The 144,179-nt window shown below is 46.6% G+C and overlaps 2 protein-coding genes and 1 long non-coding RNA gene across 6 annotated transcripts; 1 reads left to right on the top strand and 2 right to left on the bottom strand.

Annotated features, from left to right (window-relative positions):
• The first annotated feature begins 43,652 nt into the window (after window positions 1–43,652).
• LOC149333843 (uncharacterized) lies at window positions 43,653–91,761 on the top strand. Its single transcript, XR_016285328.1, has 2 exons — window positions 43,653–44,043; window positions 90,701–91,761. It is a non-coding gene; the product is annotated as an uncharacterized LOC149333843 (long non-coding RNA).
• LOC149333844 (sulfotransferase ssu-1-like) lies at window positions 49,107–77,371 on the bottom strand. 2 transcript variants are annotated; one of them, XM_089556128.1, is made up of 5 exons: window positions 77,186–77,371; window positions 54,217–54,401; window positions 53,947–54,099; window positions 51,554–51,926; window positions 49,107–49,383 (listed from the first exon to the last, which is right to left on the bottom strand). In XM_089556128.1, exons 2-5 carry the CDS (start codon window positions 54,387–54,389, stop codon window positions 49,153–49,155), a joined length of 930 nt encoding a protein of 309 aa, XP_089412254.1. In that variant the 5' UTR covers window positions 54,390–54,401; window positions 77,186–77,371; the 3' UTR covers window positions 49,107–49,152. The 2 variants fall into 2 exon arrangements, with proteins under 2 accessions (XP_089412254.1, XP_089412252.1); XM_089556126.1 differs by lacking the exon at window positions 77,186–77,371 and adding an exon at window positions 60,454–60,542.
• On the bottom strand, window positions 90,609–116,088 carry LOC149333842 (sulfotransferase ssu-1-like). Of its 3 annotated transcripts, XM_089558813.1 has the most exons (6): window positions 115,816–116,088; window positions 98,224–98,371; window positions 97,882–98,066; window positions 96,698–96,850; window positions 93,612–93,999; window positions 90,609–90,946 (listed from the first exon to the last, which is right to left on the bottom strand). In XM_089558813.1, the coding sequence occupies exons 2-6, from the start codon at window positions 98,341–98,343 to the stop codon at window positions 90,716–90,718; spliced, it is 1,077 nt and encodes a 358-aa protein (XP_089414939.1). In that variant the 5' UTR covers window positions 98,344–98,371; window positions 115,816–116,088; the 3' UTR covers window positions 90,609–90,715. The 3 variants fall into 3 exon arrangements, with proteins under 3 accessions (XP_089414939.1, XP_089414941.1, XP_089414940.1); XM_089558815.1 differs by lacking the exon at window positions 98,224–98,371; XM_089558814.1 differs by lacking the exon at window positions 115,816–116,088 and having other exon boundaries at window positions 98,151–98,345.
• Window positions 116,089–144,179: the final 28,091 nt, after the last annotated feature.

Below are 144,179 nucleotides of genomic sequence, written 5' to 3'. Positions count from 1 at the left end.
AGACCCAACTCTTTCGCAAGCTCCAGTAACTTTGGTTTGCGCAGCGTCTTCAAATCCATGGCTGCTCCGAGTGCTGCTTCTCTACTGCCCGCTATTGTCTTGCTGCAACTAACCCAGCAGCAACGACAACCCAATCACCAGCTCTGTTCCCGACACTAACAAAAGCCTGGCAAAACTCAGCAGAAGAAAGTCCCGCACTCACCAAACCTCGCAGCCAAGAATCCAGCGCAGTCGGTCCGCTGCAGGCAACCAGTCAACACACAGGGCTCGTTGCACTGCCCCCGACTCGCCGTTCTGCTGCTCAGCGTCCCGTTGTCCGCAACTCTCCGCCGGCGTCCGACGATTCGCGTCCCACCGCTGCCAACCAGTTTGTTAGGGACGAGGTAGCAGCATCCCACCGCTGCCACCAGTTTGTTAGGGACGAGGTAGCAGCATCCCACCGCTGCCACCAGTTTGTTACGGACGAGGTAGCATGGACGTGCCCCGGAGAGGAAAATGAGGGACGCCTGAGACGAGGCTGCTGGGAAAAGACAAAGAAGAGGAATTTATACAATATTTACAAGTGAGCTGCAGGAACGCTGCATCGTGACAGCTCAACACAAGACCATCATGACAAAAAGCTCTTCGGCCGTGCCGCTGCCGGCTTTTTAAGAGTTCTCTTCCCTAGGGTCCCTAGATGGGGGCCGGGTTTCACTGGCACCAATCACCGACACGCACGCACTCACTCACTCCCGAGAGATCACGCCGTCGTCACGCGCTGGGAGAGGGGAACGATGCCAACCACGTAGCGCAGACGCCGAAATGTCCATGAGCGGCGTTCGCGCGCATTTCGAACGCGCGTTCCCACTCGGTGTACGGGAAACGCTCGCTCAACCGGGCAGACGGACGCGGCTTCCGTGGCCATCCAGGCGTTCACCCAACGCGCGTCTCGGGGTTTGTCGGCGTTTCGCTGCTGCCATGTCGTCGTCTTCCCCAGGACGAAGGCGAGTCGTAACAGACTGCCCCGCCGGGGGAAGGAGATCCCGATGGACAGGGGACAGCATCCGCTGTCCGGAGGGATGTCGCTTGAGGCTGGTCTCAACTGCAGTCGGTTCTCTCTCGGCGGTTCTGGAGCTCAGCGCACCCCGAAGTCTGCCTTCGCATGTGCAGGTTCCCAAAGGGCACTGCAAAGTGACTCGTGCTCCGCTAGCGTTAGAACCACGCCGAAAACCCAACCGCTCAGTCCGCAAGCACGACACAATCCCCACTAAGCGATGCCAGGCTCTTTCCCTCTTACCAACCCAATCAATCCCTGGGAGTAGTTCCGCAGCACTGAGAAAATTCCCACAGATCGGCACATTACACCACAAAGCGCATCTCAAATTTAAAACAATAAACACAATCAATTGGTTCAAAATCCTACATCAGGAAGAAAAAGACCATTAAACCGCAACTATGATGCTGATTCTTGCGCTAGGGACCTCAATTTAAGCTATCGGCATTACCTTTGAGACTCCCCTTTTTGTGATGTATTCCGATTAGTAATGACTACGGCAATTACGAACGCACTTGTTTCCTCACAAAGATTCGCTCAACAACGAAGCCGAGCGATCTGCTTCGTTAGTGAGCACAGACAACGCTAATAAGGGAGAAGCGACCGTCTCTAGCCCTGAGGCAAAACCTGCTTTGACAAGCGAGATTGATGCTTCTGCTCAGGAAGAGACTAGTGAGCTTGCGGGCCAGAGCAGTCAAGGAATCAAGGGAGACCCTCCTTCGATGCGGCTGGCGAACCTTAGTAGCCAAGTTTTGGACACAGCGCTTTGCTGTAAGGAGAGCGGCTGCGAGTCACCCGAGTGCACCGCTGAAACCCAAGGGCAGATCGCAAAGTTAGCCATCGAGTGTGGTTTAGATCAAGTTGCAGGCCAGGGAGTTAGGGTCGCAGGGTCGATTAGCAAGCCTCAGGAGAGCAAGTTATGCTCAGCAGGAGATAAAGTGCTGTCGGAACAGCTGGCTACTGCGACCTGCGGTGACTCACCGAAAGCACGAGCCGATAATTCGAACTTAAGGGTGAAATACGGCTCGGTGCTGCGTCAGAGAAAAGATGCGGAGGGTGAGGACACCGCGAGCAAGGGAGGCGCGCAGGGCCGTTCTGCGAAGGCAGTTTTAGGAAAGCGGCCGCGCTCAGAGAGAGCCAAGCCAAGGGGTAGACCGCGGAAAAAGGACGAAGGTCGGGCCCAAAACATTGTAGGGGTTAAGGCCGGTCAACAACGTAATCGTCGGATACTGCCACCGCGGTACTCCAGACGCGACAGGCGCCGAAAAAGGGCCAAGCTGACTAGGCGTTTACAGACAAAACGAAAGCCACCTGACCCATCGCGGCGACCCCGCGGTAGTTCTTGCAGGACGGGGGAACCTCACAGCGGTTCGCAGAGAAGCACGCCCAGCTACCGCATGAAAGAAAGCCGCAATACGGGCTCCAGTCGAAGAACATTGCTGAATCGAGAAAGGAGTCCTCGTAGGCGTTTCTTTCATACGCGTCCGTCAACCCCTCGCATTCAAATGTTCAGACGCTACTTGAGTGTTGGAGACACGCGGCCGGTGTGCGAAACAAATCAATGTCGCGTGGCGTCTGAGGCTCGCAGGTGTCGAAGCGCAGTTAAGCCCTTCGAATTTTGTGAATTGTCGGCTGCTAAAGCCACTGTTGGTGTGCGTCCGCGCAGGGCGCGGTTGAAGAATAGGCGACCCCTTTGAGCCGCGGCGCGGCTCGCTAGCAGCGGATTCCGAGGATGTCTCTGCTGTTTGCTTTTTCTTTTTTTAAACCATTCCTGCAGACAAAAAGTTTTGTAGAGAAAAAAAAAGTTTGAGCAGGAATAGGTTCTCGACGCGTTGTTTACATTGAAAGCGTTTCTTTTGAAATTGTTTTGAAACATGCACTAGTGGTGCCCATGTGTAGCAGCGTCCGCTAAAACGCGAAGTGCAAGCCAGACGGGCCATTTAGGCAACTAGCATAAGCGCCTGGAGTCGCTTGATTTTATGGCATTAGGAAAATTACTGTGACTTTGGCTTGGATGTTGAGCTAAGCTTTGCATGGTTATGCAACGTCACAGGCGTCCCTCATTTTGCTCTCCGGGGCACGTCCATGCTACACTTGTAAATATTCATGTATAAATTCCTCTTCTTTGTCTTTTCCCAGCAGCCTCGTCACAGGCGTCCCTCATTTTGCTCTCCGGGGCACGTCCATGCTACCTCGTCCGTAACAAACTGGTGGCAGCGGTGGGATGCTGCTACCTCGTATCTAACAAACTGGTGGCAGCGGTGGGGAGAAGTTGTAGGCAGTCTTTAGGTCATGTGGTAGATTATTCCAAATTTTTACGCCCTTAAACTCTAGGAGGCGCTCTCCATATACATTTCTTTTCACTGGCAAGTTAAAATTGCCGTACGTGCGGCTCCGTGTTGGAAGTGGCGGGACCCATAATAGTTGAACCCATAATAGGAATAATATTACATAATGTGATAAAAGCTGGTACACATGGGCATACAATAATTCTGCTGGTTACCTAGTCACGTGGGAAGCAGCGGGAATGAGAGAGCTGACGTATGTGCCGGACTTGCCCGTAATGGTAAACAAGTGAACATACCACATAGAGACTGCACGAAGTTTGTCCAAAATAAATTGAGAGCAAAATGGCTGGCTTCATGGGACAACGATGTTAACAATAAGCTGCACTTTGTAATGCTTGTACAGGGTGAGTGTAAAGTTTGTAGGCGCCAGGAACGATTTATAGAAGTAATTATATGTCGTCTCCTATTGGACATACACACATTACGCATAAATTCTTAATGTGAAGCAAGACAATCCTCTTTGTGAAAGATGTAGAGACGAGCTCACAATAAAATATATTTTATTCTCTTGTTCAGAACTCGGAAAAATAAGAGAGAAACACTTGAGTAAGTTTTTTAATGCATGCATTCCTTTACACCCAGTCCTTCTCCTAAGTGAAAATGCTATTGTTAGCACGTTTTGTCTCTTAAGCTTTTCAAAATAAGGAGGTGTTCTTGAGGAATTGTATATTTTGATCCACTGCTCCCCTTTAGTGCGTGATACATTTCAGCCATTTTCTCTTTCTGAGAAGAAGCCTGAGGGCTTTGTTTGATTGGCTAGGAACCTCAGGATACTTGGATTATAAAAGACGGTCGCTGAGATTGGCGAGAAGCGGCAGTGAAGCCAGTTACGCTCAAAAGTCTGTTTTGGTGTCGGTGGTTAGTCTTGTATTGTCGAACACTGTTTTAGTATTCCTCTATCGCTGCATTCCTACCCTACTTACTTTGTGTTTGTTGTTCTTGTATTGCTAAGGGTTCAGATATATCAGAGGTTAGGAAGGCTTTGCAGGAATTTAAACGCCAAATACGGGCCGAATTGCGAACAGTATATTAACGCGTCAAGGACTGTTCAGATACGGCAGACGACCTCAAGCAAGCCTTTACTGAGCTACATGATATCACCTCTGAATTAAGGAAAGTGAAGGAAGATTCTATTGCACTAAAGCTCGAAAATAAGAATCTTAGCGCTCAACTGAGCAGTGCAGAGGACCGGATCTCAGATCTGGAACGGTACAGCCGTTTAAACAATGTCGAAATCAAGGGACTGCCAGCCACGGTCAAGGACAAAGCAGTTGAGATGGCTATGAAGGTTGCGCAGGTAACTAACGTCGCAGTAAATGAATATGACATCGACAGTGCTCACAGTGTAGCGACAAGGAAGAGAAATTAAGCCAGCATGATCATCCGATTCTGCTCTCGAGCCGTGCGTGACGCGTATCTGGGTGCTGCAAAAAAAAGGCAATCACTACTACAGATCTTGGATTCACAGGACCTAAACAAAATATTTACGTGAACGAGCATCTCACACGAGAAACGAAATGCTTGCTTGGGGGTGCAGTTGAGAAAAAGAAATTGAGTGGAAATATGTGTGTGTAAAAAATGGCAACATCCTTGCCCGTAAGACAGATGTCTCCACTGTTCTTCGAATTCGTTCTCGAGATGACATATGAAAAATGACATGAGGTCTCCCATGATCTCGACATACATTCACTTTTTTGTCTTACTAAAATGGATGAGTGCCCTCTTTTTGCTTTCGTTCAGTTGAACTGTTTTCTAAGCCTTGATGAAACGAAGTTCATTAAAATAATACACCCCAACATGCAATCAGAAGTGAAGAAGGCGGGCCAACTTATCTGCTTTATGCAAAGTATGTCACCTGCTTTTGATGCTGTTTTCCCATCGGAAACATGGTATCAGTCGGGCATTGACGGCATAAATGTACCTGTGTATAGTTCATATTTTCTAAATCCCACTGAAACACATGGCGGTGGTGTCGCTATTTTGATAAGGACCAGCTACATGTGCGAAGAGCTATCGAGCCGTAGCATTTCAAGCAGTGATATAGCAATGCTTACTCTGCGGTCAGGTCGCCTGACGTCGTCTGTCGTGTATCGCCCGCCGCAGGGAAACGCAGTCAATATCTTTCATAGTTTAGAGCGCGAGCTTTCTTTTTTATCATGTGAAATCTACTAGTCCTACAATGCAGGTAATTTCAATATCGATATGGGTAGCACTGAAACTGCACAGCTGCAAATGAGAACTTAGGAAGCCACAGCTTTCGACGCCTAATTAACCAGGTGACCCGTATCACAGTCCCTGCTCTTCTGTACTAAATGTGATCATTAAAAATGATCTGAACAGTGCTTGCATGGCTGTATTGCGGCTGACATTAGTGATCATCGGCCTGTCTATTCATGCATCGCAAACGTTTCTTGCCCGCAGCCTACCTGCGCCATTCGACGGCAGATTCTCACTCAGAGGCGGCTTGAAGAATTGAAAGACCGAATTTCTCACGCAGATTCTCCCGTGTACAGTGAGGCTTCCCCCGACATTGCCTACTCAAGATTTTTCGGCCTTCTTACTCCGATATATAATGACTGTTTCCCTATAACTGCGGTCACACCGGGTTCGAAGGCACGTAAACCATGGATGACGCATCGACTTATTTGCCTTGTTATCAAGAAACACAAACTATACGCGGATTTTATGAGAGCCAAAACTACTGGACTGCTTGCACGACACAAGTCTTTCCATAATAAAGTAAATAAAGAAATCAAGACTGCGAGAAATGGTTGGTTTGGTTTATTGGGGTTTAACGTCCCGAAGCAACTCAGGCTATGAGGGACGCCGTAGTGAAGGGCTCCGGAAATTTCGACCACCTGGGGATCTTTAACGTGCACTGACATCGCACAGTACACGGGCCTCTAGAATTTCACCTTCATCGAAATTCAGCCGCCGCGACCGGGATCGAACCCGCGTCTTCCGGGTCAGCAGCCGAGCGCCGTAACCACTGAGCCACCGCGGCGGGCTGCGAGAAATGAATACTATGCAGATCTGTTTGCATATCGCCTTCCTAGAAATCACAGAGTAAGATGGAGGGAACTGAATACACTCTTCAACAAAGAATTATGTAGACAGTCCCCAACAAGTCTCGAAATCGACGGTTGTGCCATCTCAGGAATAGATCTCGCTAATGTCTTCAGTCGATACTTCACTGAACCAGATGTTAGTCACAGTTCCAGTGTTCCCGCAGGTATATATCGTTTTTTGGCTGCAAAAACCCCAGAATCTATGTTTTTGAGCCAACTGTCAAACCAGCGGTATACTCCGTCTATAATAACATAAAGAACACACATGGCCTCGACGCTGATAACATTAAGAGCAGGCCTGTTAAATACATCCTTCCCGAAATAGTTTAGTGTTTGACGCACATTTATAACTTAGCACTTCAGACAGGCGTCTTTCCTGCCGATATGCAACTGGCAAAAGTGATAGTTATTCATAAAAAAGGCGATAAAAATTCCCTTGGCAACTACAGGCCTATATCGGTCCTCCCGTGCTTTTCAAAAGGTTTGGAAAAAATAATTCTACTAAGGCTGGGAAAATTTATTAACAAGTATTCATTAATAACCGATTATCGATGCTAATTCACACCATACATATGGACAGAACACGCCCTACTTTCACAGAAGGAATACGTGCCTTGTTGTTTTGTAAAAAAAGTTACTGGCTCTTGGTATTTTTGTAGACTTCACCAAAGCTTACATCATCATTAACCGTCGTATCATTTTCGCAAAACTGGAACATTATGGCATTCGCGGTCCACTGCTGAACCTTATGATATCATATCTAGGCTTGAGATCTCAGTCCTTACAAACTGACTGCGACCGCTCGGACATAGTAACTAACAAAAGGCGTACCTCAGGGTAGTATTCTGGGTACGTTGCTCTTTAACATATATGCAAACGATATTCCTAACCTGTACGACAAAGCGACTTACATCATATACGCGGACGACACAAGCCTTTAGCTCCGATAATATCCAATCACTTGCGGACACTGCAAACCATTCGCCTTAGAAACACAGTCACTCAACAATGCTCTTAAAATAAATAAGAAAAAAAGTGCTGCGTTACTTTTCTACCCCAAGGAAAAGCACGTGCTAAATCCGCGCCCGATTTATTTAGGTCATGATACTATCAGATACGTAGATAGATTCAAATCTCTTGGCATTCTGGTTTGGTTTGGTTTATGGGGTTTAACGTCCCAAAGCGACTAAGGCTATGTGAGACGCCGTAGTGGAGGGCTCTGGAAATTTCGACCACCTGGGGTTCTTTAACGTGCACTGACATCGCACAGTACACGGGCCTCCAGAATTTCTCCGCCAAAGAAATTCAGCCGCCGCGGCCGGGATCGAACCCGCGTCTTTCGGACCAGCAGCCGGACACCATAACCACTCAGCCACCGCGGCGGGGTTCTTGGCATTCTGTTTACATCGACAATGTCATGGGATGCCCATGTAGAAGCAACCTGTCTTACCCTTTGTCGATCTATTGGAATTGTCTATTGCCTCAAAAATGTTTTACCCTTGCAGGTCAGGATGAATCTGTATTACGCGTTTTTTATTCGTCTTTAAGTTACTGTTTTCTTCTGTGGAGAAATACGACTGTGGCGAATGATAACAAATTTCGATTCTCCAAAAAAGAATGCTGCGTGCTGTTGCCAATTTACCTTATGATTCACCGATCACGCCAATTTTCCGCGAGAACAGGATTGTGTCTGCCGCCGGCGCGGTGGCTCAGTGGCTATGGTGCTCGGCTGCTGGCCCGAAAGACGCGTTTTCGATCCCGGTCGCGGCGGCTGAATTTCTTTGGAGGAGAAATTCGAGGCCCGTGTACTGTGTACTGTGCGATGTCAGTGCACGTTAAAGAACCCCAGGTGGTCGAAATTTCCGGAGCCCTCCACTACGGCGTCTCTCATAGCCTTAGTCGCTTTGGGACGTTAAACCCCATAAACCAAACCGAACCAAACCAAATCAGGATTGTGTCTGTGAGACACTTGTTTGTTTAGAGGTTTGCATGCTTTTATAAGCGAACAATATCCAAAGATGACACCAACTTTTCTAATCTTGTTACACTTACACCTCGACACTCTTATCACATTAGAGCTGTGGCCTCACAAATCAGAACCAACTATGGTTTCATGATGATCGAGTCTATCTTGCCTCGGTTTCTATACACATCTTTCTCTAATGAACTTAGTACCATGTCACTGTCTTCAATTCGCAACCTGTATATCTAACTGCACTGTTTACTAAAGCGTTATTTTTTTTTCTGGAAAGCACCATGCTCGAAATGCTGTTTGTGATAGTATAAGAATGTACTGTCTAATTTTTCTATTTCTACAGTAGCAGCTGTTATTATCAATATATGAAGTGTTCTTCTAAATGTTGCTGTCATGCTGAGTTATTTTATACCGAGTGTTGTTGCAATTTTCTACCCATGAATGCTCATACGTCAGTCAATGCCTATGTATTTCTTTTTTCGTGCATCATGTGCTGCTGCCAACATTCAGGGGCGGCGAGGATTGTCAAGCAGTGGTGGAACACTGCTTCTTTTCTCGCCGTCCTCAGTTTTTTCTATTGCGTGACAAACTGGAATAAAGAAATGAAATGAGATTTCCCGGCCTTCTTTAAAACTTTTTACTAGTAGCCATTCACAAAATTTCCTTCCTCTCACTTTACCAGGTAGAACGAACTATCTTTTTACCCCCCCCCCCCCCCCCCCTACATTACTGGTTTTTCACATATTCGCAAAGAGCTTGGTGCTTGATAGCCTTAGAAGGCTGTGTGCCATTAAACACAAGACATTTATGAAAGTCACGTTGGTAATCGGCGTAGCAAGCTAGAGATGTGTAGTTGCGCGGGACGGGTATGTGTTGGTAGAGGAGGGCCTTTGCGATTTTGATGGGTGAAGCCGAGGGTGGCCAACTGTAATGCCGAAAGAGGCCTTCTTTTGTCAAAGCATCAGATTTAGAAAGGTCGCAAATGTCGTCTGTCATCGAGTGGGTCGCTTGGAATACAATGAACTTCACTTTACTACCTCAGAAATAACGAACCTCTGTTATACCACAGGTGGAATACTAACTTCTTTCTGCTTACCTGAGAAGTAGCGAACCAAAGTTTATCACCTCGGATGCAACGACGATTAGCGCATACACCTCGCAGATAACGGACCTAACTATACCACTTGCAAAAGAAGGACAATAAGTGTGTATGTGATCGAATGAAGTGATACACTGTTGTAAAAAATAAAAATAAAGACAAGAAACAAAAGTTAGCAAATGTATACGCAAATTTTATTCATAAGCAACAGAATCAACAGCGACGTGAAATACTAACGCATTCAAACTTTACACCCAAGATAGCCTAGCAGTTTCTTTTTTTTCATTCCGTCCCAAGTTTTGAAGCACGTTGGAGATGTCATGGTTTGGAGGGGAGAGCCTTTTGCTTGACATCGCGGCGTTGACGAAAACAGTCGGATTCGTTTACCGCGTCAGTCAAAGGAACACAGGCGGCACGGGCTTCCTTGACCAGAAAGTCTGCTTCTTCGTTTCCCGTAATTCCTACGTGGGACGGAATCCAATGGATGGAGATCCGGTAGCCCATGACTCTGATCTCCCCTTGGCAAGGCTGATCTCTCCTTGGGTAGGCATGTTTAAATTTTGGAGCCTGCGAAGTGCCGGCTGGCAGTCACAGAGAATTGCGATGGGCTTCTCTGTGCTTACGTAATCTAGTATAACATCAGCGGCAAGATGAAGCCCAGCAATCTCGGCCACCGTAGAGTTGGCGGGGAAACGTAGAGGGCGCTGTCCGGATCTTGCTGTTTGTATAGTATTAAAGAAGCCAAAAGCCACAGGAACCAAGGGGCACAGGGGATTTTTTTTAATTTATTTATTCTGTGGTGCTGATCAATTTAGAATATTACTGAATGTGTTATGGCTTAAAGCTAATTGGTTTTAAAAGCAGAAGAAAAAACAACCACATGCCGCCGGTGGGATCCGAACCCACGACCTCCGAATTACGCGTCCGGTGCTCTACCTCGTAGCTACGGCGACGGCTGTCAAATCTTCTGTTTTTGGGGGTATTTATGTTTACAAGTAACCTAACCTTGAGAGTGTTCATCAGCGCCACCCACGTTCATGGGCGGCGGACGTAGAACGTCCTGAGTTACCGCAGGTGTGACGTAGAACGTCATCGAACGGAGAGGGTGGAAGCTTCGTGAGAACCCTCTTATGCTTCCTATGGCGTCAAGGCTGCCAGAACCGAGGCCCTCGCTAAGCAATTAAGCAAACAAGGGAACGGGAATGAGGGGCTCGTTATAAATATTAAAGAAGGCAACAGCCGTCTAGCAAGCTGAAGCAACAGCTCTGTCACGTGAAAGACCGTCTGGAGCGCCCACGTTTCCCCGGAGTGGTTTACAAAATCCCCTGCAAAAACTGCGATGCATCTTACATTGGCGAATCAGGCGATTTCAGAAGAAGATTAAGAGAACACAAGAACGACGTCAACAAATGTCGCACCTCATCGAACCCGCTGGCAGAGCATGCTCAAGAAAAGAATCACACCATTGACTGGGAGAACGCCACAAACCATGAAACCCACATCGTCACGACTGCTTTTAGAATCTTTTTATATACAGACCACGGATCATGTCATTAACAGGACGAAGGGTAATCTCCCGGATAACTACGCCCACTCACTGCGTTGTCAATTGCGGATATAAGAAGCGGCCCATTCCGTCCATCATTCATTGTGAACAAGGGACCCGTACGGGTCCCGAAACGTCAAGTTTTTTATAAACCATCTTTTGGCGAGTGTATGTTTTATTTTACCACTAATACTGGGTGCGTCGGCTGCAGAGCTCGTCTTGTTCCTTGCTTGTCACCCGCTGTCTGTGCCCACGGATCAAGATACTGAGCCGTCCCTCATCACGGTATGCTTGCAACTTCTGTTAATTGCCGACGGTCGTCGACCCATTTCCTTTGCAATGGAACGTTGTTTTACACCGTGGAGGTAAAGGGAAACGATTCGCCGTCTATCATCCGCCCAGACGCTTGGCATTGTCGCTTTCACATGACGCGTTGAAGAGCGCTTCCCATTTTAGTACGGTGTTCCCGGCGGCAACAAAGCTGTGCTCACTAACAGAACAGGGCTGGTTGCTGGCAGGGTGAGCTGGTTGCCTTCAGGCATCATAGGATTCACAGCGCTTGCAGACGAAACTAAGAAATCGAGAACGGCGCACACAGCATAATGTATGTCGCTGCCGGCTTCATTCACACGTCTGCAAGCATTGCGGATTTCATAATCACTCGCTTCCAGAGAGAAGGGATTAGGAACCCCGACCATGACCCGATCAGTTTTTTATTGTTCTTTTGCAGCCTGACGCTGATAATACGGCGATGACAGAAGCGAAATTGTAGCGTTCCAGGCAAGTGATCAAAGAACGCCCGCTTTACTGAACCACGCGGGCCTGAGCCGCTGCCGCCAACGTAGAAAGAATGGATGTGGAGCTCCAGTGGGAAAAGGCGATAACGAAAGTCCAAGGAAAGAAGCAAAAGTATCGGAAACCGCATAGGCGCGCCTGCGCTTCCTGTCGACAGGCTGAGGCACAAGCTGTGCCAGTGGCCGCGCTTTCTGTGGTTCGCATTCCATTAGACGCAGATAATACGTAAAGAATTTGTGGAATAAAGAAGTTGAAGGTACTAGAGACGGGGGAAAACAATCGGGTAGAGAGCATTGTGATTTAGAATGAGTGGCTTTAGCCGGAGAAGGAAACGCAAACGAAACAGCTCGTTAAAGACGTTCATTCAGTTGCAATGACGGGGCAAAGGGGGGAAGTGTTGAGTTGAGAATCCCAGCAGGGGTAGCCAGCAGTGAACTAAGTGTTGTGGCACCGTCAAGCCACACGAAGGTGCAGAACACAGCTTTCTTAGGCCCGAGGACAGCGATAGATGCTCCCGCCCCCAACTAGGCGGTGTTCTCGCTCGGAGCTCCGGCTTTGAACCGGTCTCGCGCCCTTCTTTGCCATATTCCGTACAAAGCGCAGGCCATGGAAGCGGCAGGGACCATTACCGGGGCAGATGTTTCCTCTCGATCGGTTCGCTGACGAATTCTGCTCCTGCATCGCACATCGAGTGTTCTACAATCCACGCCATCAGCTGACCAGGCCCACCATGCGCCGTGAGCGAAGTGGCATCCGCAATAACTGTGTTTGCACTGACATGGAGGTGCGATAACAGGTATTTGTTATTGCGTGTTTAAATAGAAATTTGAACGATTAATTAGCTTGTTATACTTTCTCAATGCACAGAGGATATTGTTTTTCTTACGAGCTCTTTGTAACTTTAGAACTTGCCTTTGTGGCCTGCCGCGGACGGACTATAGTCCCCGGTCGATCGGGTGTCTTGTGCCCGCCTTTATGCGCTGCTTGAATGGTAAGTTGCTTGCTGTTTGAATGTCTCCTCACGTGCAATAAATGTGTACATCCGTTTGCGGTCGCTGCTGTTTTCGTTCATTAGACGCACCTCAGCGTCCTGACCAGGAAAGGTGGTTTTGTGTACAGAGACGACTAAATAAAGCAGGCTTTCGCAGCCGTGGTACCGGTAGCGCCATCTCGCGTTCTTTGGGAAAACGAGCGCATTATCACCGCAGCCTCCACGGTACAACGCTTGTTTGTTGAGCTGGCGCCAGATAACGTTATCGGTAGCTGCAGCGAAATCGCATCATTACGTTTCGCCGTCGCGGCAGACGATGGGCATTTCCTATAAATTCTGACCGAAACAGGCTAGCACCCCACCCAAATCTGATCCAAAAAAAGAAATTACCGCCAAATGCCAGCGCTGTGCGAAATTTAATTACTAATAAGCTAGCGGGTTGTCCTAGAGAACGTTTTTTTTTTCGGTTTTGTTAACGGTATGAAAACAAAACCTAAATGCTGGCGACGAGACTCCGAGAATAGGCGCGAAAATAGACATGTCGAATACCCTGCTTCTCCAATGCTCCAGAGTAAGTGCTACAAATCACGTATTTCAACCAGTGCGTTTTTTTTTTAAATTGCAACCACGTGTCACAACGCTTACTCTATATGAGAGTGCAGAAGACAGCCCCGCATGAATGCATTCCTGCTGTGCAGGACATACGGGATCAGCTGTACTCCGAATTAGGTAACCAATATTGCTTTTTTCTTTTGAGTCGCCCGGCCAGGCTCCCGTTGTACTTGGTGTGCGCAGCTCTGCCGCGTGTGACTTTCTTTATCGCACCTCGTCGCTCCCTCATTTTTATTTTTCTGCTTTTCTGCTGGCGTAAAGGCAGAGGAATCTGCAGTAACTGAATACAGTTAGGCCAAGTGCGAATTAGTCGCGCTAGCACTTAGGCTTTCTCTTCGGTTCCGGTGTTCACGGATGGCATTTGTTCGGATAGCGATATTTGGCTAATGTCCATATATGCGGAATAGGTCATTCTCGATATTCATATATCCTTAGGTGTCTCCCTACCTGGTGAACTGGTGCAGCCTTCATTGGCAGGTGCTGCTATCGGTGGGACTTCTTTTTTTCTTGTTTTTTTTTTGGTTGGGGTGGACGGGTTCTTCGGTTGCAATCCAGTTTGCTCTTCGCGAGCAATACACAGGATAGATTCAGCTGCCGCGTCACATGGTGGGCTTGCTGCCCACATGCACACCGATTGGTGGGCACGCACGCACACATGCACACACACACACACACCAAGTGTTTAAGCTGACTTTTATACAATTTTTAAAAACTGGCTTTTTAAGGCGGCTTTTTAAGTAACAGACTGCTTAACTTTTGAGTAGCTTACTTTTTAACTTGTACTTTTAGACTACTTAAGTATTGAGAAGCGTGCTGTATACCACTGTAAGTATTATCCATATCGGTTTTTAGAATTTCGAAAACGCGGCTGCGGTCGGCGCTGCGACCCCAGAAATTTTGCTTAAATCGCGCCAAAATACATGCGCTTTCAAAAAGCCTGCAGGCAAAGCAGCCTCTCCAATGTACAGCCATTGTCAGAAGTTTAGGGCCCAGGGGGTTCGCTTCTGAGCCTCATCGTGTGGCTTGTAATGCATCCTTAGTGATAAAAATCCCTTGAAGGGCAGAAGATATTTGGTCCTGTCCCCTCCAGTGGGTTGGACTTCCATGAATGCTAAAAAGCCCCACTACACGGCTTAGAAGAAAACACCCTGGGCTCTGAACTTCTGAGAAAGACAGTACCTAACTAGTAGAAATAGTCAAAATTTTTTGGGGCACTACGCCGAGGGTAACGGTGCTTTAGTAATTCTGAAAACTTATATGGATATTAATTACGGTGGCCTGCTCGCCTCTTAGTAATTTAGAAGCGTAACAGTAATAGCTAAATGTTTACTATTCAGTATTTGTTAACGAGTTTGCTAGTTAGCGCGTCGTTGCTGTATTCTTATGAACTACACCGCTGACAGTGCTACGCTGAAAATATCGCTCTTCTAACTAAAACAGCTTATTTAAAAAAATATCTGTAACGCCTTACACGAAACACCCTTTGTTAATAAAAGCGACAAAGGCTATGAGAGAGGCCGTAGTTGAGGACTTCGGAAAGTTCGACATCCTGCGGTTCTTTGGCCTGCGCTTCAATCGAACAGTACACGGGACTCTAGAATTTCGACCGCCGCGGTCGAGATCGAGTCCGTGTATTCCGGGTCAGCAGCCGACCTCCATAACCACTCAGCCACCGAGGTGGTTATACTGGAGGTTGCCCGCTCGATGGCCAGGTAAGCTTCCGGCCACAGCACAGGCTTCAGACAGAGACACACACAGACAAGAACACAACGGCTAATTGCTTGGAAAGGCTCAAGTGCTAGCGCGCTAAAAGCTTTATTGATTCTTTGTTATCATCGCCGCTTGAGGTACTGCTTGAGTCCTTCTAGTTGTAATACAGTTGTCGTGCCCTCAGTCCAAGACACCACTTGCTTCAACTGTCTTGTTGGCACGCTGTAACAGGCTTTGGTGATCCTTTGTGTCCTTGCTCGCTGGGAGAACCCACAGCGAAGACGCTGTTGTCTCTGCTCGCGTGGGCAGTTGGCGTGAGGTCAGCGCCCGGCAGTAGCCGGGATACTTGCGATAGACTGCTGTTGGGCGGCTCCTCATAGGAGAGGACCGCACCATCCTCTCAAAAGGAAAGCGCCATCAGTGAAGGGTCCGGGTCGTCGCTGAGAGCAATGCCACTTGGTTGTGACGTCTGAACGACGTTAGGCTCTGCACATTGCTGGAGCTTACAGTGCCTCAGAGAGCGAGAGGCAGTGTAGATGCAGGGCTCATCTGAGGAAAACAGCGCAATAAGCGACGAGGTTGCACGCGCCGCCGATGAGCAAATGCATGGCTGCTCGCCAAGAGGGCGCCAGTGCCGGTCCGAAGTCCCGGTTGGGAAGAGCTGCCGACCGCGGCCGGGGTGCGCAGGGTCGTGAGCGGAAGAAATGGCCATAGTGGGCTTGGCTCGAACTGGAATGCCCTGGCTGGAGACGCTGTGCATGAGTGGCGTGGAAGCGGCCAGGGGCTGATGGGACAGGCTGTGGTCCGACTGAGGCCTTGTCGACGAAAGCGGGGCAGGTGCGGGGGGGGGGGGGGGGGGGCGCGACGAAAGTGGTTGTCTGCTACGGCGTAGATCATTGCGGGCAGCAGGAGGCGCCGAAGAGCGCCAGAGCAGCCGGGCGCAGCTCGTCGTACGGCCTGCAACCCAAGGCAGGCCAGGCGAATCGGCGCAGGAGGTCGGGAAGCAGGATGTCGTAGAGGACTGCTTGTTGGAACAGCTGGATGGTGATGCCGCTCAGGTACAGCGCAGCCCGCTGCTGAGCTCCTTCTGCTAGGCAGCGCGGCGTTGACGAGTACAGTCGGATTCGCTTACCGCGTCCGTGAAAGGAACATTGGCGGTACGGGCCTTTCTGGCAAGAAAGTCTGCTTCTTCGTTGCCACTAATTCCTATGTGGGCCGGAATCCAGTGGATCGAGATGCGGTAGCCCATGACTCTTAACTTGTGTAGTTTACGGGCAAGGCTGCGCACTCCTTGGCTAGCGTTCTCGTGATTTTGAAGCTGATCAAGTGCTGGCTGGGAGTCACAGAAAATTGTGATGGGCTCCTCTGTGCTAACGTGATCTAGTATAACATCAACGGCAAGATGAAGCCCAGCTATTTCTGCCACTGTGGAGTTGGCGGGGAAGCGCAGACGGCACTGCCTACTTAGTCTGCGGGAAGGTATAGTGCACGCCGCACCGCCTAATCCCGATTTAACGGAGGCATCGGTATATACGTGGAGCGAATCCCGTAGCTCGTTCTCTAGCAAATAATTAACCATTTCCCTCTGTTCATCATTTGGAGTGTGACGCTTCGAGAGCCCTTCTATTCTGCCATAAATTATTGGAGGCGGTATGCGAGTCCACGCAAGAGGGGTAAATGCGAGCGGAGGAGGGCCTGTGAGGATGTCGCAGACATTTTCATTGCTTCCTATGTTTCGAGGCATGTCCTGCGCTAAGGTTTGCCGCCAGAGGCTGCTACAAACGGCCAACACTTTTTTATAGTAGTCGAAATTGGCGGTGGATATACAGCGCGAGGAGTCTTGGACGTAGAGATCGTGATGCGCCCTATTCCGTAGCCTGCACCTATTCGGTATTCCTCCATCGCACACTCGGGTTTTTTTTTTACTGTCTAGTTTCGGAAAGAGAGAGGGACCCGCAACAACCGGGAGCATCGCGCAGGTATGAATTTAGTAACATTTATAGCTGAATAAAAAAAGCCGGAAAAACCAAGGTGGGTTTCGAACCCGAGTCTTCTGAGTTGTAGGCAACGTCACTAACCACTCAGCCATCGCCACCATGTAGCTGAACCATTTTCTACTAATTATTTATATCTACGTAAAAAGTTTTTGCAAAATAAGAGAAACTTGAAAATATGAGAGAAAGGGCAAAAAAAGTAAGGTACAGAACATTTCGATGTAAAATAAGTGATTTCCGCCAGACAAGAAAACGCAGACGAAGCAGCGGGTTGAAAACATCTCGGCTGTTGCGCATGCACTGACGTGACGGAGGGCGGAAGGGCGGGAGTGGCACGAGACTGAGTCTCCACAGCCTGCAGTTAACTAGATGTTGCGCCAACGTCAAGCCAGACGACGGTGCGACACATAGTTTCTTAGGCATGGGGACAGCGATCGGCGCTCCTGCTGCCGCTCTCGGTGGTTTTCCGACTCGGTGCTGCGGCAACGCTAGCTGCCGAGAAGTTCTGCGGCTTTGAATTGGTCTTTCGGCTTTCTTTCCCATCTGATTCAGTAAGCCTAAGGCCCTGGAAGCGACGTCGACATTCACCGGTGCAGATGTTTCCTCCACAGTTATTGCACCGACGAATTCTGCTCCTGCATCGCACATCAAGGGTACGACAATCGACTGCATGAGCCGACCAGGTCCACCATGCGCAGTGAGCAGAGTGACATCCGCCATCATTTTGTTTGCACTGACAGGAAGGTTCGATGACAGGTGTTTTTACTACTCTGTGTTTAGACTGATATTTGTATGAAGAATTGGCTAGTTGTACTTTTGCAATGCGCAGAGTGATTTTTTTTTCTCTTAAGAGCTCCTTGTAACGTTGCAGGTCGCGTTTGTGGCCTTCTGTGCTCGGGTCGCCGCTCGTTAGTGTTTCCTGTGTCCGCGTTTGGTCTTAAGATTCTTTGTCTTTGATTGCCTCCTCACGTGCATTAAAGGTAGGTCCGCGTGCCATCGCTTGTGCCTTTGTTCTTTGAGTGCGCCTGACCGGTTTCACCGGGCAAGAGTCTGTCGTCTTCGGCCACGACGAACCAAAATGACAAGCTTTCGCAGCAGTGGTACCCGTAGCGCCATCGCACGTTCTTTGGAGCAACGAGCACACTATCGCTGCAGCCTCCATTGTTTCGTCAGCCGCCGCGAGATGACGTTATCGGTCCCAATGCTGCCAGAGGATGTTATTAGATTTCGCCGTCGCTGCATACGATAGGCATTTTCGGTTCATTGTGACAGAATCAACAAGAAACGCACACAAATATAATGTAGAACACCACTTACCGTGAAATGCCATCGCTGAACAAATTTTAATTGCTAACAAACCAGCGGAGTGTCTGAGAGAATATTTTATTGGATTACTCTCAACAGGGACAGGCAGTATGAAAATAAAACCCGACTGTTCTCGACGAGCCGGCGAGAACAGCCAAGTAAAGAGACAGGACGAATACCGTTGGTCGCCATTGTTCTCATGTGAGCGCTTATACTCACATAATTAAACATGTCCGTAAAGGTTTATTTAGTTAACACCGCGTGTCACAAAACTCACTGTGTATACCCGAGAAGAAGACGGCCACTATGCACTCATTCTTGCAGTGTAAGACATAGGTAATACAACGTACCGCGGATCAGAGAGCTAAATGTTAGTATTTTTTTTTCTCAGAGTCTGATCCGGACACGCTCGCTTCTGCATGCTGCGCACAGCTCTGCCGCGTTTGACTGTTCGTCCCTTTATCGCATCTCGGCGGCCGGCGTAGGACTCCGTTTATACGTCTCTGACACTCTTGAAACTTCTGATAATTCATTTGACGGATGGCCGCAACGAGCGCCTGAAAGCAATTTCGACGCCTCTGTGGCGTAGTGGTCCATTCTGTGGGAAATAGGACCACTGCTTATCTTGTTCGCCGAGGCAGAGCGTGTATCTGCCATAGTTACAAAATGCCTGGGTAGCAACATGGTTCCTTATCTTGATCACCGAGCAGCCCATCGCCTTTGCTACAGCTGCTTCGTGGTTCGTTCGCCTTCTCTTCAGTTGGCGGACTACAAGCATGGATGACTGGTGGGAGGGCATTAGTGTCAAGAATTTTACCAGCAACTGGAGCGTAAAGGAGGGGGGGAGGGCGTTTTGCATGAGGTAAGTGGGAAGAAAGCCCCCGACGCGAGAGGGAGCGGATACCCCTAGCGGAGAGAGAGTGATTTCGTGTTTGTTTTTGATTTAGTTTGTGGTGTTAATGGGAGCCTGACTTCGAGGCTGAACACAACTCGCGGGTTGTTACCACCTCGCTTGATATTTCTGATTGGAGAATTGATGCTTGGGGTGGGCTACTGAAAATGACCGTCCCTATTTCTTGGTCAATCAAAGGTTGAAAAACGCAACTGAATGAATGAGAGAGAGTCCATTAGTAGATGGGGCCCCGCGCGTAGCACGTATCGCTGTTCTAATTAGGCTCTAACCAGTTAGATCTGTGAGTAAAGCGCGATGTTTGTTCTTGTTGTGAATTCATTTCTGCTTCTTCCAGTTTATTTCTCTGTAAATGTGCTGTAAATATAGGCTCTGCTGTCATGTTCCAGATGGAGGCCTCCTGGTCTCCTTTCGAGCCGAACTACATGATTGGAAAGGTTTCGAAACCTTCCTCAGAGAATCGAACATCGAGATTCTATTCCATCCATGCTGCACTTTCACCGCACCGCCGGAACTTCCAATGAGCTGACTGCTATTGAGGCTAATAACAGGCTCGTTAAATAGTAGTGATTAATACATGACTTTACTATCTGCAATCCACGGTTCAAGAACCAAATAAAAGTATCGTTGAGTGAGCTCTAAGTATGAGGTTCCGAAGAGTATACATATCAGTACTTGAACACAAATGACTGGCAGTTTCATTGCTTAGTTTTGCTAATGCAGACGGAATTCCACTATAACTCATCTCCATGCAGTCACTGTTTGCGTTTGTGAAAATAAATGTACCTCTCAAGCACAAGAGTTTCAGCTATGCACCCCACAGAGGAAGCGCTTTCTTGCCGCAGCCCATGCTTGTAGCCAGACTCCGATGGGGGCACTTTTGATAAAAGCGCGCATTTATACGGTGCATGACTAAACCTCTTGAAAGCTCAGAACCAAAGAATAGACGTACGCCTAGCCAAACACAACGACTGAGGTCGCCACGTGATTCTCACCTATGCTGAGGATGCATGATCAGTAGAAAAACGGCGTAGGGAAACGTGCTGCAATGAAATGTAAAGTACTTTCTATTTCTTTTAAGAGAGTAAATTACACTACCTACACGTCGGAGCGCTCGCTGATATTGTTAATTTGGGCAGCGTTGAGTGGTAAAGTAAGGCTAAGGGGGGTAATTTTCGCGACCTCATCATAGGCCCCATCCTATAATATAATATCTCATTTACCGTGACAAACCCAATATTTCAGCCACAGTAATAAGACTTTAAGAAAGGAGCTTAAATGAGCATTGAATACATAAGCGAGGAAACTGACCTGTATAAAGGTGTTGATTTTTATTCCATGTTCCACACTCTTCCATGTTTCGCACTCTTCATGGCGTGTTTCTGTGAAAACATGTCTGTGATAAGATACAAAAGCTAATAGACCCTTTTCGTTGCAGGAATTCTCCATCAGATTTCAGAGCTTCAAGTGTAACTTTTTTTCTACTTTCCAGCACTTGGGCTACACTCAGCAGACTCGTGCAGGATGCAGCATTGCAGAGTACAGGCTAGAAATATCTCCATTTATTCTGGGGTCAAAGTTCGAAGGGCATTAAAAAATTTTAATACACACTCTGCAGATTTGTTTGTCTGTTTAAGAACTGCCGTTCTTGCAAGCTGCTGGCTGGTCAAGCTATGAAAGGCAGCAGCCCAATCTTCAAGGTTTGCATGCAGCATGTGTGGATGCATCGTATGTTACTGGAATGTTGTTTTATGTTTCCTAAAACGTTTTATAACATTTCCGAGAGATTTAGACAACGATGCAGCAACATTGCTGAAATATGGCAGTAACTTTGTTGTCTTGTCGCATGCTACCGTTAGCTGAATGTGATTTCAAGAAGACATTATCCACGTTGTAGGAACACTGCACTTAAACACTGCTGCAACATTTTGTAACACCAAGGGTGTGTCCCGTGTTGCCTGTACGAACGGCTCTCCCTTTTTGTATAGGAAAAATTTTTGTATAGAAATATAGAAGGTTAAACTTCAGCGCAACAATCTCTGGGCGCTCGATTTGTAATGCGCACTGCTCTACGATGATGTTCTTTCTGCCTCCGTCGCACCTTGTCGCATGCTCTCTTTTTGTTTATTGTTATGGTCCAAACAGATCCGTACCAAATGCGCGTATCGTGGCGTTCACAATGAGAGACGGACAAGACCACTGTGTTCCGAGATAAAGTGTGTCCCGTGTGGCTCGTATGAACGGCTTTCCTTTTTTCTGTAGAACAATTTTGGGTTAATTTTTAGCGCAAGAATCTCTGGGCGCTCAGTATTCAGAGTTTCACATATTCACGTATTAGCGAAAATTTCTACAAAGAAAATTCACGTTTATCTTGAGCTTGGCGCTTGATAGCCTTAGCAGCTCATGTGCCATTAAACACAACACATTTGTGAATGTCACGTTGGTAATGGGCCTAGAAGCTAGAGATGTGTGGTTGCACGGGAGGGACGTGCGTTGGGAGAGGAGGATGTTTGTGACTGATAGGTGTAGCAGAGGTTGGCCAATTGTAATGCCGAAAAGGGCTTTTTTTTCAAAACAGCAGAATTACAAGGGCAGGAAATATCGTCCGCCATCACGCGGGGCCACCTGGAATATAACCAGCTTCAGTTTACTGCCAGGGCATACCGAAACTCAGTATGCCACCTGTGGTATAACGAACTTCTGTCTGCTGGCTCGAGATATAACGAACCTAAGTTTATCAACTCGGATGTAGCAAACATTAGCGTGTAAACCTCGCTAATAACGGAGCTAGCTATACCACATCAAAAAAAGGACAATCACTGTGTATGCGATAGAAAGAAGCGATACGCTGTGTTGTAAAAAAATGAAAATTGAGACAAGAAACGAATGTTAATAAATGTATACGCGAACTTTATTCATAAACAACAGAATCAACAGCGACGTAAAGGACTAGCGCAATCAAACTTTCCACCGACGATCGCTTTACAATTTTTCTTCACTGCTTCCCACGTTTCGAAGCAAGCTGGAGGTGTCATGGTTTGGAGTGGAGATGCTTTTGCTTGCCATCTCGGCGTTGACGAGAACAGTCAGATTCGTTTACCGCGTCCGTGAAAGGAACACTGGCGACACGGGCCCCTTTGGCCAGAAAGTCTGCGTCTTCGTTTCCCCTAATCCCTACGTGGGACGGAATCCAATGGATGGAGATCCGGTAGCCCTTGACTCTTAACGCGTATAGTTTATGAGCAAGGCTGATCTCTCCTTGGGTAGCCACCACTAAATTTTGGAGCCTGCGAAGTGCCGGCTGGCAGTCACAGAGAATTGCGATGGGCTTCTCATTGTTTACATCATCTAGTATAGCATCAGCGGCAAGATGAAGCCCAGCAATCTCGGCCACTGTAGAGTTGGCGGGGAAACCTAGACGGCACTGTCTGGCGCATCGTAGCGAGGGGATAATACATGCTGCCGCGCCTGATCCCGATTTAACAGAGCCATCGGTAAACACGTGTACGTGATCCCGAAGCTCGTTTTTAAGGAGAGAATCAACAATTTTCTTCTGGACAGGTAGCGGTGTCTGGTTCTTCGAGACCCCTTTCAATTTGGCATAAATACATAAAGGAGGGCCGGTGACGTTTTCCTGGCCCTTTTCATTGCTTCCCGTGTTTACAACCATTTTCCGCGCTGATGTTTGTCGTGATTATCAACTACGAACGGCTCTCCCTTTTTGTGTAGTAAAAAAAAATTTTCGGCCTAACTTTCCTGACAAAAATCTTTTGCTATATGGTACAGTTTTTTGTGCGTTCTTCACAAGTGGTCACGCGCTCCGGTTTTGTTTATTGTTTTATGGTTCAAATAGACGTATCCGCACCAAACGCGAATATCGTAACGTTCACAATGAGAGACTGACAAGACTAGTGTGTTCCGATATACGGCGTGTCGCGTGTGGCTCGTAGGAACTGCTCACCCTTTTTGTATAGTAATATATTCGGTGAAACTTCAGCGGAAGAATCTCTGGGACTCAGTTTGTATTGCGCACTCCTCTGCGACGATGTTCTTTCTGCCTCCGTCGCACCTTCTCGCACGCTTCCTTTTTGTTTATTGTTTGATGGTCCAAACAGATTCGCACCAAACGCGAATATCGTACGTTCACAGTGAGAGAACGACAAGACGACTGTATTGCGGGATGAGTTACGTGTGAAGCGTGTGGCTCGTACGAACGGCTCGCCCTTTTTGTATATTAAAATTTCCGGTTAAACTTCAGGGCAAGGATCTCTGGGCGCTCAATTTATATTGAGCACTCATTTACGAGGATGTTTTTTCTACCTCGGTCGCACCTTGTCGCACGTTCAATTTTTGTTTATTGTTTTAGGGTGAATATAGATGTACGCGAAAAAGACGCGAATATCGTAACGTTCACAATGAGAGACTGACAAGACCACTGTTTTCGGAGATACGGCGTGTGGCGTGTGGCTCGTACAAACGGCTCAACCTTTTTGTATAATAAAATTTTCGGTGAAACTTCAGGGCAAGGGTCTCTGGGCGCTCTATTACGATGACGTTCTTTCTACCTCATTCGCACCTTCTCGGACGTTCCCCTTTTGTTTATTTTTTTAGCTTGCAAACGTTTATCCGCAACAAATGTGAATATCGTAACGTTCAAAATGTGGCGCACAGAGGCAATTGCTTCTCTCCGAGATCGTTTGTACGTAGCGCCTATGAACGTCTGTGACATTTTGTATGGGAAATTGGCAGCTCAGCTTCAGCGCAAGGAGCGCTGGATGTTCAGTTTGTGGGGCACAATTTTCCGTGGCGTGTACCTATTGGTCCTTCCTCCATCGCACCCTCAGGCTGCAGGTATTGTTGTGTGCGTTCCGTAAAATTGAGGGACCGCCTGGAACCGGGAACATGGCGCCGAAGTGGAGTTGTATATGAAAAAGTGCAGAATGCAGGAATTTCTAACCGTGCCTCATGGGTGCTGCCCGACACTCTCCTGGTAATACATGCAAGGAGCATCGTCCGATAGCCAGGCCCCATCGCAGAAGCGGCTGCCGACGAAATCCCTCGGCTTTTGGGAACGACGACACGCTTGGCACGATTACGCTTATCAGGACCCGAACGGCGTGCGACACGAGTGCGCTGCGCCGAATGCTCCACCAGGACTCCTATATAATAGCAGTGATAAGTAGCCACACCTCCGTGGGTCCGGAAATCGCTGCTAGCGCCATCTCGTGTGGTTCGCAAAAACGAGCACACTACCGCTGCTATCACCGGAGCCACCGGAGTCTCCACGGCGGAACGGCGCAACCCGGAGTGCCTTTCTGGCTTCTGACGCGAGCGGATGGCAGTACTGCGCCCTCACGGAATAACCAGTTTCCTTTCGAGTTTTCAGTTTCAGTGGATCGCTAATGTCCTTGGAGGGTGGTCGCGTCCGCCCGTCACTTCTACGGCCGCAGGGCGCACGCGCCCGCCCCTGTGTTTTTCGTGCCCGCGCACGCCTTCGTGCCTGCCTTGGATTACCTCTGAGGAATGCGGACCTTCGCCGCTGCCTATCCTGTGGACATGCTGCACCTGCCGACACCTTCTTATCCTTCGGCCGTTCCGACGTAGTGCTCCTCGCTCCTAGCAGTACTTGTAAGCATGCCCTCGCGGCGCGCGGCTTCCTCGCACCTCTCGAAATAGGAAGTCTCTTCGCACATCGGTCGCTTCGGAGGTCTCGTCCTCAACCTCAATTCAACTTCCCCAGCCACTGGCCTCTTTCTATATGCCCTGCTCGGGTAGCCCGCTGGCTGCCAGAAAATTCACCCCTGACAGGAAAGGGCACCATGATTACGTGGGCTGGTGGCCACCGCCAACTGCGCCGGCAATCACGGCGGCATGCGGCCACGGAGAACGGAAGACGGATGCTCGCCGTAGCTTCGCGTTCTGCTTCGTCACGTTGCTACGAACGCGTTCTGGAGAAATAGGCTCCTTGGGATCGAGAAGAACGTATTGAAATAATTGAGTCCTGTCGTAGACCGCAGATCGTAGAGCTCATCGATCTTGTGTCCGTATGCATCGGCCACGACAACTGAAGCGTGTGCATTCAGTGTGGTGTGTGCTGTGTAAGCTTGAAGACATTCTGAAAAGCATGCGATGAGCAATCGCAGTCGAACGGCTTTCAGTCGACACGGCTTCTTAAGGAAAAATTGCGAGTGCGCTGCTCATTAAACGTTACAAAGCACTCTCGGATTAATGCGTGCTTGTTTGCTACGCAGTTATGTATGGCTGGTATGAACGAAGACGATCTACCTTCCATGGTGATTTACTCTGCCGTGGTGGCTGGAATTTATACGTTCGTGAACTGGGCGGACACCTGGGCATATATCAATGATATCAGTAATGCTATATTAATGCAGGGCCACATAACAGGCACATAGAAGGATAAAATTGGCGCCTCATGAATGCGAAGTCACTTCTTCGTTCGGCTTCTGGCCGCGACAGAACTCAATGAAAATATGAATCAAGGAAAACTTCCACAGCACCAAAGGAGAGGAGCATACCGAAGAGAAGGACAGGACTGGCGCCCTTGTCTTCTGTGTGCTTGTCCTTTTTAGCGCTGTAGAACTTTTGCTTTGTTCAGTATGTACCATCTGGCATGGCAATTGGTTTTACTTGACAAAAATACGATGATCCGAAGAATGAAATAAAAAAAAAATTTGTGGCAGAGCAAAACATGAATAGAAGATTTGGCATTTAAATTTTGAATACGTATAAATTATGTAGCTTCGTACCATCGAAGCTACTGAGACAGCATAGCTGATCAGTGCGTCGCGCTTTTGCGAGCTTTTCTTACTGAACTACAGCAGCGGTCGGGTCGAGGCGTTACCGTGCTTTTGCCAGCAGGCTGGCGCGCCAGCACTTGGCCAGTCAGCCGGGTCATGCCGCCGGCTGCAAACTTCTTTGCATACATTGTTGGTAGCCAACGCAGGCCCGACCATTCTGCTTTAATAACTCACCGACTGGACCGGCTCCCAAACATTTGCGAATGCTGTCCTGCCAAATGTTTTGAAAGCGTTCTCAATATTAGGGTAATGTTCATTCTAGACACCCTACCTGTTCTTGATATAAACCAATGTGGCCTAAAAAAGCATTCTCCACAGTACAGTTGACCATCTCGTCCGCCTATAAAACACATTCTGAGAGCAGTTTATACACCGGCAACACTTCCTTAATCTGTTTCTCGATATGGAGAAGGCATATGACACAGCACGGACGTTCGGTATTCTTCGTGACCTTGCACAACGTGGCATCTGCGGGAGGATGACAGAATGTTTGAGCGAATTTTTGTCCAACCATTAATTCCATGCTCGTCTCGGTGCTACCCCCACGAAGAATTTCACTTAGGAGAGTGGTGTGCCTCAAGGATTCATTTTAAACACTACATTTTTCACAGTAAAAATGAATTCCTTTGAAAACATAATCCACAGTCCAATATGTACTCTGTGTACGTCGATGATCTTCAAATGGCGTGCACATACTCTAGCTTATTAACATGTGAAAGACAAACACAACTCACAATAAACAGTTAACGATTTGGGCAGGCTTAAAGGTCTTTAGTTTTTCCCCGCAAGAAACAGTTCCTGTTGTTATCTCACTCCAAAGAGGGTTGTAGATTGCTCCCTCCCTCCTCTTGAATGAAACCGTGCTTCCAGTAAGGCAAGAACGCAAGTTTTTAGGCCTAACTTTTGACAATAAGCTCACGTTCCTACTCCACATAAACACCCTAAAAAAACGAGAATTCCTGAATAAACTCAAAATACTGTCACGAAAAGTCTGGCGGTCCGATAGGATGTGCCTATTGTGTCGCTCCGCAGTGCGCTCTTCCTTAGATTATGGATGAATATCATATGGGTCTGTGAGGCCACCGTATTTCAAAGCGCTGGATCCAGTACGAAACCTTGATTTGCGTCTCTCAACTAGAGCATACAGTACATCCCCCTTAAATATGCTTACCTGTGCATCTGTACTGTAAATAAGGTCGCTACCAAAACATCTGTGTTACCCCATAGTTTATAGATGCCCATCCAGAACACTATTTACCAACAAATGTCAAATTGTAGAAGATTGCCAAGAAATGAACATTCGAGATGCACTTCCCGATGTTGCCTGGAGATCCAATCCGTTGCCACCTCGGTGCACGTTTCCTGATGTGTGCGATTTCGCACTGACACACATTGCCAAAACGCAAACCCCACAGGAATATATATATACAGCAAGAGTTTTTTGCAGTAAGTGAAAGTGCGATAATTACACCAATTTCTACAGGTACTGTTCTAAAACAGAACTTTTCTTTGGAGTGCGATATTGACACATATTAACCAAACGCAAACCCGACCTGAATATATACAGCAGGACTTTTTGTAGTAAGTGCAAAATACAATAATTACTCCGATTTCTACATTTACGGATCTAGAAGAGCACTCTTTTTAGGAAGAGCGATAATACAAGGGAAGTGACAGAAAGTAGTCAGGCTGCCGCAGTGCGCTTTAATTTTCACAGCAGGATGCTTCGCCATTGTTGCAACGATGGAGCAAATATTGGAGAAAAACATACAGAACAGTATTATCCAGATTGATCCCTCAGCATAATTACAGGAATAAACCTTGAAACGCAGTTCATTCATTTATTTATTGGTCTTTGTTGCTTTACAAATGTACGCAAACACTGTCCGGACCCATAGCCAACGGCTAGTAACGGGTCCAATAGAAAAAAAGTATACAAGCATGCAGGCAACAATATACTAAAAATAAAGACAGTTAGTTAGTATAAAGAAGGCTATAGATCACTCTCAACACTTGTAAGAGCATCAACAAAAGAAACACATATTACAGATTATATAAACTAAAACACAGATGAAACAAAACGCGTAGAACTTACCCAAAAATTAAGGCATCACAAAAAGCTAGGGGAAAATACCTGTTAAGTATTTACAAAGCATCACAAGGGTACAACACACGAGAAGAGGATAAAATGATTTCAGTGCACACTTTTTAATCCCAAAACATTTTTAGAGTAGACGCAAATGTATAAATATATAAATAAATAAAGGTATCAGGATTCGGCTACATGCAAATAATATCACGCTAATATCTAAGACGACTAGTAAAAAATGAAAATACAAACTCAAAGTGTGTCAATCTTTTTAAGGTAATATATTTTTATTCCAATGGAGAAGTTGTAGGCAGTCTTTAGGTCATGTGGTAGATTATTCCAAATTTTTACGCCCGTAAACTCTAGGAGACGCTCTCCATATACATTTCTTTTCACTGGCAATTTAAAATTGCCGTACGTGCGGCTCCGTGTTGGAAGTGGCGGGACCCATAATAGTTGAACCCATAATAGGAATAATATTACATAATGTGATAAAAGCTGGTACACATGGACATACAATAATTCTGCTGGTTACCTAGTCACGTGGGAAGCAGCGGGAATGAGAGAGCTCACGTATGTGCCGGACTTGCCCGTAATGATAAACAAGTGAACATACCACATAGAGACTGCACGAAGTTTGTCCAAAATAAATTGAGAGCAAAATGGCTGGCTTCATGGGACAACGAAGTTAACAATAAGCTGCAATTTGTAATGCTTGTAATGGGTGAGTGGACAATTTGTAGGCGCCAGGAACGATTTATAGAAGTAATTATATCTCGTCTCCTATTGGACATACACACATTACGCATAAATTCTTATTTTGAAGCAAGACAATCCTCTTTGTGAAAGATGTAGAGACGAGCTCACAATAAAATATATTTTATTCTCTTGTTCAGAACTCGGAAAAATAAGAGAGAAACACTTGAGTAAGTTTTTTAATGCATGCATTCCTTTACACCCAGTCCTTCTCCTAAGTGAAAATGCTATTGTTAGCACGTTTTGTCTTTTAAGCTTTTCAAAATAAGGAGGTGTTCTTGAGGAATTGTATATTTTGATCCACTGCTCCACTTTGGTGCGTGATACATTTCAGCCATTTTCTCTTTCTGAGAAGAAGCCTGAGGCCTTTGTTTGATTGGCTAGGAACCTCAGGATACTTGCATTATCAAAGACGGTCGCTGAGATTGGCGAGAAGCGGCAGTGAAGCCAGTTACGCTCAAAAGTCTGTTGTGGTGTCGGTGGTTAGTCTTGTATTGTCGAACACTGTTTTAGTATTCCTCTATCGCTGCATTCCTACCCTACTTACTTTGTGTTTGTTGTTCTTGTATTGCTAAGGGTTCAGATATATCAGAGGTTAGGAAGGCTTTGCAGGACTTTAAACGCCAAATGCGGGCCGAATTGCGAACAGTATATTAACGCGTCAAGGACTGTTCAGATACTGCAGACGACCTCAAGCAAGCCTTTACTGAGCTACATGATATCACCTCTGAATGAAGGAAAGTGAAGGAAGATTCTATTGCACTAAAGCTCGAAAATAAGAATCTAAGCGCTCAACTGAGCAGTGCAGAGGACCGGATCTCAGATCTGGAACGGTACAGCCGTTTAAACAATGTCGAAATCAAGGGACTGCCAGCCACGGTCAAGGACAAAGCAGTTGAGATGGCTATGAAGGTTGCGCAGGTAACTAACGTCGCAGTAAATGAGTATGACATCGACAGTGCTCACAGTGTAGCGACAAGGAAGAGAAATTAAGCCAGCATGATCATCCGATTCTGCTCTCGAGCCGTGCGTGACGCGTATCTGGGTGCTGCAAAAAAAAGGCAATCACTACTACAGATCTTGGATTCACAGGACCTAAACAAAATATTAACGTGAACGAGCATCTCACACCAGAAACGAAACGCTTGCTTGGGGGTGCAGTTGAGAAAAAGAAATTGAGTGGAAATATGTGCGTGTAAAAAATGGCAACATCCTTGCCCGTAAGACAGATGTCTCCACTGTTCTTCGAATTCGTTCTCGAGATGACATATGAAAAATGACATGAGGTCTCCCATGATCTCGACATACATTCACTTTTTTGTCTTACTAAAATGGATGAGTGCCCTCTTTTTGCTTTCGTTCAGTTGAACTGTTTTCTAAGCCTTGATGAAACGAAGTTCATTAAAATAATACACCCCAACATGCAATCAGAAGTGAAGAAGGCGGGCCAACTTATCTGCTTTATGAAAAGTCTGTCACCTACTTTTGATGCTGTTTTCCCATCGGAAACATGGTATCAGTCGGGCATTGACGGCATAAATATACCTGTGTATAGTTCATATTTTCTAAATCCCAGTGAAACACATGGCGGTGGTATCGCTATTTTGATAAGGACCAGCTACATGTGCGAAGAGCTATCGAGCCGTAGCATTTCAAGCAGTGATATAGCAATGCTTACTCTGCGGTCAGGTCGCCTGACGTCGTCTGTCGTGTATCGCCCGCCGCAGGGAAACGCAGTCAATATCTTTCATAGTTGCGAGCGCGAGCTTTCTTTTTTCTCATGTGAAATCTACTGGTCGTACAATGCAGGTAATTTCAATATCGATATGGGTAGCACTGAAACTGCACAGCTGCAAATGAGAACTTAGGAAGCCACAGCTTTCGACGCCTAATTAACCAGGTGACCCGTATCACAATCCCTGCTCTTCTGTACTAAATGTGATCATTACAAATGATCTGAACAGTGCTTGCATGGGTGTATTGCGGCTGACATTAGTGATCATCGGCCTGTCTATTCATGCATCGCAAACGTTTCTTGCCCGCAGCCTACCTGCGCCATTCGACGGCAGATTCTCACTCAGAGGCGGCTTGAAGAATTGAAAGACCGAATTTCTCACGCAGATTCCCCCGTGTACAGTGAGGCTTCCCCAGACATTGCCTACTCAAGATTTTTTCGGCCTTCTTACTCCGATATATAATGACTGTTTCCCTATAACTGCGGTCACACCGGGTTCGAAGGCACGTAAACCATGGATGACGCATCGACTTATTTGCCTTGTTATCAAGAAACACAAACTATACGCGGATTTTATGAGAGCCAAAACTACTGGACTGCTTGCACGACACAAGTCTTTCCATAATAAAGTAAATAAAGAAATCAAGACTGCGAGAAATGAATACTATGCAGATCTGTTTGCATATCGCCTTCCTAGAAATCACAGAGTAAGATGGAGGGAACTGAATACACTCTTCAACAAAGAATTATGTAGACAGTCCCCAACAAGTCTCGAAATCGACGGTTGTGCTATCTCAGGAATAGATCTCGCTAATGTCTTCAGTCGATACTTCACTGAACCAGATGTTAGTCACAGTTCCAGTGTTCCCGCAGGTATATATCGTTTTTTGGCTGCAAAAACCCCAGAATCTATGTTTTTGAGCCAACTGTCAAACCAGCGGTATACTCCGTCTATAATAACATAAAGAACACACATGGCCTCGACGCTGATAACATTAAGAGCAGGCCTGTTAAATACATCCTTCCCGAAATAGTTAAGTGTTTGACGCACATTTATAACTTAGCACTTCAGACAGGCGTCTTTCCTGCCGATATGCAACTGGCAAAAGTGGTAGTAATTTATAAAAAAGGCGATAAAAATGCCCTTGGCAACTACAGGCCTATATCGTTCCTCCCTTGCTTTTCAAAAGGTTTGGAAAAAATAATTCTACTACGGCTGGGAAAATTTATTAACAAGTATTCATTAATAACCGATTATCGATGCTAATTCACACCATACATATGGACAGAACACGCCCTACTTTCACAGAAGGAATACGTGCCTTGTTGTTTTGTAAAAAAGTTACTGGCTCTTGGTATTTTTGTAGACTTCACCAAAGCTTACATCAACATTAACCGTCGTATCATTTTCGCAAAACTGGAACATTATGGCATTCGCGGTCCACTGCTGAACCTTATGATATCATATCTAGGCTTGAGATCTCAGTCCTTACAAACTGACTGCGACCGCTCGGACATACTAACTAACAAAAGGCGTACCTCAGGGTAGTATTCTGGGTACGTTGCTCTTTAACATATATGCAATAACCTGTACGACAAAGCGACTTACATCATATACGCGGACGACACAAGGCTTTAGCTCCGATAATATCCAATCACTTGCGGTCACTGCAAACCATTCGCCTTAGAAACATAGTCACTCAACAATGCTCTTAAAATAAATAAGAAAAAAAGTGCTGCGTTACTTTTCTACCCCAAGGAAAAGCACGTGCTAAATCCGCGCCCGATTTATTTAGGTCATGATACTATCAGATACGTAGATAGATTCAAATCTCTTGGCATTCTGGTTTGGTTTGGTTTATGGGGTTTAACGTCCCAAAGCGACTAAGGCTATGAGAGACGCCGTAGTGGAGGGCTCTGGAAATTTCGACCACCTGGGGTTCTTTAAGGTGCACTGACATCGCACAGTACACGGGCCTCCAGAATTTCTCCGCCAAAGAAATTCAGCCGCCGCGGCCGGGATCGAACCCCCGTCTTTCTGACCAGCAGCCGAGCACCATAACCACTCAGCCACCGCGGCGGGTTTCTTGGCATTCTGTTTACATCGACAATGTCATGGGATGCCCATGTAGAAGCAACCTGTCTTGCCCTTTGTCGATCTATTGGAATTGTCTATTGCCTCAAAAATGTTTTACCCTTGCAGGTCAGGATGAATCTGTATTACGCGTTTTTTATTCGTCTTTAAGTTACTGTTTTCTTCTGTGGAGAAATACGACTGTGGCGAATGATAACAAACTTTCGATTCTCCAAAAAAGAATGCTGCGTGCTGTTGCCAATTTACCTTATGATTCACCGATCACGCCAATTTTCCGCGAGAACAGGATTGTGTCTGCCGCCGCCGCGGTGGCTCAGTGGCTATGGTGCTCGGCTGCTGGCCCGAAAGACGCGGGTTCGATCCCGGTCGCGGCGGCTGAATTTCTTTGGAGGAGAAATTCGAGGCCCGTGTACTGTGTACTGTGCGATGTCAGTGCACGTTAAAGAACCCCAGGTGGTCGAAATTTCCGGAGCCCTCCACTACGGCGTCTCTCATAGCCTTAGTCGCTTTGGGACGTTAAACCCCATAAACCAAACCGAACCAAACCAAATCAGGATTGTGTCTGTGAGACACTTGTTTGTTTAGAGGTTTGCATGCTTTTATAAGCGAACAATATCCAAAGATGACACCAACTTTTCTAATCTTGTTACACTTACACCTCGACACTCTTATCACATTAGAGCTGTGGCCTCACAAATCAGAACCAACTATGGTTTCATGATGATCGAGTCTATCTTGCCTCGGTTTCTATACACATGTTTCTCTAATGAACTTAGTACCATGTCACTGTCTTCAATTCGCAACCTGTATATCTAACTGCACTGTTTACTAAAGCGTTATTTTTTTTCTGGAAAGCACCATGCTCGAAATGCTGTTTGTGATAGTATAAGAATGTACTGTCTAATTTTTCTATTTCTACAGTAGCAGCTGTTATTATCAATATATGAAGTGTTCTTCTAAATGTTGCTGTCATGCTGAGTTATTTTATACCGAGTGTTGTTGCAATTTTCTACCCATGAATGCTCATACGTCAGTCAATGCCTACGTATTTCTTTTTTCGTGCATCATGTGCTGCTGCCAACATTCAGGGGCGGCGAGGATTGTCAAGCAGTGGTGGAACACTGCTTCTTTTCTCGCCGTCCTCAGTTTTTTGTATTGCGTGACAAACTGGAATAAAGAAATGAAATGAGATTGCCCGGCCTTCTTTAAAACTTTTTACTAGTAGCCATTCACAAAATTTCCTTCCTCTCACTTTACCAGGTAGAACGAACTATCTTTTTACCCCCCCCCCCCCCCTACATTACTGGTTTTTCACATATTCGCAAAGAGCTTGGTGCTTGATAGCCTTAGAAGGCTGTGTGCCATTAAACACAAGACATTTATGAAAGTCACGTTGGTAATCGGCGTAGCAAGCTAGAGATGTGTAGTTGCGCGGGACGGGTATGTGTTGGTAGAGGAGGGCCTTTGCGATTTTGATGGGTGAAGCCGAGGGTGGCCAACTGTAATGCCGAAAGAGGCCTTCTTTTGTCAAAGCATCAGATTTAGAAAGGTCGCAAATGTCGTCTGTCATCGAGTGGGTCGCTTGGAATACAATGAACTTCACTTTACTACCTCAGAAATAACGAACCTCTGTTATACCACAGGTGGAATACTAACTTCTTTCTGCTTACCTGAGAAGTAGCGAACCAAAGTTTATCACCTCGGATGCAACGACGATTAGCGCATACACCTCGCAGATAACGGACCTAACTATACCACTTGCAAAAGAAGGACAATAAGTGTGTATGTGATCGAATGAAGTGATACACTGTGTTGTAAAAAATAAAAATAAAGACAAGAAACAAAAGTTAGCAAATGTATATGCAAATTTTATTCATAAGCAACAGAATCAACAGCGACGTGAAATACTAACGCATTCAAACTTTACACCCAAGATAGCCTAGCAGTTTCTTTTTTTTCATTCCGTCCCAAGTTTTGAAGCACGTTGGAGATGTCATGGTTTGGATGGGAGAGCCTTTTGCTTGACATCGCGGCGTTGACGAAAACAGTCGGATTCGTTTACCGCGTCAGTCAAAGGAACACAGGCGGCACGGGCTTCCTTGACCAGAAAGTCTGCTTCTTCGTTTCCCGTAATTCCTACGTGGGACGGAATCCAATGGATGGAGATCCGGTAGCCCATGACTCTGATCTCCCCTTGGCAAGGCTGATCTCTCCTTGGGTAGGCATGTTTAAATTTTGTAGCCTGCGAAGTGCCGGCTGGCAGTCACAGAGAATTGCGGTGGGCTTCTCTGTGCTTACGTAATGAAGCCCAGCAATCTCGGCAAGATGAAGCCCAGCAATCTCGGCCACCGTAGAGTTGGCGGGGAAACGTAGAGGGCGCTGTCCGGATCTTGCTGTCTGTATAGTATTAAAGAAGCCAAAAGCCACAGAAACCAAGGGGCGCAGGGGATTTTTTTTAATTTATTTATTTTGTGGTGCTGATCAATTTAGAATATTACTGAATGTGTTATGGCTTAAAGCTAATTGGTTTTAAAAGCAGAAGAAAAAACAACCACATGCCGCCGGTGGGATCCGAACCCACGACCTCCGAATTACGCGTCCGGTGCTCTACCTCGTAGCTACGGCGACGGCTGTCAAATCTTCTGTTTTTGGGGGTATTTATGTTTACAAGTAACCTAACCTTGAGAGTGTTCATCAGCGCCACCCACGTTCATGAGCGGCGGACGTAGAACGTCCTGAGTTACCGCAGGTGTGACGTAGAACGTCATCGAACGGAGAGGGTGGAAGCTGCGTGAGAACCCTCTTATGCTTCCTATGGCGTCAAGGCTGCCAGAACCGAGGCCCTCGCTAAGCAATTAAGCAAAGAAGGGAAGCGGAATGAGGGGCTCGTTATAAATATTAAAGAAGCCAACAGCCACAGAAACCAAGGGGCACAGAGGATTTTTTTAAATTTATTTATTTTGTGGTGTTGATCAATTTAGAATATTACTGAATATGTTATGGCTTAAAGCTAATTGATTTTAAAAGCAGAAGAAAAAACAACCACATGCCGCCGGTGGGATCCGAACCCACGACCTCCGAATTACGCGTCCGGTGCTCTACCTCTGAGCTACAGCGACGGCTGTCAAATCTTCTGTTTTGGGGGTATTTATGTTTACAAGTAACCTAACCTTGAGAGTGTTCATCAGCGCCACCCACGTTCATGGGCGGCGGACGTAGAACGTCCTGAGTTACCGCAGGTGTGACGTAGAACGTCATCGAACGGAGAGGGTGGAAGCTTCGTGAGAACCCTCTTATGCTTCCTATGGCGTGAAGACTGCCAGAACCGAGGCCCTCGCTAAGCAATTAAGCAAACAAGGGAAGGGGAATGAGGGGCTCGTTATAAATATTAAAGAAGCCAACAGCCGTCCAGCAAGCTGAAACAACAGCTCTGTCACGTGAAAGACCGTCTGGAGCACCCACGTTTCCCCGGAGTGGTTTACAAAATCCCCTGCAAAAACTGCGATGCATCTTACATTGGCGAATCAGGCGATTTCAGAAGAAGATTAAGGGAACACAAGAACGACGTCAACAAATGTCGCACCTCATCGAACCCGCTGGCAGAGCATGCTCAAGAAAAGAATCACACCATTGACTGGGAGAACGCCACAATATTAGATACCATGAAACCCACATCGTCACGACTGCTTTTAGAATCTTTTTATATACAGACCACGGATCATGTCATTAACAGGACGAAGGGTAATCTCCCGGATAACTACGCCCACTCACTGCGTTGTCAATTGCGCATATAAGAAGCGGCCCATTCCGTCCATCATTCACTGTGAACAAGGGACCCGTACGGGTCCCGAAACGTCAAGTTTTTTATAAACCATCTTTTGGCGAGTGTATGTTTAATTTTACCACTAATACTGGGTGCGTCGGCTGCAGAGCTCGTCTTGTTCCTTGCTTATCACCCGCTGTCTGTGCCTACGGATCAAGATACTGAGCCGTCCCTCATCACGGTATGCTTGCAACTTCTGTTAATTGTCGACGGTCGTCGACCCATTTCCTTTGCAATGGAACGTTGTTTTACACCGTGGAGGTAAAGGGAAACGATACGCCGTCTATCTTCCGCCCAGACGCTTGGCATTGTCGCTTTCACATGACGCGTTGAAGAGCGCTTCCCATTTTAGTACGGTGTTCCCGGCGGCAACAAAGCTGTGCTCACTAACAGAACAGGGCTGGTTGCTGGCAGGGTGAGCTGGTTGCCTTCAGGCATCATAGGATTCACAGCGCTTGCAGACGAAACTAAGAAATCGATTTCGGCGAACACAGCATAATGTATGTCGCTGCCGGCTTCATTCACACGTCTGCAAGCATTGCGGATTTCATAATCACTCGCTTCCAGAAAGAAGGGATTAGGAACCCCGACCATGACCCGATCAGTTTTTTATTGTTCTTTTGCAACCTGACGCTGATAATACGGCGAGGAAAGAAGCAAAATTGTAGCGTTGCAGGCAAGTGATCAAAGAACGCCCGCTTTACTGAACCACGCGGGCCTGAGCCGCTGCCGCCAACGTAGAAAGAATGGATGTGGAGCTCCAGTGGCAAAAGGCGATAACGAAAGTAAAAGAAAAGAAGCAAAAGTATCGGAAACCGGATAGGCGCGCCTGTGCTTCCTGTCGACAGGCTGAGGCACAAGCTGTGCCAGTGGCCGCGCTTTATGTGGTTCGCATTCCATTAGACGCTGATAATACGTAAAGAATTTGTGGAATAAAGAAGTTGAAGATACTAGAGACGGGGGAAAACAATCGGGTAGAGAGCATTGTGATTTAGAATGAGTGGCTTTAGCCGGAGAAAGAAACGTAAACGAAACAGCTCGTTAAAAACGTTCATTCACTTGCAATGACGTGGCACAGGGGGGAAGTGTTGAGTTGAGAATCCCAGCAGGGGTAGCCATCAGTGAACTAAGTGTTGTGGCACCGCCAAGCCAGACGAAGGTGCAGAACATAGCTTTCTTAGGCCCGAGAACAGCGATAGATGCTCCCGCCCTCAATTTAGGTGGTGTTCTCGCTCGGAGCTCCGGCTTTGAATTGGTCTCGCGCACGTCTTTGCCATATTGCGTACAAAGCGCAGGCCATGGAAGCGGCAGCGATATTTACCGGGGCAGATGTTTCCTCTCGATCGGTCGCGCTGACGAACTCTGCTCCTGCATCGCACATCGAGCGTTCTACAATCCACGCCATCAGCTGACCAGGCCCACCATGCGCCGTCAGCGAAGTGGCATTCGCAATATTTTGTTTGCACTGACGTGAATGTGTGATAAGAGGTGTTTAAGATTGCGTGTTTAAATCGAAATTTGAACGAATAATTGGCTTGCTACACTTTTGAAATGCACAGAGCATTTTCTTCTGATGAGCTCTTTGTAACGTTAGAACATGCCTTTGTGGCCTGCCGCGCACAGGCTTTAGTCCCCGCTCGATCGTGTTTCTTGTGCCCGCGTTTGTGCGCTTCCTGCGTGGTGAGATACTTTCTGCTTGAATGTCTCCTCACGTGCATTAAATCTGTTTACCCGCGTGTGATCGCCGCTGTTTCCGTTCCTTAGACGCACCTGAGTGGCCTGACCAGGAAAGGTGGTTTAGTCTTCAGCGACGACGGAACAAAACAACAGGCTTTCGCAGCAGTGGTACCGGTAGCGCCATCTCGCGTTCTTTGAGAAAACGAGCTCGTTATCACCGCAGCCTCCAGGGTACAACGCTTGTTTGTTCAGCTGGCGCGAGATAACGTTATCGGTAGCTGAAGCGAAAACGCGTTATTACGTTTTGCCGTCGCGGCAGACGGTGGACATTTACGATTAATTCTGACCGAAACTGGCTAGCACTCCACCCAAATCTGATGTAAAAAAAAATTACCGCCAAATGCCAGCGCTGTGTCAAGTTTAATTGCTAACAAGCTAGCGGATTGTCCGAAATAATGTTTTTTTTAGGTTCTATTTGATAACGAAAGGCAGTATGAAAATAAAACCTAAATTCTGGCTACGAGACGCCCAGAACAGGTTTATGGTTCATTGGGGTTTAAGGTCCCGAAGCGGTTCAGGCTATGAGGGACGCCGTAGCGAAGGGCTCCGGAAATTTCGACCTCCTGCGGTTCTTAATCGTGCACTTACATCGCACAGTACACGGGCCTCTAGAATTTCGCCTCCATCGAAATTCAGCCTCCGCGGCCGGGATCGCACCCGCGTCTTTCGGATCAGCAGCCGAGTGCCGTAACCACTGAGCCACCGCGGCGGGTGGGACGCCGAGAACAGGCGAGAAACTAGACATGTCGAGTACCCTGCTTCACCATTGCTCCAGTGTGAGTGGTACAACTCACGTACTTGAACCAGTGCGTTTTTTTTTTAAAATTTGCAACCACATGTCACAACACTCACTCCGTATGCGAGGGTAGAAGACAGCGCAGTATGAATGCATTCCTGCTCTATAGGACATATGGAATCCAGCTGTACTCCGAATTAGATAGAAAATATTGCTTTTTATGCGAAGCATATTACTAGAGCTACACTACAGCCCGTCGAGCGCGGCGGTGGAGCTACCACCACGTGACAACATGACGTCACAGCAGAGGAGAGATGGGCTGCCGGCTCGCGCGGTCGGCCGCGGCGGTGGAGGCTCCACGTCAGAGGCGCGGCGGCTGACCACGTAACAACATGACGTCACAGCAGAGGAGAGATGGGCTGCCGGCTCGCGCGGTCGGCCGCGGCGGTGGAGGCTCCACATCAGAGGCGCTGCCTGCTGCTGCTGGGGGTACATCAATACAGTCTATAGGGAATGATGGCGGTGGTGGAATAACTAAGGGTGTTTCCAATGTACTTTCCATGGGTGCCAAGAATGCTGTTGTAGCCGGTGCTGGGGCAGCGGTTGTACACTCTGCATTGAATTCACCGATGATCCCGTATATAGCTGCCACGGCAATCCTTGCTACACTTCTAGTGGTTGTATTAAAATGACCAAGTATTCAACCAAGGAAAGCCATGTATTACCAAGCCTAGCCATCAATATGCTTCGCATCTGACTAGGCTTAACCATAGCTAAGCCTCAGCCATTTTTCTTTTGAGCCACTCCGCCAGGCTGCCTGTGTGCTTCCTGTGCGCAGCTCTGCCGCGTGTGACTTCCTTCATCGCGCCTCGTCGCTCCCTCATTTTTTCCTTTCTGCTGGCGATAAAGGCAGAGGAATCTTTGGTAACTGAATACCTTTAGGCCAAGTGCGAATTATGAGCGCTAGCAGTTAGGTTTTCTCTTGGGTTGCGGTGTTCACGGATGGCATTTGTTCGGATAGTGATATTGGGCTAATGTACCTACATATATGCGGAATAAGTAATTCTTCATATTCATATATCCTGACGTGTCTCCCTGCCTGGTGGACTGGTGCAGCCTTCATTTGCAGTTGCTGCTATCGGTGGGACTTGTTTTCTTGTTTTTTTCTTTTTTTGGGGGGAGGGGGGCTTCGGTTACAATCCAGTTTCCTCTTCGCGAGCAATACACAAGATTGATTCAGCTGCCGCCTCACATGGTGGGCTGGCTGCCCACCTGGACACCGACTGGTGGGCGGGCACGCACGCACGCACACACGCACGCACACACACACACACCAGGTCTTTCAGCTGATTTTACACAATTATAAGAACTCGCTTTTTAAGAGCGCTTTTTTTCCGTATAGCATTGTCAGTGGTGTAGTACATTAGAATGCAGCAAACTCGTGCTAACTAGCAGGCTGGTTAACTTTTGAATAGTTTACCTGTTAACTTTTACTGGTAGGCTACTTAACTAGTGAGAGGCATGTAGACCACTAGCTCTAAGTATTATCCGTATCAGTTTTTAGAATTTTGAAAACGCGGTGGCAATCGGCGCTGCAGCCGAAGAAATTTTAGTTTCATCGCGCCAAAATGCATGCGCTTTCAAAAACCTTGCACGCAAAGCAACCTCTCTAATGTGCCTAACTGGGAGAAATAGTCAAACATTTTTTTGCCCACAAGACCGAGGGTAACAGTGCTTTATAAATTCCAAAAACTGATATGGATGTTAATTACGACGGCCTACACGCCTCTCAATAAATAAGGAACGTAGCATTAATTTGTTAAAGCGTTTGCTAGTTAGCACGTCTTTGCTGTATTATTATGAACTACACCGCTGACAGTGCTATGCTGGAAAAATCGCGGTTCTAACTGAAACAGCTTATTTTAAAAATAATTAAAAATAATGTGTAAAGGCTTAGGTGAAACACCCTCTATAATAGAAGCGACTCAGGCTATGACAGACGCCGTAGTTGAGGACTTCGGAAAGTTCGACCTCCTGGGGTTCTTTAGCATGCGCTGCCATCGCACAGTACACGGGTCTAGAATTTCGACATCCGCGGTTGATATCGAGTCCGTGTCTTTCGGGTCAGCAGCCGACCTCCATGACCACTCAGCCACCGAGGTGGTTATACTGGAGGTTGCGCGCTCGATGGCCAGGTAAGCTTCCTGCCACAGCACAGGCTTCAGACAGAGACACACACAGACAAGAACACAACGGCTAATTGCTTGGAAAGGCTCAAGTGCTAGCGCGCTAAAAACTTTATTGATTCTTGGTGATCATCGCCGCTTGAGGTACTGCTTGAGTCCTCAAGCGTTGTCGTGCCCTCAGTCCAAGGCACCACTTGCTTCAACTGTCTTGTTGGCACGCTGTAACAGGCTTTGGTGATCCTTTGTGTCCTTGCTGGCTGGGAGAACCCACAGCGAAGACGCTGTTGTCTCTGCTCGCGTGGGCAGTTGGCGTGAGGTCAGCGCCCGGCAGTACCGGGATACTTGCGAGAGACTGCTGATGGGCGGCTCCTCATAGGAGAGGACCGCATCATCCTCTCAAAAGGAAAGCGCCATCAGTGAAGGGTCCGGGTCGTCGCTGAGAGCAATTCCACTTGGTTGTGACGTCTGAACGACGTTTAGGCTCTGCACATTGCTGGAGCTTACAGTGCCTCAGAGAGCGAGAGGCAGCGTAGCTGCAGGGCTCATATGAGGAAAACAGCGCAACAATCGACGAGGTAGCACGCGCCGCCCTGAGCAAACGCATGGCTGCTCGCCAAGAGGGCGCCAGTGCTGGTCCGAAGGCGCGGCTGGGAAGAGCTGCCGCGCGTCGCCGGGGTTGACAGGGTCGTGAGCAGAAGAAAGGGTCATAGTGGGCTTGGCTCGAACTGGAATGCCCTGGCTGGAGACGCTGGGCATGAGTGGCGTGGAAGCGGTAAGGGGCTGATGGGACGGGCTGTGGTCCGACTGAGGCCTTGTGGACGAAAGCGGGGTCGCTGCTGGGGCGGACGCTGCCGCGACGAACGTGGATGTCTGCTACAGCGTAGATCATTGCGGGCAGCAGGAGGCGCCGAAGAGCGCCAGAGCAGCCGGGCGCAGCTCGTCGTACGCCTGCAACCCAAGGCAGGGCAGGCGAATCGGCGCAGGAGGTCGGGAAGCAGGATGTCGTAGAGGACTGCGTGTTGGAACAGCTGGATGGTGATGCCGCTCAGGTATAGCGCAGCCCGCTGCTGAGCTCCTTCTGCTAGGCAGCGCGGCGTTGACGAGTACAGTCGGATTCGCTTACCGCGTCCGTGAAAGGAATATTGGCGGTACGGGCCTTTCTGGCAAGAAAGTCTGCTTCTTCGTTGCCACTAATTCCTATGTGGGCCGGAATCCAGTGGATCGAAATGCGGTAGCCCATGACTCTTAACTTGTGTAGATTACGGGCAAGGCTGCGCACTCCTTGGCTAGCGTTCTCGTGATTTTGAAGCTGATCAAGTGCTGGCTGGGAGTCACAGAAAATTGCGATGGGCTTCTCTGGGCTAACGTGATCTAGTCTAACATCGACGGCAAGATGAAGCCCAGCTATTTCTGCCACTGTGGAGTTGGCGGGGAAGCGCAGACGGCACTGCCTACTGAGTCTGCGGGAAGGTATAGTGCACGCCGCACCGGCTAATCCCGATTTAATGGAGGCATCAGTAAATATGTAGAGCGAATCCCGTAGCTTCTTAAGCAAAGAATTAACAATTTTCTTCTGGTCACGAACTCGAGTGTGACGCTTAAAGAGCCCTTCTATTCTGCCATACATTATTGGAGGTGGTATGCGAGTACGCGCAAGAGGGATAAATGCGAGCGGAGGAGGGCCTGTGAGGATGTCGCAGTCATTTTCATTGCTTCCTATGTTTCGAGCCATGTCCTGCGCTAAGGTTTGCCGCCAGAGGTTGCTACAAACGGCCAACACTTTTTTATAGTAGTCGAAATTGGCGGTGGATATACAGCGCGAGGAGTCCTGGACGTTGAGATCGTGATGCGCCGTATTCCGTAGGCTGCACCTATTCGGTATTCCTCCATCGCACACTCGGGTTTTTTTCTTACTGTCAGGTTTCGAAAATAGAGAGGGACCCGCAACAACCGGGAACATCGCGCAGGTATGCATTTATTAACCTTTATAGCTAAATAAAAAAGGCCAGAGAAACAAAGTTGGGTTTCGAACCCTAGTCTTCTGACTTCTAGGCAACGTCGCTAACCACTCAGCCACCGCTACCAGGCTGCTTAAATGTTTTCTACAAATCATTTATATCTACGTAAAAAGTTTCTGCAAAAAAAAGAAACTTGAAAACATGAGAGACAGGACAGAAAAATAACGTACACAGCATTTCGATGTAAAATAAGTGATTTCGGCCAGAGAAGGAAACGCAGACGAAGCAGCGGGTTGAAAACATCTGGGCTGTTGCGCATGCACTGATGTGGCGGAGGGCGGAAGGGCTGGAGCGGCACGAGTCTGAGAGTCTCCGCAGCCTGCAGTTAACTAGATGTTGCGCCAACGTCAAGCCAGACGACGGTGCGACACATTGTTTCTTAGGCATGGGGACAGCGATCGGCGCTCCTGCTGCTGCTCTCGGTGGTTTTCCGACTCGGTGCTGCGGCAACGCTAGCTGCTGAGAAGAAGTTCTGCGGCTTTGAATTGGTCTTCCGGCTTTCTTTCCCATCTGATTCAGTAAGCCTAAGGCCCTGGAAGCGACGTCGACATTCACTGGTGCAGATGTTTCCGCCACAGTTATTGCACCGACGAATTCTGCTCCTGCATCGCACATCAAGGGTACGACAATCGACGGCATGAGCCGACCAGGTGCACCATGCGCAGTGAGCAGAGTGACATCCGCAATCATTTTGTTTGCACTGACATGAAGGTTGGATGACAGGTGTTTTTACTACTCCGTGTTTAGACTGATGTTTGAACGAAGAATTGGCTAGTTGTACTTTTGCAATGCGCAGAGTGATTTTTTTTTCTCTAAAGAGCTCCTTGTAACGTTGGAGCTCGCGCTTGTGGCCTTCTGTGCACGGGTCCCCGCTCGTTAGTGTTTCCTGTGTCCGCCTTTGGTCTTAAGATTCTTTGTCTTTGATTGCCTCCTCACGTGCATTAAAGGTAGGTCCGCGTGCCATCGCTTGTGCCTTTGTTCTTTGACTGCGCCTGACCGGTTTCACGGGGCATGGTTGTGTCGTCTTCGGCGACGACGAACCAAAACGACAAGCTTGAGCAGCAGTGGTACCCGTAGCGCCATCGCTCGTTCTTTGGAGCAACGAGCACACGATCGCCGCAGCCTCCATTGTTTCTCCAGCCGCCGCGAGATGACGTTATTGGTCCCAATGCTGCCAAAGGTTGTTATTACATTTCACCACTAATTTTCCTTCCTCCAAGCATTTCGCCGTCTTTGCATACGGTGGCATTTTCGGTTCATTGTGGCAGAATCAACAAGAAACGCACACAAATATAATGGAACACATCACTTACCGCGAAATGCCATCGCTTAACAAATTTTAATTGCTAACAAACCAGGGGAGTGTCTTAGAGAATATTTTATCGGTTTACTCTCAACAGCAACAGGCTGTATGAAAATAAAACCCAACTGTCCGCGACGAGACGGCGAGAACAGCCAATAAAGAGACAGGACGAATACCTTTGGTCGCCATTGCTGTCATGTGAGCGCTTACTACTCACATAATTAAACATGTCCGTATAGGTTTATTTAGTTAACATCACGTGTCGGAAAACTCGCTGTGTATAACCGATAACAAGACGGCCACTATGCACTCATTCTTGCAGTGTAAGACATAGGTAATCCAGGCGTACCGCTGATCAGAGAGCTAAATGTTCATTATTATTTTTTTTCTCAGTGTCTGATCCGGACACGCTCGCTTCTGCATGCTGCGCACAGCTCTGCCGCGTTTGACTTTTCGTTCCTTTAGCGCATCTCGGCGGCCGACGTAGGACTCCGTTTATACGTCTCTGACATTCTTGAAACTTCTAATGATTCGTTTGAAGGATGGCCGCAACGAGCGCCTGAAAGCAATTACGGCGTCTCTGTGGCATAGTGGTCCATTCCGTGGAGAATAGGACCACTGCTTATCTTGTTCGCCGAGGCAGAGCGTGTATCTGCCATAGTTGCAAGATGCCTGGGGAGCAACATGCCCAATGGGCATTGGAAGTCCCATGGATGTCCTGCGGATGTTTAGGATGTCTGCAGGACGTCCATGGGAGGTTCAGTGCCCATCGGGATGGTTCCTTATCTTGATCACGGAGCAGCCCGTCGCCTTTGCTATAGCTGCTTCGTGGCTCGTTCGCCTTCTCTGTGGTTGGCGGACGACAAGCATGGATGACTCGTGGGAGGGCATTAGTGTCAAGAATTTTACCAGCAACTCGAGCTTAAAGGAGGGGGGGGGGGGGGGGTGTGCATGAGGTAAGCGGGAAGAAAGCCCCCGACGGGAGAGGGAGCGGATACCCCATCAGAGAGAGGGTGATTTCGTGTTTGTTTTTTATTTAGTTTGTGGTATTAATGGGAGCCTGGCTTCAAGGCTGAACCCAACTCACGGGTTGTTACCACCTCGCGTGACATTTCTGATTGGAGAACTGATGCTTTGGGTGGGCTACTGAAAATGACCGTCCCCATTTCTAGGTAAATTAAAGGTTGAAAAACGGAACTGAACGAATGAAAGAGAGTCCATTAGTAGCTGGGGCCCCATGGATAGCCCGTATCGCTGTTCTAATTAGGTTCTTACCCGTTAGATCTGTGAGTAAAGCGCGATGTTTGTTCTCATTGTGAATTCATTTCTGCCTCTTCCAGTTTTTTTATCTGTAAATGTGCTGTAAATATAGGCTCTGCGGTCATGTTCCAGATGGAGGCCTCCTGGCCTCCTTTCAAGCCGATCTACGTGATTGGAAAGGTTTCGAAACCTTCCTCAGGGAATCGAACATCGAGATTCTACTCCATCCATGCTGCACTTTCACCGCATCGCCGGAACTTCCAATGAGCTGACTGCTATTGAGGCTAATAACAGGCTTGTTCAATATTAGTGATTAATACATGGTTTTACTATCTGCAATCCACGTTTCAAGAACCAAATAAAAGTATCGTTGAGTGAGCTCTAAGTGTCAGCGTCCGGGGAGTACGCATATCAGTACTTGAACACAAATACCTGGCAGTTTCATAGTTTTGCCAATTAACACGGAATTCCACTAACTCATGCCCCTGCGGTCACTGTATGCGTTTGTAAAAATAAATGCGCCTCTCAAGCACAAGAGTCTCCTCTATGCACCCCACAGAGGGCGCGCTTACTAGTAGCAGCCCATGCTTGTAGCCCGACTCCGATGGGGGCACTTTTGATAAAAGCGCGCATTTATACGGCGCATGACTAAACATCCTGAGAGCTCAGAAACAAATAATAGACGCGCGCCTAGCCAAACACAACGACTGAGGTCGCCACGTGATTCTCACCTATGCTGAGGATGCATGATGGATATAGAAACGGCGTAGGGAAACTTGTGCCAAAATGAAATGTAAAGTACTTTATATTTCTTTAAAGATAGGACATTACACTACCGAAAACTCCGAGCGCTTGCCGATATATTGTTAATTTGGGCAGCGTTGTGTGATAAAGTGAGGTTAACTGGGGTATTTTTCACGACCTCATCGTAGTCTCCATCCTATCATATAATATCTCATTTACCATGGTAAACGCAATATATAAGCCACAGTAATAAAACTTTATGAATGGAGCTTAAAGGAGTATGAAAAACGTAAGCAAGAAAGCTGACCTGTAACTTTTAAGGGAGAGAAGGTGTTGCTTTTAGTTATTTTTCAGCGCCTTCCAGTTACAAGCCGCCGCGCCGCCCGCTGTCGCCAGATGGCGTGACCGGTTTTCTGAGGCGCATGGGCGCGAATCCTCGTCATGTTCATTGCGGTTCCATGGTGCGTGATTACTGCAGCTCTAGTGCCCTGGCGAAGGGCGAGTTGTGAACAAAAGACTGAAATAATTTTTTTGGTTTGCATAGCAAAAACCGAGGGAGAGCAGGCAAAAGGTATATCAACACCTGACGGAGGCCTACCCACCCTGTACAGGGACTGTTTACAAAATAATGCAAAAAGCATCGCATGAAGATATACAGTATGCAATACAATATACAAGATACAGAATATGAAATATGCCGGAAAGTATACAATGGAAAACTATTTATGATACATATCTCGCTGGAGGTCCTTCGTTTCGCAATAACGTGATAAGTAATCGGTGAAAACCACCATCAACGGTGTCGAAGAGATGACGTAGAAACGGCTCCAACAAATCCATACCGACTTGTTGAAAGGGCGCGTTCAGCGGATCGGCAGGTTGGAGAAAACCGGCCGGCTTCAGAGGGGGTGTCTTTCTGTGCTTGCAGTCACAACAGGATGACGCATACCGTCGCAATATGGCCGCAAGCATGGGCCAATAGTACTTATGACGAATTCGGATGAATGTGCGAATGAAACCGCTCAGACGTGGTATTCCACGTCCACTTGCTGTTCTCTCCTTTCATCGAGGAGGTATTAACGATTCTGAAATTATTTCTCTCTGCGAACTCTGCCATAACTCCACCTTGCTGTTCCTAGAGCCTTTTCCATGATCACCTACCGCCTGGTCTCCAGCCTGCTTCTTGCCTACCTTGTCATTGAAGTGGCCCATCAGGACAGTACTGTGTTTTTACTTTGCTCTGCCGATTCCATATTGCCGCGAATGTTTGTAGTGTTTGTTTGTTCATTCTTTAAAGCTGCCGGCACACCGATTTATCACATTGTTTGTGATGCAAGGCGCGCCTAGATTTATCTCGATTGATCGCATCCAGGCGGAGCCGATTCTACGTTGTTCCAAAGCGTTCAATTAACTTTCCAAGCTTTATCTCGAAAGTTGGCTATCAGCTTTAACAACAACACGAGCGGCGGGCATTCTGTTTGACGACCGCAGAGCACGCTTGCTGCTACGCCGCCGCCGAGTCATACAGTGCATTGCGGGCGCAAGTCAGCTCAAATAAATAGTTTCGTTTAGGATCCATTCTCGCTGTTATCCTGTTCGCCGCACTGCAGTTACCACTCCGTGACAATATCTTCTTACAAGCTATCGACGACCTGGTCATCATGGCTGAATGTAGGCGCGTAGACCTGTACCGTCTTCAGTTTGTGCCTGTTATTAATCTTATTCAGGTTAACCGGCTCCCCTTCGTAAATACTATAGAATTCCTCTGTTTCCAGCTATATTCCGATTGATCGGGAAACTTACAGCTAGTTCTCGCCTATCTGATAATCCACGATAGCATATGACGTGCCCGCTTTTTAGCACTCTATACGCCTCATCTGTCTTCCTAACATCACTAAGCCCTATGCCGTCCCGTTTAATACTCGCTTGTATCTCGAGCAGCACTGTAAGACTGGCCACACTAGATGAAGGAGTAGTTTGAAACGTTGCCAGATACAATTTCCAATTGCGGCCTGTCCGGAGCCAGGGGTTATTGCCTCCCTCCGCTGTGTCACAGGTCTGACCGCCGCCTTGGTCAGTTGCTTCGCAGCCGTTAGGAAGTGATGACCGAAATTTAATTGCTGTATTCATATAAGAGGTTATGGCCAAGTGCTACACCAGGGTGGCCAAATCCTGCTCTGGTGAGGAAGTGCGTTGTTGGTTCTAGCCACCGATACGAGACCGCACCCCAGGCCTGGTTATGCAGTGCCGTGAACACGCGTTATTTTTTCCGGGAGAGAATCGCTCGGCACCGGGATTCGAACCCCGGTCCTCTTGCACGCGAAGTGGATGCTCTACCCTACGCCATCGCTGCATTACCTCTACCCGCCTACAACACGCACAAACAAAACCAATCAACAGGAACAAGCAGGCCGCGGGAAGAAATAAAATAATTTTCATTTATTCTCATTCCGGCCGTTGCCCTGATCACCGGGGGATATCGGTGTCCTTCCACAGGTCCATGACGTCGCTGCCGGCGGTCTTGACCCTTATTCGCTCGAGGAGCCTTTGCACCTGTGCGGGGGACATGTGTGCCCTCCAGTCGCCCACGGCGCCCTTTCGCACGAAGTCGCCGGTCATCGGCGCCTCCACCAGCTCTTCCACGCTCAGCTCCTTGGTAGCTGCGGGCACGGGAGCTTCATCGGTCGTCGCATTCTTCTGCAAGAGGCACGGAGAGAAAAAGAAGAACGAAACACCATGTCTAACGAGGCTGCGTGGTTGAAGCGGCCGGCTGGAGCTTGTGGGGAAGCGAATTTTCAGAGAAATAACTCCTAGCTTTATTAAACGTCCCTGAGCTGAAAAAGTGGCATCGACTGTTTCACCATGATCCCCACCCAACAGTGTTCATTCCGTTGCCCACTGGTATAACAGGATTGAAGGAGGCTCATTGTAAACAACGTTCACTGGCTAGCCAACACCTTTTAGAATATCTAGGTGGCGCTGCTCACATCCCGTGTTGCCTGTATGCTTGAATTCACCTGGGTGGTATCCTTGACGAGAAGTTTTGCCTTTTGCCTTTTTGTGTAAATATTACGATGAGTGTGCGTTGCAAGTACCGTAGCCAACAAACAATTATCTGCGTGCCGTTCGTCGAGAGGCTTCTACTCAAGCCTCCTCCGTCATTTTGACGCATATCAAAGATAATTACTTCTGTTATTATTTTAGTATTAGTAGCACTGGGCGATATCTCAGGTCTTGCACTGTAATCTAAACTATAAGACGGTGAAGAGGCCGCATATCATGCTCATGTCAAGCCTAGCCTATTGAGTATGCCTGCCATGAGTGGGATCCGGTTCACCGGGTACATATAGATGCACTTGAAGGAATTCAGCCTTTTGCTGTCAGGTTTGTCCTGGGGAGGTACGACGGCTATCTGATGCCACTGTGTTAATTAAAGAACCTGGTTGGGTATCTTGTTGTGAAACTCGGAAAAATATATTGCTGAAACTTTTTACTGTATTCACCGCAATGAAACGGGAATCTTTGCAACCTCATATCCGCATTCGCCACACTACCTGTCTTCGCGAAAACACCACTGCTGCAAAGTTTGACCTTATACCTCCAGGACTAATGTTCTGAAAAATTCACTTTGCTCGAACTACTGAAGATCGGAATGGTTTACCTTTCAAATCTGCTGTGCCGCAACTGTGTACGTGGTTTCCTCAAAGCTATTTTAACGCGGAATAATACCCCTGGAGCTGTGGGCTCTCCTTGAATATATATATGTATATGTGTATATATATATATATATATATATATATATATATATATATATAGCGAAGTATAATTTTCGTTAGAGGAAACATATTTATTCGACTCGCCGTTTCGATCGGAGGACCGATCTGACTCCTGAAGAAGATCGGTATTCCGATCGAACGTCGAGTCAAATAAATACGAGTCGAATAAATATGTTTCCTTTAACGGAGCGCATACTTCGCTATATACTCTTGTAAGCAGTCAAGTACTTTATGCTCTCGCAACGTATATATATATATATATATATATATATATATATATATATATATATATATATATATATATATATTGTGCACTGGTCGACACCAGAAAATAAACTAAATTACTTAAAAAAAATCCCCTGTGTCCTTTGGTTTCTGTGGCTGTTGGCTTCTCTTATATATATATATATATATATATATATATATATAAGAGAAGCCAACAGCCACAGAAACCAAAGGACACAGGGGATTTTTTTAAGTAATTTAGTTTATTTTCTGGTGTCGACCAATGTACAATATATATATATATATATATATATATATATATATATATATATATATATATATATATATATATATATAGTAAGGAGGCGACTGAAACAATGTGGAAGGTCGCAATTTTTGTTCGTGAGTGCCAACCCGAAGTTCGTCTTCGGCTTCTTCAGCTTCGTCTTGGGGCCGTTGGGGCACACACCCAATGGCCATACAACACACACACACACACACACACACACACACACACACACACACACACACACACACACACACACACACACACACACACACACACACTGCGGTGACGTGAAGGTAATGCTCGGTATCTTGACATAACTGCCGTTTGTTGCAAAAACGGCCTATAAAACGATACCTCTCTTTTAATTAATGCCCCGTATTCAGCGAAATTATCTTGCTCGTCGTTAGAATGCAGTAATCTGTCAATACTGAACATTAGGTTGGCCTGTGAACGTATGTGAACAGCGCGATAACACGAGGCCTGTAAGAAGGGAGGAAGGCACAATATGAGTTTTATCCTTTCCCAATCCTCTTGTCCCGTTGTCGCAACAGTAAACCTAGATACATGCATAAAGTACCTCGTCTTTGAAGTCGAAGATGTTTCTCATGTTGCCCATCGCCGCTACCTCCAGGATGCGGCCGACCAATCCCGGTTCCCGGTGCAGCCTGTCTTTGTACTCGTCGCCCAGGAAGGTGGCAATCTTGACCACCGCGGCTGCAGTGTCCTTCTTGAGCTCCTCGTAAGTGAGGAATAGCACGTTGGGATCCGCGCGGTGTGGGTACCACGAGAGCACGTGGTCGAAGTAGTCCCCGTACTCCGTGTCGCCCGTCACGAACAGATCGAAGAAGTCGTCGAAGGCGCCGTTGCTGAAGCAGTAGGCGGGCATATGCTTGGAGTGGTAGTAGTAGGAGACGCAGCAATCAAACGGATTGCGCGTGATGTACAGGTACCTGCGACAGAGAACCTGCTTGTACACGCAGTACTACGAGCTCTGGCAAGAGCGGAAAAGCAGATCTCATTTACAGTGCTCTTGAATTTCACCATACAGATAAGAGATCTGAGCGCACCGTTTCTAGGTTCTTCGGGTAACATGCAATGTTCTGGGAATCAGGCAGCTCGTGGAATGCGGAAGGAGGTGGTTGTCAAGTAGTGTGCAGGAAGAAAATACATTGACAGCATAAAGGCACAAGGCGCAACCATACTTTTACCTTCCCTTTCTACAGTATGCCCTTGCCAGTATGTTCTCCTAGAACAGCCCTTGCCATGGCATTTTTGCCCATGTGTCAACGTTTTACAGTATCGCCAGAAGCACGCTTAAGACGAACCCTTGAGCGCATATCTTCTACTGACATTAGTGACGCTGGGGTTCGGCGGCTGGGTCTGAGAGAACGTTAGGGTGGACGCAGGGCACCAGCTGCCTCCAACCGCCAAAGACAACGTGCAGCATGGTCTCGGACACAGCGCTCATCGACTCTAGTGCTAGCGCAGGACGCTCATTCGAGCTTTTGTGTTAAGCGTGCTGTCGGCGCTACGTCGCGTTTTTTGCCGTGAAAGAAACCACGCATTGATGTAGTCCATATGCGTGCTGTATGTATGGTAACCTGCAGACTGACGCCTGATGAGATGAATCCGTTATTAAGCGCGCAGCGGAATACATACCCGTTATTGTAACTTTGATGTTTACTTCCTATTTTGGAGATGAATATATGAAATTAAAATGAAAGGAAATCTTTATCTCTCACTCAAAATTTACGAATGTGGAAATGGGCACACAAGGAAAGAAGCTGCCAGACTCAGCTGCAAAACCCCATTGTGCCTATTGGTTTCATGGCAGCCATGGTTGAACATCTGCGGCTGTTTACAAGAGATTTTTGCGCAAAAAACAAGTTATCAGGACATAATAATTACACACTGCATATAACAATCGTGTATTACAAACAAAAAGAAATGAACGCAACACACAACTTGAAAAAACAAGACAACTGAGTGCAAGAAAAAGGTACACATTTCAAACCTTAAGTAGGCGTTTCTACTTCAAGTATTTTTGATCAGTCGCCTTGAGCGATGGTTGCGTCCACATCCTCAAGTGCAACATGGCTCTGAGGCTAAATTTCTTTACAGTTGGTGAGGAAACAGCTGCTTTGCTAATGCCTACCATGTATCGGGACATCCATCATCGCTAATAATGTGACCAAGAAGAAGTTTTTACCTTTAAAGCGCTGTTTTCAAGAGACCTCTGGATATACCTCTCACGTGCCGTTCGAAAGTGCCCTTTCTTTAAGGCACTTTACCTCTCTTCTCGTTTTAGATATTGGCGCGAAGCTCCGTAACCTTTGTTTGCTGATTCTCTGAGCGGCCTGCCCTTGGCCTTATCTCTTTGGGACGGCAGAGGCGACCAGATTTCTCCGGCAAGATTCTAGTGACGAACAACAGCTTTCTCGATGTTCGAGGTTGCCGTAGGTGCTTTCGGCGCCTTTCTCGCCAGTTCGCCTCCTATAATATGGGCGCGGCCGAGACCAGCGGTAATTCTGTTTAGCAGAGTGGTTTGTTGGGCGAGTTGGTTTACCATATTGAAATATACCTGCGCTTAAAAGACACGGACTGAAAGATAGAGACACACACACACAGCGCTGGCGCTGTGTTCTGTTCTTCTGTTCTTCGTCGACCGTCCAGCGCACCTGCTGGTAATGCCATAGACGAGTTTTTTTTTTTGGTGGCCACAAAATTGGCAAATCAGCAATTTTCAAGTTTCACTTCCGTCTTCCAGTATTGCTTCTTGACTGCCTGTTGTCAGTACTTTGTGACCACTGTACGTCACTACTACATGGACGGGACGATGTCAAATCCACGGCTCGGGCCTCTTATAAAGAACATGAGACATAAAACGATTGCACAGATTTCTCCCTGTATTCTCGAAAACATAGTCGTTATGTATACATGACGTCATACAGGCACATGGCGCTATGGTACCTGGCTTGCGCGTTGTACGGCTGCCTGTCGAAGGGCAGGTGTGTCTTGATGGCGCCAGGCCTGGTTCTTTCGATGCAGCGCGCCGCCCCAAGCATCTCCAGGAATGGGGTATTGTCCGAAAACTGCTCGTAGTCCCTGGGAGGCACACCACCGCTGCACGGAGAAGGAGAGCTTAGCGTTCGTAAGATGATGAGAGAGAATTTAAACGCGGTTTATAGGCGATTCATCAGTACAGTTGCACTGTTGCCTGCTTCGTCGCCGCATAGTCACCTGTAGATGTTGTAGACGAGGTACTGGAGCCAGGTGGTGCCGCACTTTGGGTAGCTGACGATGAACACGTCGTCCGGTCGTGCCTCGTACGCAAGAGCCGAGAGGATGCACTCCTCGGGGAAGTAGTGGCTCCATTTCATGCCCGCGATCTCGCGGGTCAGCGGCCGAGCCATGGTGGTGCGCGCCTGCGTGCGATAAAGAGTCGATAATACAATGCCTACCAGTTCTATGTGGTTATTAGCGCGTAATTCGTTCCCCAATTAATAGTAGTAGTAATCTATTCATTTATGGAAGAATATTTATGGAAGTGGTCAAGTGACGTTCACTGCAGAGCAAGGACCCCTCCTAATCACCCCAAACTCCCGCTGTCGTTGAGACTAGAATGGCCACCGTACACCAGAAGGCCAGGTAACTTCAGCTGCCGTGCACACGACTATCTCCCACCGCCTACTACGCTTCCGTCCGTTCATTCGGTATCCGTGATGTCAGTTTAGGTCTCCGGAAGTCCCCCGTGCCTGCTGCCTACTCAGCTAAAGACCGTTCGCGTCTGATATACAATTACCTTGTTTTTGTTCTATAGTCCACTGCGCTCAGTGTTACAAAGTTGCCTGCATTATTTTACTTCTGACACTCGCGGTGCTCTTTGTGGTGTTGTTTCCAGCTTCTTTGTTCGCCGGATAGCTTCGGCCCCGGAGGTAATCAGCGGTCGAGTAACTGAAATCACCAAAGGGCTTCTGAGTCTTTTACTGCTTGTTGCTGAGCGCTCAAGCCTGTTGCCGTTACGGAAGACAATTGTTGATGTTTACTGTGGCTGTTGTTACGCTTCAAAATTGTGTTCACGGCTGCACAAGTAGCTTTATGCGACAGATGACTCCAGCGCAGCTGGCACGCATGAATATTTTTACATGTCTGACCTTCACGAATAAAATGCGGCTTGTAACTAGTGTACACTCGCCGTGAAAAGTAAATGGAAGGTGACTTTGTCAAAAAAAATTAATTTCTTTAAATCTAAAGCATACTGGTACATGTTTGTTGGTGCACAGTGCGATTCGCAAAATCGCAATTGGACTGCACTTATGTATTTAAGGATGCATGAAGTGGGGCGGGCAATGATTAATTTTTTTTTTATTGCCTTCTATTTACTTCTGACGGCACCTGTACGTATTAATTAAGAGGACAGTGAGTTAGCCTGAAATTGAAGGTAGCCTGTATTAAGAGAACACCTCTGCAATGGCAGAGGGGCTACTTTCACTTTAAACCGCGGTTTAATAATCTGAAAAAAAATAAAATAAAACGCAGGTGTTGCCAACACCGACCGCTTAGGCAAACACGTTGCTGTGACGTCAAGACAATTTTTTGCACGCATGCCTGAAGGAAGGCTACATCACTCTTAACTTCCCAGCGGTGATAACAGAGTTTTGCTGGTGCGGACGTCACTAGTTTGAGCCGAGTGTTTGGGAAAAATGGCCTATTTTAAACCAAGATACCTCACCTATCATGATGAGGAAGATAGAGCACAAAAAAACAAAGACAAAGTGGAGACGTGGACGGGACAAGCGCTTGTCCCGTCCACGTCTCCGCTTTGTCTTTGTTTTTTTGCGCTCTATCTTCCTCATCATGAACTACCAACAGGCCCAAATTACTACTCTGCTCACCTATCAACCTATTTATTTATTTGTTCATGCACTTAGTGTACACTACCCGTGATACATTACCGATGAAGGAAGAGACCACTTCTTTGTATGCGGTCTGAATCTGAATCTGTCGGTTTATGTCTAGCCAGGAATTACAGTTATAAAAACAACACCAAATACAACACATAAGGCAATGCATACAACTTTAAAGATGGTTACACAACTCAGTTCGTAGAAATAAGGATAAAAAAGCACAAAAGTCATAACGAGAAGACAACTGAATCGCCTCAAGGAATTCAAAAACAAAAATTATTTTAATTAACTAAAATCGCACGCAAGATAAAAACATTTCCGTATCAGGTGTGCTGCAAATATTTACGGGGGGTCTTTGAAACAATGCAATGATCGAGACAGCTGCACCAAACAAGCAACAAACAAACAAAAAAGAGATTCAGAAAACGATACTTTAGGTGACTGTAACATATTCCAGCCGATTGCAAATATCTGAAGAGGGCGTTGTAAAAAGCTTTTAAAGGGAAACTGAGGCGGTTTTCGAATCAGCTAATTTTTTAGGGTTTTGAAGTAGTGTCATTGCTGATCACGTCTGTGAAATTATTTTTTCGATTTTGGCCAAAACAGTGGCGCAATCAACAATTAAAAACGCGATGTTTAAATCTCCCGCGCCGCGCGCGACCGCAGGAGAGGAGAACAGCGGAGAGGGAAACCTCGTCCATGTCGGCCAACGTGACGTCACGTTGAGGAGCCGGGGATACTTCGGCGCACCCGAGAGAGCTTTCAGCGCGCGTTGTTTCTCGTGCTGCTTGCGTTGTTCCTCGTACTGCGTGCGTTGTGACATACAAAGCGTGTCAGCCGACCTTGAGAATCAGATTCAACACGAGGTACTACTCTGCTTTCGTGTCCACGAACAACTACGCCCGCGACTGTGTCGTCTTCCACTGTTTTCCGCAAGATCATACGCTCGCAGCGCAAGCGCTCGCTGCTTTGACGAAGAATTCAAGCAGACCAAAGCAAGCGTACTCTGCTCGAAGCACTTTCGTGAGACCGGCTACGTGCAGAGCTTGTCCCTAATGTGATCTCTGGACATTTCGGTCGCGGCTGAACCATGACGCAGTTCCTTTCATTTCCTCGCGCATGAGAGGCGTGTCACCATTTCGAAGAAGCACCTCTTCTAAAAGCAGAAACATGCTCACCAGAAACATGCCCCTGCAGAAACCTAATAGAGGCTCAAGCATGTGTTGCTCTTCTCAGCTTATAGGTGCGGCCAGACCACCTGAGGCGTGCTCAGCAAGGCTCGGTTAGTGATTTTATACTCGGTTCGACGTGTCCAAGCAAGCAAGCAAAGCAAAACACAATAAAGCAAAGCAAGCAAGCATTGAAGCTTTTCATATGCGGCATCTCGTTTAATCGTATCTAAACGATTAAAATGAAAGCGTTCGACGTTCTGATTTCGGATGCAAATTTAACAGAGAAATGAATGCCAACCAAGTTTTTTGCAAAAAAAACATCATGTCTCGCAACCTTAGTCGGTTTCTTCTTCAAGTTGTGGCAGCAAACGAGTTGCAGCTAGCTTGGCTTTTAAACACGCATATAGTTGGCCACTACTTCACTGAACCTAAACTGCAAATCTAGGAAGGGCGAACGTTTCCGAGGCAGCGATTAATATTTTCTGGCATCTGCTGAACACGCCACGAGTGAAGCAGCAGCCTTGTGCGCGTATTTAGCTTAGTTTCCAGCGCACAATGATTCCTTCAATACCCTGTGGTCACATGCCTCGCAGTGCTTGGCCACTGCGCATCGCTAATTTTGACATCAGCTTTGTGCTGCTTCATCGTTTCCTTGAAATACTTTCTTGCCCGAACCTACGCCGGGTAATGAGAATAGGATTTTTTTGTACACAGCGCTTTGGGCCTTTTCTTTAGGATGACGCTCTTTCGGGCGAGCCAGGAGGCGTCCGGTGGTGGTAATTGACTTGAGTATTGTTCGCACCCCTTCCTTTCCGAGAATACCAGCCGAGGTTGTGCTGGCACCTTTTACGCATGATCTGCGTACGTGTCTTTCACGCTAGCGTATGCTTGTGCTAGGCGTAGAATTTTTTGCTCGTGTCTTTTTTGCTTTCAGGTGATACGTGGAATGAACAAACTGTAGTATCCTTTTCTTTGGAGGTCAGTAAAAAAATAGTCGCCACATTCGCTTTTACAACGCCACAGAAAGCTGCGATCTGCACTCAGCGCAGCGCCGGATCCGCATCGGCAGCTTCTCCAGTCCTCAAAGTGACGTCACGACCTCTCTTGACCAATCACGGGGGGCGGCGCGCCGCGCGGCGTGCCCCGCGGCACAGGCCGCATATTTCTGCTAAAAATGGCAATTCGCGCTTGTTTCTACCTTATTTGGATGCGATATTCGAGCATACAGCATGAGAAACTATAGGACGCCGCTGACAGCCGGATTTTCAAAAAAAGTGCTTCAGTCTCCCTTTAAATCAAAGCCCTGAAACTATCATTCAGTAACTAATTAATTAGTCTATAGTTTGAACCAGGAATGAGTATTTAAGAGATTCTGTTTTAAGATCCAGTAGTGTGACGTGCTCGCAACGCTTTGTTCTAGTGGTACTAAAATTTTGTGGTTTGATGTGTCTCCAAAGTTTTGTCATAGTCACCGCTCAACACAAGAAAAAAGAATGGAGCCTATTAGGCTACATATTCTACTTCATGGTCTTGAACTCTGTCCGACTTTTAAGATCGGTCACTGGCTGGTTTCTAGTCTATGAGAAAAACGTGAACGTCATTTTGTACCCGCTCACAATTTAGTAAGTTTCGTTTAAACTACAGCCCCTCAATATCAGCGTCATATGCTAGCACTTGAAGTGCAATCATGTTTAAGCAATTTATTCACCTCCGACGTTGCTGCCAACATGCCCTGACTAGTTTAAGCCTTGTCCGAGATGAACCCTTAGACATTAAGCTCCGTAACATGACTTATGCTAAATTGATATTGTAGGGCAAAATTAAAGGGCGCGTTTTGTATGTCATAGGTATGCAAAATATTTTTAAAGCATTAATTTCTGCTTACCACTCGTTACACCAGAGGCTATATTTTTTTTTTAATGGTTGCAAAGTTTGTGCAGACGATTAGAGTTAGATATTTACATATGCAATGGTGTCATTTAGGTAATGTTCTATTGCTACTGGCAGGAAAAGCCTGATATCATTAATATGCACAGTTATCTTTTTTAACCTGTACAGATTTTCAGTTTAAAGGCGGCGAGAAATCCGTCGGTGCGGTTTATTAAGCTGGAATATACTGTAAGGCGGACTAAATGGCTGCTATTAATCAATAATTAGAGGCGAATTATCCTAATGTATATAACAAACTTTTTATTTTTGATTTTGAGGGAGCAAGGTTATACTGCGAAATTCATGCCGTCATCGAAGGTCAGCGCTGCTTTTAAATTTTCTTAATCGGCAATGTGGTTCGAAATATCGAACGTCAAAAATGCGTATTTGAAAGGTTGCTCAGTTGGCTTTCCCGCATTACCTAATTGTATAATGGCGCTGTTGCGCATGTTATTGCCGCCAAAACCAAGGTAACTTTTCTACATCATCAAAAACACTAAATTGACGAATATGTGATGCCTAAGTAATGCGGGAGACGCCATTTTATAAATATGCAACGTGGGACGGAAACTAAGCGAGCTTTCGACTGCTCATTTTTGAAGTCGATCACACTCACAACCATAACCAGGAAGACCTCTCTTTTGTTCATTAGACTCTCTCTCTAGCCGTAAAACAATTTTAAAACGCAGCTAACCATCTACGTTGACGGCCATGAAATTCGCAGTATACCCTTGCCCGCTAAAATAAAAATAAAAAGGTTTGTTCATTTATTTTCTTAATTAATCATTTAAATATTGATCCATATGCTAGTGAGGGAGGACGCAACCCAAAGCGGAAGGTACGTACAGTCGGCGTAAAATTGAACGTGACAACTTTAGGGCTAACCTACTGTGATTGGTTGGTTGGTTTATGGGGTTTAACGTCCTAAAGCGACTGAGGCTATGAGAGACGCCGTAGTGGAGGGCTCCGGAAATTTCGACCACCTGGGTTTCTTTAACGTGCACTGACATCGCACAGTACACGGGCCTCGAATTTCTCTTCCAAAGAAATTCTTCCGCCGCGGCCGGGATCGAACCCGCGTCTTTCTGGCCAGCAGCCGAGCACCATAGCCACCGAGCCACCGCGGCGGCCCTAACCTACTGTGACCAAGTGCTCATCTGTTGTTTATATGTGCGAGAAGACTGAGAAAAACTAGATATTATTGGTCTCCTATGCCCTTTCAACGTTCACCCGCTATGTTTGGGAAAATGAGGGCTGGTATCAACAGGATAAAAATTATTTCTGTTTTTGTTGCAAGGCACAAACGCAGTCACCTTCAAGCTGACACCTACTGTACGTACGGCAAGGACATGACCAGCCTCTATCTGCTCTACTCGTTTTGGCCGATATTGTCATATTCAATATGAATAATATCCTCTCAACGACGGTACATTGTTGAGGGCAGCTCGTAAAAAGCAAAGTTCTCTTACGGGGACTCGTCTGGTGCCGCAGGAGGTCGATAATGTGGCTTGGCCGAAGGCGAAGTTACGTCTGCTGGACATCAGCACAAACGGTAGGAAGAGACAACGTTCTTATCGCACGAGCGCTCTTAAGGGGCGTACTAGTAGGCGCTCCTTATCAGCCGTGCGTACAGTAGCGATAGGTTTGTGATGAAGCTCGCAGAACGGCGCTGGCCTTGAGGCAGCAACGCCTTCGAGGACGTTTTTGCTGTGTGGCGATTTCAGATTAGAACATGCAACGGGTCGTGGTCGATAAGTTAGATTAATCGCATATTTTCGTACAGTGTTATTTTACCTGATGGAGTATTTTGATGCGCAGAAATTCATGATCACGAAGGCATGGACTCAGAGACCTTACACACTCTGCTGTTTTTGTCACTTTGGTTGCAAATGAGTGGACATGTATTAAAAAGATATATCTGAAAATTTATTCAGAGAGTATATGACAGCCCGGAACTGCGCACAGTTGTTCCGACAATTTCAAAGTTCTATTCCTTAATAAGAAATTGTGAGAATTTCGATGCAGCTTTCTGCAGACTTGGGAGGTTTTCATGTAAAAGGAGAATTAAATTATAACCACATACGTTTAACGCTGCATTCTACGCAAACTTTATTAATACGAAATTCATGAATATGTTCTTAAAGGACGAGAAAATATTAATGCACAAACTTCAAGACAGCACAGCACAAGAACTTTGGACGGCGATTAAAGAAAAATACCGGTTTTGATATTTTTATATTCTGTCCAGGTATTGTACACATTATGAAAATTCGTAAGCATTAAAACATGGAGAATGTTTTGGGCTTCGAAATATTTTTCTCGACACAAATAAACGGAGGCCTCCTTTTCAGTCCTGGGACAATGATTTATAAAAAAATATTTCGTATGGATTCAAAACGCTAACCAGCCGTCCATTGCATAATCTGTTCAAAAATCGCCCTGTGGATAGTATACGAACTGTTTTTCTTTACCTTTGAAGATTTTTATTTTTAGAACTTTGAGCTACGTAGGGGCTGTCTGCTGACATGGATTTTACAGCGAGGTGGTCACTATGTGCCTGATATGGATCAATAATTAAACTATTAACTGGCTCAAAATAACTAATGAACGTTGTTATTTTTCATTTTAGAGGGCGAGGTTACATGCGAAATTGATGGCCGTCAACATGAAAGATGTGCCTTTTTTAAATTTTCTGAATCGGCAATGTGGTTGGAAATATCGAAGGTCAAAAATAAGCGTTTAAAAATTTGCCGGGTTGGTACCTGATAATAAAGCGCCGTCGCTGCGTGTGGTATCGTCGCCGAAATCAATATAACCTCTATATCGTCAAATACATAAACCGCTGCTGTATTTGAAGCGTAAGTTGTGCGAGAGGCTTGGTTTGGTTTATGGGGTTTAACGTCCCAAAGCAACTTAGGCTATGAGAAACCCCGTAGTGAAGGGCCCCGGAAATTTCGACCATCTGGGGTTCTTTAACGTGCACTGACATCGCATACACGGGCCTCTAGAATTTCGCCTTCAAAGAAATTCAACCGCCGCGGCCGGGATCGAACCCGCGTCTTTCGGGTCAGCACGCGAGCACCGTAACCACTGAGCCACCGCGGCGGCTGTGCGAGAGGTGCCCTTTTACAAATATGCAATGCGGGAACGCCAAGTCAGCAAGCTATGAACTGCGCATTCTTGAAGTTTGACATTTTGAGCCGCACTGCCAGTTAAAAAAATTTAAAAATTTTTTGACGGTCATCATTTGCGCAATGGAGCCTTGCCCTCTACTCAAAAATTGTTTCAGTTATTTTACTTAATTAATCTCTTAATTATTTATCCGTATAGGTTACTTAAGTGTCCCTCTTGGTGTAAAATGCAGCCGAATAGGCCGCACCGATGTGCCCCTAACAGGTTTTAAAATAAAAATCTGCAAATGTGATAAAATTTACCTTTTCTCTGCGACATCCTTCTTTTTTCGCCAAAAGTTGCTTGAAGCGCTCGGCGCACCGTCGTAGCTTTATTTCCGTTTTCTTTATATCTCCCCTGTGCTTTAGGAGGCGAAAAGTGGATTGCATTTTTCGATGTCTTCTTTTTTTCTTCAGCTGATATTTTAGGTTGCAGCTCTTTCGTTCTGGTTGAAAGCATTCCACATGTCGGAGTTGCTTCCACGCTTGGGAAGTGTGTCAATTGTGTCGGAATATTTCTCAATTACGGCGTTGCAGCTCCAGTAAAATATTCTACTATGACATAAAAGCAAATGACATCACTACGGAATGACGCGCTCGCCATATGTGACCATACTGTCAGTGCTCAGTACCCCCGGTCATCAGCCTAGCCGTATGATATACGGCACCCGTCATCTCAATCTTGGTTCGTGGTCTATCCAGGAGCCGTCCCTATTGGGTGGCAGTGTGTGATATGGCAGCGACCGTACAGTCAGTGCTTTCAGTTTTTACAGAGGTGGGCTTCTAGTGAGCACAAGAATGGGCTTCATGTACACAACGAGCTTTAAGAATTCTTAGAGGTCCCCGTATTTACACAAGTTTGATGAGCAAGGTGGAACCACACGCATGTCTAACGTGGCATCTTGGTTTACGCTGCTTCCAAAACTCGCTCCTGCACTTTGTTTCCTTTTTACATTTGCCGAACACTTGGCGTTTTTATGCATTGTCAACTATAATTTTGTTAGATCTGCGGCAGATCACGGGCAAAGTTGGCTGCGGCTGGTACCTGCCATGTAAAAAAGGTCTACGGCGTGTATAAAAAAAGGTATGTCTGTCTATGGCCTTTTATAAGCGTCTATACAGACCCAAAGCGGCGCTTACTGCCAGCTATTGAAAAATTTATGGCACTGAAAGTACAGCTTCGGAATGATAAAATTGTTCTAAGAGCATTAGCTCCAACTCTCGCTTGTCACGGACGCGTCTTTGTGCAATTATGGCCAAATTAACCAAGGCAGTAACCGCGTGACCACACTATATTACATAGCAACAATGGGAGCACAGAGCCTCAACTGGTAGCAATACTTTCGATCCGTTATAGTATATGTGCCAGTATAGCGGCCATCCCTGTAGGGCTCCCCGCGACCACCATTTGCATAAAATTTCTTGGCCACCCATTTGACGGAGAATGTTTCAAGTGGTGTTAGATGACTTGCCATGTTCCTGAGATGAAAACTGCTGAGATGAAGCCGAAAATATGTGCGGGATTCGCAACTACAAAATTTCCGCCCTCAAACCGTGCATTCCGAGGGCCTTCAGAAGGCCATTACGGCCGAACCGTTTGCCGCAGGGGGTTCCAAATGGTGTCAAACGATTCATCGTGTTGTGATGCATGCTTTGCATTAAATATATTAAGTGATATAACAAGGAAATATAACGAATATAGCGACGGTGGCTGTTAATCACAATATTAGTGCAAAATTCATGCGGTAGATGGCACTGCATGTGTCTTAGAATGTTTCCAGAAAGGAAACATACGCAGGTGTTTGGATTTGGTCCTCTCCATGTTCGCTAATCACATCGATGTAAACACTTGAAGCCGCCGTAGCTAACCGTCTTAAGTCGAATAATGAGGCAGTGTTGGCGGAGAACTTTTTCTTTCGTGTGTATGAAAATTATATCAGCCCGAAGCTACGTCTGTACGTGGCCATAGGAAAGGTTTGTAGCAATATGGGCCAATTACCTGTAGCCCGCCATGGGATATTTTTGTATGCGCTGTCAGCAAGGCGGGTTATTTGCAACATAGCACGTCCCAGCACGGCGTCCACTAGGCGGGGGACTTCCAGAAGCACATGCGCCAAGCGACGTCGATACGGAGAGTGACAGTAATGAGTTAACAGCGACATGAACGGGTCAGTGGCATGAGACCAATGACGACAGTAGAGGTAATGTGCATGTTCACTCGCAGCTTGTGATCGGTAGGCCCGTTCAAGCTCGAAGGAGCACCGCCGATCGGGTGTCACGCCTTACTAAAGCACAGCGGCAGTTGGAAGTCTATGAGTTTCTGGTAGTGACGCAAAACTATCTGCAGTACTATCGATACTATCGATAATACTTTTTATATATACTATCGTTGCTATAAAATCAACCATGCGTACACACTGCATCCTAAACTTGGTTTCCCGAGTGTGTGGTATGGAGGTGATGATATGAGTTGCTGACAGGACTCGCCCATTTTCGCGGCCTACGCGTCACCGAGCTCTGCAGACGTTCCCTACGTAAAGTTGCTGGATAAAATGTTAGCTTGCGAATGTCCTAGTTGCGAAGCATGTGTGCGAAAGCCATTTCTGCAGCGGTTACGTCAAGCCAGCGCAACTTGTGGCGTTCATTGTTTCATCGGATGCAGTTCCAGGTATTTTTCCGAACTGTCCCAGTGCACGTTAAAGAACCACAGCTGGTCGAAATTTACCCGGAGACCTCTACTACGGCATCCTTCATAGCTTGAGTCTCTTTGGGACATTAATCCTCATGAGACTGTCAAACCAATCAGGTATCGCAAATGTTTTTCTTAGATCGCAGGCCAACAAATGCATAATATCAATATTGTTACTATCAATAGCCTTACCATCGACAGTTTCACTATAGGGTCTTGCCATCGATAGTGGTACTAAAGCAAGTAGTACTACCGACAGCAAAACTACCGATAGTAATATGGATAGTAATGCTATCGATATTAGAATCGGTAGTATGACTATCGATAGTCGACTATCGATAATGCACTATCGATAGTTTTTTTACACTATCGATAGTTTCAAAAAAACTTTCGATACTATCGATAGTCAATTTCCCAAGAGTTTTGCATCACTAGTTTCTGGGATTGAGAACTGCTGCTCGAGTCGCCCGCGCGTAAACTGTTTTCATCAAGTTCAGAATTTCGAACGGAAGACAAACGTTTGCCGCCAAACGGAGCTCCTTCCGGACTTCCTGGGAATGCCACCGATATTTGGAATCTTGACGAGCAGGGCAGTAATATGTTCCTGTTATGCTAGAATCTCCACGGCGCCGGCTGTTGGTTCTATTTTCACACCCTACGTAACTTCTGATGCACACAGAGGTCCACCTTCATATATTCCTGGCATAATTCACCAAGCAGCTTTATAAGAAGCTAACTGCGCAGAAACTCAAACCATGTATTTCCTGATGGACACTTACAACTACAAGCACACTTAGTACGATTAGCCGCCACGGTGGCTCAGTGGTTACGGCGCTCGTCTACTGAGCCGAAAGACGCGGGTTCGATCCCGGCTGCGGCGGCTGAATTTCGATGAAGGCGAAATTCTAGAGACCCGTGTGCTTTGGGATGTCAGTGTACGTTAAAGAACCCCAGGTGGTCAAAATTTCCGGAGCCCTTCACTACGGCGTCCCTCATAGCCTGAGTTGCTTTGGGACGTTAAACCCCAATAAACCAAACTAAACCAAACTTAGTACGATCGCCATAACGGCTAGTTGGTACTATGTAATGTATAGCGTAATATCAGCGCCAAATGAAACGCGAGTAAGGGAACTTGATTGCAAACTCCCATTCTGGTAGATATTGCACTTTACTGCATTTCATACATGAGGAGCAACGCTGTGAGAGCTACGCAAGCAGTCCGCGGGAGAAAATCTTTATTTCCTTTTTGTTTGATGTTCTTATAATTGGCTTCGCAAGAGTAGTGCCGCTTGCCGAATTGTATTTATCGATCTTATGTGGTACATATGTAAGCGGAACGCCAAGGTTCCTATGCCTTTAGCTTCGCCTCCTCCCCGCCAAGACATGTTCTAATGAATAAATAAATACAAAAAGGGAGCTGTGTTGCTCCACGCTTGTTCAGTGGCTGTGTGGTTTAAAAGTGCGCTCCATGCGCGCGAAATAGCGAAGGCGACGTGTACCAGCGACGTGCACAGCGGTCTCGGTGCTTGCGCACTCAAGCTTAGCAAACACGCCCGTAACCTGTTCTTTCTCTTAAGATTTTGAAGGTGTGCCTCATAGCCAGGTTTGCAGAAGAAGCATTTTCTCTACGGCGACGGTGTAGCGGCAGCGGCGATGACCAAGCCGGCATGCTTGCGGAGGCGAAGTCGCATCACACAGTGCCTGCACACTCCGGCTTAGTAAACACACTCCCGTAAACTGCCACCGCAGTCTGCTTGTGAGCAAATTGCAACATGCAAGTCAGAGTACGCGCCGCGACTGTTTCTGCACGTATACACAGTTGGAGCGCAGCGGCACGGTGGATGGAGCGCCGGTACCCGCGGCAAGGCACGCACCACGCCCTGCAGTGCGCCCGCTCGTATGGCCCGCTCCGAATGTAACCGACAAGCAGATTGTTCTCATCATTTAAACGTCACGGGTCTGCCTGACATCTGCAGGAAAGCAAATATTTTCTCTACGGCGGCGATCACCAAGACGACGTGCTTGTTGAGGTGAAGGCATCTCCTTCGACAAACCGGAAACGGCTTGCTTGTGTCTGATTGGCTAATCGCGGGGGCACTTCCAAGCAACGAGCGAAACTTCCTGTTGGTGCATATCCGAGCGACAAGGCAAGCGACACGATAAAAATGTTTCGCGCGACGGTGTCTCTCGTCGCTTACCGCCGTCGCCTTCGCGTTCGCGTGAGTTTTCGCGTACATGGAGCTCAGCCTTTAAGGTACGAGAAAGCGAGAGCGTGTAGTGAGCTATAAGAGTTCATTTAATCCTCATCGTTATCACCATCATCATCAGCCTGACTACGCCCACTGCATGGCAAAGGCCTCTCCTTTCTCTCTCCAATTAACCCTGTCCTTTGTCAGCGGCCGCCACTGTATCCCCGTAAACTTCTTAACCTCATCCGCCCACCTTACTTTCTGCCGTCCCCTGCTACGTTTGCTTTCTCTTGGAATCCACTTCGTTACCCTTAAGGACTAGCGGTTATCTTGCCTTCGCATTACAAGCCCTGCCCAAACCCATTTCTTACTCTTGATTTCGACTAAGCGGTCATTAAACTGCCTTTGTTCTCTCGCCCACTCAGCCCTCTTTCGATCTCTTAACGTGACATCCATCACGTGACTTCGGCTGAGCGAGGGACAAAAGCTTTCTTAGTTTTTCTAAGGGACACGGGTTTAGTGGACATACTTTGACAGTCATCTAAGGGACACGCTTTTAGTGACATACTTGTGTCACTAGTGACATACTTGTGTGTATGTGTGTGTGAGAGTGCGTGAGTGTTGAGTATGTTTGATGTCACTTTTTTTTCTCTCTTTCTCTCTTTCACCCTCTACTTTCATCCTCATCTGGAGTAGCATGTCAGGCCTATAACCAGGCAGACCTCTCCATTATTCACTAAAGTCTCTCTCCTCCTCCATCAGTTTTCTTTACATAGCTCGCTGCGTTGTCCTTAACTTAAGCTGAACCCTCTTCGTTAGCCTCCAGGTTTCTGCCCCATAGGCGAGTACCGGCAAGATACAGCTGTTGTATACTTTTCTCTTTTCTCATTTAATCAAGCTCCTTACAAATCTGTCATGTAATAAGCCTGCAGGCAAATCATTTACCATTTTTCGCTGACCGCAAAGGAACACACCACTTTTTGATGTAGGCAGAGCTAGCAAGAGCGCTAGCTTGACAGCGTTACACGTGCAGAAGGAAAGGAGTGCAGGAAGGCAGATTACTCGAGCGGTTGATTTTCGCAAAGAATACTTAAATACCACTATTTGGAAGTCTTAATAGACTACGCCTGTGTTAGCTCTCTAGGCGCCAATATTTTCTTACTCCTGTGTGCTCGTGTTTTTTTTTTTTCGCGCTTCATTTGACGCTGATTGTAGAGTGGCAGCGTAGCGAGCAGTGACGCCCATACGTTGAAAACTTGGCGCTTATGGTACGCACCCAGCGTTATCTCTGCAGTAAGTGAACAACTACAAGGTGTCGTCGTATTAAAAAAGCAAAGCAACGTCAAGCGTACGGGTTCTTTCGCGGAAAAAATAAATGCTTGAGCGCGTAGACTTTCAACGCGGCACACGAGGCGATGCCGAAGGATGACCACACGTCGAGTGCAGACTACCAACACAGTTTACAGATAGTCAGAGCTTGTGTCTTCTTTCGCCCTAGTTTCTTCTAGCGCGCGAAGTTTTATGCTAAAGTGCCTCCAGTCCAAGCTATTTGTGTTAATTTCCTAGAGGTACAGTTTCGGACGACTGACTTGCTTTTAGCAGCTCTTTTCGAGCAGCCTAGTTTGCGAGCTGTGGGCCGTGACGTAATTGTGGTGGTAGAGATTTGTTGACATAAAAAAGGAATAGTGCAAATTTTTATTAAAAGCCTAAGTTTGTTACTTCAAAACCACACCACACAACTCAGACCGAGAATAGTGACGCAGCAATAGGTAGCCGGCATGTCCAGGAGCCGAATCGTGGGACGCTGTCAATCCCAACACCCTCTCACGACAGTCTCAAGGCCCCGCTCCTATTTGTCGGCACCTGGCCACGGTCAGGGCGTGGCAATGGTCACGCCCTGCGGGCCTTTAAGACTCATTACGGCGACCTTCACTCGTATAAACACGGCCGATCCGTTTTTTGCTTTCATATGCGAACAAAAGATCCGCAGGGATCCCGAAACGTAATTTGTTTTTACCCTATTGTTCTTCCTTTCTTGGCTTGTGTTGGATTTTCTAGAATGATATCATTTCCTCGCCAGACGATTTTTCGTCGAACTCTGGAACTCTGAACTCTGGAAATACTGTAACATGAACCAACAAGCCCTGCATCACGTACTTCTGGACTACTGCTTGTGGTGAGTCGGTATAGAGGAGAAGACAGTTCCGTGGAGTAGAGAGGAGGACCTTTAAAGCAAACAAGCCGTCTCGTATGGCAACGAGCTGTGCTATCATAGAAGGAAGCTGCGCCTCTGTGATGCAGGAGCATGTCTGGCGTGCATTAGGTAGAGCTGGACAGAGGCGAGCAGTGTGCAACATGTGATCTTTTAGGCTTGCGTCCACGTAAGATTGAAGTGCACCTATGAAGTCTGCTGGGAGAGGGGGCTTGTTTCTCTCACTGAACGATGAGCGGTGTGCTTGAAACGCAGGGGTCGGTTTTTCGGTGACCTGTGGATGCTGCCAAGGAGGAGGTTCCAAAGGCGCTGTGTAAACACGCGGATAAGTAGGGTCCGAATAATTTGCAAGGGCAGATGCCGCAGGGATTGCTGATAATTTCAGGCTGTGCGCATTACGGCGCTGCTCCACGAGCTCATCAATCACATTCAGCTGAGCTTCCGCTAGTAGTGTCTGAATAGGGGTCAAGTGAGGAAGGCCAGTTATAACTCGCATGACCTCTCTGTTGACTGTTTCCTGTTGGTCCCAATCTTTTAGTGTAAGGCGTTGGAACTGGGCTTGATAAATGAGCAGAGGCTGCAACACAGAGCCGACTAATGTTCGAGCCATATTAAAGCATGCACCGCCTGTTTTCTGGGCAATTTGACGGAATAGATGCAGCGTACTGGCGGCCTCTTGTCGAGCAGATCGAACACAGAGTGCTGCAGAACCAGAGCTGTCCAGGTCGACACCTGGTACCCGCATCGACGAGGCTGTAGTAAGGAGTTCACCGCTCAAGGATAGCTGTGCAAGTGTGGGCGGCGTCTACCACATCGGTTTGTGATAGACATAAAGTTTGTCTTTTCAACCGACAGCGCCAGGGCCATCTTGGTGCATCACCGAGAGGTCTTGTCCAGTGCAGTCTGAAGTCCTGCTTCTTGGCGGATAAGGTGGGTGTGTACTGATCAAACGGTACTCATCAAACAGTTGATAATGAACAAAAAAATGACACGCATGCTTAGTGATGGCATCCATTTCCTTTATTATGCCCTGCTTTGCCATATAAAACTACAGTTGATAGTTGCGCTACGTAAAGTCATCGCGTTTCGTCCTCGTTCACTCAACGTATCCAAACTACATAGCGTTACATGAGGGTTCATGGAATTGCAACTTCTTAAGATAGTTGATATGAGAGCAGATTAATTAACCAGCTCAACATGATCATAGACTTATTCCTAAGTCCCCCCCGAAATCGACTGTTAGCTTCATAATCCGTCATATAGAGCCCTTTTCGATTGCACCTATTACTTGTCCGCAGATGGCGAGAGGATTTGGCTGACAGCTAACCACAGGTGTGACTCACCAGGAAGGTAGTTCTTCACAACGCGCCTAGAAAACTCGAGAAGGAGAAAGCAGAGGCACGGTATGAAGAACGTCGACAAGAGACATTAGTGGAAGATGCCGGAGACTGAATATATTGTCACCAAGAGCCGGTATAGCGTTAGAGGAAGGGCACACCAGTACTAGTACGGCAGGCACACTCAGCCAACCCACGCTCGAGCAGGGAAAGAGGAAGAAGACAGGCAGGTGCAAACGCACCGCATGGCGGCGTCAGTAAATGGCCAACAGTATGAAACTTAATTATTGTCAGAAGAGGAGTCACTGGCCCCTAGAAGGTCAGTGAAAAGAAAAGGAAGGGTTAATGTATTACGAGGCACTACAGAAGCGAACAGAATCAAGCGCAATCGGCAACGAAATTCCGTGCCACCCCGGGAGGCCTGGAGACAATAGGCGATGAAGATATGTTTCACAGCGAAGACAGTAAAGGGAAAGGCAATAAAGGCAGGAAGGAATGAAGGGACAGAGAATAAGATCTCAGCACGTGTTGATGCGGGTATACTTTGCCATATAACTAGAAATTTACGTACGCTATCAGCTGCATGGAAACGAACATCCCCCAAGGAAACTTGAGTGAAGTTCCATTTCTGCAGAGAAAATGCAGGGTATGAATAATTTACAACAGTCCTCATGACACATTTGGGATTTTCCCCAGCACTTCAATTTACCTGAGGCTGAGACGTCCATAACATGTATGAAGGTATTTCCATGCAGAAAACTGCTTCGCGAAATACTTGTACCTGCTGGTAATTTTAGACAGTGCAAGTCTCGTGACGTACTACAGGAAACGTGGGAAAAGCACTTACGAAGATTATTGCACCGTTCCCTGACCATTGGGTACAGGAAGAACGGGAAGTGGCTAGAAAACTCGTCTATGTAGGCTTGAATATGTTGACAGGGTGGAACCAGCGGAACACAGACGCAGGACAAGAAAAAGGAGGTACACACACCCCACTGCTGGTTGTCTGGTGGTCCGCAGAAAAAGGGGACCTGTAAAACCAAGCACCAGACGAGGTTCACTTCGGGTGAAGTAGGGGTGGTGTACTGCATCCCATTGTCCTGTGGGAAAACCTACTTCGGGCAAACCGGAGGGTGCATCAATGAACGTCTGAGGCAGCACCGAACAACGTTCAATTCAGGCACTGGAAGCAATTTAGCCTTGCATGTTAAGGTATGCAAAGGATGTTCTCCTTTGCTTCACCGTGCGAGCATTATCGGTCGGGGGAGAACAAGACGCGAGCGTGAAATTCTTGAAGCGTTTTTAATCAGGAAAAACAAGGAGATGTGTGTCAGCGATCCCTCGGTTTTTATCACGGATAAAGAATATAACTTTCTTTTATCTTAATACAGTTGTTCCCATCGTCCAGAGTGTGCGCTTGCGCAGGGAAACCTTTAAATGTGGTGGTTTTCTTCGAAATAAATCAGTTGCAAGTCCAGCGGCGTGGTGTGTGTACCTCCTTTTTCTTGTCCTGCGTCTGTGTTTCGCTGGTTCCACCCTGACAACATTATGAACCAACTATCCCAGCAATTTACGCGCTTGAATATGTAAATGTACAATCGCATAGAAATTATGATTGTAGTAAACTCAGTGAGAGAACAGAGAAAAATGTCGCTATTATACCCAGGAAGACTATTGTCCAGCTGAACGCGCCATGTGTGTAGACATTGTTACTTCCTGTGTATGCATTTCCGAAAAATTTGCGCCGCGTATCGTCACGTATGCGGAGCTGCTTCGTACAAGCAGCAGCATGAAAAGAGAATTTCCAGCATGACCGTGCTACACCAGGCGAAAGGACAAATTTTCTAACTCTTCTGTAAACATGCAGAAGTTCAGCATCAGTATGGCGGCTGAATAAGCCGCTACTTTACCCTGGTAGCACTACCCTAATAAAAATAAGCATGCATACGATCGGATCGATTTCGTCCCACTTTAAGGGACAGATGGTGGCGACAGCGGGGTGACCTAACCGCTTCCCTCTCGATCCATTTCCTTGTGATCCGGACATTCCAGCCAAGTCGCCTCTTCGCAGTTTGTACATACTGTTTGGAGGGTTGTCCATCAGAACTGCCATGGACAGACTCTCGCAAGGCGTTGCTACGGTGGCCTCGCCGGCACGGCCGCTTTGCCTGTCGTCTGACCTCAGCCTCTATTAAACGCTTTTGCCACAATTTGCAAGCTGGGCAGCATAGGATGCGCAAATGTTTTGGCTCAGCTGTCTCACTATGAGAAGCTGGTGGCGATTCCTTACTCTGTAAAACGTACTTCTTGAATTATTAAATGTTATATTATTAAGGTTTGAGTGGTGATGTAGCGGTCAAGCTCGCATAGGTGATGTACCGGTCGAGCTCGCATAGTCGCACGCGATTAGGCTCGAAGTGTTACCTCTTTGAAAGCTTGAAGCATGTTGTGTGGTTTGTGAATAATAAAAAAAAAATCTGAGCATAACATCGAAATAGTGTCATCAGTTGCAGTAGCCCATGAAATTAGTGCTGCAAAAAGAGGGAAAACAAGTTAGAGCGAGGGAAAATAATTATAAAGAAAAAGAACAAAAAAAGACAGGAGAGGCGAGATCGATAAATGGAAAAAGGAGCAGGAAATCAGAGAGCAATGAAAACAAGGAATAACGAAAGAAAAAGTAATCAAGTAGATAAAAATATTTTGATGAAATGCGGTCTGCAGCCAGAAGCCAGACAAACACTAATTACACCACTCAAGAGGCGTTGTGACGTTAAAAAAATGTGTTTTTTTTTTAAGAGAAAAAGTAAAGTGAGTAAATAGACCAGCAAAGAATCCTCATATGCAAAATTATAGCAAAAAAGAATATAAATAAAAATAATAAACGAATTAAATTGTAGAAAGAGTTTACGTTCCTGTATGACGCTAACAAATCTTTTTTTTTCTGTGAGTTTTAAGTGCCGCAGTGTGAAGACGGCTAAAAGAGAAGATTGATGACCCCATGCAATGAAGAGCATGTCTGTGAACAAGCCATATGGCTAGAAGTGAGCTTACACCAAGAGATTATTGCAAGCAAGTTAAGTTGTAGGAAACAAACTTGAATTAAGAATAATGAAAAAAATGTTTCTTAGACAGTCACCCCAAATATTGTAGGTTAAGATTTGCTACTGCAATACCAAGATGTGTCAATAATGACAAGACCAATTTTGTGTGACGAATATAAATTCACTAAATTGCTAAAATAAATGCCGCTGGGCCGGGCTCCCCATTGGCTATGATTCGCTGGTGATGGTAGACCCCCCCTTATGCATACCCCTTTTTTTCTGTTATGCAATTTTTTTTTGTTGCCATCTGGGCACACATTTCTTATATATGCTTAAGCCGGTTGTGCCTCCTGGCGGTGCGGGCCGGACACATTATTTTTTTTTTATTTTTTAACACTAACACTAACCTCTGTTTAAGAGAAACACGTGCCGACTCCTTACTCCGTAGAACGCAGTTCTTGAATTATTTAACCTGATATTCAAATCTGAGTGGTAATGTAGCGGTCGAGCTCGCATAGCCGCAAGCAATAAGGCTCGAAGGCTTACCTCCTTGAAGGCTCGAACCTCCTGAAGGGCAAGCCTTCATGAAAACAAGAAGGTTTGCCCTTGTGAGGACGTTTTCACCAACATATGTTTTAGCCTCCCGCGGTGAAGTGAGAGAAATGGATGATTAGTATGACAGAATTCGTGGGCGCGACGATGATGGAGAGCAAGGGTAAAAGGGTTAGGCAGGAATTCTCGCAACAGCCCTCTTCGGTCATCTGCATAATGTTCCTGCTGATGGAAGCTTCAGATATGAACTTTAAACGCAGTAAATCAAAGAAACAGCAAATAATTTCTCGGAGCTCGGAGAAGTTTGCAACCGGCACCGCTTGTAGGGTTCAATTGGTTCGCGAATTAAACGAGGCCTTCCACATACGCATGTGCAAGGGATCTTGCATCAGTCAATTGTCGATCAGTTTGATTGGCAGGGAGATCGATTTTCTAGCCATTCACTAGGCTATCAGTGAGAGAATCGACTCCGTGGTACCTTCCATGTTGCTTTTCAGTCGTGCTCCTTGGCGATATGCTCTGATTACGATTGGTGCTGTCTGTCGATTCTGTGTTTCTTGTTCTATTCTGTCGGCACTTCCTTTTATTACCTGCATGTTCAGGATTAAACCATCAGTTCTGAGTAAGCACTCGTCCTTGTGGTGCCTTGTTCTTCGTATTTTCTTGCGCTGCTACCTACCATGCATTTGAGCCAACTCGCCGAAGCCAACTCGCCGCTTAACAATCAGTTAAGCGCACAAAAAATGCAAGCAGTCCGCCACTGCAGCTTTGAAAATAAAATGTGCTCAGTAAGAGCGTAAAATCCAGTTTCATATACAACTGAAATGCAGTAAAAGCATAAGAATGAAATAATAATTTTGTCCTTTTATGTCTATTACAGCTAGAATAATGGAATGATTCATAACATTCACAAACAATGGTGTTTACATGGCCCCAGCAAATACCTCCTGGCACGCAGGTACAGTATTTAATATCATGACGCCAACACTATTGACGGACGGAATTCAAAGGTTCTTCCTTCATTTCTATTCGGAGCTGCTTATTACACCAATAGCCTGCATGTATTACGCTCTGCAATAAAAGCCGTCATTCTTAATCTTAGTAGCACTGTAGTGTGGCTCGCCTATATATTAGCTCATAATTGGACATGCAGCCCGGACGGACTATTTGCACTCGTTTGACATTTGACATCAGGATGATGCCTATAGGTTTGTTTCCCCAGCCAGTCCTTGGACATGCGGTCATCTGGCACGACCACGTCTGCTATTGTGCTTATTTTTCCCTTTCCCGGTTGACGTTTCCCTTTATGTTGATATACGATGAGTGTGTATTACTGAAATTCTGCTCCAGACGACAACTTCCGATTCTATGTCCCAGTACAAAGGCCCTAAAATGTTTAAACGTGTCTTTAAAATACCAAGCGATCCGATGCTACAGTGCTTTGCACTACGTATACTCATCAGCAAATGCAATCTCAGTCTTCTATAAATGGAATTGTTTTCTATCAATAAGCCCCGAAACAAAGGTGAAATGGCATTCAGTGCACGAATTTCGTTATTTGAGATGAAAATAAGTGCTCCAGTGGGACAAGCGAGCACGTGGTTCATATGTATCCTCCATTTCTTACATCTCGCACAGTGAACATAGCAATGCGGTGTTCGAGCGCACCGCGAAAACGCAGTTAGGTTACAATGAGTGTTATAAATAAGGGTCAAACCTTTTTTTCAGACAAAAAATAAATTGCTTAACAGCATAAATGCAAGTTCTTACTACGTGCCGTTGAAGAAGTGGTGAATAGGTTGCTACTTTGCAAAACAAGACATTTGCAAATTAAATTAGCTAAAAGCTTAGCATGCGGATGCAGAAATTTTTATTTTCAATAGAAAAAGAAGAAATAGTTTGCGCTGCTTCTGGAATTAGGAAATGTAGGACAACTCCTGTCTCTTTTCACTTGCAAACACCCAGAGCTGCGGCGGTGGCTCAGTGTTTACGGTGCTCGGCTGCTGACCCGAAAGACACGGGTTTGATGTCGGCCGCGAACTTCTAGAGGCCCTTGTGCTGTGCGATGTCAGCGCAAGCTAAAGAACCCCAGGTGGTCGCAATATCGGGAGCCCTCCACTACGGCGTCCCGCATAGCCTGAGTCGCTTTGGGGCGTTAAACCCCCGGAAACCGCAAGCACTCGGAAGTGCCAGATAAATGCTTTATGAGCTCAACGATATGGTTCATCAATGAACGCCGGTCACGAACGAAAACTACATCCTGCTCGCGCTCCGAAGAAAATGAGAGACGGAAATATACAGAAGCTAACTTTTTCTGGTATTGTGAAATTGCCACCTGGACAAGTTTTATGCTTTCATTATAAATAACAACGTTAGGGAAAGAAGATACAGGAGAACACGCACTCATAAGCAACGTTTTCATTACTGAAGTATTAGGAAAATCAGCGCTTTGTGCATAATCCGTCCGAGCAATGACAACAGCCATTACTGTCGTAGTGGTACACGCAAACAACACTACACCAGCTACACTGCAGTCAAGCGGTCATATTAACGGAGGAGCTCGCAATGAGCCGTTAACGCAAAGAGATCTTTTCTACTGTGTGTGGCTGTGCAACGAAATATAGAGACGAAGTTTTGCAGGTCTCAGCGCATCCTGCATGTAAACATACTTATTAACCCAAGTCACAGCAAAAGACACAATCCAATGATCTCTTTCTCGTGCGTCAAACCTGTTCAATCGCACTAACGAGAGCAATGATCCAAGATTCACTAATTGAAATTAATTGCTCCATCTTCTAAATTCAGAGCATTAGAATAAAACGCGCGCGAGATAATGGATTCCAGAGCTGCACGGTTGGATCTCGAGCACAAGGAGGCAAAACGGTCGCGGTAAACGTCGCGTCGTGCTCCTAGTCTGCAAACCACAATGTGAGACCTAGTGTAAATGCACTTGCGGCGCTTCATTCCTCGAAAGCACAAAGTAGCAAGTAATTTCCTTGCATCCTACTTACATCAATCGCGGTCCGCCGCTTCTGGGGAGCACGCCGGAGTTGGGCCTCAGCAGGGACCGGCACCGGGGCCGCAGACCTCGACAGCCGCTGCTCCCGGGTCAAAGAGAAAGACGAGCCGAGGCGCACGGAGCCGCCGAGCCAGGCCGATAGAATGGGCGCCGCTGGGACGAGTGGGACGGCCGCCTCGAGAAAGCGGCGATACGCAAGGGTGACGGCGTCCTTGGAAGAGTGTTGCGATGGCGCAGGCCCACGAAGAGAGCCGCACTTTGTAAACACAGTGACTTCACGACGGAAGAAACGATGCCACTCGAAAGAGACAGCGCGGAATCAAGGAGAAACACTCGTAGAAAAAAGTGACATGCGAGGCAGCTCAGGAGAAGCAGCCCATAATCACGCGAGGCGGATACGAAGGCAGAAATAAAATATCGCATGGTGCGAGCGCTCGGCGCCTAATACGGCCCGCGCCCCTAAGGAGGGAGCTCGTCGACGTGTGGTTAGGCGCTGTACAAAGAATGAGTTCTCAAGGCAATCCTCAGCGTTGTGGCGATGCAGCAGAGCCACACATTACCTGTATTGCATCGCCACACAACCACAACACAAAGCCGCTCATCATAGCTCGAGAAACAAAGTCTTATAGAAACTCCACCCGACAAACCAGTGCGTTCTCAGACTAAGCGTCAATGGTGCCGCAGCTCACTGGAGTGAGTCAGATGCGGAGAACATTACAGAAAGGTGGAGAGAGGGGCTACCTGGAACACGGTATCACGTAAATATTTTTAACAGCCAGAAGTAAGCGGACCGAAATAGGTTTAGTTACTCCCGTGTTACACAATAGCTATTGTAGACAATACTAATTCTCCCCCGTTCCAGATAAAAATTGGAAGAACAAATAAAAAAAAAACTTCGAGTTCCACTTCCTATTGAGGGATCTGTCTAAAGTCTCCCTTTCTCAACAAAAACACAAACTCCGTTCAGCTTATCTGGAACATAAGCGCAAAAAGACTGAGGATGTAGGAACGCTGCTTAGTGTTTCGGCCTAAATATCATTACGTCGAACCGCCGCGCCTGCTGTCTGACGCACTGAACACAAGCCGGTGTTACTTTCAATTTTGTCGCTCGTGCCTACGTAATTACTTTTGCCTTATAACATTCGCAGACAGATCAAGCGCAGCTACGTTCCCCCGTTCGGCGTTTGAGAGCACTCTTGCCCGTAGGTATTTTTCCTATTCCGAGGCTTTCATCTCTACGTTGAAACAAAGTAATCTAGAGCAGACGCAAAAATAAAAATTCGCGAATGAAAGGTTCTAGGGCTCCTATACAGCTTGGCGACCAAAATTTTAGCCCGAAACGCAATAGCTAAATTGATATTATTTTAGTTTACTTAAATACTGAATTGAACAAAATGTAAAAAATACTCTCACTTGGTATACAAAATGAGGACCAACATGGCTGAAGTTGCGGTCGTCTATCGTGCCTAAGCGTACGATTAAACCTTATGCTGAAGTTAACTGGGGCACATATAGTACTTTTGATCAAAATACGCCGTCTGTTTTACCCATAGTTGTGACATTTTTCACTTTGTATAAAAATACAGTGACCATTAAGTATACATTTTCGTATTTTGAAAAGTAAACAGTCGACGTGCTTAGCTTATAAGCCGCATTGTAGCATTCTAGTAACATTTGAGTAGGGCCTACCTTACGTTGGTGTGATGACGAAAGTTTGAACATGCGCAAGATTTACTTCGAGATTTGGAACGCTTGCGGTCATAACCAACCACATGTAATGGCTCAGGGACAAACTCCTTCAGCTCTAAACTTTTGTTAAAGGGTGTACAGTTGTGGAAAAAATTTTGCGAGTTGCGGACTTCCGAAAAAAAGATATATTTCTGCGTTGTCTTGGTAGCCAGTCAGATGCATGACGGAAGCCAACAGTCAGCGAAGCCAAGGAGCATGGGGGATGTTCTATTTTTAATTTGTAGTTTTTATCAGTGGGAGATTAATAACAGAAGAAAAACAACCGCATGACGCCGGTGGGATCCGAATCCACGACCTCCCAGTTTCGCGTCCGGTGCTTTACCAAGCGAGCAACAGCGAAGACTGTCAGATCTGCTTCCGGGGGTATTTATGGGTAGTGTGACCGAACCTTGAGAGTATTGATCAGGTCGCTACCCTCGTCTATAGCGGCGGACGTAGTATACGTCGTGTATTACCGCGAGTTCCACGTATAGGAACGTGGTCGAACGATAAGGGCGGAGGTAGTGCGAGAACCCTCTTACGGTATCCCCCAGATCGCATTAGAACTGCCAGATTCGAGGCGCTCGATGAACTATTCAACAGACAAGGGAATTGAAAGAGGCGCTCATATTCACATGCATGACATAGATCCGCCGTGTATCTCATAACGACCACTCTTTCCATTCCCTTGTCTGCTGAATAGCCTGTCAGATGGTATTCTTCTAGCAGATGGAGCCCGCACGTCTCCTTGCGCTTCTACGCATTCCATTGACCTGCAGACCTTAACCGTGCCGCAGTAATTTTTAGTCTGCCAATACGCATCGCGAAAACTTTTGCGCTTCAATTGACTGTGCTTACACCACAAACATAACTTCTGACTGACATATTTCCAGAAAGCCTGTGGTGAAATTGGCACAAATAATGCAAGGAGCGCATGCACCAAAAAGGAAATAAAAGGGAACGAACAAGGCACGCCAGTAGAAATCCGCGGTTGATAATTGCTCAGAAATAGTAAAGTTTATACTACGGAATACCCACGCGCCCAAACATCTTTTCTTTTGTCGAGCTCTTGAATGCGTGCATGCGCACGGAATTATTCAGTATTTAATGATTCGCTATATTCTGAAAGGAGCGCCGTCACAAAGCCAGCTTACAGGAGGCGTCCGGCATTCCGCACGCACGAATGCGAACGCCCCGGGGAGTACGGAAAGGCGGCTGTTATTGCTCGGAGAGGAGCGCAGCAATGGGCGCAATAAATCACATTCCTTTCCACAACGCGATGGGCACGCGGTACCTGTCATCATGGAATTAAACTCCGGCGGGGACCATATTACGCGACAGCGTATGAAGCTCGTTCGGTCGAAAAGCCGTCGGCGTAGTCGGAACCACGCGCCGGAAATCATCGGGGGCTGCGTAACAAAAATATTGTCATGCCAACTTTTGGCTGCAGAATGTTCCGGATGGTGTCATGCGATTCAGCGGTTCGTGCAGCGTAAACTTACTTTAGTCGGATACAACTTAAGTCTGCAGTGAAGCTCCGCCCACATTCAGCCTTCGCGCACAGAATTCCTCCACGACAAAAAGTAGTCCGTTGCTTAAGCGTTTCTTGTTACTTAAACAAGAAGGTTATCACAAAAAAAAATTATGAGCACTATAATTTTGATACGTGGATTGTTTGATATAGCTAAACATTAAAAAGCTGATTTCGTTTACTATTGCGATTGGCCAGTGGAGTAATACCAGATGCCGCGGACCGCGGCCCAGTGTTAGCAACTGCTGTTTTTTTAAGTTGTATCCTACTATAGTTAATTTCCATCTAGCTTGCGGCAGGGATTCCATCCGGCGACCTATAATCGGGGGCTGCGTAAAAAAAAATCGTATCATGCTAATTTGTCTCTCTAGTGATTAATGACTGATTGGTGTGTGATAAGAGATGACGAGTTAATGAAACGATTGTAAATAATTCAATAATTTGACACCTTTGACACAACTTCTGTCCGGCAGTTCCGATCTTTCGCAATGGTCCCAAGTGTGTGACGACGCCTTCGATTCCTTGCGCCGTATGCTCACTGCCCCACCGATACTTCGCCATTTCGACCCGACCGCACCCACCGAGGTCCATACTGACGCCAGTGGGGTAGGCCTCGGCGCCGTACTCGCGCAACGTAAACCTGGCTTCGCCGAATACGTCGTTGCCTATGCCAGCCGCACGATCACAAAGGCTGAATCTAATTACTCGGTCACTGAAAAAGAGTGCCTGGCGATAGTTTGGGCCCTTACCAAGTTCCGCCCTTACCTCTACGGCCGCCCGTTTGAAGTCGTGACCGACCACCACGCGCTGTGCTGGCTGTCCTCTCTGAAAGACCCATCCGGTCGCCTCGCGAGGTGGGCCCTTCGCCTCCAGGAATACGACATCCGCGTCGTGTATCGTACTGGCCGCAAACATCAAGACGCCGATGCTCTATCGCGCTGCCCACTCCCAGCCAATACATCGAGCCTTTCAACCTTAGACGCCTCCTCACCGATGCTTCACATCAGCGCCATGCCTTCGGCGCAGCGTGCCGACCCATGGATCTCTTCTCTTCTTGACTTTCTCACAAACCCTACGGATGCTTCTCCGTCGCGTGCTCTTCGCCGCCATGCTTCCCATTTCTCAATTCGTGATAACCTCCTTTATCGCCGCAACTACAGCTCAGATGGCCGCAAGTGGTTGCTAGTTATTCCCCGTCACCTTCGCTCGGAAGTTTGCGCCCATTTTCACGCTGACCCGGAGTGTGGTCATGTCGGAGTGTTCAAGACCTACGCTCGCATCCGGCTACGATATTATTGGCGTGGCATGTACACCTTCATCCTCAAATACGTGCGCTCGTGCCTTACCTGTCAACGTCGCAAGCCGCCACCTCAACGTTCTGCTGGAGAATTGCAGCCGCTACCCTGCCCGCCACGCCCATTTGACCGCGTCGGCATTGATTTATACGGCCCCCTTCCGTACACTTCGGCCGGCAACCGTTGGGCTATCGTCGCGGTTGACCATTTGACAAGGTATGCCGAAACCGCCGCCCTTCCAGCTGCCACAGCCTCCGAAGTTGCCTCGTTTATTTTAAACCGATTCATCCTTCGTCATGGCGCCCCTCGCGAATTGCTGAGCGACAGAGGCCGCGCCTTCTTATCCGATGTTGTGAAGGCACTGCTCACCAAGTGCAATGTAATTCATCGCACCACCTCCGCATATCATCCGCAAACCAACGGTCTCACCGAGCGCTTTAACCGTACCCTCGGTGACATGTTATCTATGTACCTCTCTTCAAACCAGTCTAACTGGGATCTTGTGCTTCCGTATGTAACCTATGCGTACAATACCGCAACGCAGTCCACTACTGGCTTCTCTCCTTTCTTTCTCCTTTACGGCCGTCACCCTTCTGCTACCATCGACACCATTCTGCCGTACCAACCCGACGCTTCCGAGTATACGCCTCTATCTGAAGCCGCCCAGCACGCCGAAGACTGTCGCCGCATCGCCCGTGCTCTCACAACTGACAACCAGTGCAGAGAGAAATCCCGCCATGACCTCAATCAAACAACGCCACACTTCCCCAATGGCTCCCTTGTGTGGCTCTGGATTCCGACAAATACTCCGGGCCTGTCGTCAAAATTTCTCGCCAAATACCATGGCCCATACCGTGTCCTGGCGCGTACATCTCCAGTTAATTACACAGTCGAACCTCTCGTGCCGTCTTCTGATCGCCGCTGCCGTGGACGCGAGACTGTTCATGTCCAGCGCCTCAAGCCATTCTACGACCCAGCCATCCTGCCCGCGCCCTAAGCCGCCAGGTTGGCTCCTCTTTTCCCCGGGGGCAATTGTGAAGACGAAGACGACCGTTCTGCATAGCGGCGGCGCTGCCATCGCTGCGCGTGCTGTGTTCTCGCCTTCGCCGACCACGGACTGTTGCCGCCCTGCTCCTGAGGTCCCAGTGCCTTTAACAAACCCCCATCTTACAAATTAAAATAATGAAAGCATGAATAAATTGAAAAAAGGAGGTTCAACGGTGTCAAAATGCTCAGAATGAAAAGCCAGGACTTGATGATGCTAATTAAGAAATTTTAGAGTGCGTAATTTATGAATTAGTTAATATAAACAATTAAAAAAAAATAAAAATGCGTTGAAAGGTGTCAAAATTCTCAGAAGGGAAAGCTAACCCTCTACGCTATCGCGTCATACCCTTAGGCGGAGCTTAAGTGTCCTCTCCAATGTTTTTTTATGAAGGGTTTGTTTATCGATTAATTTCTTTTTTGCTCTTCTGCATTGCTCTTTTCGTCTGGCGATGTCATGAATGACAGCTGAAAGGCGAAATGGTAAATGGTGGTGTAAATCGACGCAAATTTCAAGGGGGGGTGAAGGTGGAGGATGCACGTATAGCTTGCCGTGGCATCCATTTTGGACATGTTCATTTTATTTGTTTTTATATAAATGAGATGGGATAGGTTTTATAACAGAGAGTTAACGGCGTTGACCGATTGCAATGTTTTTAACGCGCTTTGGCTAAGTGATGATGCCACAATCTTTGTGTGGGACAGTTTATGCAGAAGATGGAATGCACCACCGTGGCAAAGTTACAAACATCAACTTTATTAGAACATAAAATTTAGCTAGCGAAAATTTACGTCCATATCCAATCGTCCCTCCAAAATAATAAAAACTATATCACTAAAACGTTCATGAAAAGCTACTCGGTCGGATTAAGCGCATGTCGAATGAAAAGCTCCTGAGAATAACACCGGACGCAGCAGGCATTCAAACAGTCACGTACATGTTGCATAAGGCTTTACGTAATTGTTCCATAATGTATAACTTCTCAGAGGCCAAAAACCAAACCAAAGCAGTGGCAAGCGCTTCGAAAATTTTCATCAGTTGAGTCTAGTTAATGTTTTTTTATTTATTTATTACCTGATAACCATAGTGCCATTCGGGTAAGCATAATAGGGGGGGGGGAGGGGTTAAAATACTATAGTATAGAGCGCAATAAAAATACAAAACGCGGTCACACATACGTAAAAGAAAAAAAAGCAAACTTCCAGAGAATAGTTTTTAGATCAGTGAAAGGGAAACATGAACACCTCTTCATCATTACAGTTGGATGGCATTAGATCCAGCACGAAATGGGAACACACGCATGCGCTTATCTGATAAGTGGGACAAGGCTGTCATCAAATTTAATCTGGCCTGATACGAAAACATGCTTGCAGTGATACGAAGGCAGCAGTGATACGAAAACCCATGTGCAAAAAAAAACGTTAAAAAGTGGGAACACACACGTAGACGAGCATTGATAATAAATAGGAAACAGATTATGGCATCTAGTCGCAACCAACAAACTTGGTCTGTAGTGAAATGGAGCCATAAAAAAAGTGTGTGTGTGTTGGGGGGGGGGGGGGGGGGGAGAAGTGGGTCATTTCAGAGCCGCCAAACCATTTAATTAAGAGTAAAACGCGTCAGTATAGTTGTGAAGGCAACGACAGATGAGGGCGATCGGTTCCACTGTCGAATTGTTTTTCAGAAAAAAGAACTGAAAGGTTCAGTTTTGCACTTGCACTAGCGCACTTTTTTGTGGTGATCAAGACGTAAGGACACATATTGAGTTGAAAAGATGTATTTTTCATGCGCGATACCAGGTCGGGAACGGTAAAGCTTTAAATTAAGGAGGTTTAAACGAGGCAGCGCTCAGTGACGATCTAAGGACTGGTTGGTTTCTGGGGTTTAACGTCCCAAAGCGACTGAGACTATGAGAGACGCCGTAGTGGAGGGCTCCGGAAATTTCGACCACCTGGGGTTCTTTAACGTGCACTTACATCGCACAGTAAACGGGCCTCTAGAACATCGCCTCCAAAGAAATTCAACCGCCGCGGCCGGGATCGAACCCGCGTCTTTCGGGCCAGCAGCCGAGCACCATAGCCACTGAGCCACCGCGGAGGCCTGATCTAAGGACTGCCAGCCTAATGATTGTTCAGAAAGTGTAGCAGTCAATAATATATCTTTGGCTGACTCACCAAGAACGTATCTAAAGAACGTAGCGGACAGATCTATTTTGCACTTTTTCAAGGTTTTCTTTATCCAGTGCAGCGGGAGGATCCAATCCCGCGCAGGTGTATTCTAAAATGGTGCGCACGTTTGACTTGTATAAACTTTCCCTCGTAACTTGGGGAAAATTGCCAGCGTCTCTGCCTAAGAAACCGAGGGATTTAGAGGCGCTGCCTATGTGCCGGTGGCAACTTTAAAATGAGGTCAGGTACACTCCTAGATATTTATGCTCGGTAACTACTTCTTGGCTTTTGCCGTTAATGATATAGCGGACATCATTTGTTGTCTTCTTCCTCGTGAATATCACACACACAGTTTTTTCTAAGTTGAAATTCCTGTATTTTTTGCACCATGCGTGTATTGAATGTAGATCGTCTTGAATTACCTATATAATATGCAGTCATCCGCGAAAAATCTCACTCATGACGTGACGTTGCATGAAATATCATTTATATGTATTGAAAAGAACATAGTCCCTGAGACTGATCGTTGCGGGACGCATGATGGAACATCAAGAGCATATGAAGCCGCTTCATCCACTATAACAAACAGACGTCTTATGCGCAGATATTCGGAAATTCAGAGAATAATTATGAAGTCACTGTTATATTGCTGCAGTTGTTCTGTTAAAAATTTACTCGGACAACGTCAAGCGCCTTTTAAAAATCTAGGAAATGCATTCTAAAGTTGCTTGATTGTCATGTGCTTCTGATAGGTCGAAAGTTAATTCTGGTAGCTGTGGCACGCATGACAGGCCCTTGCGGAAGCCACGTTGGTAAGGGTTGAACAGGCCATGAGCGTCTAGATGTTTTAGTATGCAAGCGTACAATATGTGCTATATTATTTTGCAGGAGCAAGATATCAGTGACATTGGATGGTAGCTGTAGGCAGTGGTGCGTGAACCAGATTTATGGATAGGTACAACAGACGCAATCTCCTCTTTGTCAAGAAGACTGCAATGACTTAAAGACTTATTAAAACGAACTTCCCGGTGTGGGGATAGAGAATGTGCACAAGACTTCACCAAGGCATTTGGAATAATACAGTCACGAACAGCAGCTTTTGGGATATGGATGCGCTGAAGTAACACCTCCATTCCGCGGACGTCAAAAACAACATTTTTCCTGGGCGGTACATCAGCAATAACTATTCATTCGACACTATCGTCACGTGCCACTCATCGAGTGGAAACAGATTGGAAATAAGCATTAAAACGCTCTGCTTTTCTGCGGCATCTGTTATGATAGCGTCACCTCCTTCAAGTGGTAGAACAGATATTTTAATCATTTTAATTCTCTTTGTGTATTTCCAAGTTCCTTCGGAATTAGTTGCAGTCTTGAATCGAATGTCTTAAGAAGATAACTTGGCACTATTCATTGCATTATTTACGGTAGTGGTTATAGTCTTAAGATCACGAAAATTCTCAGGCGTCGGATTTTGTTTGAAGCTACTTTAGGCTCTCAGCCTAGTTTGTGTTAACGTGTGTAAACGCTTGGTGAACCGTGGCTTGCTCTTATTCCGCCGGTTTGTTAAGGCCCAGAACGGGACAAATTGATCGCGTATTTCCAGGACTTTATTCTTGAAGCAGGACCGAAGCTTACTTGCAGGACAGGTTTTAGCCAGAGTTTCAAATACAACAAAATATGAATCCAGTGCAGCATTAATCGCCGGCTTGTTGGCTCTAGCATAATTGTAAATACTTCGACTGCTGTTTTCTATTTTTGCATGATCAAGATTCATTTCAGAAATAACAGTGTTATGGTCGCTTATGCTGGGAATAACGGAAGTGAAATGGACCCGTTCCGGGTCATCTGGGAACAAAAGATCCAGTATAAGTCTTCTAGGCCTTTCGTAGGCTTTGACACAGTCTGTGTAATAGCGAGTGTATTAAAAAGTTAGCCACCACATCATTGAGCCTAAGGCCTATACTAGGAAAAGCCGCTTCTTGGTTCAGTTTGAAATCAGGGAGGTTGAAGTAACCACAATAATGATAAAATCATGTAAATGGCATCGGCAGTAGTCTTGAATTCTCATAATTCTGAATTCTGAGGAGGCCGCCCGACTTGCTGCTTGCGGTGGGCCAGGACCTCGAGATCGTCGCACGATAGATGCACAACACAGAATCACACGTTTAGAGCACAGAAGCACAAATAAACTGAAATTAGAGGCTCCGATCACAGAGACACGCCACTAATCATCCTCTTCCTGGTCTTCCCATCAGGAGGTCCTTTTAAACACGTCTTCCCACTTCTCAAATAGGGTTGGTCACCTCAGATATTTAGCAGAGGAATCTCTGCTCTTCCTGTGTCCAGTCACGTGGTCATTCTTGATGATCGGGGCATCCGACCCCCGCCGGATACAGCACCACTGCCCTCTGGCAGTGGTTCCGGTGGCGAGGCCCCGCACTTCTGATGACGATGTCGATCCTGTCGCCGTTTCAGCTTTGCTGGTGGTGGCGCAGAGAAATGCAGTTCCGTAAGTAACCTGCTCTGGATGTATCGATCGTTCACTAGGGTTAATTGGAAGCACCGCGCCCGGCAAGGCCACCATATTCGAAAGCCGGCGCTTCGTGGAAACGTAAAAGACGGCAGCCGTTGTTGTCACTTCAGGGAAAAGAGAGGGTTCGTTTCCAGACTGGTCGGACCACCGTGGGAAAGTACTATAGTTTTATAGCTTAGCGTGATCCGCGATCAGCTACTGTGACCCGCTTCCGCGAGGCGCCATAGAGGCACTGTTATTGCGCAGAACGTCCCAAGTGCGCCAGTAGCGCCACATGCCTTCATATGCGTGCGCTCCTGTCGTGTCGAGACCAATCACCGTCTACTAAGTTGTGTACCGCGGAAGCGGCTAATGGCTGCGAATCGCAGATCCCGCTATGCTGTTACTCTGTATCGACACCTTCTGGCTATCGCTGTTCGGTCCGGGGGAGAAGTCTTCTTCCCCAAACGACGCAGTTAGCACCGAGTGATCACGCAACGCAGCGATGGCGTAGAAATCGAGCATCCACCTCACGTGTAAGAGGACCGACTTTCGAATCCCGCTGCCGTGCAATTCTCCACCGAGTTAAACAAAGAAAAAACACTCCGCATGTCGATGGAATGGCATAACCAGGCCTGTGGCGCGGTCTGATCTCCCTCACCACAGCAGGATTTGGCCACCCTGGTGTAGTACTTGACCACAACCTTCTATGAAGAAACAAAAATTAAAGGTATACAATAGCTATGTTTTACTGGTGCGGACGTATGCGACAGAAACGCGGAAGCTAACGAAGACGATTCAGCTTAATTTAAGGACAACGCAGCGAGCTATGGAAAGAAAAATGATAGGTAAGAGATCGGAAGCGGGCGGAGTGGGTGAGGGAACAAACGCGGGTCATTGATATCATAGTCGAAATCAAGAGAAAGAAATGGACTTGGGCAGGGCACGCAATGCGAATGCAAGATGACCGCTGGTCCCTATAAGGGTGACAGAGTGGACTCCAAGAGAAGGCAAGCGTAGCTGGGGGCGGTAGAATGTTAGGTGGGCGGATGGTATCAAGATTGCGTGGACACGGTGGCCACAGCTGGCAAAGGACAGGGTTACTTCGTAAGACATGGGAGAGGCGTTTGCCATGCAGTGCGCGTAGTCAGGCTGATGATGATGGTCGCGCAGCGCAGCGTCCACCTCGCCAAGGCTGCTGGTCGTCAAACTCTTTCTCCCGCGGGCAAAAAAAAAGCCTCTTCTGTGATAACGCAGCCGCCATGGCGACGTTGAGGACGTTGGCTCCACGTTGGCGTTGCTTTGAAGTGCGTAAATAGTTCATTATAGCATAAAAATCAAACGCATTCCGTTGAGTGGTCAAAAATGGTTGAAATTCATGTTTTCTGCATGTTTATGTTTTACTGAAGGTGGCCTCAAATATTGGGGGGCTGAATTCGCGAAACAGTTCCCGAGGAGCAGGATCTTTGGATTTTGCTTCGCGAGCTCTCACGGGCAGAAAAATTGGCGCCCACTGAGCAGGTACAGCAGTTTCTAAATGGAACGCCTTTGATGGAAGGGAAGCGCAAAGGGCATTCGTCTGCTGTGCGATGTCACCGCATGTGAAAGAACCGCAGGTGATCCAGATTTAGAACGATGGCTGGGATAGTTGGTGCAGGTATGTCACATTCTGACGAGCAGGAACGACAGGTATACACAGAAACGGACTGACAGGGTCGAGCGCTACTTCCATTTGGTTAATTGTGTGAAAACCGTAAGCGCTTTATGCGTGTCCTCCAGTACCAGAATGGCAGCAGCCGCATGCATACATGTGCGAAACAGCAGTGCGATACTAAAATTACTTCGAAGCCTTCTAATGTGCTGCTATGAGGACGTTAAGCCTGATCAGTTGTTTCAAGAATTCTTCTCTGTAATTGACTCAGGTCAGTTCTATCCTCCGCAGTAATGTAAAAACAGAACGCTTTGTCCACCGTTTGCTATATTAAGCCCAAATTAAACTCAAGCTCTGTCATTGAAGAAAACACAACTTTCCACCCTTCTGCACGAAACTGCGTGGTCAACCTAGAAAGATTAAAGCTGGCACAGGCACGAATATAAGTAAACGTAGCACGCGGATTGGTCCGAACGGAAATCACGCCTTTCATATCTTAGACTAAGGAACATGGCTCGCCTACGAGAAAGCGCACCGGCGTCCCGTACCACCTTTCACAAACCATAGCTGGCGATTTCCATTAGGCAACACGTGCAAAATGTAAGAACGCAACAGCGTGCTCCGTTCACTTTTCTCCGTGCCTGCACGTAAGTTATGCGTGTGTTACGCTATACATAATCGAGGATTAACGCAGGAGAGCGCTCGGTTCCCAATGCAGCCCACAGACAAACATTGAGGCAGTGGCTCCCTGGATACATCAATCGCGCTTTCAGGAACGTGGTGGTGACGTCCAGTTGCAAAAAACTGTGCTTTCGCGCAATATTTCGTTCTTAGCGATGTTAAACCTCCAGCCATTTTCTTTTCGTTATATTAGTACAGAGTAGGTGGCGACATTATTACCAACAGGACATTTTTGGACGTCATCCCTTCTTGTTGACATCTATCAAGCCGGCTCACGAAGAAAGAGCTTGTGCGTTCTGACGACACATTACTTCATGACGACCGATGGATCAGTATCGGTGTGCTCTATCGAACCAAGCTGCGTGCGCGCAGGGACTTGCGTCACGCACCTATGCCGCGTACAGGTTGACTATTTCAATGTTTGCGACGAATTGAAAACGATGGCTGCAGTCCATACACAACGTACGGTGCTTTCACATGAATGCGTTGTCAGGTAAAAAGCTGCTGCAGCTGCTTTCAGCTCCTCCCCCGCCCCCCCCCCTCCATTTAAAAAGGAATTAAGGTAATTTCCCTTCACTACGGTGTCTCTCCTAGCCTGAGTCGCTTTGGGACGTTAAACCCCATTGCATAAAACCAAATTAAGTCATCCATATATATTCATGCGCGGGCAGGCTGCCCACCACCCTTTAGGCAGGCGAACACCCTGTCACAAAACAGGCTTCAGGCAGACGACGGCTAAATGCGATGAAGGCGTACTGTAAGTGCTAGCGCACTAAACACAGTGAAGCAAGAAAGCGGATGTCGGATAACATAAAAATAAATTTATTTTATCTAATATTTCAAGTTTTGTGTTCATTTCAGCCTATAAAAATTATTATTTTTTATCATTACAGCAGCCGTTGCCCTGATCACCGGGGGATGTCGATGTCCTTCCACAGGTCCATGACGTCACTGCCGGCTGTCTTGACCCTTATGCGCCCGAGGAGCTTCTCCACCTGCGCGGGGGACATGTGCGCCTTCCAGTCGCCAACAGCACCCTTTCGCACGAACTCGCCGGTCATCGGTGCCCGGACCAGCTCTGCCACGCTCAGGTCTTTCGGTGCTGCAGACAAGGGGTCTTTGCCGCTCGGTCCATTCTTCTGCAACAGACGGCGAAGGAAAAAGAATAAACAAGAACAGTGTTTAGCAAGGAACCAATATATATCCTCCTGATGTTGCTAAGGAAAATGCCCAGAGAAAAAAAAAGTTTTTCACCCTCCTCTGTGCTTGAAAAGTGAGAGCGACTGTCGTAGCACGACCTCCACCCAGGGCCCGTATTGCGGAACTTTGTCAAATATCTGTCAAAAGTTATTGACAGTGATGTCAAAATGACGAAACGACGTTACGTCGACGCTTGACGCAAAATTGACGCAACGAGGAATCAGCCAATTACAGCAGAGCGGCGCCCCGGAGCATTTGTCTGCACAACGAGAGACCGTCTGTTAAATTTTTGCTAAAAGAGTAAAGAAATGCACAGCGATAAAAATAATAATTATTTTATTTTGCCAAAAATTGATGTTTAAAGCTAAAAAATATCAAGAAAAACAAGAAGCGCAAGAAGTTAGGCTATTAAATTTCCTGGTGGGTAACTTTTGCTGCCGCGGGGGTGCGCAGACGGCGGTAAAACGTCGACAAGCCGCTTTGCACGGAAACAGCTGTTCCACGCCTTGATGCTGTTTTCTTACGTGGCGACGAAAATCAAGGTACTGTGCGGTTGTTCTAAGTGCGTAAAAATCGACGAAGCCAGCTTGTTAAGGTCTGTGTTGTTCGGCTTTTACGATCGATGACAAAAGTGTCAAAGCGTGAAGCGTTGTATGTGATGTGTGGTCGTCTGTTTCTTTTTCCTCGACCGGTAAACAGAAGACGACCACGAAGTGCGATTTGCAGGGGAAAATAAAGTTCTTTGCCAGCATAAGCATGTTTTATTTGTATGTAGCTGTGGCACAGAGGTGTCGTCGGCTGCCGAAGCTTGCATGAAAGCCGCCGGTCGGAAATAACCGCTGTGCACACAGCACCCGCCGCTGCACCGAGAGCGCACTCGCACGCAAACCTCCAAATTCATCGGCGAGTTCGTCGCACAGCCACACCGCAGTCTGCCTCTCCAGTCGAAAAAGGCGTCGGAACAGCTCGTCCGGCAAGTCAAACGCGTCTTCGTGCGCCCTCCTTCACCGTTGCTCGCGTCGCCGCAGCCGCCTCAGCCACATACGACGCCGCTGCCGCCGCCGACATTTTCTGTCAAAAACGGAACGGTCCAATTTTGACCGCCTCGAAGCCGTAAAAAAAAAAAAACGTCAAAATGCGCCTGCATAATTAGGTGTGCAACGTCACCACTTCTGTCATGTCCGTGACGTAAACGCCAGTCACCTATGACGCAAGAAAGCAACATGGCCGCCGGCCACGGCCGACCAATAGGAGCGCGGCTACGGCGGGGCTTTTTGACGAGTTTTTGACGCGTTTTTGACAAGTTTTTGATTTGACAGTTCCGTAATACGGCCCCAGGAGGGCGCCCGTTATCAAGGCCAGTAGTACCATATGATTGCAAACCATAGTAGAGAGAGTGCAGACAGATGGTTTCTTAACACACACAAAGTGAACAATGGAGGGGAAAGCCTCCGGGTGCTTGCCACCATTTTGACAATAGATTGTCGAAGCGTTGACATGCACGCTGAGGCTTTCCCCTCCCTTGGTAACTTTGTGTGCGTCATATTGTGAAGCCCATGAAGAGGCGATGCCTCTTCTGCGTGGTCGGCATCGCCGGCTAGGCAGAAGAATAAGAGAATGAAGTAGAGGCGTCGCGTGCTCAGCAGGCTCTCGTTTTTTATTTTTTTTTCAAATTTCCTCTTTAAGTATTCTCATTTATTACCCAAAGCAAGAACATTAACTCGGCACTATAGTTTACCCTCTTCCTTTGGCTCTCCTGACTGAAATCTTGGAGTGGTAAGTTAAAGATACTAGCCCGGCGAGAGCGACGACGGCCGTACAGTTTAAAACAGGCAGTAATACTCAGGCAACCTGAACTGCAGAACTGCATGCGCTGTTTTTGTTAAGAGAAATATGTTCACGAGAAGTAACCATGGTGTAAGAGGCGCTATTTGACGGTAGCATTACCGCCGCGACTGCATGGCAGTAACCACAGATGTCGTTGCCATCGATGTTACGCGTTAGTGCAGCTGTCAGATAAGTCTTTTTTTTCTTCACCAGCGATGCGTTCCACCGCTTCATGTACCTCGTGTTGTTCTTTGTACGTTTTACACACTTTTGCGCAGTGATGGTCGTTTGCAGTGATTTGAAATTCATGTTAATATTCTGTTACTGAAATTCTAGGACCAAGCACGGAGACTGAAAGACTAGTCGAAGGTGCGCATACACTGGAAGTAAAAATCGCGATATATTAAGGCGAAAGCCTTTAATGTCTCATCGTTGTAAGCAGCAGTTGTCGACAGAAATGTCACGCTTTTCAGTTGGTCCAAACGGTCGTGACGTCTCAGTGCGCTAATTTCAAACGGGGCCAATTGTACTTTAGCTAGTAACCATGCAACCAATTGAAGGGATCATATAGTGATGCTCCAAGTAAGTGGGACTGAGCTTAGTTAATTGCTTAATTACCCAATTCCTTGGTTTCAAGACTGTTAGCTTCTTTAGCGTAGTTAGCCAAGCGAGGCACTTATCTCGTTATCCTGTCTGCTCAAGTTGTAAAGGACGTTCCTTCCCATTTCTACTGCTCCTGCTCTAGCGGTGGGACAGCCAGATATATGTGTGAAGTACCTCGTCTTTGGCGGCGAAGTCGCACGAGTTGAAGATCTTCTTCATATTGTTCAGTGCCGCTGCTTCCAGGATATGGCCGACCAGTCCCGGCTCCCGGTGTAGCCTGTCTTTGTACTCGTCACCCAGGAAGGCGGCGATCTTGGCCACCGCTGCCGCAGTGTCCTTCTTGAGTTCCTCGTAAGTGAGGAACAGCACGTTGGGGTCCGCGCGGTGCGGGTACCACGAGAGCACGTGGTCGAAGTAGTCCCCGTACTCCAAGTCGCCCGTCACGAACAGCTCGAAGAACTCGTCAAAGGTGCCGTGGCCGAAGCAGTAGCCGGGCAGGTGCTTGGTGTGATAGTAGTAGGAGACGCAGCAGTCGAACGGGTTGCGCGTGATATACAGGTACCTGCGACGGAGAACCACTTTTACGTGGATGTCTTGGCCCTCTGCAAAACGAAGATTGCTCCCAGTGCTCTTGCAAACAACAGCAGTGATAAGACAGCCGCCCGCAGTGCTCAATAGTTCTTGTTGCGCGACGGTGTGCAAGCATTCATCCGGCTTTCAAGACGCCCAGAGAGTGGACAAGCCCGCAAAGCCCACAAAGAGCGGGTAATAAAAGAATAAAGATACTGACTGCACCATATCTGTTTTATTGGTTGAGAATGAGGCCTTACAAAATTAGGACAAGCAAGAGCGAGACTACGAGCGCAGGCATCCTAATCGTCATCCTCTGCCTCGTCTTCGCTGCGGCTCACTCTAATTAATCATGAACGCAACAACGAGCCCGGCAACTTAACTTAATAAACGACGTATGTGGTTACTCTCTCTTCTCGGACCCGATATTTCCGGCAAACTCTCGCGAAAACGGTCTTCGGTATCGGCATGTGGGGTTCCACGTCCGCAAGCTGCATATGGGATACTAGGAGCACCGTATATGTAATGGAGGGTTCTGTATTAATTACGACTAGGTGGGGTTCCTTAACGCACAGTGACAATCGTACAGCTAAAGGGAGCTTCTCCAGTTCGCCTATGTCGAACTGCTGCCGCCGGAGCACGGGTTGTGTCTGTATCTTCTATATCTTGTTTCTCGCTGCTAACGTTCTCCACCTGGGGAGTGTTTCCTGCTCATGTTTCTTCTGTCATATAACCGCTGTTTTTATTCCTTCCCGAGACTGTTTTGTTTTCCTCTTTCTCATTTTTTTCATCTGCTATCTCCCAGCTGTATTCTGTCACCTATCTACATTGCCTGCGGTTCTGTGTCCTCATTCCTGTCTCTGTTTTTCAATGTCTTTGTACCATCGAACGACGGCGTGACCAGTTTTGACTCTGCGCTCGTCTTTTGTAATGTGTATTTTGTTCGATTTTTACAGAAGTGTTTTCCATTTACATGGCCTTTTTCAGCGCTTAGCTACTATAAGCTTATTTTGAAACAACTCTTATCCCTTTCAAGTTCTGCAAGTCCGGGCTCCCTCTCTCATTTTTCTATCTTTTCAGAGGACCAATGGACCATTGCGGCGGGTAGGAAACGTCCTTTGTTAGGGCCTCCTATGCATGATTAATTCTGCGTGGTACCTGAGGGAACCTGCTTCAGTGACACGAGCCGTGGGCTGATGGCGTGCATTGATTAAGCCAACGTGTGCACAAAACGCATTAATCATCATCATCATCAGCCTGACTACGCCCACGGCAAGGCAAATGCCTCTTAATGTCTCTCCAATTAACTCTGTCCACACTATGCATTAGGAATCAGCAAACTAGGACATGATCTAATATATCGCTCTATGAAATTCTCGGCAAACTGCATGCCTATTTCCCGTACGTTTCAAGACCTCTGGGACCCTTGCATTCATTGCGCATTTAACGTCCCAGTATTTCGCAAATACATTGCGCGGCCAATTTTGACGTCGGATATGTTTCGATGTAATACTCCAACTCTGTACTAACTTTAAACAAGGCCAGCTCCCCTTCGATAAGTGCAACGAGACTGCAGAGCAACGTTCTTGAAAAGAAATTTTGCCTACTGTTAATTAATTACCACTCGCATAATATCTCTGTCGTTAGTGAGGCTGTCAAAAATTAGCACACTTTTTTTCCTGGTGCAATAATCTGCGAAGTCCGCTAACGATGAGAGCAGGATTTTCTTCTTTAACACCAAAGCAGATACGCAAAAATACGATGCCAGATGTGTAAAAATTCAACACTACTATACCTAACTGAACGGGATACACAGCCAAAAAGAATTTTCCGCGCGGAATCCATGAACCAAGAGAAACAAAGTCTGATCACAAAATACTTCTCTGTTAGACTTGTCACAAAAATGTTTGTACCAACTCGACATAGCTCGGCTTCGCGCCGACTGCTGCGATTGAGCTATACTGACCTCTCGTTGTGTGCTCTTTCGCCAGCTTTATTGTATGTTTTCTTGAGTTACACGGTTTAAGATAAAGATAGTCTATGCCCACGAAAGCGGAAACTGTGCTTAAGAGTGCGCTTTGATTTAGTTTGAAGGTGAGTCCTACAGGACGAGGTATGTTTATTTCACCAGCCTATAGGCTTTGTTCCGTTTTCGTTGCTCCAATTATTTTCTGCACATTTTACCCGCGTGACCACCGCATTCCACTAATATTAAGATAATATTTTAAAAAGTGCCTTTATTATGCGAATAAATACGGTAATGCGCTACCTCAAGAAGCCTCCACCATTTCACTCCTGGAGCTTTTCCCCTCGTCTCTTTTTGAAGGTACTGGAAGCTCTAAATTTTCCCAGTGCTTAGTCCTAATACGAAGTCTCAAGTAATTTTAATATCTCTGTGCTGCCCATACAACAATATGCTGGCCCTTTAATGAATTACTTTTAACAACGCGGTAGAAATGCACTGGTTACGTGCTTTTCAAGCAAAAACTGCAACGACGTCGCCTGATGGTCATACCTTATTTTTATGGCGCAATGAGCGCCACACGGTGATGCGACGAAGCATAACAAGGGCTGTGGGAAAGGTAAAGAAATGTTGACAACAAAAGTTTTATAATATAGGCTAGGCATTACGTCTCTTTGGCGGGAAATGTGAGTATGAACACGAGAGCGGGAGCAAGGCATTCTCGTACCTGGCCTGCGGATTGTACGGCTGCCTCGAGAAGGGCAGGTGAGTCTTGATGGCGCCAGGCTTGGTCCTCTCGATGGAGCGCTCTGCACCACGCATTTCCAGGAACGGTGTGTTGTCCCAGAACTGCTCGCGGTCCCGGGGAGGCACGCCGCCACTGAAAGGACCAGGAAGGCATAGCTGACGTGGGAGAAGGAAAGAGAATTCGAACGCTTTTCAACCGTTGCGCATCAGTACAGTAACACAGCAATAAAATTCCAACAAGGAGAGCTGGCAGGGCATGGAAACACGATCTCGCCAATGTTATTCACCGCCTGCTTACAGGCGGTATTCCGGGGCCTGAAATGGGAAGGGTTGGGGATAAGAGTTAATGGAGAATACCTGAGCAATTTGCGATTTGCTGATGACATTGCCTTGCTAAGCCACTCAGGACATGAACTGCAAAGCATGATCAGTGAGTTAGAAAGGCAGAGCAGAACGGTGGGGGCTAAAAGTTAACATGCAGAAAACCAAAGTAATGTTCAACAGCCTAGCAATGGGAACAGCCGTTTGCAACTGGTAGCGACGTGCTGGAAGTAGTAAGAGAATATGTCTACTTAGGGCAGGTAGTGACCGCTGATCCGGATCATGAGAGGGAAATAACGAGAAAAATAAGAATGGGACGGAACGCATATGGCAGGTTTTCTCAGATCATGAATGGCAGTTTACCAATATCCCTTAAGATAAAAGTATGCAGCCGCTGTATCTTACCGGTACTCACCTATGGGGCAGAAACGTGTAGGCTAACAAAAAGTGTTCAGGTTAAGTTAAGGACAACGGAGCGACCTATGGAAAGAAATGTTAGGTGTAACGTTAAGAGTTCGGAAGCGGGTGGAGTGGGTGAGGGAACAAACGCGGGTTAATGACGTCCTAGTTGAAATCAAGATGAAGAAATGGGCTTTGCCAGGGAATTTAATGCGAGTGCAAAATAACAGCTCGTACTTAAGGGTAACGGAGTGGATTCCAAGAGAATGCAAACGTAGCAGGGGAGATTAAGAAATTTGCGGGGATATGGTAGCCGCAACCGGTAAAGGACAGTAATAATTGGAGAGACTTGGGAGAGGCCTTTGCCCTGCAGTGGGCGCAGTCAGGCGGACAATGATGGTGATGACAATAACACTGCTCCCTGCTTTGTCGCCGCATAGTCACCTGTAGATGTTGTAGACGAGGTACTGGAGCCAGGTGGTGCCGCACTTTGGGTAGCTGACGATGAACACGTCGTCCGGCCGTGCCTCGTACGCAAGAGCCGAGCGCACGCACTCCTCAGGGAAGTAATGGCTCCACTTCATGCCCTCGATCTCGCGGGTCAGCGGTCGAGCCATGACTTTGTGTACCTGCGTGTATTAAGGGCGAAAATACATTAATGACAGACTTTACTGCTAGCATTGTTGCATAATTCGGTTTTATACAAAGCTCACATTGTTCCGCATTTCACCACAAGCGCCTGCATCAGCCTACGACCGCAGCAGAGCGAAATCCATGTCTTGTCACCTTTAAGAAGCCAGCTCCTGAACATGCAGTGGCTAGCTCATGCCAGCAACCTTCCCAAGCGCATCTGCTCTGCTGGCGTTTTTGCTCCGTTGACTGCGCCTCCGTTGTCTTGGTATACATCCCATCGCCGCCGGACAAGGCTGCATGCCTACAGGACACATTCAGATCAAGCTTGGTCACTTCTAGTAACTTCGTGAAAAGATCAAAACATATCTCTGGCGTAAGCAAGATGCGGTGGCGGTGCAGTCGCCGGTTGGTGGTAGCAGTGGGAATTACGCCTCATTGAAAGCATGATCAACAGAAGTTCTCAAAGCAGTTTTCCGCTTTCACACTGCACCTACGGCGTCGTCCTTTCTTGAAAAAAACTGAGTACGCCCTAGACGAGAATTTAAAGGTGTGAAACGTAATTACAAAGGTGATATATTTTTCAAACTACCACGATACACGGGTGCGGGAGCCACCACCAGCTAAGAGTACTTGCCTGGTGGGAGCGACGCCTGCCGAAACACATGTAAATTAAATTTTCCGATATATTTTTCTTATTTCGCAGGGTACCCATGGAGGTTCCTGTTAGTCAATAGGTGGCAAGTACTTTGGAGAACAATGTGACAAATTGTACACACATTTAAAAGCTCATCGTTTTAAAACGTCTCTAAAAATGTGCATTATGATGCACGACGTACCCCAACAGGCGCTCGATCACTAAGTGTTTCACCGAATAACGCAAGCTTCTCATGGAGTCAGACATGCTGCCGTGCACGCTACATTTCCTCACTATAACAACCACTGAATAGAGACATTTTTGACAGCTATGCACAAACAAACATTGCCAAACGCCATTACGGAAAGTTTCTAGGGAGTTGGTACATGATTTTAACGGAACGTAAACAGCGCGCGTAAGCCAGGACCGAGAATAGGACACACGCACACAAAGAGCGCTGACTAACAATGGAAGGTTAATTGTATTTCTCGCAATAAATACCAGAAGAATGAAATAAAACGAGATACCACTGAATTTCGGAGCGTCTTAAGTAGGTTAAACAGGACACTGCGTCAACGACTGTCTAAGAGAACATGCCACTACTATCAAGACGGGATACTGCAGCACGCTGGAGAAACACGTGTCTGAATGTCAATGCATTCCACACCTTGGACCACGCCAGATTCTGAAGTTATATTATCACCAACAGAAGCACAAGCTTTATGTTGCCTACGTCATAGAAAAGAAAGGAGCATCGTATCGTAAGCATTGTAAGCATCGTATTAATGGCACTGACAAGAAAAAAGATTGGTTATCTTGGAAACCCATGACGAAACAAAATGATATATGGACTCGTCCTCGCCTTTGCACTCTTTTTTATTTTATTTCATTCTTCCGGTATTTATTGCTGCGAGCGTTGCAATTAACCTTCAGTTGTTAGTCAGCGCTATGTGTGTGTCTCCTATTCTCGGTCCTGTCTCTCACGCGCTGTTTTTGTTGAAATCAAACGCGATGGTAAGCGAACGGAAACAAACCACACATTACAGCAAGACGAATGCGCAGAAGATACCCCCAATTGTTTCCGGTAAGATGCTACGGTGCCAGCGCCTCCTACTCCGGCATCCGCGAGCGTCCTCTATGTTTGCAAACAATGTTGGCCTATATTATTTAATTGACAAGCTTGTTCTTTAACGCTGCGAAGGCGTTGATTGGTTTTGGATACCTATGCAAGCTAACAACTCAAGCCACTGAGCCGGTGTACGATGACGTTTGCAAGGGTTTTGAAGAAGACGCCGAGTTAAGGCGCTCGACTTGCTCTTACCAAGCGTGTCGCACCTATCAGCTTCAAAACGTCCGATTTCCTAAATCCTGCCTATAAAGATGATCTGTTCCAACTAGATCCCCTTACGCCATTTATTTTCTTGTAAAACATACCTCGGAAAAGCTTGAAAAATAAGAGCCTGCTCATATCCTACCAGTACATGTGATACTACGTGTACTAGTACTGTACACGTAGTAGTAGTACTGTACTACTAGTACATGTACATGTAGTAGTACTAGTACTAGTACATGTGCGCTACCGTTCGGATGCGACCTGAGTATGTTCAATTTCAGCGCGCATCAGGCGGTAAGAACCACCCTTCGAAAGGTTCCCAGGGAGTCAGAGGATAGCATGAAAACTGACAATTCGTGAAACAAGGCAACAGGCGGTAGGCTACTTCCTACCTTGGCCTTACGTGGCCTACAGGCCTATAGCTCGTAGCCTACAGTTGGTATTTGTGTAGGAAAATCATAGCTCAAACAAGAAAACGAACCTGGTAACCAATCCTTTTAGCGACTATCACGTGACTTTTAGCACGTGACTATCAATGCGAAAGCATTGATAGACACATTGTCAAATATGGTGACGTCCTCAAGCGGCCGTATGACTTGTGAGCGTTGTCCTGTGATCTTCTCCTTGTGTGTTGTACTTTCGCTGGTGAAGTTATGTCAGAAATACACCAACTCAGACTATAAACCAAGGTTTTCCGCAGGGATCAATACTGGGACCGTTACTGTTCTTACTATTCATTAATGATCTACCTATCGCACTAAACCACACAAAATGCGTATTATATGCGGACAATACAACCATTTGCACTTCAGACAAATCCACCACCACACTTCAGCATAAACTTAACATAGACCTAAATAATATCAGCCAGTGGTGCAAAAATAACATGCTGCAAATGAACCCCAAAAAAACAACTTTCATGCCATTTCACTCTCCTCTCAGAATCATAAATATTCCACCATCACTAACACTTGATAACCATGCACTGCATATTTCCGAATCTTTCAGATTCCTTGGAGTCACTTTAGATAAGCACTTGAAGTTTCATCTCCATGTTCAATCACTCATGCATAAGGTTTCCTTCGGCATTCATATCATAATCAAAACACGTGCATACTTTCAACCGCACATTTTACGTTCATTATATTATGCATATATTCACAGTCACCTTAGCTACTGTTTGTCCTGCTGGGGAAATACATATTTCACTCACATTGAAAGACTTCAGCGCCTTCAGAATCAGGCCATCAGGCTCATGTCATTCAGTTCATTTCTAACACACTCTTTACCACTTTATCATAGCTTGCGCATACTTCCACTTCAACAGTTATTCGTTGTGAAATTATCCATCATTATCTAAAGGTAATTAATCATCATGCTCATATTGATGGCTTTCCTGATCAGCTTATAAATACTAATTCTACTAGGTTTCAACAGCGTAATGATCTTCTTCTACCTAAAGTGAAGACTAATTATGGAAAATTTACCACAATATTTGCCGGCATATCCTGTTGGAATACTTTGCCATGCGAAATTAAAGCGTCGTTTACTGTTCACTCATTTCATCACCGCATTAAAGAGTATTTAATTAATTTCCTGTGTAGTTCACATGCCTAAACAGTAATCCTTGTTTAAAGTCTCATTTTCTTTGCATTTTGTTTCAAAGTTGGTGCTGTATATACTTTTTGTTCCGTTTTTCACACATAACATTGTAAATTTTTTGTAGATTGTTTATTTATGCTAATTGATACACTGCCTTCCATTCTTTGCAATTTTACCCCACTTGATTTGTTCTAGGAGGTCCCCCCGACAGTCGTGTACTATGGGACCTCCTTCTGTACTGATTTTATTGTATTTGTATTACTATGTGCGTTTTAAATAAACTTGAAACTTGAAACTAGCCCCCATGGTTACCTTGTTACAGACTTACACAAGTTGGGCACCGCCTCTTCACACAATCCTATACATTTCGTTCGTTTATATATGCTCGCCAGTGGCTGACTTCCATGTGGCACCAGTTTCCCCGACTCTCCTAGCAAAACTGTGGCGCAATAGTTTGTTTTACAACGTCCTGTGTGATGTCATGTAATTTCTCGTCGCATATAGCTTACTAATGCTAGTCAAACATGACGGAAGCCAACAGTCACCGGAACCAGGGAGCATAGGGAAATCTTTAAATTTATTAAGTTGCCGAGGACGCTGCTGTTTGGTGGCCAGCGGCGTTCAACAAACATCGTTACGGGCCACTATAGTACGGGCGGTGCTGATAAGGGCCACATACCAGGCCATGAGATAGCTTGTGCGATAACGACGTTTCGTCAGACTTCCTTTCAAGTCTGGTGCCAAAACTAACGAGCTCTTGTGACTGCGAAAGAGTCCTTATAAGAAAACTACGTTTTTGAAAATGGGCCCAGAATTTACATTAAATCATCTCACTGCCAGCAGCAGACAGATAAAAGAGACGAATAAAGTTTGATATATGCGTCTTGATCGCAATTAGTGAAAACTATCGTATAAATGCTGCCTGTAACACTTTTTGGATCTCATCGTCGGATACTCGCGAGGTAAACACGTACGTACGACACAGATGACGCATGTCTCTTACTGTTCGCCTTGCTATGGGTGATTTCGTCGCAATCTCCCGTACTCGCATCCTATAAGGTTGTGCGCACCGCCGACAGCCCATTCACAAAAACAGAATTTGCTTACAAGTCTTCCAAGTCTTCCGTATTCACAAGAGGTCGTTAGTTTTGACACCAGGCTTGAAAGGAAGCCTGACAAAATGTCATTATCGCACAAGCTATCCTATCGCCTGGCATGTGTGCCTTATCAGCACCGCCCGCATTATAGCGGCCCGTGACAGCGTTTCTGCAACGCCACTGGTGCCCAAACAGCAGCGTCCTCGGGAACACTTTCGCTGGTTGCAGATTATATGCAGATTATATGGGATGTCCCTCTTTCCGGCAGCAGCAGTTTCAGTTGCTGAAAGGTTCAGCGTGGCTCTGTTTGTATTTTAGCTTCGTGCTCTGGGAGGTGCGAATGGATCGTCATGTTTCTAAAAGCTTTTTTTTTTTCTTTTAGGCACGGAATGTTCCCGTTCTCAGTAAAATCGAGCAATTATCAAAGCTGAAAGAGATCATGAAGGAGAACATGAAGGCGAAACAGAAGAATAACAAGAACCCGCACCTGGAGAAGAACCTGAAGGCGATGTGGATGGATGGATGGAAAAACTTTATTTCCGTCAGAGAGCATGTGTGGACGATTACGTGTTAGATGGCCATCAACCCATGGCTGACGGCGACCTGGGTGGCCCACTCCACGGCCCTGGTCTGGACGACCGGGTTTGAGCTGGCCAACACGGCCTCCCACTGCTCGAGGGAAGGATCACGCATAATGTCCGCCGGTGGCGGTGCTATGCTACAGCTCCATAATATGTGGTCATAGGTTGCCAATTCGTGACACCATTTGCACTCCGGCTGAATGTCCGGGTAGATTTTGCTCAACACGTATGGGTTGAACAAACATCTAGTCTGCAATCGTCGCCAGACGCATTCCTGCGCCTTCACCAATTGCTTGGACGGGGTTGGGTAAATACTCCGCTCAAGTCTGAAATGATTAGTAATGTCATGAAAGGATACCAGCCCATCTCTCGTGGACCTTCCCGGGACGTCCGGCTCACCTACTCGGCTGACGAAACCTCGAACATTCATGTGAGCCGTCTCGTTCCCAGGGTTCCCAGAGTGTGCAGGTACCCAGACAATTTCCGCCTCCGTAATCCCTCGCTCCGTGGCCCGATTCAGCAACCGCGCCGCTGTGACAGATATTCTGCCCCCCCGCCAAATTTCGGATGGCTGTTTTTGAATCGCTGAAGATCAGGTCAGCATTACTACTAGTCATAGCTAGTGCTATCGCCGCTTCCTCTGCAGTTTCTGGAGAGCGGGTTTTGACTGATCCAGAGGCGATCAAGCGTCCCCCCCCCCCCCCCCGTCAACCACCGCAATTGCAAATGCATCCTAGTCCTTATACTCGGCGACATCTACATAGACTGCCCCGTTGTACTTCCCGTACTTAGCATGTAAAGCTTTGGCTCTTGCCGAATTCCTGCGGTCCTCATAGCGAACTTATCCGAAAAGCTCCGAAATTTTTCGTTTGAATACCACTGAGCACGAAAAAGCTCACTATATTTACAGACGATAGAGGAATTCAAACCACTGGTGGCCCAGAAAGATCAGGTTCGCATCCCCGCTGCCTTTCAGAACAAACTATAAACTACAATCACTGGCTGATAATTTGCCATACATTGTAAAGAAATATAAACAGAGCCAATTATAGTTCGAGGAGCTGAGGACTCATTTCGTGCAAATGTAAATAGATCCAACTAATATATCTGTACTACTTTAACTTGCATTTTTTCCATTTTGCTATAATGTGTTGTTCTTATATTTCATGTCACAGTGCTAAATGTGTGTTGATTTCTTACTTTTTCTTTGCATTATAGTGTAATACTGATGCTCTATATCTGCTGTCAATGTATTGTATACTTTTCTTTTTCGTCAAGGTAAAGTGACTGTTATAGGTATCTCTTATGTTGTTTAGTGTCCTTTTCATCTTGCATCATCAGCAACTTGGCTTTCTTACGTTCGTTACTGTCATATAATGGCCCCCTGGGCCTTTGTTAAGCTGTGTGTACATCTTTTAGTTGAGGGCGACCAGCCAGATTTTTTTGGCAAATGAAACTGCATTGATTGACTGATTGATCTTTATATAGTCCACTTGGTCATCACAGCAACTTTTTTTATTTATACCACGAAAAAGCACCGAAAAAAAATTTACCAGCTCGTGCCTCACATAACTGAACCACATAATGGGGCCCCGCAATACCTTCGCACTCTGCCACCAGTATTCAGATAGAAATACTGGGAAGCAGACCATCATGTGGTTCTTTCCAGAGACTGAATACCACGTCTCGCACAAATACAGAGAACTACAGAGTGTTTCGCAGCTGTCAATAATCTCGCTGGGTGTTGTGTGACCCCGTCGTTTTTGTTGGAAGTTTGCTGTAGTAAGTACCGAAAGAGCGCAGCATAACCGCAGTGAGGGAAACAAGAATCAATGGTTCCCGGTTAAGCAGACAGGCGGAATTCGTCCGACCATCACAGAAACATTGCCTTAGCGTGCAGACACGTCTTTGCAGGCAAGATCGAGGTCTGCAGTTTAAAGGGAAACGTGAAAAGAACTGATTGCTAGTCTTATGCTTTACTGATCACGAATAAAAGCGTGGAATTAGTCATCCTCGGATCCTGGTTCGAGGTCTGTATACGTAGGAGACGGCTTTCTGGTGAACGCGGTGGGATGGGCTGCAGCGACAGCACATTTAACGATGTCATTTATTGGCTTCATTATTCTTTTACATTTGGGCACAGCAGGAAATGAAGCCCACAAACTAGTATGGCGACACAATAGGTGGCTATGAACGAAACATTGCACTTATTGAAAATAACAGAGATGACAGCACGAACACATGAGACTTAGAGATTATGTGGATTCACAGATATTTGTATTCCCGATAGCTCGGTGCGCTCCATCAAATCGAAAGCATCCTTACGCTGAGGAGGCGCGTTTCTAGGCCCCGCTCCCAGTTTTCGTCTTTACATTTATGGAATATTTTCTTGCACGCTTATCGCCAGCAATAGTGCTACTGTAATTTCCGCTATAGCGTCCGCACCCAGTGCATGGTCCGCAAGGCTCAGATTGATTTAAAATAAGAAAGTTTACCAAACTGTCGGCATCCGGTACAATGTCCGCATCTGGCACATTAATCGCTTCGGGCATTTCGTATTGGGAGGTAATTAACAAAAATATCCTGGGCGGTTTAGCTTGAAGTTAATCACGAATTATCGTGCGCTAGCACGGTTAGCCAAGGTTTTACATGGACTATCGTGACTTCTTAGCTTGATTTGAACTTGCTTACCGTGGTCGATAATATAATAATGATGTACGTAATAATATACATAATGCAAGTTTGCGTGATGTTGCAGCTTTTTAGGCTTGTACTGCAGTAGAAGTGGTTATTCTCTGAATTCATAGATCCCTAAATCCAGTCATACCACACCTCGCGCAGTGGTGCAGCGGTGAAGCGACGCGCCATTGCCCTGCCATAGCAGGTGCTCTCAGCGGTGGGCCTTGTGAGACGCAGGTTTCTCTTGCCGAGGAACCCCTCGCGACTAATCATTAATTGAACTACCGCCTGCAACGATGCGCAGGTTGTGATGACGTCATAGTGTAATGTGGCCCAGGTGGTTAGCACCTAGCTCTTCCATGGGCCGCGAAGGGACCAGACAGACAAACGAAGAGCTTTTCGGCGGAGTGTAAATGGAAGCCCTAGTTCTAGCGCACTAATAGTTAACCCCTGTTTTACTTCTCTAAACTGAACGCGACGTAGACGAACTAGCACAATATGTATGCATCCTTCTCATAGGTCACTTATGACGCACGGTGTGGTCCAGAAGCAAACACCCTGGGCTCTTAACTTTTGACAAAGTGTGCACCTAGCAACGAGGCAAGTTATAATTTGCATTATAGGACGTCCCAGCGAGCCGCTTGCTACGGAGGGCACTTTCAGATGCACATTCGCCAAAAGACGACGGAACAGGTGCAGTGATACTGATAAGCTCACAGCGAAGTGAAAGAGACGTTGGCTGGACGCCAACGGCAAGTGCAAAGGTATGATCACGCTCGCTCATGACACTTGGCTGGAAGGCCGCTCAGGACTGAACGGTCGCAACTGGTCAGGCGTATTTGCTTGGGTCGTATCTGCCGTCGCAGAAAAAGTCAAAGGCGAGCGGAAATGTCGCATTGCGATCGAGCCACGATTGTGCGCTTTCGCTCTGTCGGCTCATGCATTAGCACCCGCGCCGCTTCGATTCAGCGACGCACACGGCTACACTTTCAGCGCATGTTGCAAGTGGGCTTGGCGCAGAAAACATGCCGCCCTTTAGAAAAAGAAAAAAAATCCCCATATGTATGAGGCCCCCTATGCTAGCCGCAGCTGTCTCGGAAGCAGCGTGCGATTTCCGAGGAAAATAATCACTACGATTGCGCTGAGCTCTATAATGAGCTTAACTCAGCGATTGCAGATGTGTTCGCGCGTAGGGTGTTTTGGTTTGCTCCGCTGCGTTAAGCACGTTTAGAAGCGGCGGACCGCTTTTCCCCGTCCTTGAAGTGCTTCGCCTTATAGTGGTGCCTTGCCGCGCCACTCCAGCGCACAGCGGAGAATGCTACACTGCCACAAAAATGGAAATGGCCAGAGAGGGGAAGTCGCTATTAGCGTTATTTGTTCGTCGTTTACGTAAGTTTTCCTTTTTCGTGTTTCCTACATTTCCCTCTTAATTAGGGTGGCCATATAGAAAAAAATACGTTTATGATCACTTCCCAGGCTGTACTTACCCTCTTTGGCCTTTTCTATTTTTGTGAGCTTGCTATAGATTGCCAGCGACATTAGGTAGTAGTCAACAATCGTCTGCCTTATCCGGAATGCCCACGTGATTTTTTCCTTATATATAGTTTCTCTAATTACAGTAACTAGGTTGCGCTGCTGACAAAGTTATCACAATAACTTCTCTTTACAATTTGTACACATTCAGAACCTCAGTTTGACCTTTCTTTTCCATAAACTTAATAATCTCGGTGCATTCTGAGTGTTTTATATCGTCGCCATTGAGACCTTTAAATCATGTGACTACTAGAATGCTCAAGTACCATTCATTGCATTTTAACATAAGATTATAATAAATTTATCTGTCCTTTCACCTTAATCTACCTATTAATTACCCACTAAGCAACCTTAATTCACTCATATTCCTCACTAATCAACGTTAATACATTTTCTGTGGTAGACCGGCTTCCAAAATTGGGGGGCCCTTTGAATTGTTCTGGGGAGGGCCAACTGATAAATGTACGCCATGAATTCCCGAGGACCACCCTGGTGCCTCATTGGGTTGGTGTGCTTTTTGGTTTGTATTTTTGTTTTGTGTTTGTACTTTTGTAGAGTTGTATGCTACTGTTTTGTACAGTTGTATTATATACTGTATCTGTAAGTCATTCCTGCTTAGGCACTTAACCTGCAGTATCCTGTAAATAAATAAGCAAACAAACAAAGGCTAATACATGGCCCGCCAGTCGTAAAGTGGTCACTGCTCGCACACTTCCACTAAGAATGGTGTTCTTCCGGGTTACCTGGTGCTGTTACATTTCTGGGCCTATCTTGGTGAGTCTCCTTAACTGTTCGAACCATCCACTGAAATGTCTTCCATCTCTTCCAAACTGTTTGGAAACGATTTCTCCACGCCCTTCTTTGTATATTTCTGCCACTTCGAAGCCTCTATCCTTTCACTTCCTTATCGCCCGTTTAACATTTACGACTTCCCTTTTAGCCCGTTCGTTCAGTCTCAGCACTTCCGATACTGCGCACACTACGGCCTGCACCTGCGGTGCTATTGGTTTTATGTCGCAAACACCCTGAGCAAAATTTTCCACTACCTGTGCTGCGGCACCGCTGAGAGCATCAATCAGTCCCACCGCTGCCATTTTTATTCATGAAGCAATAAAAGCGCATCTGACCGACGCTTTGCGGGAGGCGTACACAAGATCAGCAGGACGGGTCCACCGGATCCTCGCTGTTTGCGCGCCCTTCCGCTGCTCGAGCGAGTTGGGAAGCAATTCACCAATTTGTCCAGCGCTCGCGCAGTCCGTTTTGCTTTCTCTGCTATCACCAACAAATGAAACGCGAACTCGGGATTTGAGGCAAGAACAGCCAAAGTATATATTACTGAAAGAAAAATGAGTATCTGCACACTTATTATCACTGCGACAGTGCGAAGACCACCACCTGGAAGCGTTAATGGAGCCTACCTCTAATGTAGCTCTACCGGCTTTTGTATTTGCGTTCACGCTTTCCTGTTTCAGGTTTCCTGTCTGCCTTTCATTTGTTACTGATAGCAACCCTCTTGTCTTTCTAATGACGGGGCCCGTCGATAGAGAAACATCGTCATCGCAAGTTGCCACGTTTTTCATACCCCCTTAAAAAAATATGAGCCGATTATTCTGTCGTGTAACGTAGATGAGAGTATCAAGTACAGATTTTGATATTATCGCGAAACGACGGTGATTATGATTTGAATGCGATTATGATCAATAAGAACAATTACTGGGTAAGAAAATGAGACAAGTAAAAGTGGCAAGTCGCTGGAAGGGAAACAGGAAGCATTGAAGCTGGTAAGGTAAGGAAATTAAGGAGGCCATTCAACGATGACAGGTGGCGTCAAGAGAATACAGAGAGCAAGAAAGGCGCAGCTATCTCAATAGGAAATAGACAAAAAATTTGATCGCTTAGTTCGAACTGGTGGGCCAGTTATTAGCGCATACCTATTTGATCACAGCGCACAACAGAAAAACGACGATCGACTGGGCAGACAGCACAAAGGCGAAACAAACCCATCCTGCGCTTCGAATCTCCGCACTCCATGTTGGTCAAGGTAGTAAGTGCCCGGTCATGCTTCAATAACGTCCTTACCAATTCATGAGAGAAGCGCCTTCACACCACTTTCTATAACAAGGCGTCTCAATTAAGGGTTCCCGCTCCACCTGTACGCTTTTGCTTTACGTAGCGGAAGGCGTCTTCAGATCTCTCAAAAGATTAGCTCCGAACACAAGCGTCGATGACACAGCTCGCAAGAAAAAGGTAACAGTGACTGCGCTCCTGCATGGTATCTTTCGCAACTTCCAAAATAGGCAAAGAAGCTGGAGGGAGTCTTTACAGCACCCGAAAAGTTAACTATGCAAGAAGGTCAACCATTCCGTCAGTGAGAAAGAAACTGAACCATAAGGCAAAAGAGACGGTTCGTTCCATGCAAACAAAAGGTTGTATATTCGATTCCCTTCCCCTTTGGCCAAGCCTACAACGGCCAGACAGGCAGATGTTTAAATAAGAGGCGCAATGAGCACAGCACCAATGACGGAGTTGCCTCTAGACACATAGGCACACATTGCCGAGATTGCGAACGCTGCAAGGAACACGGGCCTTTCTTTGAGCGGACAGCAATTCTGCTCAAGCGTACCGAGAAGACCACGAGGGAAATAATCGAGGATGGCGAAGTTGCAAAACTTGCGAAACTCGGTGTTCTTAAGGGATAAGGAGCGCCTTTTCTTAGCCATAGCCGCCGCGGTGGCTGAGCGGTTATGGTGCTCGGCTGCTGGCCCAAAAGACGCGGGTTCGATCCCGGCCGCGGCGGATAGAATTTCTTTGGAGGAGAAATTCTAGAGGCCCGTGTACTGTGCGATGTCAGTGCACGTTAAAGAACCCCAGGTGGTCGAAATTTCCGGAGCCCTCCACTACGGCGTCTCTCATAGCCTTAGTCGCTTTGGGACGTTACACCCCATAAATCAAATCAAATCAAATTTTTCTTAGCCATAGTGACCCAATAACGGTAGTTTCAAGGCTCCCGGTTCACGTATCGACTTGGCGGCCGAGTCCGTTCGGAGTGGAGTATTGTTCTTAGTTTTTGTTTTGTATTTGGAGCGGAATTGTTTCACACGAGATTCTTCGCCGCTATCGAGGAGCGGCTCGACGTGTCACCTTGTCTCTGGTCGTTTTTGTGCGGGCGCATATGCGTCAAATCGAATAATTGTAGGAATATTGGGCAAAGCGCTGACACAAAGTCAGCGCTTTGTGGTGTCTACTCTGTCGATCGTAGTTCTTCTATTGCGCGCTGTGATCAAATAGAAATGAATGAGAATCTTATCGACAATAAAAACTTAATGTATAGACAGTTCACCAGACTATAATAAAGGAATTGACATCTCGCTAGGTGACTGAAGTTCGCGATGCAACTAAAGGTGGGCCAAGAAAATTTTGGAACCATGTAAACAGTCTGCGTAAAGTGAACCAAAGAAAGCAGAAATAGATTTAAAAAGGAGGGACATATTTAAAGGGACACAAGACTCTGAAATGCATTACATCACTTATAGCTGAGTAATTCAGGAGCAATGATTGGGTAGAAGGAGGAGGAGGTAGAAGAGGAAAGGTAGGGAGGTTAACCGGAAGAAAAATTCAGGGGGCACTTTGGCTCTCTAAAGTGCTGCAAGGCGAAAGCGTTTCCTGGCGCACTGTTTGTTTTTATTTAAATTTTAATTTTTCATATTTTTTTATTTTTGCCCCTTTTATTGTTTTTATTGTTTTTCTTTTATTTTCATATCTTCTTTTATTTTGTTTTTATTTTATTATTTTTATTCTCCTTTTCTTGACTTTATTCCTTTTATTTTATTTATGAAACCTATGCATTCACTAGATGCGCCTTTATTCATGCTGGAACATTGAGTCTTCGTGGCGGAGTGGTAGCGTCTCCTCTTCAAATGCCAAAGGCCCTGGTTCGATTCCCACCCTCGGCGCAGTTTCTTTTTAAGCAGTGACGCCGAAAGGCGGACAAATCTGCCGACGCGTCTGTCGACACTCCTGCCGACGCGTCTGTCGACACGGCTGCCGACGCGTCTGTCGACACGGCTGCCGACGCGTCTGCTAACGACAGTATGAGGCATTAAAGGCTTTCGCCTTAATAATCGGTTTGCTACACTACGCGGAGGGAAAGGAGTGAGGGGATAAAAAAATGAAGAAAAGGAGAGTAACAGAAAAGTGAAGTCACATGAAAGTTAGCATTCGTGAAGTCACAGCCTATCGTGCAGGCCAGAAGTCCGCAAAAAGCGGAGCAGTGCCTTTGAGGCCTTCACCGCCGACGATCGCCGCGGCCAATGTTCCGTCAGTGGGCATGGATCTAGATGCTCCAGCGCATGGCTGAGAGACTGCCTTTCGGCGCTGTAGGCAGTGCAATGGTTGGATACCTCCCCGATTTCACAAGCACCACAGGGCAGCATAACGGAAAGGAGCTTGGAATAGACAGGTATTGACTGAAAAAAGGCGGAGGGAAATATTCCTAAATGCACCTCTGCAGGGATAGACGAAATTCCAATCAAGCTCATTACTGATCTGGGTCCAAGAAGCAAGGAAATACTGATGAAAGCATTGGAGACAGTTATAACAATGATCAAATTGTGGACACCTGGCAAAACAGTAGAATTTGATTCATAGAGGGAAAGTAAATAAGGTGAACACAAAATCCTTCACACCGATTACGATAACACGCGTTATGTACAGGCTGCCACAGCAGGTGGGAAATTAAAAATGCAGTCACTGGTAGAAAGTAAGCAGATGTTCGGAGAACTTCAGAACGGTTTCAGAGGGGGTAGGTGCTTAGAGGAAAGCCTTTTCGTGCTTACCCAATGCATAGAAATAATTGAGGCAAAAAAAAATGCCTCTATATCGCCTTCCTGGAAAAAAGTGGTGCGTACGACAACGTCAGCAGGGAACTCCTGTGGATCGAACTGAAAGACGAAGGTATCGCTCATGAGATAACTGATTTCCTGAAGGAAATGTAAAGTTGAAATTACATGGGAAGGTATAAGAAGTGCGCAAATGATTAAGGCAGAGTTGACGTCTATCACTGCTGCTGTTCATGATTTATATGATAAATAGAAAAAGAAGGCTATAGGAAAGTTATCTAGGTTATAATCTATCGTACGGATTAGGTGGAACAGTCGTACTGAGCAGTGGCTCCTGGGTTTAATGTACGCGGACGACATTGTACTATTAGCTGAGAGCCAGGAAGTTTGGCAGACTCGTTAACTCTTGTGGAGACAAAGCAGAAGCTCTCGGCTTCACCGTAGCACATTTAAATAAGTCAGGTGTAATGATTTTCAACGGTTCCACTGATCAGATGCTTAGAATAAAAGGCTATGATATATCCAGACCTGCAGAATCTCGAGGAAATAGTAAATGAATGACATACATACAGGAAAAGCATGGACAGAACGTTACAGCGAAAGGAGAAAGAGACTCCACGATAATGAAGCATGAGGCATTATGGGGTTAGAACAAGGTTGAAGTTCTGGGAGGTATTTGGAAAGGAATAAAGAAGTATGACCTTAGTATCTGGAATGTGGTTCTGTGTTTAAGGGCCGAAGTTCAGTCGAGATTAGAAGCAAATAAGAGAGCTGTTGTTAGGTTACCACTAGCTGCCCATGGCAGAACCACAAGCGAGGAAGTACATGGGGATGTGGGCTGGACATGTTTCGCGTAAACTACTATATGAGGAACGCCTGAGAAAACTGAACTATAAAAGGTGTGCAGCTAAGGCGTTTAAGTACTTTTGCATTGACTGGGTTGGCTCAGAGTGGTGGAAAAGGACAAGGAAACTAACCACTAAGTGTGCAGGAAACAAAGATCGAGAAATAAAGCTTTAAGCGAGAGGTAAAATACGCAAAGGTAAGAAACGGATTATTTCAGTGTAAAAGAAGCTGAGAGTAGAGCTGCACAGAAATTGCAAAAGAAAAATCAGGAAGGAATCGTTTTATGATAATTCAACTGGAAGCGTCCTATTCTTTGAAAATCAGGGTGTCTTTGAGAGCGAAACTACAAGAGAAATGTAACCGATATGATGACATACGTGCAGAATGTGGTAAATATGTAGAAACAATTGAAAATTTTATACTACAATGCGGAAGCATTCATCCTGAAGTAGATGCAGGCACAGTCATTTTACCTAGGTTTAGAGGTATCAATGATCTTGAATCTGCGGTCGAAGTTTCGCAAAAAGCGTTGAAGATTGGTTTCTCAAACAGATTGAGAACGTATGGTCACAACTATCAACAACAAGTGCAAGACTAACAGTTGTATTCGAACAAACATGGAGAATATGCAGTTACGTTTGACGGATTTCGTAAAGAAAATAGAGGAAGAAATGCAGTGCAAGGTAGCAACTGCCACCTGCACGTTTAAAAGGGGGTGCTTCTATCCGCATGTATTAATGGCTGGTTCGGATCCTGTCGAAAGTGTTGGCCTTTGTAATACGAAAAATTAACGCCAACATTTAGTGCATGGGCATGTGCTATATTTCCGCAGTGTAAGTGTCCAGTTTTTTTGCAATGGTTTAGCAAGGCGAGGATAAGGGCATGAAAAAGATTCTGTGGTTACTGAAGCAGCACGCTTTCGAATTCGCCCGTGCCGGCAGTAAGGCGAGCCTGAAAATTGCAAGTGCGGCCTGTGGACCTTCGTGGTCTGCACGCGCTTCCGCTGATAGAACGCGCTGGGAATCGATGTGTCCACCGCTTGCATCTTCGTTTCTACTTTTCAGGTATCTATGTTTAGTACGCTATGAAGATACGCTCGCACAAACGTCGTCAGCTGCCCGAGCACTACTGAAAACAAGCGGTTTGCTGAAATAGCAGTCGCAGGAAAGCGCGATTCTTGCTTGTATTTTCCGTCCCCCTGGATTATCCCCCTGTGATTGCAACACGCTCGTTTCGAGGTCCGTCTTCTGGTGCAGGCGCTTTTAGCTGACCCCTCCTTTTATTATCTGGCAATCAACTTGCGCCTTGCCACTAAGTTATCTACTCCTCACAGGCCACTTTCCCGCCGCATCGAAAGTGAAAATCCTTGATCAACGGCACATCATGCAAGCGTACGGCAACACTTCTACGTTAACTTCACACGAAAAAGAAAAAAAAACGCAGATAAGTGTTCGGTTCAAACACGAGTCTGCAGACACTGAAAAGCTGCTAAGAATGCATCCGTTCCGAGTGAAACTTTGCAGCCAAAAATTCAAGCGTGCAAATTACATCGACGGATAGAAGAGGAAGATCGAAGATTAGAAAGGTAGATGCTTCAAAACGGTTGCGCATCAACGTCACAGAAGCTGTATCTAACGAACGTTAACGCTGACTTTTTGATTTTTAGGTAGGCAGCAAAGAGGTCATAGCAACAACAAAAAAAGTAAACTGCCATTAAATGTTCAAGAATTTTTAGACACTAACTCTTTGTCGGCATGCGAATTCAGGCGGTCGTTCGTTTGAACACCGCTAAAAATCTCAGCGAAGCAGCAAAGTTTTTACCACCCCCACCACCACCACCACCACCCCCAAAGATGAGGCCGCAGTTCATCACTGAGCTGAAAAATGTGCCACATGGAGCAAAGGGGAACTCTTGAGGTTCTGCTGTGATTGTGTTTACTTCGGCAGGTGCGTATGATTAAGTTTACAGAATGCTGCTATGCATGCGCAGCTCGTTATTAACAGTGTAATGCTGCTAGTTTTTAAACAGAGCCGAGTCACTATGAGAAATCTGCAACTTGCACAGAAGGAATGGCGCGTGCGTTTTCTTGTAACTGGCTTTGATACATCAGTGTCAAATTAGTAGCGTTCAGTGCAGAGTAACCACCGAAAGTATGCTTGAGGATCGGTGCTCATTCCCCCATTTGAATTCAGCGCCATCTTTAATAAATTAATTTCGAACTCCGGCTGACATATCTTCCATATTAAGTGAAAGTTTCTACGGGCATTTTTGGCTGCCGTGAAAACTTCGGCTGATGGAAATGCATATAGACATACTGCGGTGCCAAAGGAACCAAAAACATGCTGCTCTAAATTGCTGCATTCCTTAAATCGTTGCATGCCTCATCAATAACGTAACGCCGCCCGATACGGTATTATTGACATGCAGTGGCAAATGACTCCGCGAATTTATAGTCATTTCTTCAAAAAACAGCCATCGATGCTGACTGCTGATACAACTCCCTAGACCTTCCACCTCATAGCTCATAAACCGTTGAGAAAAGCCTTCGACCTAAAACACGCACCAAGCAGACAACGCCGCCAAGAAAGCAGAGCGACTTACGCTTTTCGCAGACTAGACTACGGGCACCCTGTGGATACGGGCTGCACTGTCGTGCGCGAAGCAGACGAGGAGAGGCTGGAGCCGAGCGCTTGTCCTTCGCTCGGCGAGAATGCCCCACAGCGGCTGGGCGTACGCAGCGGAATCGATGTCGCAGCGGCACGCGTTTCTTGAGAGGCGGAGGAAGGGGAACTGGCGCACTGCCGCGCCCCTCGCCGGCGACCAACGTTGCCGGCGACCGGAAAGACGGGCAGCGAAATTGCGAGGCGCCGACCTCCTCCCCCCGGTGCCCCGCTAGCGATTATATAAAGACGCAGCCAACAATAGTGGAAAGAGTGAAAGAAAGCGAAGCGAGCGCTGTCTCGCGGCGGAAGAGCGCCCCTGGCATAGATCCAGGTAGAAGGTCTTGCACTCGTCTCGCGTCCGCATGACGAGGGGGAGCTAAGCCAACTGGCGGGAAGATTCGGATTGTGCACAGAACATCCGGTGTCGTGCTTCACAACTATTACTTCAAAACAATTACATTACTCAATTTAGAGCTTTCTACAGTTTGCACTGCAAGCCTTTTCGTGCAGGGAAAAGGGTAATATACTTTTTAAGAGGGAGGAATTACTGAAGAAATGAAGAAAGGCTTCTATCGTCACTCCTAATGCTCTTCGGGAACAAAGTAAAAACAAGACAATCTCATTAACTTAAACCACTTAAATTCCAGCCTTCAGTTGAGTGCTGTATGGTTAATAAAAATGCTCGAATAGCGACCGCATTATCCTCCTATTTGATGCCCGGAACGCGTCTAATAGGGCTTGTAACAAATTATTCGAAACTATTGGAATTTGTTTCCTAATGTATGAGTAGTTTAGAAATAACTCGAATAAAAAAAAAGCTGTTATTTGCTTCGACGAGACCTTTTAAAACTGTCCACTCTGACGATTACTCCACGTGAGCAAGACGGTTCAGCCCGCGTTGCTGTCCTTTCGTGCGGTGACGTTTACAGTGCTCATACGTGGCCTCAGAGAGTCGCCGCCGCAGCAGGGTACCGCCATGTTGAACTGACCTAATTAACTAACAATCACTGTTACCTCTCAGGCCATGGCTCATAGCTCGTATCCCTTTCATGTAACAGCTTGGCATAAGAGGGCCTGCGTGGACGCAGTGACATAAAGCATAAAACATGACTGCCGCATCTACTAAGACGTGGAGCCAGCTTATTCGCTGTCGCCAGCAGCAAGAAAAGGCAATTTTTGAATGCGTACCACAAGGTGGGCATAGAGCATTACACTGACCTGTTCGTATCCCCCTATTAAAATCAGTGTTGCGTGTTTTCAGAGTTACAGGTATAATTCAATGAGTTATGGCCTTGTCCAGCACCACCACTGCTAACGTTTAGGCCGTTGACGGTCGGATACCACAAGTTGAATCGAATACACCTAGGTGTGATTATTCGATTAGGATTCGATTCGGTTGTTAACTACCCCAATCTTCTGACCGGTAGCGCAGCAAGACAAGGGACCGGTGAACGCAGTGTGTGTCTACTCGTTCGCCGATGCCTTGTTCTTGTTACGCTACTGGTCAGAAGTATTAATCAACAAGCCCACATTTAAACGTTCGATTCGGTTTTGAAAATCTACAATTTGCACGACCGTACTTTTCCTCACACTGCAGTCCCGGTGGCACCAAGAAATAGCCGCGTGATTCTAAACGCATGTACGCATGCAATGGTTCATTCGTACAAACCGCGCAGACATGACCACGTCGGAGAACAAAGTTGCCCGCCAGGATAGAACTATCTCTTCTCAGGGCGCTTTCCTTCACTACTTGCTCATCATGTCGAGGGAGGTCTAGAACCGTCCCGAACACGGACCCGGTCATGGATCACCTCAAGAAATATGTGTTGTCTTTTTCCGTCGCTTTAAATACATGCTGCGGTCTCAGAAGACAAGTCATAAAGGGAAACTTCAGTTGGAAAAACGCATTCTTCTCTGCCAGTGGGAGTGTGCCTTGGTAGGAGACAAATGGCCCAGACCTTGAATAACGTTGCGCCATGTTCTATTACTTGGCTAGAGCACAAAAAGAATGAATGCACTGTACGGAACGAAACTATAAAAATGCAACACATCAATGCGTCAGTGGGTGCGGCACAGTGTCTATATTAACCATTCTAGCTGCAATTTCGCGTCAACGGATGTTCTTGTTTTACGCCAAGGTTTTAGTTATTATTTTTTATTGATTGATTTACTGATATCGCTGTCTGTACTGTTAGAGGCAGCACGGATTGGTTGCGGGGCGTTTGCATAGAAGAACGTCCAAAAAATTTGATGCGCAGTTCTTTCTGAAATTGATTAGTCGGTAGTGAACACCTAGAATCATATAAGCGATTACATAATTGAACAGACTGGGGAAGAATGGAAAACTTCAGGCAAACTTAACGATGGAGCAAAAAAATCTACCGTCTTTTGAAAGGCTAACAACAACAACAACGACAAAAAGTATGGTCAACGGTCGAGTCCGCCGGGCAACTCGCGTGGTAGGGGGCATCAGTGAGATAGGTGCTTGAATTTTAATCGACGAGTGAGCGATTTTGTGCTCCATAATTAGACGATCCCACGTGCGTTTGTACTACAACGGATCCAGTGATAAGGCGTGTGCATGAGATGGCGGTGAAAACTAACGCTCGTAACAGCTCTAAATTAATTTGATGGCCTTTCTTAAAAAGGATTACTATTTCGATATATGTTATGAAGTGAGGTGACCGCATGGCAGAAGCGTACTCTAAAAGAAGTCTAATTAGTGATTTATAAGATATTAACTTTCTCTCTTGAGCACCGCCCTTTAAAGCGCGTTTTAAGCATACAAGTCGCTCCAGCCTTTCAGAGCAGATTACATCGATGTGATTGCCAAGTTAGGTTACTCCTGAAAGAAAGGGCAAGGTATTCGAATTTATTAACATGGATTCGATTGTACGCGTGAGTGTTATAAGTGAATTCAAGCGGCCGTTTCTTGTTAGTGGAAGTCATTGCAAACGTTTTTGGCGAAATTGATGGCGATGCCATGTGTTAACCCAGTCTGAAAACAAAATGAAAAGACTTCGTTCAGCACACGTTGATCATGCAAAATACTATAGCTGGATAGAGGTACAGTCAGTGGCGTCGACCGATTTTCACGACGCTGCGGCTAATCCAATTGAAAAGTGCGTAATCCCCCTTCACCTGCCAGCATGTGAATCTGGAATAATCAAGCAGGACAAGGGAGAATCATTCGACGTCATTGCTTGGAGGGGTTCTTTTGAGGGTCATTTGCCGCTCCGTTCTTTAGTTGTGTCCGAATATAATGTTCAGAAATGGACATCCTGAGGAGGGCGAACCTCATGAAGACCTGGTCAACCTTACCTTGTGTGGACTTCTCTCGATGAGGTAAGGGCGATGGAGGATTGGCTCGAAAAAATTTGTAAGGACGTGGGTGAGTGAGGTAAATATGTACGGGTTGAGGGTGAGGTTTTGTCAAAATGTGCGCACCTGACCTGGCCTTGCTTTAAATTTCCTGTTCGGGGCGCAGTGTATTGAAGAACAGGCGGGGACGCCGAGTAAAGGAAAACAACTAAACAATTCAACTACACTCCAAAGGCGAGGGTACAAACGTATTTCTTACGGGACCTGTCAGTTTGACCTACCCCGTAGGCGGTCCTCCTCTTGCACAGGATGCTGACGAAAGGCTCTTCTACACCGTTCCCCGCTAACGATGCCCCCGTACGGGCGACTGGCCGCGGATACCGCTACTCCCGTTGTCGACAGCAGCTCCGGGCGGCTGCATGGCGGCGACCGCTTCTAGGAACAGAATGGCGAACCCTGCTGAGTCACTGCTCATTAAGAGAGCCAGAGCTTTTTCTCGCGTTCCTTCGCCAAATATGGCGGGGCTGCTGTTGTGACTTGGGGCGCCCAGTTCTTTGCCGTTTCTTCTTGCGTTATTCAAGCAGAGGACAAAGGACCCGTGCACCGACCTTAAGCTCGATTGAATTGCACGCTCCGTCAGTAACAGTGCATTTTCCGAATTGAAAATATTCTTCACTGCTAAAACTCACAAATTGGATTGCTCGCTTCGCGTTATCGAGTTGGAAAATGGATTTGTATATAAAAACCGTCTAAGTATATTTTAAGTGGTTGATCCATTTTTGATGAAGAACTCTTTGCAGGTTAGAAGTTTTCTTGAGGGTCCTACGTGGGTGGGGTCCTTCAGTTAATAAATGCAAATGCAATGCAAATGCCTTTATTTGAACATCAAGTATTGTCAGGAGGTGCACCCCAAAATCGTTAGATTGGCTTGACAAAGGTGTGCACCCCTTTCCTTCTGAAAACAGTGGCAGCAACACTTTACATACAGCAGCAAAAAAAGGTAACGAAGCTTACGGCAGAGTTTGCTTTTAAAACAAAGTCACAAGCATTTAGATGCCACAAATGATGCACAGAATAGAACTGCTTAAACACACAGTTTGGTCTAAGGAGCAGGAACATACAATAAATGAAAGAAGTGACCTTACTTTCGTTCCGCCTTCTTCGTTTGGGAAAGGGGCGTATTATGAAAAAAAAATGCAATATGTTTTAGGTCAAGCATTGCCACAGATCTGAGTGACCTGTTTCGTGCGTCTAGTAAAAACCTCTCTCCTTTCTCTCAGAAGCGTTCCCTGAAGTCATGAAGACTTGCAGGTACGCCGATGACCACTTTGCCTTTTTGGATCATGCCCTCAACCTACGCCGCCTCACGTATCTGTCAGTTGTTAGAGCGACTGCTCCTGTGAAGCGTGGTCCCAGGTTCGAACCACGTACCAGGACAAATTCTTCTTTAGCTAAAAGTTTCTTAGGAAGAACTATAGCTTTTCTTTGTAGCCTTATGGTCGCGCTTGGAAGAATGAAATGAATAGTTACTTCATTATCTATGTTCAATAGGTTCTTTGTAGCGCTCTCGCCTCTCTGAAGGTGACCACTGATTTCCTTTTAAAACGCCTTAACAAATTTCTTTACCTACGGTTGGTTTTTCACTCCGCTCATGTTTGTGGGGCCCTTAACGAAGAGATGCGAAACGTATCCTGTTGTACTATTCGGTTAACTCAAAGCACGCGGTAGCAAGCATCGTCACACTGTGCTTTCTGAATGCCCTCAGTCGGTACTGCATCCATTCCATGAAGTCTAGCTTAAGGCAACAGTTTGAGCTACTCAGCGCCGCTTGGTTCCCTGCTATGTTCTAACATCAGTAGTAGCGAAGCTGGCATTTCATTTAAAGGACCAGCTCGCTTGCAAAATCAAGAGCGCTAAGAAAAGGGGAAAAGAAAAAAGAAGACGCACCGACCTTTCTTATGTTTTTTTATTGCTTGCTTTTGCTGTTTTCTTGCCCTGAAATAATTATTTGCATTCACTATATTTTTTACTGTTCTTTTAGCTTCGCACTGTTTGCATTGTGGATCACTTCTTTCACTCCTGCTGTAAAGGCTCGCATTATCTAATGTAATAAATAATCCTGCATTTCTCTCATCACCTAAGAAGAATCGAGCAATGCGCCTACGTAGACGTGATCTTCTCCGCCCCTAACAAGCTCCAGGCAGCTGTATGGCGGCGAACGATTCACAGAACAGAATGGAGAGTCCTGCGACACCCTGCTGAGCCGCTGCTCATTAAGAGGGTCGGAGCTTTCTCTCGAGTTCCTTCGCCGAAAACGGAGGGGCTTTTGTGACTTGGAGGCTGCCCTTTCTCGTCAACCTGCCTAACAGAGAGAGAATCGCATGCATACCGCGATCCACAGGCCTCAATTCGTGGCTTGCGTTGTCGCAGTTTACTCTGATACCTTAAGCTGTCATGGTTTACATTGGCCGTACCGATAGGCGAGTGGATGATAGTCCATGTGAGCGTCATTGTAACACATAGAAAGTGATTTCTGCGCACTTTGGTGTGCACTGCAGTTGTGGCTGCCTGCGTTCTTCGGAAATTGCTTCTTAATCAGAAAAAGTGGCAAACGACTAGTTAGAGAAATCATAGAGACCTTCAAAAATTAACAGCCTCAAAGGTAACTAACTGCGTGAGCGTCCCTCCATTGCCCTAACCGAAAGAGAAAAGGCAGACCTGTTTGCTAACTGGGATGGTCATCGAACATACGTTTCTCCTGCTCCTCTCCCAGTCTTCCGTGCTTTGTTTTGCTCTCCACAGTCTTCAATTTTTCTCCCGTTTATAGGGTTGCATTCTTTCGGGCTGTCCTTCTCCCCTCCCCACCCCTCCTCTGTTACTAAAGCGGCGTCACCGCTCAGGTTATTCTTCAGTTTCGCGCCGTCCACAGCAGGAACGGACTTCCATGGTTATGTGCTGGATTCCGCCGCCCCCGAGCCCAGAGTGAAGGAGTACCGTATGCACGGGCGCGTGCGTGTTTCGAAATGGCGTCCAAAATGGCGAAATGGGTTGTCGAACAGCAGTCGGACAGCCGCCCGGATGTAGACGCAAGATTCCAGCTGCTGCTAAGCGCTCAGCCCTCTAAAGGACACCTGATTACGACACCGTACCGAAACAGGGACGGCTGTGCTTCTCTCATATTTTTCTTTTTCCAAGTATCTCCCCGATTCACTCTTTGCCCCTTCCTTTTCCTGGCGTGTGTAGCAAAACTAGCTTAACTACTGTTTTCTGGCATTCTTTCTTCCTCTACCTCTTCTTTCCCGACCCTTACTGCGTTCTGCTCAGTGTACGTTTGTTTGCGCTGTCCCTATGCTGCGCCTTCAGACGGTTTGTGCCCTCCTCACATTTGATGTTCCCCGCGGTGCTTTGGTTAGAGGACATTTTTGCCCCGCTCTGTTATTGTCTTTGGTTTGTTTTGTTCTGTTTTTGTTGGTGTTGTTTGTCCTCGACTCCTGTGCAGTCATGTCCTTTGTCGCATTTTCCGTTTCCATCCCTCGCTCTACGAAAGAACTGTCGAGTTTAAAGTCAGTGGTTTGAAGCCTGAAGTTGAAAGTTTATTGAGGAATTCAATCAAAGTTATAATTGTATACAGCGAGAGCTCCCATGGTACAAGACCGCAGGCGGGACCTCCCATGAAAATAAATTTCAATATGCAACAAAATACAAAATACACAATGCAATAATTAGCGACGCACAGAATAAATATAGGTACATAATGTAATATCAGTTACTGAAATATTGAAATACAAACAATGTAATGCAGGACAATGTACAATAAAACACTCACAGATGCCGCGATACATAGGATCAATAACAAAAAAAATCACACATTAAGAAGGAAAAGCTTTATTTTGACCTTGAACAAAGAAAGCGTGTTAGTTTGTTTGATGTCTAAGTTAAAAGAGTTCCAAATAGATATGGACGAAAAATGAAGGCATTGTTTGCCGTAGTTAGTTCTGACCTTAGGTAGTGAAAAGTTATTACGCAGCGCAAAACGTGTGACGATGTTGCTTATGATCGTGCCGGGAGAAAATATGCTTAGCGGGAGATGATGATGAAGAATCTTAAAGAATAGGATACCAATGTTGTAAAAATAAAGGGCCGAGATAGGTAGAACGTTCAAATCTATGAACAAAATGCGGAGGGTGACATTCGAGGGGTATAGGTTATGATGCGCATGGCTTGCTTTTGCAGTTTTATAAAACGCCAGAGAGGAATATGATAGGCGTTACCCCAAGATGAGATACCGCAGTTTAAGTGGCTGTGGATAAACGCGTAGTAAAGAGATAATAAAGTTTGGACTGGGAAATAACTTCGGGCTTTAGTTAGTGCGCGTAACCCATATGAAATTTTCTTGCACGTTTCAGCTACATGATGATGGAATTTTAAGTGAGGATCAATGATAACACCCAGAAAAGAAACTCGATCTTGCGACGAAATAGCAGCAGAATTGAGGTATAGAAGTGGTGTGATGGGCAATGGCTTCTGAGGGGGATGGAAAATCTGAAAACAAGTTTTAGTGACGTTCACGGGCAGGCGGTTAATGTGGCACCAGCGCTGAAGAGAATTAAGATCATTCTGTAGGTTAAATATGAGCTGATTATTGTCCTGGCGCGATGATATCATTGTGGCGTCATCTGCGTATAGTATACTATTGCAATTCTTTAAACAGGATGGTAAATCATTAATGTAGAGTAAAAACAATACAGGGCCAAGAATTGAGCCTTGTGGAAGACCCTTGTTAATTAAAGCTGTGTTAGATGTATGGTCATTAATAGAGACTATGTGCTCTCGGTCACAGAGAAAGCTCTTCAAGAGCATTAGGGGAGGTCCTGTGATAACATAGGATTCCAACTTGTGAATAAGATGGAGTGATCAATGGAATCAAATGCTTTGCTGAAATGTATGTAAACTGCTCCTGAAAACATTCCTTTATCAATTGCCAGCCTAACGTAATGTATAAGAGACGCTATTGAAGTATCTGTAGATAGTCCGCGTCGAAAGCCGTGTTGACTATCTGTCAATATGTTAAATTTTTCAATATAACTAGACAACTTTACTTCAATTAGTTTTTCTAAAATTTTGTCAAAAAAGGGAAGAATTGTCATCGGTCGATAATTATTTGTCAGAGCTGGATTACCTTTTTTGAAGACCGGCATTATTTTCACTATCTTGAGCTGCTTGGGATAACTTCCAGATATCACAACGAGATTGCAGATGTGGTTGAGGACTGGTGCAAGCAATGATCGGATACTTTTCACATCCTCTCCATGGATATTTTAAGTAGAATTCAGCGCAAAAAAACAGACAAGGGACGAAGAGAGACACACTGAGACGTTCACGAGCGCTAAGAGAACAGACAAGGGTCGAAGAGAGACACACTGAGACGTTCACGAGCGCTCACGAGCGTTCACGAGCGTTCACGAGCGTTCACGAGCGACGTTCACGAACATGCTTCACCAACTAGCCCGGCAGCTTGCGCTCCATGGATATTGCAACGCCGGGGCCGGTCGTCTTTAAATTAGCAAATTACAGATAGAATTTCGTCTGCACATGTGGGGGTAAGGAAAAAGGAGTGACGGCAGCGCTAAAGAGGTGTGCACAACGAAGAGAAAGGATAATTAGGTGAATTGAAAAAATAATTGCTAAATGTATTCGCCATTTTCTCGGGATAAGATAAAACAACACCACCGTGAAAAATAGATTTAACAACATTGGGTGACTTACGAATATTCAGAAATTCGTCAAGCAGCTGCCATATTCGTTTAGAATTGTTAGTATGCCTGGATAACTGGTTTCCATAATAACATCGTTTAGCTTTCTTTAGAAGCGATGTTAGTACACTGGAATACCTTATATATCTCAATTTAAGACGCAGATTGAACGGCTGGTGTTTAGTTTTCTTATACATGCTTTCTTTTTCTTCAGAAAGTTTAACAGAACAGTAGTTATCCATGGGGAAATGGGGGTAGCATATTTTCTCATGGATGATTGCAGCGATGTGCATTTATTGATTGGTAATGTAATTATTTTCGACAGCTCATGTACAGCCACTTCGGGGTTCGAGACCCAAAATGTAGGAAAGATCAGTATTAGACATGGCTTCAAAATATTTTCCGCTATCAAAAACTTACTTGTTTGTAGACATGTTGTTACTGCAGCGAGATGATAGTGCGCAAAAAAATACCGGAAAATGATCAGTGACATAACACTCTATCACGAGCAGTGGAAAATTCGAGAGAATATGATAAAGTAATGAATGCGAGCCATGGTCAGTACAACGCGTAGGGTTGCTAGTTAAATTTGCATAACCATAGCTGTAGAAACAGGTCGTATAGTCGACGCAGATGGGATTAGTTATGTCTAGCATATTGATATTAAAATCTCGCATAATGACGACATTTTTATTTTGGAGTGATTGTTTATGGAGTGCTAGTTCAAAACCCCGGCAAAATTCAGACGCATCATTTGAAGCAGACCTATAAATAGCGCCGCATATAACCTTCTCTGTATCACCAGTAGATCGGTAATCAATTTCTATCAATACCGATTCGCATTTATTCACATTCAAGCACAAATCAAGACGTCTTTTGTAAGCAATGCGCTTTTAAATGTAGACAGCCGAACCGCCATAGGGGTTATCAACACGGTGTGCGTATTCGCATGAATAGCCAGGAAAAGCATACAAATCTTTATCAAGGGATGTAGCAAAGTTTCAGAAAATGAGACGATGGAAAATTGATGCTTAAGGGAAGTAAGCAAAGCGGTTATGTTATCATAATTCTTCCTTAGGCTACGGGCATTGAAGTGGGTGGCAGAAAGACCTTTAGCTTCGGATAAGATCGAACGAGCATCTTCCGGGGAAAATGATGCCATGATGGCGGTTAGAAAGATATGGAACGTCGGCACGAGTATGTCTATTTACAGAAATTTGAAGGTCGTCTACATTATTTATTCGAAAGACTGTGCTGTTCTGCTCCTTCCTAGCTAGAATAACAGAGTGGACCGTGCTTGTGAGTCGTTCTTTCAGATCACCTCTCTCTACGATTAGGGCGCTGCGCCGGAGAAAACGTCAGCCGAGCAGATTGCTTGGAGGAAGTCATTGTGTGCAACGCGTTTCAGTCCAGCAGTTTATCGCTCTGCCTCTGAAAACTTACGTAGTGGGCAGCGGTGGGAAGGAAGGTTCGAATAATTATGGCCGTGTATACTATCGGAAAGAATGTCGTACGCCAAAAAAGGACGAAACAGGAAGGAAAAAATACAGAACAGGAAAGAGGCGCAACTTCCAACTTTAATAACAGGAAAGGAAACCAGGCGCTCTTTTATAGCCGCTGAGCTGCATGAGGGTGCGTGAACTAAAAAACAAATGCGGTGGTGGACGAGTGATAACAACACTACAACACAGCACAACAAGTCATAGGGAGGTCGCTATTACAAAAGGCATGTTGATAACTCATGCGAGCGTGAATGATAGCACAGGTTGAACGATTATGAATAAGGATAAGAACTACCTCTAAGATATTAACAATCATGAAACCGATTGAAGGAAGCAGGCGGACTTTGCAAAGGGCATCTAAACGAAACCGTCCAAAAAAGCTAGCTCACTTCTGGTGAGGAGAACAGAAGGCGTGCTAACGCAGTTGTCTTTTCTTTGATCAATATAAAAAGCCTCAATGACTTCTCTTTCGATTTTTTCTTTTGCCCTGGCTAGAAACCTGGACTCTTGAAATTTCGGAAAACAATCTTTACACCTGCTACAATGTAAAGCTAGATTGCTTCCCGTCTTGCTTTTTAGGGTCACATTGTGCTGTCGAGCACGCTCATTGAAGCACTGTCCCGTTTGCCCCACATATACTTTGCCACACGTCAAAGGGATCTCGTATACCACATTAGTGGTACATTTTGTGAACACTCTTTGATGTTTAACAGTGCAGGCCTTTTTGACCCGCTTTCCTGACACCATCGGACATATGCTTGCCAGTTTGCAGGGGGCTGAAAAAACCAGCCGCACTCCGTGCCTGGAAGCCACTTTTTTCAAATTGTGCGAAAACCCATGCAGGTAAGGTATGACCTGCACAGGTTTATTTCCAAATTCCCGCTTGTAGTCCGGCTTCTTCATTTTTTGAAAGAGGCTTTCAGACACACTGGTGACCAGTTGCAATGGGTAACCTGCTGACATAACTCTTCTGATCTGATACTGGAAGCTTTCACTGATTTTGTGTGGACAAGATTTTTCTAGGGCCGACCTAATGCAAAGAGAAACTATTCCTCATTTTACTAATTTAGAGCGGGCGCTATCGTAGGCTAACAGAGACTTCTTTGAGCGAGGTTGATACATCCAACAGACGTGGTTGTTGGTAAAGGAAATTTGTAAATCCAAGAACTGTATACAATCATGATCTGCCTTTTCATGCGTGAACTTCAGGGACGTTGACTTCGAGTTAAATGCGGTCAGTACGTTTTCGATATGCGAATCTGATTCACACTGGGCCGGCACATCAAGCAGAACAAGATAATCGTCAACGTATCTAAATATGCATGAGACAGCTGTGCCGCAAAAACTGGATTCAAGTCGTCGATCAAATGAAGCCAGAAAAATTTCACACAAAACTGGAGCAACTGACGACCCTATACAGATTCCTTGCTTTTGCACAAAAAAATTTTCTTCGAAATAAACAGCTGTGGAATTAAGATAAGAGTTAAGATAAGAGGAATTAAGATAAGAGGAATTAAGAGTTCTAAAAAGTTCTCTACTGTGAGCCCCACTTCATTTTGAAACTTTACTTCCCCGTATTCTTCCAGTTGTTCTCTAACAGCCGCGAACAAACCACCATGAGGCACAGAGTAAAAAAGGTCTTCTATGTCTATATAAAATCCGGTAGTAGCAGCAAGCTTTCCTTCTTCTAAGACCTGCACTATTTCTCTTGAGCTTCGGACACGGTAGGGATCCCCTCCCGCTATTCTGTCCAAATGGCGTCGTAGAAATCCACTCACAGCTTTCTGCCACGTATCTCTTTCAGACACAATGCTTCGTAGAGGGCATGCCGGCTTGTGCGTTTTTCCTGAAAAGAAGATCTCAAGGTGTCCTGTCTTAGCATTCTTGACAGCCTTTCCTAATGTATCCAGGTTCATTCGGGCCAGAGCGCCTGGTTTCCTTTCCTGTTATTAAAGTTGGAAGTTGCGCCTCTTTCCTGTTCTGTGTTTTTTCCTTCCTGTTTCGTCCTTTTTTGGCGTACGACATTCTTTCAAGACAATGTACCAACTAACCCGACAAAAAGTTCTAATACTATCGGAGGTCGGGACAATTTCCTGGCTGAGATTCTTGCGGCACTAACGTGTGCTTGGCTACTTAGGACGTCGTGAGAATAATATTTCTGCGGTTTTCACGGTCCCAGTTTTCGTGAAACTGTTAATTTGAGCCTTGGCCAGAAGAAATACTCCACTGCACTTCTAGCAATGATCTGCTACAGCATGAGCGTTGTCCGCCTGCTATTCGTTGCTGTCGTACTTGGCTACTCAGGAAGGAGTGCTAAAGATTCTCACAGGACAACAAAGCCGAAAGCGGAAGCAGTGAGCAATACTTGGCGCCCAGTGTGACTCAATATGACCGGCACTTGTCGGCAATAACAAAAAATAACTGGAAACTTAAAACTGTCCATTGTAAGGGTGAGAGAGGGACAACGAAGTGAGGATGATGTCACCTTTCGCGCACTTATTGCGTGCACTCCGAGACACCCTTAGAGCGTGCGGTGGTGTCGGTGTGCGTCACAGAGGAGATGCTTTCGACTGAGCGTGGCAAGCTCAGCCAGAGACCAGCTACCAAGTGACAAGAGGTTTTTGGTCGTTTGGAGCCCAGCTTTCGCCGGTCGCAAGCCAGAGAATGAGTCGGAGCCAAAGGTTCACAAACGAAACAATGTTTTTACAGCAAAAAGACAATACAGCAAAGAGACGATACGCGAGCGAAGTGGAGAGGGAATCAGATATCTGCACGCTGAAGGCTACGCCCTCTCCGTCGATCATGCGTAGCATTTACTCCGAATTTCTCGAATAATCGACGGCGCGCGAGCATGCTTCCTTTGGCGTCGCGCCGGCGAGAGACGTGGAGAGGACAGTGACATGCATACAGTTGGGCGCTCTCCGGGGTTTTTTCTCGGATGTTCTAGAATGCTCTCCGGCGAGCACTGGCGAGATTCCTGCCGCGTCGCGCCGGTCTTCCGAATGCATGCCGAGGCGGTCGAAATTTCCGGAGCCCTGCACTACAGTTGCCCTCATAGGCTGAGCTGAGTCGGTTTGGGACGCTAAACCCCCATAAAAAAATTGTGATAGATGAGGAGGAGGGAGGATCAGCAAATTTTACGACGTGAGGAAGGGCCACGGAGTTTTACAAAGTGAGAGTGAGGGTTAGGGAAGTAAAGTGAAAATGAAGGCGCTTGCTCACGTTTGTTAATAATAGAGTTAAGATAAGATAAGATAAGAATTTATTGAGTACAAATCGGTTACATAAATTCAGTATACCGGCGAGGGTCCCAAAGTCAAGCGACTGTCACGGGACCCCCGGTAGATTAATACTAACTTGATCAAAAAACAAGCAGCATCACAGACAGGTACAATTAGCAGTAAGAACAATGGTATTTTAAATAAGTAACAATTATATAATGAGAATGAAATAGATTAGCAGGGCAAAAACAAACAGACAAGCAAAACCAGAATAACAACCCACTATAAATAATATTGAACAAAATACAGCGTTGTGAAAAGACATATAAAGAAATAATTGAGAATACAAGGATACAGTTGTCAAGAAACAAAAAAACAAAGTAGAAATTTCTAGCAAATAATTAAGTACAAGAATTTTCTAAAGGGAATAGAAGCAGTTCACTCCACATTTTGCTGCAAAAGAAAACTTTTTAAATACGATCTAAACATAGACAAAGACATAGGCGATTTTAAACTCGGGGGTAAATTATTCCACAGGGAAATGCATGAGAAATGCAGTCATGTGTGTATAGACGCTCTTTCGGTAATGTGTTTGTGATTTTTAGAAAACTGTCTTTAAAATATATGATGAATAATAGTGGGCCTAGCGCTGAGCCTGGAAGTAGTAAGAGAATACGTCTCTTTAGGGCAGGTAGTGACAGCTGATCCGGATCATGACAGAAGAATAAGAATGGGGTTGAGCGCATATGGCCGGTTCTCCCAGATCATGAATGGAAGTTTACAAACATCCCTCAAGAGAAAATTGTACAACAGCTGTATCTTACCGCTACTCACCTATGGGGCACAAACGCGAGCTACGGAAAGAAAAATGATAGGTGTAACGTTAAGAGATGGGAAGGGGGCGGAGTGGGTGAGAGAACAAACACTGGTTAATGACATCCTAGTTGAAATCAAGAGGAAGAAATGGGCTTGGGCTGGGCATGTAATGCGAATGCAAGATAACGGGTGGTCCTTAAGGGTAGCGGAGTGGATTCCAAGAGAAGGCAAGCGCAGCAGGGGGCGGCAGAAAGGTGGGCGGATGAGATTAAGAAATCTGCGGGAATATGGTGGCCGCAACTGGCGAAGGACAGGGTTAATTGGAGGGGCATGGGAGAGGTCTTTGCCCTGAAGTGGGCGTAGTCAGGCTGATGATGATGATGAGTACTGAGCCTTGCGGTGCCCCTGCCACGACCTGCATTTAGTAAGACGTTTTGCAGTTAAAAGGGCCGGACTCAAACCTTAAAGGGACGGACCACTGAATTCCAAATGCTCCAATTTTTTTCGTCACAAATTAGAAGACCTTGCTCTCTAAAGTGCCACGTTCGGCAGCGGTTCTGTTGGAAACGCTGTAGGAAATTTTTACCTAGATTTTTTTAAAATAGTGCACGCCCCGTGTTTCTGTATCCAGATGTATTCCATGGTCAGTGAGAGCGTCGGCGATCGCACGCCAGCAAAATTGTTGTACGAAAAACTAATACGAATCTCACGCTTCAGATATTATTCAAGCATTTTTAGTAAAGCGTATCGTACATTTTAATTCCAACGCCCAAATCTGTTATGGCACAATGATATTCACCCCGTCGACGAAAGGTTAAGTAACCCGTGGTTGCCGCTCCTTCCAATAAATGTAGAACTGTGTGATGTCGTCTAGTGGCAAAAAGATGAAAGCACAATGGCAACGATGCGAAGGGAGCGTTCCTCTTCATTGAAGGGCGCCCTAGAGGAGCGTAAACAATAATACAAATGACGAAAACACCTGTAAAAAACAACACTGTGCATTCGTAACAAATCAGCGCAGCCATATTTTACCGAGATGTGGTCACGTGTTTGAATACGCCAATAATGGCTGCTATCGCCGCAAGGTGGCTTTTTATGCGATTTTCAATGCTAAATTAAAATTATAAATGGTTGTTTCTGGGATATTGCAGTGCTCAATTCTTACAATATGAGGCACGATCTTTTCATTTCCCTAGCAATATCGTGACACGTTTTGGTCAGCGGTCAGTCCCTTTTTTAGAGCACGTAATCGGATATCCAGCCACTTATTAATGCGAAAGCATATCTAGGCTATGTCGGCGAGGTCGGGTCACCAAAACATGTCCGCAGAACGTGTCCGCAAAGCGTGTCCGTAAAACGGGTGCGCCGCAGTTGTGACGTTCTCTGATGTGGTAGCATCAAAGAAATGCTTGTGATCAGTAGAGGACGGTGTGAGGACGATGCGCGAAAAAAATGTCACTACGATTACCAGGTAATTATTTGCAGCGAATAATTACCGTCAAAATGTCGCAATTGAATTTCGAAATAGCGCGGACGGCAAGCAGAGGCTGCTTTTCCTGCATGCTTTCGATAGCGCATGCATTTTCTCACGATGCAGCCAAATTTTGTCGAGCCACCGCAGCGACGGTAATCGTGTTTGTTTTCGAAAATGATAAAAACTGATATGGCTATTACTAACGACCGGCTACAAATCTCTATTTGCAACTAGGCGCGTAACTGTAATAGTTAGAAAGTTAACTATTAAATGTATTAACCATCTTGGTACCTAAGACGATTCATCAGTATTCTGTTGTCTGCCAACACTGGCAACACTATGCCACAAAAGCCATATTTTGAGACCAAAAAGCCTGTTTCTGAAAATTTTTTAAGTGTTCGCTCAAACACCCCGTATAATTCTGTAGTTACCAATTAGAATGACGTAATTTTCCGAGCCTGTTGATGGAGTTAATAAATAATACAATGAGGTAACGGGTGTTCCGTTTAGACTGGTGCTCTGAAGATATGCTTCACACTTCGTCAGAACCAGAACTGTTATTCATGTTAACTGCTAGAAATATGTTATGAACTCCAGCGCACCTTATAACAACGGCAGGAAGCTCTGGAAATGTGCCATACGCACAAAAAGAGGGGTTAAAGAAATCATCCTAGAACGCAGACTGAAAATAGCTGTTGAAAGCTTCTGAAATAATCGCCGGATCACATGAAAGATGATCATTGTTGATAAACTGTGAATCATGAGAAGCCGTAATATTCGTTTTCAAGTATTTTTATATGTTTTATAGCACGAATGTTCATAAAGTGTCACTGAAATAAATTTACGGCTTCATGCATTTTGTTCTTTAGTTCAGATTGCAGCGCATGCAGTAATATGAGCTTCGGCTGCTCTCGTTCAAGTTTTTGCGTTTCAGGTGTCTTCTGATGCGCATGATGAGCTTAATAATGTCCGTTTTATACTGTGGGCGCATCCTGTTGCGTTTTTTACACTTTTGGGGAATTAAATGGGAGTTGCATTCTTGAACAATTTTGCAAAATTTGTCAGACAACTAATCAACCTTCTAAATCTTACTGCAGTCCAGAAACGTATCAAAAGAGGACGCTAAAATGTTAACAATAAAAATGCTCTCAGCGCGGGCAAAATCCCTAACAAGCTGGAAATAAGGCCTACTGCGTTCACAGATTACATCAGACATCAGCAGAACACCCTTATGATAGGACAAGCCTTCCACAATTTGATAGTCGTAAATAGCTTCTGGTTAACAAACATAATATCTAGAATTTAGTCCTGGCGTATAATGTTATCAGAGACCAGCGTAAGGTCTAATGACACTGCCATGCCAACAAAGGAGTCACAATTGGCTTGCCGCGTCAGTTTCAAGATATCACCATCTAATCAATATAAGGGTACTGAAGTCACCGGTAAGTGTTAATTCACTGCCTGCGACATGGTAACTAGCACTAAAAAGCACAAGCGACCACGAAAAGATACCGACGGGACACACACCGGCACGGGACACACATAGTCGTCGTTCCAGTGCTCTCAAGCTGGCTCAGAAGCATAGCAAACGAAGCGCCTACATCGGAGGAAATGAAAGCTGAGCACCTTGCCGATATCGTGTGATAAATTCCCTCGTCTAGACTTCCCGCTGCTCTTTTCTACTGCGACGGCAATCTGAGCTGCTGTAACGGTGAGGCCAGAAGCATACCGCACTCGAACGACTGTAGGGTAGCTGCATTGACGCACCTTAAAGAGACTGCCGTATTTGCAGCTAGAACATCACTTCATTACAAGCGGATGGCTCACAGGCGTTGCGACCTTATAAAAATGGTCTATGACCGTCTATAGACTTCTTATCCTCTCTATTGACTTCCTATAGATATTGCTTTTTGTCTATTCATAGTCTATAGAGTTTCTATAGACAAAAGTCCACTAAAAGTGTATGGCTATAAATGTATAGATTCTCTATACACTGTCTCCGGCATTTGTATTACCTACAAACTGTTATCTAGGGTTTGTCCACAGACAGTCTATAGACTTTTAGACAGAAGTGTGCAAACACTCTACAGAGAGAGAGAGAGAACAACTTTTATTTAGAAAGCCTGCAGAGTCGGTTAGGCTCCCTCCAAGCAGGGAGGACAAGCTTTTACCGCGACGCGGCCACTACGTCAATCTCGTGCGTTGTGTAAGGGCGTGCTGTTAGGATGCTTCAGCGATACAGCTGTCCGGCCCGCTCATGGCCGGCGATACCTAAATAGGTGACCAGCTAAAGCCAGTGACGGGAAGCATTCCATTCAGCGGCCTAGGACGCTCATCGCCAACAGCATTAAGGCGACATCTATTGCACAGACATTTCGTTCATTGATCTCCAGGATTCGCTACTCTGGGCCAGAACAGGCACCCTATCCCCATTATGTTTACCAGTATTGCCTTCGCAGCTTCTCTTCACCTCCATCTGCTGTGGTTTATACCCCTTGGACTCCACTCGTTATCAAATATGCTTTAATTTACGTCACGTAACAAGCAGATAGAGGGCAATGAAAAAAAGCCGCCAGTTGGCTTCTTGACTCGTCAATTGCCCCGCGTCGTAAACGGTGCTTGGAGTAGGACGATAGGGAGTAAACTATAATGAGGATAAAAAACTAAATATCTGCATAAGAATACAAATGCTTTACTGTTGGTGTAGACGGCTCTAAGGTGTACGTGTGGGATAATTAATTCTGAAATTTTATCTCTGAACATGTGCCATTTAGTTTCTATGGACCAATCCTGACAGAATGGCAAAAAATCATCCAAAAATGGGCAGAGTTCGCTGTTGATGGGGGTACAATCAGCTCGGCGCTCGTCTTCTGACCCGAAAGACGCGGGTTCGACCCCGGCCGCGGCAGCTGAATTTCTATGAAGGCGAAATTCTAGAGGCCCGTGTACAGTGCGATGTCAGTGCACGTTAACGAACCCCAGGTGGTCGAAATTTTTGAAGCCGTTCACTATGGCGTCCCTCATAGCTTGAGTTGCTTTGGGACGATAAACCCCAATAAACCCAATTAACCCAAACCCAATTTTTGTAATCTTTCTTTTATATCTGACGTCGCTTCTGAAACCTGAGCTCCGACATACTTTCCAACGTAGTGTTTTGCGCTACTTCCACTTTTTGGGACCTTCGTTGAACTGGTTCATGGTTTGCAAAATCTGCGTAAGATCTTCAGGACCATGATTACTCTCGATGTCCCCAGTTAGCAGGAGTCACAATGAACACAAAGGCAAGAACACTGCTTTTGGGCACGGAAGCACGATGACAAAGCGGTCGTCTGATTTCAAGCAGGGAAATGGTAATTTGGAAAGATAACTAACTTGCAGGAGGATGAAAGGTGTGCGTACGTCTTTCATTCTTTCCTTCATCGTGCCTCCGGGCCCACTTTTCCAGGCCACTATACCACTGCATATTTCAGGCCCAGGGAGCAGCCTGGTGTCGCTCACCAGAGCCGACAACTCACTCCCTCACCAGAACAAGATTTCGCCACCCTGGGGTGGCAGTTGGCCATAGTTTCCTATATAAAAAACCAAACCAATTAAACCTCCGTTCTCATTCTCCAGCGGCTACGGAACAATGGACTAATGCGATGGTCATACCTTTGACGCAGCGGAGGGTGCTAAGAATCCTTGGCTCCGGACGGGCCGCTGTTGGAAACTGAACCTGGCAACGTTGAATGATAGAATCTTAATAATGTGAGAAGGACAGATTAAGCATATACAGTGTTAAAGGGAAGGCACATCCTATGCTATCTTTGACTAGGCGACTCTCCTGGCCAGCTCCACGGCTGCTGACCAGTGCCGGATAATTAGCGACGCCTTGAAGCGGATAGCCCTCCAAGGACTGTCCTTCGCCCTTTAAGGGCAACCCCATAAGGGTTGCCTCGTGGCACGCAAGGGGGACAGGGTTTGCACCCTCTGCATTGCTTGGGAATAAATGTTTCCACTGCCCCCACCCTCCAGATCATAAGACATTGCGTACACAGTCAGGATAGTTTTTAGCACAATTGTCCTACCGTTTTTCAGCAGGCTTGGTGTTACCTGATTCTCAGGGGCAGCTTTCTTCATTGGCATTGCTTCTAATGGTTTGTTTACTGGCTCTTTCGTTAATGGAGGGCTGCCCAGTTGCTATTGACTGCTTTCTAATTAACGTCATGTTTACATTGGCTACTGTGAAGACTTATCTAGCACTCTTATCTACTTTAATTGCTAACTACATTGTTCTCCTTGTCACTTAGAGCACCCGTCTGTTTTTGCCTGCACCGAGTTTCTTCCTCGCAGTTTTTAAGCGACCTCAGTTGTTTAGAGCAAGCTCATTTCTCGCCATATTACACTTCCTTATATCGTTTAGCAGATACGAGCCTGCTGATGACTGTCGAGCACGTTGTGTGCCGGAGTTCAGACGAGCGTCGTTGGTGGGTCGGGGGTGGAAAGGTGCTGAAGATGACTAGCGGCGATGCAGTCAACAATTAGGGTGCAGTAACCACAAACGGTGCAGGCGGAATCGGTGAAAACAAAGCAGGGTGAGAAGAGGCGGCCGGGAGTAGTTATAGGCAGAGTAATGACAAACTCCTCACGCGACAGAGACTCACTACGCAGTGAGACTGCAACGAGAACGCGATTCCAGTGTCGATTACGACAGCCGTGAAGGCAACTAGCTGGTAGATACCGGCGCGGCGGCGATAGCCTGCATGGGCGGAGTGGTGCGCACTGAGGAGAGTTGGGAACATATGGCTTGAGAGAGGGCCTTTGTAAAGAGGGTGTGGACTGAGCGAGTAAGACAGGTTAGTTGTCGGGAGTACGCAGGTGGTGGGTGAACGTCGTGGTGGCCTGGGAGATCCCTACCGAAAGGGAAAAAATCACACGCTGTATTTTCGCATGGGTGTGGGCTTCAGCCAATATTACTCAAAGTGTTTTGAGGGCCAAGGGCAAGTAGTGGTGACGTAGAGGGTCTCATTGGTGGCGTAATGCAGTCTGTAGACTCGGAAAATTAGAATATTGAGTCTGTCCTGGTCTGAGAGAATAAGAACACTGTAGAAGGCCAGCATGCGATGCTGGAAGTGACTCACGTAGAGCGGTTGTATCAGTCGGAGTGCATCGGCTTCTGCGAGGCCCATTGGATGGTGTGAGGTAAGGCGACATAGACTTAGAAGTTGCCCAGCGTGTGTCGAGAGGCAACTCAGAGGAGGACCTGCAAGCCTCCTCTTCTTGGCTTGGAGGGGCAGACCGAGGTCTGAAAGCGATGTGACAGTTATTAAGTGGTTCCATGGATGGATAGATCTGTTTGTGTGCGGTGGTTGGCACGGTTGCGTGACCGGTCGCACACTAAGAGGAGTTAGGACTCGGCAGAAGTAAGGGTCTGGCCACAGAAGGTTGCATAGGAGGTGGCAGCGCAATTGAAAGCGGCCCTCCGAACCGAGATTCACCAAATGGGTGAAACCGTCCGACCCAGGCTATGGTATAGGCAACGGTTACAGATGAGGGGGATTCCTTCCGAGTGGAACGAAAGGAGGCGTGATCGACGAAGCGTGGAGATTGAAGCCTGGTGTGCAGCTGAACAATGTTGATCATGGTTGCAATAATGTAATCTCTACCGAGGATCTCAAGCAGGTTACTACAGTCGTGGTGAGGCATGTGAGGAAGCACGGTAATGCACGAGGAGGTGTCACAGTTGACGGGGTCACGAGATATGTGGGTGACATGTGGCCACTTAGGAGACGCCGAGCGATCGGACGTGGGTGTAGAGTCGCCCACTTTTAGCCATGGAGCGGGTATCGCGCTAAAGTGAGGACAACTAACAGAGTGAGCGGTGTGCTAGGTGACGGACGTAATCGAAGAGGTAAGAGAAGGATTCAGTATGTGAGCTCGGAGGACCGCACACTATGAGTATAAACCAACTTGGGGTGTGTTTAGGTAGTGGGAGCAGGATATCGTTGGTGTAAGACCGTTGACGGCCTGAGTCAGGGGAGGATGCTTGCAGATAAGCACTTTACAGCGGCTCTTTACATATCGGCGCAAACTATCGTTAGTGGTTTGGGCGCCATCATAAAGTGTTATCAGAGGCCAGCATATGAGACATTGATCAAACTGCGACGCGAGTTTTTCAAGCAATCTAGAGCGTGTTTACTAATTTTAGGTTTGCAAAAGTGAAGGCCTATAATATATTTTTTTTTAACACCCAAACTTTCCATCAAAGTATCTCTTTACGTTTGAATTAGGAAGGACATGAATCATCAGCATTATTAAGGTAAGCGCTGCAACTGGTACTTCCCCTCTGCAGTGTGATTGCCGTAAGACTCGGTCGCACGACTTTCTATGCACCATCCTCGCCGTACCGTCCGTCATTTAGGGGTATGGCGCGCATAACTGGAATTACATGAACAAGCCTTGCACATTCCATATCGTCCCCCACTCTACAGCGCCTCTTTCTCTTCATTCTGTTAGTGCCAGTTGTTTTTATATGAGTGTTTATGAAACGTAAACAAAGCTTAATGCATAGGCACTTCTAATGTCGTGAGCAGTGTGCGGCGGTAGACAAAAATAATGAGGCCAGACAGAGAGTCAGGGAGGGAATCAATGCTAATAGCCCTCATCTCTTCCCTGTAGGCGTGAATAAAGTGTCCACCAAGATTAAGAAGGTCAATGTGGCTCTCATATACTAACGAATTTCCATTTCTGAAACTCTTTAAACGGCTGTTGGTGGCGAGAAAAACAGAATACAGTATAGCGTGTCCACGCTGTTCATTCCTTTAAACTTGAGTTATATAGCACGGGTCAAGGTACGTGAGCATTTCGATGTAGGCGAAACGCTACAGCTACCTGTGTTCTGAGCGAAGTCACTATACTTTAAGAAGTTGTAGGGTTTTAATGCAGTCAACCGACGAGGCGTTGCGAAAGCATGTTTCTGGCCTGGTTCGCTGATGGTTATGCTTTGCTGGGTCGTTGGCACCGCTGGAGACGATATTGTACTCAGGTTAAGCTGTGATCGACGTTAAGCTTATCTGATCTGTTCATGCCGCAGATGTTAAGTTGATGAAGACGACGATGGGCAATGCAGAGCCCGAGAGTTGGTTGCGGTTTAAAACGACGCGTCATGAATGCGGCAGTAGCACAGTGCTCTCGTGCAGTGGTCATCGACGCTTATTTGTTGGTGAGCTGCCGCGGGCTCCAAACCCAATCGCAGCAATACTTATATTATATCTGCTCCCTCAAGGTCAGGGACGACACGAGATTCTTGGTTGGGTTGTTCCCCGCGAAGTAGTGTTTTCGGACTAAAAATCTGGTGGCAGAAATTGTAAATGCGGAAGCATTATGTGGGTCATGAGGCGGAAAATCCGGTTTGTCATTGCTCTCGCATGAGAGTTCGAAAACCCACTTGACCTCATCAAGTCATCGGCAGCGCCTAAGCTGTCAGGAAAGAAAGAAAAACAAAATTTCTAAAATGAAATTTTTCCCGAAGTAGGTTTTGAACCTAGCCGGCGCGGAGAGATGCGCCCCACTAGCAACTGCGTTAATGTAATACGTAATCGCCGTATTTTTTATTTCATGGTATTTATTCAACATGATTATGTACAGAAAGGATATATATACATATATATGTGTGTGTCTCACGTCTGGACGGTTACTTGCTAATCGGCGCAATCAAAAGAAAAGCCCGTGTCATGCGATGAAGAGCCCCCACTGTGTTGTTGTTGACCCGGAGCCGAAGGAGGTGAAGCTGAAGCTTTTGTGCCTTCCCGAGCGCTTGGAAGATTGCTTCATCCATGAGGCACTCCAGGCGTACGAGAAGGTCACATCTATCTCGGCGGAAAATTGGAAAGTTCCAGACATGGCGCAGATGAGATCGCTAAGCCGTGATGTAGCCCTGTCTTTTGCTGAAGGAGTCGGTGTTAGTGACGTTTCACATCAGCTGTCTGTGTGCGGCATACAGAGCCTTGTTCTGATTCGATTCCGGGCATACCGCATCTGTGTCTACATTGCAACCGCGTTGGACACATTCGTCGGCACTTTCGTACGCCCGCGGTGGGACGACTGCCGTCGTTTCGGCCATACAACGGAGGAGTGCGTCGTGACGTATGCCGACAAGTTGCGGCACCGCGTGCGGCCCCTTGGCGAAGCTCTACAGGAGCACATCATGGACGCTACGAAAGTTGTTTACACGACTGGGGACTTGCCAGTCTCCGCTGTGGCTGAGCCTTCGAGTGTCAGTGTGCCGGTTGTTCTCCTATGTGTTGCCGCAGAGTGTAAAGAACCGGCGGATTACCATGCAGCGCCGCCTCAGTGTGAGCCACCGAGTTCTGCTGCTGGTGGGAACCAGTCGCCGTCCTTGAAGCCCCTATGCATACCACGGCGGACACTTCGCCTCCTCCTATCATTCCTGGCCAGCAGCTTACGGATCAGGGCCTTCTTCCAGCGGATGATGAACCTGGTTCCGCAGACAAGCCGCTTCAGAAGCGCCGTGCGTCCTGCGCTTCCGAAACGAGTGACGATGAGGACCCAGTGCGCAGCACCTATCGCCGTCGGCGTCGAGCGTCGAGGCGCAAGGGGAAGTGCCCATGTCGGCGGTCCAGGAGGCCTGGCGGTGGTTCTAAGGCGGCTTCGCCGTCTACCGACAGGCACCAGGAACTGTAGGCATAATTTTTTACAGTCATTATGGCTGCTTCTGCAGAGTTAGTATTCGCAACACTGAATCGACGTGAATCTTCGCAACACTGAATCTAGGTCTCGCCAGAGGCCGGTGCAACTCCTCCGACTCTTCTGCAGCAGGCACCTTGATGTTATCGCCGTCCAGGAGACGAAAAATGAAAGTGAGGAGGATACCGAGGTGGCCCTGCAGCCCTTTTTATCAGAATATAATGTCCTCGTGACGCATGCTGTGGGCTTGTCGGCGGGCTGCTGTTGGTTCCTGCGCAAGACACTTCCTTGACCTATAATGTCGATAATGAGGGCCGGCTAATATGCTGTGATTTTCTGCTATACGGAAATCCATGCGGACTAATTAATATCTATGCATTTAATACTGTACCGCAGCGCATCAGCCATTTTGAAAGCATAGCTAGCTTATTGGACTCTGACCGGCACGTTGTGCTAATGGCTGACTTTAATTGTGTGTGCGACCCAGTTGATCGTGCCGGGTCCTAATACACCCAGGGATAGGAGCGGTGAAGTTTTGCCACTTGTTACTGAAGATGCAGTGCTCATTTATAGCGGAGCTTCATGTCCTGGTTCCTGCTTATTCGCGCCCACTCAGGGCCATTCTCAAGCTGACCTAGATCGAATTTATGCATCCTTCGCACTGTCTCCCGAGGATTGGTCGGTGACACTACCGGTTTCATTCTCTGATCACTGCACGGTGGTTGCTCGCCTCGGAGGCAGTGATTGTTTAAAATTTCGGCCGAAATGGGCGCTTTGAAACCTGAACTCATCAATAATTAATGATGAAGAATATATCATTCCTGTCCGCTCGCAACTGGAATCCTGTTTGTCGAGCAAGATGCCGTTGTTCGCTGCTTGGGAAATGTTTAAGCAGGACGTGCGTGCTACAGCCATAGAAATTGGTTCCGTGAGGTCGTTTTGCACAGAAATATCGGGAGCATACACTAAGGAAAAATTGATACAACCTGTATGAATTGGAGTGCGAACCACCTGTCTTATATACTGAAGAATTTGCTAGTCTCAAAAGCGAGTTACAAAGAGTAGATGCAGAACGCCACAGGGGTGCCCTTGTTCGATCTCGTACCAAGCGACAGCAAATCTCATTTCGGGGATGACGTAATCGCCGCATCACAACATCACACGCCCTCAACTGCGAGCCTCTCCCGCTTGTTTGGTATCGTCGTCTTCATAAACTTCCGTTCGGGCAGGGCAAACAGGTCAGTCTACACTTTTTCTACACTGTCTCACTTTTTCTACACTGGAAAAAAATGGAGCCATGCTACACTGGCTACACTAGTGTTGCCAATGTAGTTAAAAAAATTGCCCTAATGTCTCAGCTGAAAAACTGGCTCTGGTTTGACCAATGGCCATTCCGAGTAGAATTGCGCAAGCAACGGTGGGGCAATCGCAGAGGCGGAGGGATCTCAGGGGGCACTTTGACTGCCGAACGTACATAGAGGCGAAAGCGTTTTCCGCACCTCTCTGACTGCCTCTGTTGCACTGGTGACGTCACCGCGGTATGACGACACACATAAGTGGGTACATATTACTAAGTAATGACAAATTACTAATTAATGACTAATCACTGATTAATGACTAAATACTAATTAACTGCTAATTAATGAAACTTATGCTTCGCCTTTAGGAGGAACGCGACAGCGTGTTGTAGCCATACCAAAGAGTCCACGGAGCGCCAGCACCCATTCAGCGCGATGACTTGAGCTTTGAACGCAAGGCTTTTTTAAGAAAGGAAATGGCGCAGTCATTCTCTGTCATCTCGGTGGACACCTGAACCGCACCATCCAGGAAGGGAGGAAGTGGGAGTGAAAGAACAAAGTTTTGGTTTATTGATTGCAGTTTAACGTCCCAAAGTGACTCAGGCTATGCGGGATGCCCTAGTGAAGGCTGCGGAAATTTCCACCTGAGGTTCCGAGCAGTGCGGACTTGCTCCGCATGGCCTCTGGCCTCGTGTCCATTTTTTTGGCGAATTTCATTGACTTCTGTTCCCGTGAATTGTCCGAAGAATTCGCAAAGGTGCTCCATGCCAGCCGATACCGGATTTCGCCAGGTACGACCACTGCTTGCCCATTTTTCGGGACTTTAAGTGTCAACACTTGGTGAACCGCGTTTGGCCTAACGCTAGGCCGAACGCCGGTGCCGCGCCGCTGGGGACCCGCTCGCCACGCGCACCACCCATAACGACCGCATCATGGAATACGCCGTACAAGGCGAAGACATTACTCCGGCTCAGCTTGCCGGAGGAGAATGGAAGACCGTTCTCAACCTGCAAGAACGTTACCGGCGCTCCGGAGCGAAGAAAGCCATTCATGGGAACGCAGACCCGACGAACGCGCCGGCGACGACGGGGAAGGAACACGGCACCGCTACCGGCGTTCCTCGTAACGAAGGCAAGTCCAACTCCGCTCTTCGGAAAAAACCACCCGCCCGACGTAGGCAGGTACCGCTGCCGCGTCTACTAGCAAACGACTGCAAAGTCGTCGTCAGGCTGAGAGGCATGGACTTGCGCACAGTCGTGCCGCGCCACATTCTCAGAGCTACCTGCGTAGCGTTCGACCTACCGCTTGAAGAGGTGGTGAATCAAGACAGTCTTCGTGTTAACACCGTTAACAACACATTTACCATTAGCAGACCGAATACGTTCAGGGCTTCGGCGTACAGCAGTCTGAGACTGCTCAAGGTGAGCGACAAAGAGTACGAAGTGTAATCGTACAGTCTTTGTCAAAAGTAACCAGGCTGCATGGTTTGCTTCTAGCTCGTACAGTGGAGCCCTTACAGCTTCCCTGAAGCTGAAATGGTCGTTAAAGGTAAGGACTGGAAGTCTTCTTACCTTCCAACATGTTTTGATCTTTAGGAAAGCCACAAGGGCTCCACTATACAAGCTAGAAGCAAACCATGCAGCCTGGTTACTTTTGACAAAGACTGTACGTGTCGGCGCCGGGCCACTCCACGAGAGGCGTAATTTATTATGCATACGATGGCGGGACACCTGATGAGGTCCGACAGGGATTCCTGAAGCGCAACCACGGGATTCCGGTGGCGGATGCTCGCCGCCTCGGACAATCAATGTCCATCCTGGTGACTTTCACCGGCAAGAAGGCTCCAGACACCATCGACTATTGGGAGAGTCCTTTCCGTGTGCACCCGTACAGGGAGCAGGTCGAAACCTGCTTCAACTGCAGAAGAGTCGGGCATCGGGCGGACGTCAGCTACAGACCCAGGACCCAGCTGTGCCGCAGATGCGGCGAAGAACACCCTCCCCCAGCCGAGGGGGAAGAACATGAATGCACGCCAAAGTGCATTTTGTGCAAAGGCGCCCATAACACCGGCAGCAGGAACTGCAAGCATCGCTTCGTCGACCGCCGCCCCAGATACAACCAAAAACAAAAGTAGCGAAATGAAGAAAACGACCAGCAGTCGGGACACAAGTCACGTTCCAGAGGCAAGGCCGGCAACCTATCGTCGAGCCACCGTCGGACAGCAATTCCCGC

Source organism: Amblyomma mixtum, chromosome 8, assembly GCF_055824585.1.
Source record: "Amblyomma mixtum isolate Tamu chromosome 8, ASM5582458v1, whole genome shotgun sequence".
NCBI lineage: Eukaryota > Metazoa > Arthropoda > Arachnida > Ixodida > Ixodidae > Amblyomma > Amblyomma mixtum.
The sequence above is the reverse complement of the archived record's forward strand: the minus strand, read 5'-3'. Positions and strand labels throughout refer to the sequence as shown.

Excerpts from the sequence above, each read along its gene's own strand:
- LOC149333842 (XM_089558813.1), bottom strand. The coding sequence starts at position 98,343 with ATGTATACCAAGACAACGGAGGCGCAGTCAACGGAGCAAAAACGCCAG. Across the intron at positions 98,067-98,223 it reads CAGGAGCTGGCTTCTTAAAG|GTACACAAAGTCATGGCTCG; the intron begins GTGACAAGACAT and ends TAATACACGCAG. Across the intron at positions 90,947-93,611 it reads ACTTCGCCGCCAAAGACGAG|AAGAATGGACCGAGCGGCAA; the intron begins GTACTTCACACA and ends CGTCTGTTGCAG.
- LOC149333844 (XM_089556126.1), bottom strand. The coding sequence starts at position 60,525 with ATGTCCAGCAGACGTAACTTCGCCTTCGGCCAAGCCACATTATCGACC. Across the intron at positions 54,402-60,453 it reads GCGGCACCAGACGAGTCCCC|GCGCGCACCACCATGGCTCG; the intron begins GTAAGAGAACTT and ends TATCGCACGCAG. Across the intron at positions 49,384-51,553 it reads TCTTCGACTTCAAAGACGAG|AAGAATGCGACGACCGATGA; the intron begins GTACTTTATGCA and ends TGCCTCTTGCAG.